The sequence below is a fragment of the Corythoichthys intestinalis genome, chromosome 8 (genome assembly GCF_030265065.1).
Source record: "Corythoichthys intestinalis isolate RoL2023-P3 chromosome 8, ASM3026506v1, whole genome shotgun sequence".
Classification (NCBI taxonomy): Eukaryota; Metazoa; Chordata; class Actinopteri; order Syngnathiformes; family Syngnathidae; genus Corythoichthys; species Corythoichthys intestinalis.
Window position 1 is genome coordinate 7283074 of NC_080402.1, and position 138296 is coordinate 7421369.

The window sequence follows — 138296 nt, forward strand, 5'->3', positions numbered from 1 at the left end:
ATATATATATTTTTTTTCTATTTTTCTATTTGTTATTGGGTGTCGCTTTCTGTTGATTTTGGGCATTTTTAAGTCACTTTTGGTTAATTTTGAGTCACTTCATGTTGATTTTGGGATATTTTTGGTCACTTGGTGTTGATATCCGGGCATTTTGAAGTCACTTCTTGTTGATAAGAGGTGACTTCCTGATAATTTAGGCTCCAGGTCAACCTCTTGTTGATTTTGGGTCAGTTCTTGTTGATTCTGGGGCATTTCCATGTCACTTCTTATTGATTTTGAGGCACCTCCTCTTGATTGTGGGTCACTTGTGGTTTTTGGGGCATCTCTGTGTCACTTTCTGTTGATTTTGAGCATTTTTTTAGTCACTTCTTGTACGTTTTGGGTCACTTGGTGTTGATTTTGGGTCACTTCCTGCTGATAGCAGGTCACTTCCTGTTGATTGTGGGTCACTTGTTGTTTTTGGGGCATTTCCGTGTCACTTTCTGTTGATTTTGAGCATTTTTTTAGTTACTTCTTGTACATTTTGGGTCACTTGGTGTTCATTTTGGGGTATTGTTGGGTCACTTCCTGTTGATTGTGGGTCACTTGTTGTTATTGGGGTATACTGTGTCGCCTCCTGTTGATTTTGGGCATTTTTTTAGTTACTTCTTGTACATTTTGGGTCGTTGATAAGAGGTGACTTCCTGATAATTTAGGCTCCAGGTCAACCTCTTGTTGATTTTGGGTCAGTTCTTGTTGATTCTGGGGCATTTCGATGTCACTTCTTATTGATTTTGAGGCATTCCCAGGTCGCTTCCTATTGCTTGCGGGCCACCTCCTGTTGATTGTGGGTCACTTGTGGTTTTTGGGGCATTTCCTTGTCACTTTCTGTTGATTTTGAGCATTTTTTAGTCACTTGTTGTACATTTTGGGTCACTTGGTGTTGATTTTGGGGTCACTTCCTGCTGATAGCAGGTAATTTCCTGTTGATTGTGGGTCACTTGTTTTTTGGGGGGGCATTTCCGTGTCACTTTCTGTTGATTTTGAACATTTCTTTTTAGTTACTTCTTGTACATTTTGGGTGACTTGGTGTTCATTTTGGGGTATTGTTGGGTCACTTCCTGTTGATTGTGGGTCACTTGTGGTTTTGGGGGCATTTCCGTGTCACTTATGTTGATTTTGAGCATTATTTAGTCACTTCTTGTACATGTTGGGTCACTCGGTGTTGATTTTGGGGTATTGTTGGATCACTTCCTGTTGATTGTGGGTCACTTGTTGTTTTTGGGGTATTTCCGTGACACTTTCTGTTGATTTTGAGCATTTTTTTTTAAGTTACTTCTTGTACATTTTGGGTCACTTGGTGTTCATTTTGGGGTATTGTTGGGTCACTTCCTGTTGATTGTGGGTCACTTGTTGTTATTGGGGTATACTGTGTCGCCTCCTGTTGATTTTGGGCATTTTTTTAGTTACTTCTTGTACATTTTGGGTCGTTGATAAGAGGTGACTTCCTGATAATTTAGGCTCCAGGTCAACCTCTTGTTGATTTTGGGTCAGTTCTTGTTGATTCTGGGGCATTTCGATGTCACTTCTTATTGATTTTGAGGCATTCCCAGGTCGCTTCCTATTGCTTGCAGGCCACCTCCTGTTGATTGTGGGTCACTTGTGGTTTTTAGGGCATTTTTCAGTCACTTCCTATACGTTGTGGGTCACTTCGTGCTGATTTTGGCGTATTTTCAGGTCATTGCTGCTGATTGCGGGCATTTTGAAGTCACTTCCTTTTGATAAGAGGTCACTTCCTGGTAATTTTGGCTTCAGGTACCTTGTTGATTTTGGGTTATTTGGAGGTCACTTCCTATTATTGATTTTGAGGCATTTCCCGGTCACTTTCTGTTGATTGTGGGTCGCTTGTTGTTTTTGTGGCATTTCCGTATCACTTCCTGTTGATTTTGGGCATTTTTAAGTCACTTTTAGTTAATTTTGGGGTGTTTTCGAGTAACTTCCTGCTGATTGCAACTTACTTCCTTTTGATTGTGGGTCGTTGTTTTGGGGGGCATTTATGTGTCGCTTCCAATTGATTTTGGCCATTTTTAGGTCACTTTCGGTTAATTTTGTGTCAGTCTGAGTTGATTTTGGAATATTTTCGGGTTACTTGTTGTTGACAACTGGGCATTCTGAAGTTACTCTCTTGATAACGGGTCACTTCCTGATTATTTTTGTTCCAAGTCACCTCTTGTTGATTTCGGGTCATGTCTTGGTCACTTCCTATTGATTTTAGGGCATTTTCATGTCACCGTCTTGTCATCTCATTGGTTGCAATTGAGGGCGGCACTCACGATCCAATCCATTTTGGGAGTCAAAATGGATTGCATGTCTTTCGCCGTCAATGGCAGACGATGAATTTAACAACAAAGTGAGTAGAAAATGGCCCCTAATTTATCGAGAGTGACTGAAAATTCTCCAAAAATTGCATTTTCTAGCGGGTAACTTTGCGTCTTCACAGTCCACCTTTTGACAGTCTCATCCTCCGCTTTCCTTGATGTCACTTCATTTGAGCGTTGTTGCACTTACGCTGCATTTCATGAAATAAAACAGCTTCACACCGTGCCGTTATGCATAATTCATGTAAAGCCGAGCAGCCGAGGAATAAATATGCCTTTTGAACACGCGTTACAGAGGCACGGGTTGACAAGCTGCTTGTTCAGAAAATTATTATTTTATTTTTTTCTCTTTACATATATAGAACGGAATAAAACTCACCCCTCAAGACATTTAAATTGCTAATTACTGTGTAGCTTTTAATATCATACAGACAATAAATAATTCACACCAAAGTCCGTTCGGCGTAATTCATTAACTCTGGGCCAAATCCCTCTTTATTTTCAATTCGCGCGGCCTTGAAACACTTTAATCCGGCCCTGCTAAATGAGATCAAATCATTATGACGACACGCACGGGGAGGAGATCTTTAAAACCTGTTCAAGGACGCTCTTTTGAGGAAAAAGTACAGTCATTCGCTTTATATTTGCACTTTTTAGATTTGCCGTGTTTTCAGGACTATAAGTTGCACTTTTTTTTTTAGTTTGGCTGGCCCTCCGACTTATACTGAGGTGCAATTTATACATGTTTTTTCTTCTCTCTGACAGCTGTAAGATTGTTATATTGTGTTGCCTTTGTAGCCTGTTCTCCATTTTACTATTATTACTTTAAAGGAGCAATATGTAAGACTGGTAGCCAAAAATGGTACCGCAACCAGGATCAAAATATTGATTCGCAAAACATTACCTTCCTTTTTCTGTGGGCGCTAGGTAAGTGCTTGGCAATGGAGAATAGAGCTATTTATTATACTAATACTGCATTTCATTCAGAAATGCCATTTCTGGAGAAATTGCGTGGGTAGCTTTGCTGTGCTGGTCAGGATACTTGTAGTACAGGTAAGCGCAAGTGCACGTACTTGTCTTACAAGTACACATACTTGTAGTACAGGCAATTACACATTCTTGTAGTTTAAGTACACACATGTACACGTACTTGTAGTTGTAGTACAGGTATCCACTAGTAAATACACGTACTTGTATTACAAGTACACACAAGTACACGTACTTTAGTACAAATACACATTCTTGTAGTTCAAGTACACACGAGTACACGTACTAGTAGTACAAGTACACGCACGTACACATGTTTGGAGTACAAGCACACATATGCACTTGTAGTACAAGTGCTAGTATGTTTACGCACTTGTAGTACAAGTACACAAGTGCACGTACTTGTAGTACAGGTACACAAGTGCACGTACTTGTCGTACAGGTACACAAGTGCACGTACTTGTCGTACAGGTACACAAGTGCACGTACTTGTAGTACAAGTGCACGTACTTGTCGTACAGGTACACAAGTGCACTTACTTGTCGTACAGGTACACAAGTGCACGTACTTGTCCTACAGGTACACAAGTGCACGTACTTGTCGTACAGGTACACAAGTGCACGTACTTGTAGTACAGGTACACAAGTGCACGTATTTGTAGTACAGGTACCCAAGGGCAAGTACTTGTAGTACAAGTACATTAGTGCACATACTTGTAGTACAGTTACGCCCAAGTTCACATATTTGTAGGACAAGTACACACAAGTGCACGTACTTGTCTTACAAATACACAGACTTGTAGTACAGGCAATTACACATTCTTGTAGTTCAAGTACACACAAGTACACGTACTTGTAGTACAAGAACAAGCAAGTACACATGGTTGTAATACAGGTACACACTAGTAAACGCATGCACGTTCTAGTAGTAAGTACGCAAGTGCACGTACTTGTAGTACAAGTACGCAAGTGCACGTACCTGTAGTACAAGTACGCAAGTGCACGTACCTGCAGTACAAGTACGCAAGTGCACGTACCTGCAGTACAACTACGCAAGTGCACGTACTTGTAGTACAAGTACGCAAGTGCACGTACTTGTAGTACAAGTACGCAAGTGCACGTATTTGTAGTACAAGCACACACATGTACTTATAGTACATGTACATTTAAGGACACATATTTGTAGTACAAATACACAAAAGTACACGTACTTGTTGTGGTTTAAGTGCACCCAAAACACATTCGTGTAGTACAAGGGGTATGTAAGTACATGTACTTGTAGTACAACTAACCCTAGTTGAGTACAATTAAGTACATGCTCCTGTAGTATAAGTAAACATATTTGTAATACAAGTACGCAACATAAATATATGCATATCCTCATCTTATTTCTACAACCTTAGTTATGAAGCATACAATGCCCTGGCAAACTGAACCAACAAACTGTGTTGAATTAAAACAATAACAACTATTATGGGCTGAAAATCGGCTTCACCATTGAAAACCATGTTAAGTAGTTTCAAAAAACATATTTTAAAATATCAGGGACTTTTCGTTAATAATTGAAGTGCAAACCTTACATATTGATCCTCTAACATCTGTCTTGGTTCCTCATAGATTTGAAAAAAAAATTGCCCTCCAAAAATGCGACTTGTAGACCAGTGTGACTTATACATGGTTTTTTTCCTTCTGCACTGTCTGGTGCAACTTAAACTCAGGTGCGATTTATAGTCTGACAAATACGTTAATCTGAAGCCGGATGGTCAAAATGAGGAGAAAAAAAATTGAAGAACTTGCGACTCCAAGACGTCAGACGTCCGTGCCGATGAGGCTAGTTGTTTACAGCTGGTGTGATGGAGGCGCCCGAGCCAATGCAACCAAGCGCAATTCTGTTTATCATTTGTGGATGGCTTATTTGTCCGAGTGTTGGGGCGTTTTGCATCACGCTTGCATCAGTTGGGGCTGAATAGAAGAGTGTCTTCTGTCCTGCAAGGCGCAAGATGCCGGTCATGACTTGTGTCTGGATGTAAAGCAAGGCCATGTAAAGATAAGATATATAAATACACTGGGCCAAATAAGTATTTAGTCAACCACCAATTGTGCAAGTTCTCCTACTTGAAAACATCATAGAGGCCTGTAATTGTCAACATGGGTAAACCTCAACCATGAGAGACAGAATGTGGGGAAAAAAACAGAAAATCACATTGTTTGATTTTTAAAGAATTTATTTGCAAATTAGAGTGGAAAATAAGTATTTTGTCACCTACAAACAAGCAAGATTTCTGGCTATCAAAGAGGTCTAACTTCTTCTAACGAGGTCTAATTAATGGCACCTGTTTTAACTCATTATCGGTATAAAAGACACCTGTCCACAACCTCAGTCAGTCACACTCCAAACTCCACTATAGCCAAGACCAAAGAGCTGTCGAAGGACACCAGAGACAAAATTGTAGACCTGCGCCAGGCTGGGAAGACTGAATCTGCAATAGGTAAAACGCTTGGTGTAAAGAAATCAACTGTGGGAGTAATTATTAGAAAATGGAAGACATACAAGACATCTGATAATCTCCCTCAATCTGGGGCTCCATGCAAGATCTCACCCCGTGGTGTCAAAATGATAACAAGAACGGTGAGCAAATCCCAGAACCACACGGGGGGACCTAGTGAATGACCAACAGAGAGCTGGGACCACAGTAACAAAGGCAATATCAGTAACACAATGCGCCACCAGGGACTCAAATCCTGCACTGCCAGACGTGTCCCCCTGCTGAAGCCAGTACACGTCCAGGCCCGTCTGCGGTTCGCTAGAGAGCATTTGGATGATCCAGAAGAGGACTGGGAGAATGTGTTGTGGTCAGATGAAACCACAATAGAACTTTTTGGTAGAAACACAGGTTCTGTTTGGAGGATAAAGAATACTGAATTGCATCCAAAGAACACCATACCCACTGTGAAGCATGGGCGTGGAAACATCATGCTTTGGGGCTGTTTTTCAGCAAAGGGACCAGGACGACTGATCTGTGTAAAGCAGGGGTGTCCAAACTTTTTGCAAAGGGGGCCAGATTTGATGTCGTAAAAATTTGGGGGGCCCACCTTGGCTGACGTTTTTTATGTAGAACAGGGGTCCCCAACCCAGTCCTCAAGGCCCACTGTGGGTCCTGGTTTTTGTTCCAGCCAATCCAGCAGAGACAGTTGAACCAATGAGGCTTCTGCTAAAACAAACCACACCTGACTGCAATCAACTGATTGCACTTGTAAAACACCAGATTGGGGAAAAAGTGTCATCATCTTGTTTGGTAGGAATGAAAACCTGCACCCACAGTGGGCCTTTGTGGAATAGGTTGGGGACCCCTGATGTAGAACAATTAGGGCTTTCAAAATCATCACGTTAATGGGCGTTAATTTTTTTTTTTAATTACGTTAAAATATTTGACGCATTTAACGCACATGCCCCGCTCAAACAGATTAAAATGACAGCAAAGTGTCATTTCCATTGTTACTTGTGTTTTTGGGTGTTTTTCCGCCCTCTGCTGGCGCTTGGGTGCGACTGATTTTATGGGTTTCAGGCTTCAGCACCATAATTATTATTGACATCAACAATGGCGAGCTACTAGTTTATTTTTTGATTGAAAATTTTACAATCTTTATTAAAACGAAAACATTAAGAGGGGTTTTAAAATTTCTATGACTTGTACTAACATTTATCTTTTAAAGAACTACAAGTCTTTCCATCCATGGATCGCTTTAACAGAATGTTAATAATGTTAATGCCATCTTGTTGATTTATTGTTATTGTTGCAATGTTGTTGCAGTTGTTGCGTATTTTAGTGAATAGTCCAATTTCCCCTCTCCTCCTCTTCACACTCCTCTCTCTTCTTCCTGTACACACGTACATGTACATGTTGGACGATTAAACGATTCCTCGAGGCAAGCAAAATTCCTTGAATTTTTTAAAATCTAGTTCCTCGAATTATTCGAGTAATCGTTTCAGCTGTAGAGAGCACCACTGCCGCCCGTTGAATGGATGTGCAATTGCACTTTATTCTAGTAAGGCGAAAAGTATGTTCCACTAGGTCACATATTCCACCTCCAGCATCGGGCGTCATTATTTGAGAAGTACTGGATTAGTTGTTAATTATTAAATGAATTGTGACGTACTACACAGTTTCCCACCCTTTTTTTTTTTTTTTGAAAAAGGGAACTAACAAAATTTTTAAAATCTAATTTTTTTGAAATTTTTTAGGTCAACCTATTATCTATTTCATTTTTTAGATGATGATTCATTCATCATGCCAGCCTTAGTTTACCTGCTATTGACGTTCATTCGCCCCCTCCCAGTCAAAACGGATTGGACGTCTCGTGCCGTCAATGGCAGCCAAATGAGTTGAATATTTAGCTGAAATAAGTGCTTGTAGTGAGCTACAGCGATCAGAATGGCAGCGCTGGAGGAATAACAAGTCGGTCGTGTTGACTAAAACCTGGTCTCTGGCCACAAAAGTCAAGAACTAACACGAAGAATGTCAATGTTTGCGCCCGGAGAGAGTGAATAAAATATACATTTATTCAGAGCCTGTGCGAGATCAAACAGCAAAATTGATCTGCTCTTCCTTCAACCCTTGAGCCCCCCTCCCGTATCCTCCGCCCCCTAAGCGCCGACCCATCTCGCCGAGTATCGGCTCTCCCTAACAGCCATCGGCGTCACAGAGCGGCCCGCTGTCACCCGTAAGCGGCTCCCAGAAGCCCCTTTCACGCCGCAATCAAGACAATGGAAGTGAGCCAAGGCGGTCTCCGGGATCCTTTTCCACTCGATTAAAGACTGGGAATCGTCGCAGCGGTTTTAATTAATTGTTCTTTGTCTCTTCTGGAGGCTCGTTGGTTAAATGAGACGCATAAACGCGATAGCGCCTAACTTTTATCGAGCCAAGACACATAAATAGTAGGAAAAAGGCAAAAAAGGAAAAAGACATTTATTTGGGAAATGATTTTTCAACTCTCATACTGCACATCATCTATCTGAGCATTATAAGTGAACTAGAAGTGACCCAAAAATGCCTAAAATTGAACTTGAAGTAAACCAATATCGACAGAAAATGACCCAAAAATACCGCAAGTGTCCCCGACATGCCCTAAAAATCACAGGAAGTTACCATGAAATGCCCATAAACAAACAAGTGATTCCATATCACCAGGGGTGAAAGTGGCTAGAATTTCATAAAGGTCACCGCAGACACAGATTTTATTTTATTTTATTTTATTTTTTTTGGAGAGGGGGGTCAAACCTCCTAAAACAACCAAAATGTATGGAAAAGAAAACTGCTTTAGCACAGTTGTACCTATGACACGCAATAAGGTACACATGCTTTAGGCTAGGACATTAAACTTAATGTAACAAGGCATACATGAAAAACTAATTTTCAATCAAAATTGTATTTTTTGTTTTTCAATAATGTGCAAAATAACAGTTAACGAAAACACCATACAGTAACCCAGACCTCCATCTCCTCATTTTTATTTTCCCTCATTTTCTCACATTTAATGTAAAACTGTATATAAAACTGTAAAAATGTATTTTATGTCATGTAAAACATAAATAACTAGGAACTGCAATTTCTGTAGAAATTACTATGGGGCTTTGCTGTGTGGAGATAGAGATCTTAGCCCCGCCCAGGTTGATTTGGGGGCATTTGGGGGACACGTACTACTAATATCTGGCCACTTCCTATTGATTTGGGGGACACTTACTGTTGATATCAGGTCATTTGGGGGACATGTCTCGGTCATATTAGGTCATTTAGGGACATATGGGGGACATTTCCCGGTCATATCAGGTCATTTGGGGACATCTGGGGGACATGTCCTGGTCATATCAGGTCATTTGGGGGACATATGGGGGGACATGTCCTCGTCATATCAGGTCATTTGGGGGACCTGTACTGGTCATATCAGGTAAATTATGGGACATGCCCTGGTCATATCAGGTCACTTGGGGGACATGTCCTGGTCATATCAAGTCATTTGGGGGACATGTCCTAGTCATATCAGGTCATTTGGGGGACATGTCCTGGTCATATGAGGTCATTTTGGGACATTTGGGGGACATGTCCTGGTCATATCAGGTCATTTGGGGCACATGTCCTCGTCATATCAGGTCATTTGGGGGACATGCCCTGGTCATATCAGGTCATTTTGGGACATGCCCTGGTCATATCAGGCCATTTTGGGGACATGTTCTGATCACATCAGATCATTTGGGGACATTTCAGGGACCTGTCCTGGTCAAATCAGGTCATTTTGGGACATTTGGGGCACATGTCCTGATTATATCAGGACATTTCAAAGTTCATCTCAATACTTTGTTATGTACCCTTTGTTGGCAATAATGGAGGCCAAACATTTTCTGTAACTCTTCACAAGCTTTTCACACACTGTTGCTGGTATTTTGGCCCATTCCTCCGTGCAGATCTCCTCTAGAGAAGTGATGTTTTGGGGCTGTCGTTGGGCAACACGGACTTTCAACTCCCTCCACAGATTTTCTATGGGGTTGAGATCTGGACACTGGCTAGGCCCCTCCAGGACCTTGAAATGCTTCTTACAAAGCCACTCCTTTGTTGTCCTGGCTGTGTGTTTGGGATCATTGTCATGCTGAAAGACCCAGCCACATCTCATCTTCAATGCTCTTGCTGATGGAAGGAGATTTTCACTCAAAATCTCTCGATTCATGGCCCCATTCATTCTTTCCTTTACACAGATCAGTCGTCCTGGTCCCTCTGCAGAAAAACAGCCCCAAAGCATGATGTTTCCACCCCCATGCTTCACAGTGGGTATGGTGTTCTTCGGATGCAATTCAGTATTCTTTCTCTTCCAAACACGAGAACCTGTGTTTCTACCAAAAAGTTCCCTTTTGGTTTCATCTGACCATAACACATTCTCCCAATCCTCTTGTGGATAATCCAAATGCTCTCTAGCAAACCACAGACGGGCCTGGACGTTTACTTTCTTCAGCAGGGGGACACGTCTGGCAGTGTAGGATTTGAGTCCCTGGCGGCGCTTTGTGTTACTGATAGAAGCCTTTTTTACTGTGATCCCAGCTCTCTGTTGGTCATTCGCTTAGTCCCCCCATGTGGTTCTGGGATTTTTGCTCACCATTGTTGTTATCATTTTGACACCACGGGGTGAGATCTCGCAGGGAGCCACAGATCGAGGGAGATTATCAGTGGTCTTGTATGTCTTCCATTTTCTAATAATTGCTCCCACAGTTGATTTCTTTACACCAAGCGTCTTACCCATTGCAGACTCAGTCTTCCCAGCCTGGTGCAGGTCTACAATTTTGTCTCTGGTGTCCTTCGACAGCTCTTTGGTCTTGGCCATTGTGGAGTTTGGAGTGTGACTGACTGAGGTTGTGGACAGGTGTCTTTTATACCGATAATGAGTGGAGCTTCGTTAGAAGAAGTTAGACCTCTTTGACAGCCAGAAATCTTGCTTGGTTGTATGTGACCAAATACTTATTTTCCACTCTAATTTGGAAATAAATTCTTTAAAAATCAAACAATGTGATTTTCAGTTTCTATCATGGTTGAGGTTTACCCATGTTGACATGTCTCTAATCTTTTCAAGTAGGAGAACTTACACAATTGGTGGTTGACTAAATACGCATTTGCCCCACTGCGCATGCATTCAATACTTTTTCTTTTTTTTTTGATTGAAAAAAAAAAGACAATGGACTGAGGGCGCAAAGTTTGAAGTGCGAAGTCTCGAGGGATTACTGTATTGAACTCATTGATAGCCCATTACAACTGTGAATGGTCATTTTATTGCCATTGACGGTGCTAGGCGTCCAATCCATTTCGACTGGTAGGGGCGAAGGAACGTCTCGTGCTGTCAACAGCAGTTAATGAGTTAAATTCAATAGAAGTACAATAATAATGTTAATAGCCAGACTATGCCCCTCCATAGATAGCCTGTAGGTCAGTCAGCCGCTGTCCCAACGAGACCGCCCTGCCGAGGGTCACCCACTGCCCACTCCCCACCTTTGTTATTTATCTCCCTGGAAGGCTTCATCCCTCTTCCTGTCAAAACCCCTCCCTTCCCCATCCCTTCTGATGTTGGCACCGGTCCTACTGCGCGCTCGCCAATACCGGCTACCCCGGGCCAAAGCCTGCGGAGTCCGCCCCCTCCCCCGCATCCGGGTCACATGACACGCGGCTTCAGGGCGCCGACGTCTACGCGCGAGAAGTCCATCGGAGGGGCAATTACTTCCCCGAGTCGGACTCTAGCCGGACTTCTCGGCCCCCCCGGAGTCTGGGACGCGGCGATTTCTTTCATTAGGAGCGCCCTCGCAAAACAAGTGATGTCCGGTGATGAATGGGTTCGCCTCGCAGACTTGGGGGGCGAGGGCGGAGGATGACACTCAGAGGACACAAGGATGAGGAAGTCACAAATACAGAGATTGGAGATAAAAATATCTTGAGTTGTAGTGCTCTACTTTACTAAATGCGTTACGTTTACTAGTGACTTTTTGAGGAAAAAAAAGTACTCTAATGAGTTGTTTTACCACACCTTACTCTTTACCTTGAGTATATTTGCAAAAAAGAAACGCTACTCTTACTTTGCTACTTTAGACATTTTTCCACTTTATTCTTCATATTATATTTAACTTGATTTGTGCCAGAGATGCCCACAGTGGCTACTAGAGGTGTGCAAAATTTCCGATTCTTAGATTATTCGCGATTGGGCCGTGGAAGATTCGAGATCGATTCACAAACATCCAAATTCCGATTACTGAAATATGCGAAGTAAAGCGGAAGTACACAACACTCAGCGCGCCGCGCGGTCTTCGGGACGGAACGGAGCGAGAGTAGCTAAACATCATGCTTCCCATTACCCGGCCCCTCGGGTAATGCCAATGCTCAACTCACGGCTCTAGCTCAACTCATGCAACGAGATAAAAAAACACAACAACATACCTGACTGCTGCCGAAAAGCTGTACATCCATATAATGTTACGGTGGATATCATTTATATAGGACTAGATGCTATATAGATTTGGTAGTGTTAGCAGCACATCTACAAAAAGCTAGATGCGGACGTTATTAACGGCCGCCATCTTAAAGCAGTACACTTCCCTGCAAGGCTGTTGTAGCGAACCTTCCAAGCAAACCTAATTAACTTTTTATCTAAAATACTCCTAAATCGGTAAAATATTGACTTGAATCTATATTAAAATAGTTTTAAACTTTCACATGTCGAAAGTAGACGAAAGGGAAATTATGGAATAACGGGAGCAATTTTTACAAATTTAACAGTTGATTCACAACATTAAATTAATTGAATGTAGTTTACAGCTGCTGATACAGAATGGGGACTGGAGTTTTTTATTTAATGTTATTTTTGTATATTTGTTTACCATTTACTGCTATATGTTAACTTGATACTGAAATAGTAGTGTGGTTTAGCCTGAGAGTATTTTTGAACAATTTTGGAACTAATGTACAAAACATTTTTTTTAAAAAAGAGGAAAAAAAAGGAGGGGGGTGCATCAATAATCGTTTTATAATCGAATCGGAGCCTCTGAATCGTAATCATAATCGAATCGTTAGGTGCCCAAAGATTCCCAGCTCTAGTGGCTACCAATCAGACGTCCCATGACCACACACAAGCTCGCGGTCGGAGGTCCTATGATTACGCCTGCGCGTTCAATCACGTGACGTCTTTAAAGGGACTATTCAGGATTTTTAAGAGTGTTATTTTGTTGTTTTTTTTTTTTTTTATGGGATTCCTTCGGCACGCCGCGTAGCCCGAACCGCTTGACCGATCGGCACCGTTCGAGTATCGACACATCCGGAATTTTTGCACAACCCAGGGAATTTTTTAAACGGCGCAGAAAAATTTTCCTTTGCGCCGCAAACTTCAATTCAATTCAATTCAATTTTATTTGTATAGCCTTGGATCACAACAAGGTTGTCTCAAAGGGCTTTGCAGAGGCAATATAATAAACAATCAGAAACAGCAAATGAAGCAATAAAGATGAATAAATAAAGTTCAAGTCCTGGGTATCCCCCATCCTTAGACCCTCCATGTCGGCAAGGAAAAACTCCAGAGTCTTTGGGAGAAAATGAGAAACCTTGGGGAGTACCACAGTCAAGAGAGATCCACTTCCAGGGCGCAAACGGCAATTTTCTGAAAAAAAAAGCAATTTTCAAAATGTATCTAGTCCTATAATTTTTAACCAATTACATAATTTGGGTATCAAAAATTCCGGGACGGTGAGGGACGTAAAAGTTGTATACAGAATTTGGAAAAAATTTACAGTTCCCTGGAAATTTGACAAAAACTTGCCCATTCATTTTTCATGAGAAAAAAAAGATTTCAAAATGTATCTAGTCCTACAATTTTTGACCAAATCACACAATTTGGGCATCAAAAATTCCAGGACGGTGAGGGGCATAAAATGTATGCACATAATTTGGAAAAATTTACAGTTCCCCGGAAATTTGCCCAAAACTTGCCCATTCATTTTTAATGGGAAAAAAAGAAAACATTCGAAATGTATCTAATCCTTCAATTTTTCACCAAAACACACAATTTGGGCATCAAAAATTCTGGGTCGGTGAGGGGCATAAAAGTCACAGAGAAATTTTTTTTGAAAAAATGTACGGTTTCCCGCCAATGATGGATGGATGGATGGATGGATGGATGGATGGATGGATGGATGGATGGATGGATGGATTTAAGATTTTATTTTTTTTCTAGAGGTGCACGATAATTATCGGTACGATAATTATCGGTCCGATAATAGGAATTATGACGTCATCCCAATAAATCCGATAACATAATATATTATCGGCCCTATTAATAATATTTTTGGCACGGTGTTGGATTGGGATTTGTGCGTTTGTTCCCACTCCTGTTTTTCCAGTATGCAAAGTTTTGTTACTGTCTTTGTTTTGTTCATTATAATAATGTGCATGTCATCATGTAAATTCTGGTTCGGTCAAAGGCAAATCTAAGCTGAATAAACCACGAGTATTTTTTACTTACAGGTGTTCAAAAACTGAATATACATTGGAAAATTATATATATATTGTCGGTTATCGTATCGGTATCGGCCTTGAGGAGCAGGAAGTTATCGATATCGGTTTTAAAAAATGGATATCATGCACCCCTAATTTTTTCAAACCTCTAGAAAATGCCTGATATCTCACACATTTTAAGTACAGCGCCTAAAGAGACACGTAAAAACATCAATATAAAGAAAATGACAGGAAAATGGTCGCTCTGAAGCCTTGCCTGCATCTGACAGACGAAAGTGACACTCTAAGGTAAGAAAAGCAGTGCAATTAGAGAGTTTCACGTAGCAGCGCTTTGATTTATAATTCAGTGCAAGCTAGCAAGCAAGCAAGCTCTCCCTCCCCTCGCTAACCCAAGGCTAAGGGGATGACTCGGAACGAGACCCGCGACTGGGAGCGGAGCGAACGAAGCCGACTCATTTGCGCTCCGTTTGAGGTGGATTTAAAAAAGGGAAGGAGAGACGTGAGGTCCATACCTGTACCTGCCAGGCGTGAGATCACAGAATGTGGCGTACACAGACGAGCTAAGAAAGGTGGAGCATATGAAGTGAAGAAATGAAAGATGGGATCAGTCACTTCACAAGGAAAAGTTAAGATGAGAGTGTCCAAGTCTTTGTAAAGTAGCCAATAACACAAATGTTGTTCGTTCCAATTAATAATAATGCAGTGGTACCTCTACTTAACGAAATTCAGACATAAATCTTTTGAAATGCATAAAATTGCATCGAAACATGTAAGAAATACATGTTACAATCAAGGGCGTAGGTTTGCATAGGTACATAACACTAGCAACTTTTCAGGATGCTCAAATTATCCCCACCAACTTTTAAGCAACCTTATTTGCATTATATAATGACGTCAGTTATATAGGTAATTTAGATTGTCTTCCTATATGTTGTAGGAGTGGGAACCTCAGGGTACCTCACGATACGATACGATTCACGATACAAGGCTTACGATAACTATTATCTTAAAATATCACGATGCGGCGATTATCGATATATTGGTCAGAAATTGATACATGATATTCTACGATACAACTGTTGAAGCGGAAAAAAAAAAAGATATTTCAAAATCGAAAAAAATACTGTTTAAGTTAGTTATTAAACAGTGACACATTTTCTGTGCAACGTTGCTGTAAAATATGAATCTACTACTGCAAATTGTTTACCTGCACATATAGAGGAAACAAACCACAACCACTGATATCTCTTGGAGAGTTCATGATGAATGGCACCCTTAAAGTGCCTGTGACACGAAAAAGCATGTTTATTTCATAATACACGCGGTATTTTATGCCCCTGAATGATATGGACCGCTTGGATGTGTGTGGAAGCGATCGCTATATTTATTTAGTTTTTTGAATCCCGCGCCATGAAAATGAGTGACTTCCGGCTTCGGTCTTGCATTGAGGAGGAGAGCGCTGTGACGTGTACGGTAGAAGACGTTCTCTTCACTATACAGTGTACTGTTGTGTATGAGGACGAAGGATTCAGCTGATTTTGCGGATTAATACTTTTATTTTTTGCATCACGCCAGCCAAACGGCTGCAGAAAAATCATTCTGTATGCGGGAGAGGCGTATGCGCCTTTTTGGAGTTTCAAAAGGTTCCCATTCACCGTGGATATTTACTGTGGGACCATTGGACTTACAAGGAAGTGAGTAAACATCTTGTTTTGTATTATGTCAAATACGAATACAGTGATTACAAAGAAAACACTATAAAATTCCTTTAAATAAAGGACTACTTACGTTTGATCATTGATAGGCATGTAAAAAGCTATCCTCATGCTCATTAGCAGTTAGCTGTTAGCACGTTAGCTGCACAACAACTCCAGCCACCCTCCAGGGAACGAACTGTAAATTGCTCTCCACCGGGCGGTTTGCCGATCCGCAAAGAAACTCGACAACCGGGTCGTCATGTCAAATAATCCAGGCTAGTTATGTGTGATTTTCCACTTCGAAGACTTTGAAACATCCCTCGGTTCGGGTTAGCATGTCGGCTAGCTGTCACTCCTTCTGGTCTGTTTACATTCTCCTAAGCCGGGGAAGGGAAATTACATATGTCCGATTTAGGTGTCATAAAATATCGTTCGGGAGGTGTGACAGTAAAGGTGAAGTCGACAGTTTTGACCATTATGGAGTAATTTTGCCATGTCGTCTTGAATAAATGGATTTTTATTATTTTATATTCCATTTAGCACAAGATTGTTATTTGTCATGACCATGCCATTTATTTAGCAATTGGGGAAAGTACTTGGGTAAAAAGAATATCCTGTAAAAATATTGAAGTAAAGAGACAGAAACAATGACATTTTGCCGCTCTCTTCGTCGCGTTTTCCTCATTGTGAATAGTTCCCCCTTGACGGGCTGACTGGTCCTCCTCAAGCCATTTATATAGCTATTGGGGAAAAATACTTGGATAAAAAGAATATCTTGTAAAAATATTGGGAGTAGAGAGACTGAAACAATGACATTTTGTGGCTCTCTTCGTCGCGTTTTCCTCGTTCTGAACAATTCCCCCTCAATGGGCTGAATAGTAAAACCGATGAGCCCAGTCTACCGCTGACGTCATCCACCTGTTGGGGACGCTAAAGCCCTATAATGGTAGGCATGGCTAACCGGCAGATTAAAAAACTAATTTCTCGTCATCTGCGCTTTGCTAAGTTGTTGTATATAGTCGAATCGTTTCAAAATATGATTCTAATTCACATAATAATGCCATTTAAGACTTTTTTTCGGGTGTCATATGCTCTTTAACCCTTTGACACCGAACGTGTCTACAGCGACGCGTTTACGCATGTCATCTTTGAAGCTTCGTCACGCTGTAAGTACGTCACCCACGTGCCACTGGTTGGTCTCATTTGAAAGTGCGGAGGTTGATGTCCACACCAGTTTTTATTTGAAGTCAATCAACCAAGAAAAACGGGAGATAATGCCATTTGAGTTTTATTGCACTCATAAATATGCATTAAAACGCTGCATGGACCATGTATCTATCTCCATATTGCCATCATTTCTTGTCCTTTTTCAAAACCGAAAGCAGCACAAAAGACTACATATCCCAAGAGCCGTTGTGATGTCAAGAAGGGCGAACTGAATGTGGACATTTTTAATAAATTTCCGAGCAAGGCGCCAACTATGGAAAAGGAGGCATTCGAAGCAAGCAACGGCCAGTTTGATTGAGCGAGCGACTTTGAAACGTGCAGAATGAATCTAAAACTAAATTTAGCGCAAGCTAATGCATTATTTCATTAACTCAAGGAAGAAGATGAGCCCTATTTGTCGTTGTTTTCCTGGGATGAGTCGGCGCCTCGGCGAGTAGAACTGTCAACAGCGCGCAAACGGCGAAAGAGTAAGCTGTGTGACGTTGTATGTGACGCACCTCCGTGACCTGTTTATGCAGAAGCTTTGTTGAGTGCGCAAAAAAAAAAAAAAAAAAAAAAAAACTTGATTGGGTCGTATGCCAGAAAATTTTCAAATGAACTGAACTACTTGTCAATATTTGGAAAATACTTTTTTTCAATGTTATATATATTTTTTCTCCACTATAATCTTTTCAATTTTTATAAAGATGAGTGTTCGAGAAGCTTGATTGCATGTGCTTTAGATAAGGTGATGGGTATAATACCTAACTCCACAAAGAGATATCCTCCAAACCCTTTTTGTGTTAGATGATATACAGTAGATTATTTTTTTACTCACTATTTTGCACTATATATAACCTGTTTTGACCATAGTATGTGTAAAGGCCAAAAACGCCTATGACCATACTTGCTGTATGTGTTGAATTGTCAAACATAAAACTATTCAATCTTATTTTTTTCTATTGAATGTTTATCCTAACAAGTTGTATAAATATTATCAAGCTTCAAAACGGTTGGTCGAGCATGTCTGGTTGTCAATGGGACATCAACATTACAAATTTTGAAAAAATATTTTGGGATTTTATTGTCTTTTTGGGTCCAAAATGTGGATTTCAATTGGTCAGTGAAGAAAACAACAGTTTGGACATGAAGTTCAAGGTGTCCTTAAAAAAGGGACCCAACTTGGCCATTGTGAACAATTTTTTTCTTTGAAATATAAAGGCAATATTAAATGCATGCAAATTCGGCCAAAATGGGCTTAGGTATTAAAGGGTTCATTTCTTTAAGGTTTTAAATCTTCTAAAAAAAAAAAATTTAACAGTGCTGTAGGTGTCAGTCAGCAGTTGAGCTTGGAGTGGGGAAATGATAAAATTGGTGGGCTTTTTCTTCGTATATGACCTTTGTTGCCCAAAGCATTGGTTTGAGCACTTCCACCATCTGCTTCAGCATTTGAGATATCGGACTCAGTCAGTCACATTCTTCCTCACCTTAAAAACAACAGAATAAAACTAAAAATATTACCTACTTAATAGCTTTTGAGTTGAAAACCTGCTTTTTTTTTGTTTGTTTGAAGTATTGAGTGAATTAAAAAAATATATGAATTGAATGTATAGAACAAGGTTGCCAGGGCCTTTGGAAGCGAAACACAAAAATACACACGGTCCCAGGCTTCAACTGGGACCGTGTGCTTTGGTCAGATGAGACCAAGATTGAGCTTTTTGGCAACAAACAGTCTAAGGCTACGTTCATACTATAGGTCTTAATGCACAAATCCGCTTTTTTCGTGTTTTTCCGACTGGAGTGAGGCATTAACTTGACGGTCTGAACGTGAAAAGTTGCATAGAACTGGACCATTTCAAATCCGATCTGGGTCACTTTCGTATGTGGTTCAAATCCGATCTGGGCCACATTTTTCCAGACCGTCGCGGCGGTCTGTACTGTCAAGTCTCTCGAATCGGAATTCATGCAACAATTACGTCATCAAAAAGCGAGAGAGACGCCATGGTAGCGGTGCAGCTGTGCGTTATTAGCACCTAGCTTGCCTTGAACACGGCTTTTTAGGAAGAGTCGGACTTGATAACAGTCATAAAAAAATTCAAATGGGTTGAGGATAAGCCTGAGAATGATCGGTTTTCTGTCTGGTCCATATAAGCAATATTTCAACATTGCTTACACGGCCGAGAGTCGGGGCAAACTGCGCGTATGTGTGTATGACATGCACGGACAGTGCGTGCATGCTATCGATCCATATACTTTGAGTATAAGCATAAACTGGGATTATTTATGTCTGTTATTTGTGTCCTCTTTTTAAAAAGCAAAATATGATATCCCTGGAATGACGGATGACAGCCAGCATGTGTGGTCATTTGTTTTGATGCGTCTTCGCATGCGGGTCGTCTTGCTCAGCGCTTGTCGGACTGCGAATTAGTGCGCATGCGTAATACTTTAATGGTCTCAAATGGACAAAGGCAGTCTGAACAGGCACGCCAAAAAAACAGATATGACAAAAAATTGGATTCGTGCATTAAGACCTGTAGTATGAACGTAGCCTAAGTGGGTCTGGCGTGCCACGAAAGATGCGCATTCTGAAAAGCACCTATTACCCACTGTGAAGTATGGGGGTGGGTCAGTAATACTGTGGGGCTGTTTCGCTTCCAAAGGCCCTGGGAACCTTGTTAGGGTGCATGGCATCATGAATGCTTTGAAATACCAGGACATTTTAAATCAAAATCTGTTGCCCTCTGCCCGAAAGCTGAAGATGTGTTGTCACTGGATCTTTCAGCAAGACAATGACCCAAAACATATGGCCAAATCTAAAGAGAAATGGTTCGCCAGACACAAAATCAAGCTCCTCCCATGGCCATCTCAGTCCCCAGACCTTGTTTTGTTGCCAAATGGGGGATGTACAAAGTATTAACACCAGGGGTGCTAATCATTGTGACACACATTATTTGATGTCAAATAATTTTTTCTTTATGTGGGATTTTTTCCCCACTGAATGAATGCGCTTGTATCGAAGGTTGGATTTTTCTCTTTTTTCCATTAAGGTCCCATATTATTTGAATTAAAATAAAATTATTAGAAGCTAAAAAACACCTCTTTTTCAGGGGTGTCAATAATTATGGAGGGTACTGTATATAATAGTATTATAATCATTGCCAATCAGATTTTTCATAAAGGGTGTAATTTTAAAGCTATCCTTAGTGTAGAATCTGAATTCTGAAGTATGTGGGGTTAACTCCAGAAATCGTTATTTATATAAACGAACACGACATGCTTTTATTTTGAAATGTTCACCGGAAGTACGTTCGCTAAACCGCTAACAGTAAGCTTTACACTTGGCAAAAAAAGCTCTTTTTGTCATTGCATGTAGAGTCAGTAATCTTTTTTTTTTGTTTGGGGCTTGACCTCCAATCTATTTTGACTGGGAGGGGCAAATTAACATCCTCCCAGTCAAAACGGATTGGACGTCGAGCGCCGTCAATGTCAGCCAGTGAGTTGCTAATTGCCATAAATGTGGCCCACGAACCAAAATGAGTTGGCATTCACCGCAAAGTTGCTAAGAGCGTCTCCCCTCTCAACAGTGGCCTGGTTTTCCAGTGTTCAGCCGTCAGATTGTGCGGGGCTCCCTACGGATCCCGTCCGATCATCCAGTATTCCGCCGCCCCTTCTAAAAAGCTAATGTGCTGATTTTCCGTTTTCAAGCTGCCATGATCCCTCCCCCGTTCCCCGCGGTCCTGCTTTCAGCGAGGATCGGCGGCGGCTTTGATCACGGTCCCCCGTTAAAGGTTTAAAAACGTCTCAATTCCTGACGATTGTTGGGGCCTTTGCGGTTTACTTTAAGCGTTTCCCCTTCCAAATTTACCACTCCTAAATGAGGCACCTTCTCTCCTTGCTTCCCATCCCACTGCCGCTTTCAAGTTCCCCCGTTTGGGTGCCGTGGCCCTAAGCCCTAGATTTTGTCTCCCCCATCTTTTTGCCAGATACAAAAAAAGACCCGGTAAGCCGGGTCTTCATCGACGTAATCCCCAGATCTCCCACTCTCTCGGAAAATCGATACCGAGGTTGAGAGGGGGTGAAACTTCCTTCTTAACTCATCCAGCTGGGAAGTGATAAAGTCCTGGGATCACTTTTTTTTTTTTTTTTGCAATCGCAGTGGCGCTATGATGAAACTAATGGTGCGATTTCGTGCTCTCTTGCCGCTTCACGGGGTGTCGTTTATGAGGTTGTTCTTGTGGTTTATCAGGCAAGGAATCAGAATTTATGGCTATCAACTCGGTTAGTAGCAGAAGTGGGTAGTAACTAAGGGTGCAACGGTTCAGTTAGCCCATGGTTGGTTTGAACCTCGGTTTTGGGATCACGGTTTCGGTTTGCGTTTTGCTTTTTTTTTTTAACTGCCTTTATTTTGCTTTTAAAAAAATGAAATAAACACTTAAAATGTAAACATTTTCCACTGTTAAAATTACAGATGTCCTATCATGTCATTTTCAAAGTCTCGGAATCCTCCAAAAAATATCAGACATGCATTTTTTAATATATATGTATTTTTTAACTAAATCGTTATCTAATTACAATATTTACCGCAATTAACGCATGCACTGCACGACCCACTCACGCATTGTAGCGTTCAATCTATAATGGCGCAGTTTTACCCATACAGTATATTGAGCTAAAAGGCAGCGTAAAATGAGTAGAGTGAATTTTGGCATTTCGTTGGAGCCTTTTTTTAAATGGCTAAAGCCTTGCAATCCCTCTCCCAACGATTAGAATAATCGTGGGAAGCAATGTGGGGAAGAAAGGTAGTAGTTGATCTTTTTCTTAACACCCTATGTTATTTCCCAACGCAGAGAATATATATCAATTGGTACCACGACGCACAGTCATGGTTGCACTTCCCATCATGCATTTGGGCAGAAGTTAAATGGCTACAGTATCATTTACTGAAAGCTCAACAAATACACTAGATGGCAATATTTAGTCACAATATACACAGTCACATTTGTCCTTTAAGAATTAAAGGATAAATGTGAAAACCATCTATAAAATATGCCATATTTTTCTGTAAATTATTGTTGGAATGGAAAGATAAGACACAAGACGGATATATACATTCAACATATGGTACATAAGTACTGTATTTGTTTATTATAACAATAAATCAACAAGATGACATTAACATTATTAACATTCTCTTAAAGTGATCCATGGAAAGAAAGACTTGTAGTTCTTAAAAGAGAAACGTTAGTACACGTTATAGAAATTTTATATCAAAACCCCTATTAATGTTTTTTTTTTTTTTTTTTAATTTGTAAAATTTTCAATCATAAAATAAACCAGTAGCTCGCCATTGTTGATGTCAATAATTACACCATGCTCACTCATGGTACTAACCCATAAAATCAGTTTGACCCAAGCGCCAGCAGAGGGCGCTAAACACCAAAAAACACAAGTAACAAGTTGGCACTGCACTGTGCTGTCATTTTAATCTGTTTGAGCGAGGCATATGCGTTAATTGCGTCAAATATTATAACGTGATTAATTTAAAAAATTAATTACCGCCCGTTAATGCGATAATTTTGACAGCCCTATTAAATATACAAACTTTTTGCTTAAAATAAGTCTATTAAGCTTATTTTCATCTAGCTGTTTTTCTTATTTCAAGAAATCTAAGTGACTAAAATCGACTTGAAGCACTGTAGCAGTAGCAAAGTTAGTGGCGTGTTCTCCACCTCCACAACATTGACGTCTTCTTACAGTACTAACAGTGGCTGCTGCTGGCTGAAAAATACTTCAAATACCGCTCAGCTAATTGCGTCAAATATTTTAAGGTGATTAATTTAAAAAATTAATTACCGCCCATTAACGTGATAATTTTGACAGCCCTAGTTTATATAGATGACATGCTGAGAAGAAAATCATATTGTTGTTCAAAAAAACATCATACATTGTAGGCAATTACAATGTTACTCATTATTTGTGTGTTCTTTTCACCGACTTTTTTACTTGTACTTGAGTCAAATTTTTGGATGACATTTACTTGAGTAATAATATTCAGAAGTAACCCTACTCTCCCTTGAATATAATTTTTGGCTACTCTACCCACCTCTGGTTAGTAGTACCTACAGGAAAGGTACGCCGGACTTCTTCTGCTAGCTTATCTCAGTTATAGTTCATCCCAAAGGTGTTTGATATGCTTCTTCCGCATACCAAACTCACCCAAGCATGCCTTGGTGGACCTTGTTTTGGGAACTGAGAGAAGAAAAAGGCCTTTCTCCAAACTCTTCCACAAAGGTGAGAACCATCCATCCATCCGTTCTCTATAGCGCTTGTCTTCATTAGGGTGACGAGTGAGCTGAAGCCTATCAAAGTTGGAGGGCGGTGGACTGGTCGCCAGTCAATCGTAGGGTGCGTATATAGACAAACAACTATTCAAGGTCACATTCACGATCTGTTTTGATCGTTCGATCACCGCCAGCACCCCAGTGAAATTGTCAGTGGCAGTAAAACATGATCATTCAATGCTAGCTATCATAGTTCAAATAGCGGTAACGTCAATGGCATTAAATGAGTTAATGTTCTACAATTAGCAATTAACAACAAAATTTGCCAGCAATCCCAGTTTTTAAAAGTGATAACAATTCAAACAACGTTTTAAAATGACACTTCATGGCAGTAAACTCTATGAAAATTAAATTTTCATCCAGTAGAGCTCGTTGTATGATGTTAGCTGCTAACATTAGCCAGTCCAACATACAGTAAGTGTTTGCTCGGTCTGACTGGCTAACATTAGCAGCTAATGTCATTTTTATATATATATTAGTGCTGTCAAACGATTAAAAAAGAGTTAATTGCAGCTTAAAAATTAATTAATCGTAATTAATCTTAATCGCAATTCAAACCATCTATAAAATATGCCATATTTTTCTGTAAATTATTGTTGGAATGGAAAGATGAGACACAAGATGGATATATACATTCAACATACAGTACATAAGTACTGTATTTGTTTATTATAACAATAAATCAAAGAGATGGCATTACAATTATTAACATTCTGTTAAAGCGATCCATTTATTGAAAGACTTGTAGTTCTTAAAAGATGAATGTTAGTACAAGTTATATAAATTTTATTCTAAAACCCCTCTTAATGTTTTCGTTTTAATAAAATTTGTAAAATTTTCAATCAAAAAATAAACTAGTAGCCCGCCATTGTTGATGCCAATAATTACTTACACAATGCTTATGGGTACTGAAGCCTATAAAATCAGTCGCACCCAAGCGCCAGCAGAGGGCGACAAAACTCTGGAAAAACACAACATGTACACATTTCAGTGTGCTGTCATTTTATTCTGAGCGGGGCATGTGCGTTAATTGCGTCAAATATTTTAACGTGATTAATTACAAAAATTAATTACCGCCCGTTAACGCGGTAAATTTAACAGCCCTAATATAAATATATATATATATATATTTATATATTTATAAATATATATATATATATATATATATATATTTTTTTTTTTTTTTTTTTTTTTTTTTAATCAAACGATTAAAATTTTTAATCGAGTTAATTACGGCTTAAAAATTGATTAATTGTAATTAATCACAATTCATCGCAATTCAAACCATCTATGAAATATGCCATATTTTTCTGTAAATTATTGTTGGAATGGAAAGATAAGACACAAGATGGATATATACATTCAACATACAGTACATAAGTACTATATTTGTTAATTATAACAATAAATCAACAAGATGGCATTAACATTATTAACATTCTGTTAAAGCGATCCATGGATAGAAAGACTTGTAGTTCTTAAAAGAAAAATATTGTACAAGTTATAGAAATTTTATATTAAAACCCCTCTTAATGTTTACTTTTATTAAAATTTGTAAAATTTTCAAACAAAAAATAAACTAATAGCTCGCCATTGTTAATGTCAATAATTACACCATGCTCACTCATGGTGCTGAAAGCCACAAAATCAGTTGGACCCAAGCGCCAGCAGAGGGCGCCAAACACCAAAAAAAAACAAGTAACAAGCGGACATTACACTCTGCTGTCATTTTAATCTGTTTGAGCGGGGCATGTGCGTTAATTGCGTCAAATATTTTAACGTGATTAATTAAAAAGATTCATTTTGACAGCCCTAATACATATATATGTAAATCTCTACTGAATGATAGTGTAACGTCAATAAACAATCTTTAATGGATGAATAATTCTGCTACAGCTTTTGGCATTTGTGTTACTTTCTTTTACATATATACATTTTAAAATTTAAATTGCCTGACACTGACAACGTATGAAATAGAGCTTCTTTGATAGACATGACCTTAAAGGTTGCATGACAGCGGCTTAGCACTCACTTACATCTGAGTGGCTAACGTTAGCGGCTAACATCATACCGCAATCTTTACTGGGTGATAGCGTGAGTGCCTAACGTTAGCGGCTAACATCATAAAACAAGCTCAACAGGATGAATCGTTCTGAAAAGCCTGAGGCAGAGAGAGTCACAAAACAATATTGTTACAAATGTGTATATATAGCATTAGTGTCTTAGCTTTAGGCGTTTGTGTGTTTTGTTTTGTTTTTTCATTTGTAAGGCGTTTTGAATTTCAAATTGCCTGACACTTCTTGGCCAGCGCATGAAATATATCTTAGCTTAGCACCAGTGTTGTTTTCGTCAACGAGCAATTTTTTCATGAAGATGATGTGACGATGACTAGCTAAAAACATGTCTTAGGTGACTAGAATATGAAACAGATGAAAATTCGTTATAGTTCACAATCAACATATTCTTACCGTATGTGTAGTTAGCACGCATCTTAGCAGTGTTTGGTCATGTCACCAATGTGACGTGCTGCGCCTTCTGCCCACCGCACACGCACGCTTACTCACCGGCCGGTGAGTAAGCTTATACCCACTCCAGGCTCCTTTTGTGAAACATGTGTCAGGTGCTGCTTGGTAAGTTTTTTTTTATTATCTTGGCTATGCCATGTTGCTTTAGCCTTTAAAGGTCTGTTCTGAGTGATCATCACACACTAGGTTGACCATATTCTGATTTCTAAAAAAGAGGACACTCACGGGCGGTAATTAATTCTTTTTAATTAATCACGTTAAAATATTTGACGCAATTAACGCACATGCACCGCTCAGATTAAAATGACAGCAGTGTAATGTTAGTTGTTACCTGTTTTTTTTTGTTTGGCGCCCTCTGCTGGCGCTTGGGTCCAAATGATTTTATGGGTTTGGGGAGTGAGCATGGTGTAATGACATCAACAATGGCGAGCTACTAGTTTATATTTTGATTGAAAATTTTACAAATTTTAATAAAACGAAAACATTAAGAGGGGTTTTAATATAAAATTTCTATAACTTGTACTAACATTTATCTTTATTTATCTTTGAATGTTAATAATGTTAATGGCATCTTGTTGATTTATTGTTATAATAAACAAATACAGTACTTATGTGCCGTATGTTGAATGTATATATCCGTCTTGTGTCTTATCTTTTCATTCCAACAATTTACAGAAAAATATGGCAGATTTTATCAATTCTATTGAACTGCGATTAATTACGATTAATTAATTTTTAAGCTGTAATTAACTCGATTAAAAATTTTAATCGTTTGACAGCCCTAATATTTATATATGTATATTTATATATGTATAATATATAATGCAGACCCATAGAAATGTAGTTCAGTCAATACACATACACACAGTAGGCTATGTGCCAACTAAACATTTTTATAAATTACTATAGCGACAATTGTCCTTGACAAATTCAATTGATATTCTCATTCAATGTTCTAGATTTCACACAAACAAAAACCGAAATAAACTGACTAACTATTCAACCAGCATGTTTCCAAATGTAGCAGTTCAAAACTACGTTTCCCATAATGCCTAGTGCGTTTTAGCTTACTTATTGCTAGCTGAGGCAAAAATCAAACTTTGTTATAAAAGTTTACAATCATCGGCAGCACAACGATGCGACACCAAACGGGATTTTACAGTCAAAGCTCCGACAGAAGTCAACAGTTGCCATTATATACGTATTTTTCATAAAAAACTTAACAACTGGGCAGGCGTTGTGGCCAAATCGTCAACCCAGTAGATGTCGGTAATGCCTCATGATAGGGGTAAACTGCCAACAAAAACAAGAAGAACTACTCCTTCCCTCCCTACAACTAGGAGCCATGTCATCGCAGGCAGGCGCTGCCACCCTGCGGCCGGAGGGATTCTCTTCAAATTGGTCCCGTGAAAAATCATAAAAACCGGACATTTTTTTAATTTATAAAACCCGCCCGGACGACAAGGATACTACGTGAAAGTAGGACTTGTCTGGGCAAAAGAGGACATTTGGTCACCCTATCACACACTATGTAACTTGTAGCGTTAGCATTTAGCATGTTGAGTGTCGTCTTAAACTCTTTGAAAACCTTTTACATACAGTTTGTAGCATCCATGTGAGTTTAATTAATTTAAAATAATGTGCTTTTTACCGGCTGAGTGTGTATTATCATCGCGTAGATGTTGATGTCCTTGTAGACTCTACAACTGTGTGCTCATCCGTCAATGTTCACTCGAAATTGTTGGAAACCTTCCATTTATTTATTTATTCATGGACTATACAGAGGAAAACATTTTGAGTAATTATCGACTAAAACCAGATGAAATTTGTTCGAGTTTTCGTTGACTAAAACTAGACGAAGAAGAACACATTTTGAAATGACTAAAATATGACTAATAAGTATTTCATTTTACTAAGACGAAAGTCAAAAGGGCTGCCAAGAAGAGCACGCCTTAGTATGCACTGACTGTCACTACTGACTGGCTAACATTAACGGCTAACGTCATAACGCAATCTCTACTGGATGATAGCGTTAGTGGCTAACGTTAGCAGCTAACATCATTAAATGATCTCTACTGGATGACTACATCTGAAAAGCCTCAGGCAGAGACGGTCACAAAACCATATCGCTTGCGTTCATTTTCCAGCATTTGACATTCATGTTTTTTTTTCCCCTACGGACTTCTCAATTTGCCTGACACTTCCCAGCCACCGCGTGAAACAGAACTTCCATGACGGACGTGCCCTCGGAGGTTGCATGACAGCGGCCGGGTTGAGGGTCGACGCGAGGACATCGAGACCTCTGCCAGCCATTCTTGGCTAACGCCAGCCTGACGGCGACTACGGAGCAGCGGGGCGGTATGTTCGGCTACAACCCTCTGCCCCTTCGCTCCGGCGCCGTAATTAATACGTTGTCGTATCAAAGTTGAAGCGTTTGCCTCTGAAATGTCCCGCGCCCGGCCCCCGCCCCTTATTAAACAGCTGACCTCCAAGCAGCTGAAGGTTGCTCGGCAAACTTGGCCGGCCCCCGAGCGAAAACATCTGCTTTCCTCGCGGGCGCGACTGCCGCGGACCCCCGCCGACCCCTGCGCCTCAGCTGGCCGCCACCGCGCCGGCAAGAGAGAGCCCTTCCGCTGTCCTCGCGCGATGACCCGCGCATTTATAACCCCTCCGAGCCTCGGGCCCGGACTCGCGGCCCTCTCCATCACCGGAATGCCAATGCGGTCACTTGACCGCTGAGAGGCAGCGCTCCTGTCTTGTTAGCCCCTCTTCATGGTCTGTCGACAGGAAGGCGGTGCCGGGGAGAGGTGGGGGAGAAGTTCTCTGGGCATCTGCGCAGCTCCCACAAAGCGGCGACGGTTGGAACTCTGACAGAAGCATCTGTCATCCCCCTGCCTTCATACACTCACCTGCTGTCCGAGGGCCCGACTGGTCCCGTCTTCCATTTTTACTCCCCCACCCGCTTTCAGCTCGTGAGAAGTTCTTGGACGCCTCCTTTGGAAAATCTCGCACACTGCAACATTTTCTAGCTTTTCCTCACTCTCAGCTCAGTTCTTTATTTAGGGTATACTACTTGAGTAGGAGTGTGACAATTGGAGGTTGACCGCTATAAGGGGCAGCTGATATATTTGGCCGATATATGAACTTTTTTCCAACTTCAGCCGATTAACATACAAATAAATATGGATGATTTTGATCAGGCATCTGTGTGGGCAGCTGTGGCTGCCGCTGACTGACAGTAGGACCCCGGAAGGACCCCGCAGCAGCTTAAAGGCAGGCTGTTACAGGAAGCTTCAGGCTTGCCTGTTTTTCACGTAGTTAATCACAAAATGGTGAACCTTGCCCCATGCTCCTCTTGTATCCAATTTAGATACTCACCTGTTTCCAATTTAGCTGTTTACCTGTAAAATGTTCAGCACTTTTCCAGACTTCGTATGTCCCACGTATTATTTTGGAATATGCAGGAATGACTGAATATTTGCAAGAAATCAGTTATTTATTGTGGTAGCCTCCCTTTTTCTTTTCTTTTTTTTTTTTTTTTTAAATCTCCTCAGACAAAACTTTTCGTCTCTTTTGTTGCTCTCCCATCTTTGCAGAATTCGCATAAAAGTGTTCGCAATAAAATATTTTATAAAGGTTGAAAAGTTACCTAGTGTGGCTTTAAATAATGAAATAAATAAATGTTGAAATAAATAAAATGCTGGAATAAATTAATGAATAAATGTTGAAATAAATAAATAAAAATGAAAAATGTTGAAATGATTAAATAAAAATTGAAATTCATAAATAAAAATGGAAATAAATGAATATAAATTGAAATAAATAAAAAGTGAAATATATAAATAAAAATTGAAATAAATAAATAAAAATAGAAATGCTGAAATAATTAAATAAAAATTGAAATAAATGAATTTAAATTAAAATACAAGGTTAAATATATAAATAAAAATTGAAATAAATGTTGAAATAAATAAAAATGGAAAATGTTGAAATAAAAAATAAAAATTGAAATACAAAAAATAAAAATTGAAATAAATGAGTATAAATTGAAATAAATAAAAAGTGAAATATATATATAAAAAAATGAAAAAAATAAATGTTGAAATAATTAAATAAAAATAGAAATAAATGCTGAAATAATTAAACAAAATTTGAAATAAATGAATATAAATTAAATTACATAAAAGGTTAAATATATGAATAAAAATTGAAATGTTGAAATAAAATAATTAAAATGGAAAATGTTGAAATAATTAAATAAAAATTGAAATACATAAATAAAAATTGAAATAAATGCATATAAATTGAAATGAATAAAATATATAAATAAAAATTGAAATAAATAAATGTTGAAATAAATAAATAAAGATGGAAATAAATGCTGAAATAATTCAATAAAAATTAAAATAAATGAATATAAATTAAATTACATAAAAGGTAAAATATATAAATAAAAATTGAATTGATTTCCATATTATAATATATATGAAACAATGAAATGAATAAATATAGAAAATAAGATTTAAAAAAAGAAAAAGAAAAAAAGGCTTAAATTAAAAAGATTTTCCCTTTTTTCTTTTTTCATCAGTTTTAACATTAAATAAAATCTATATGCAACCAGTTTTGAGACATTTCACCATTTGTTTGGCTGGGAAAGTGTCTTAAAACATTTGACCAAGGGTATATAGATTTGCAAATCTCTGTAATCCGTATTTATTTATATTTTACATGACATAAAATAACTATTAGTAATAATAATAATAGTAAAAATCAAGTTATATTTATTTAATATTAATAAATAAATAATGAAAAACCCAAATGAAATAAACATAAATATTTTTTTAAACTTTGTTTTTTTTTTCTATATGTTATTTATTTTCTTACGCTGTATTGTTATGTATTACTATATGTATTTGGATTTGTAAACTGGAATTGAGCTTTATATAACAGCATTCTGTATCCTAAAAATTAGGGCTGTCAAACGATTCAAATTTTTAATCGAGTTAATCACAGCTTAAAAATTAATTAATTGTAATTAATCGCAATTCAAACCATCACTAAAATGTGCCATATTTTTCTGTAAATTATTGTTGGAATGGAAAAATAAGACACAAGACGGACATAAACATTCACCATACTGTACATAAGTACTGTATTTGTTTATTATAACAATAAATCCACAAGATGGCATTAACATTATTAACATTCATGTGTATTTTGCATAGCTATTTGATTGGGAATGCCAGTTCTCTTTTTATTGAGCGCTTTTCTTTTTGTGAACATTAACTGTTCCGCCCAAATGCATTATGGGAAGTTGGGCAACCATGACTGTCAGTGGTGGCTGCAAATCGTATACAGTATGTTCTGTGTTGTGTTCAATTAGGCGTGTTAAGAAAAAGAACGTCTCCTGCTCTGGCCAAATGCATTATGGGATTTTGGGCAACCATGACTGTCAGTGGTGGCTGCAAATGGTATACAGTATGTTCTGCGTTGTGTTCAGTTAAGCATGTTAAGGAAAAGGTCGTCTCTTGCTCCGCCAAATGCATGATGGGATGTTGAGCAACCACGACTATTAGTAGTGGCTTCCTAAAACTCAAAACAATTAAAGGCCTGTGTCCACTCGCATTTCTCTGCCTTTTTGCTCTCAATGTGCTAAAACGGCATCATTGTAAACTGTTTGAAGCAACGCATGAACGGGTCGTTCCGTCCATGCATTAATTGCGTCAAATATTTTAACGTGATTAATAGGGTTGTTCCGATCATGTTTTTTGCTCCCGATCTGATCCCGATCATTTTAGTTTGAGTATCTGCCGATCCCGATATTTCCCGATCCGATTGCTTTTTTTTTTTGCTCCCGATTTAATTCCAATCATTTTTGATAATTTTTCCCGATCATATACATTTTGGCAATGCATTAAAAAAAAAATGAATAAAACTCGGACGAATATATACATTCAACATACAGTACATAAGTACTGTATTTGTTTGTTATGACAATAAATCCTCAAGATGTAATTTACATTATTTACATTCTTTCTGTGAGAGGGATCCACGGATAGAAAGATTTGTGACTTTGTATATTATGACTAAATATTGCCATCTAGTGTATTTGTTGAGCTTTCAGTCAATGATACTGTAGCCATGCATGATGGGAAGTGGAACCATGACTGTGCGTAGTGCTACCAATTGATATAGCTTCTCTGCGTTGGGAAATAACATAAGGTGTTAAGAAAAAGATCAATTGCTATCTTGCTTCCCCACATTGCTTCCCACAATATTTCTAGTCGTAGGGAGAGGGATTGTAAGGCTTTAACCAATTAAAAAAAGGCTCCAAAGGCTGCCAAAATTCACTCTACTCATTTTATGCTGCCTTTTATCTCTCTATATAGGTAGAACGGCGCTATTACAGATTCAGCGTGACAATGTGTGAGTGGGTCGTGCGGTGCATGCATTAATTGCGTTACATATTTTAACGTGATACGTTTTTTAAAAAATTAATAACCGCCGTTATCGGAATAAATTTGATAACCCTACCTTAAGCCTAAACTAAAGACTCTGGATGAGTGTAACATATTATGTCTGTAACGTTAAATACAATTAGAACACGATTTAATAAAAAAAAAATATATATATATATATATATATATATATATATATTAAAAAAAGGCATGGCCGATATTTTTTTGCCGATTCCGATACTTTGAAAATGACGTGATCGGCATCCCGATCGATCGGGTCTAGTGATTAATTTTAAAAATTAATTAACGCCCGTTAACGCGATAAAAATTGAAATACACAAATAAAAATGGAAGTAAATGAATATAAATTGAAATAAATAAAAAGTGAAATATATAAATTTAAAAAATGAAAAAAATGTTGAAATAATTAAATAAAAATACAAATAAATGCTGAAATAATTAAATAAAAATTGAAATAAATGAATATAAATTAAATTACATAAAAGGTTAAATATATGAATAAAAATTGAAATAAATGTTGCAATAAATAAATGTTGAAATAACATAATTAAAATGGAAAATGTTGAAATAATTAAATAAAAATTGAAATACATAAATAAAAATTGAAATAAATGAATATAAATTGAAATAAATAAAATATCTAAATAAAAATTGAAATAAATAAATGTTGAAATAAATAAATAAAAATGGAAATAAATGCTGAAATAATTCAATAAAAATTGAAATAAATGAATATAAATTAAAATACTTAAAAGGTAAAATATATAAATGTCGGCATCCCGATCGATCGGGTCCCGATCTCTAGTGATTAATTTTAAAAAATTAGTTAACGCCCGTTAACGCGATAAATTTGACAGCCCTACTAAAAATGCTTTCAAGTGTCAGAAATCTTATCACTTATATTGTGGTGCTGCTTTGCCTTCCTCTTTAAGCAAACTTCGTGTACATTTGTCACACGATAAGAATAACACAACGCAGATGGCGCGGGAAGCCCGTCCCGGCATTCGTGGCCTCTAGCAATTAGGCCGCCGTACATCCTGCGCGTCTTTTAAAGACAATGAAGGGTGCCGGTGATGCTTGAAGGACGCTTGTCTTGGAGCCGCGTGCGCTCCCAGAGAAGGGGGTTGAGGGAGAAGCGGAGGCCGGGATGGGCGTCCGGCAAGTCTAGGAATAATACCGAGCCACCCCCCTGCCAGGCCTGCCGGGTCGGAGACCTTCTGCGTTGGAGCCCAGCCAGCTTGGCGGGGGTCCCGCTCAGACAAGGGGATGACAGTGTGTACGACGCGTATGACTGAGCGCGTATCCTTCACCCCGACAGACGAGGCGTTGGCACAACATCCCGGCCCACTCCGTCTCCGGAGGGTCTCGCGAAAAAAGCCTTCATTTGTTAACGCTTCTTTGCCGCGTCCTCGCTCTCACGCTGTGAAGCTAGTTTTTTAAACTTCTCCTTGGTTTGGCCGATGCCCTCTGACCTTCATGCCAGGCACTCGTTCGATGAATAAACGTCAAAAAGCTGAGAGAAAACGTCCTGTGATTTCAATCAACGAGCTCAGTGAAATGCAACAAAATCAATAGGATGCGCCCAGATACCAACAGCTAGTCACCCAGAAATGCCCTGGAATTAACAGGAAGTGACCCAATATCTGCAGGAGGTGTCCGGGAAATTCCCTAAAATCAGTAAGTGCCCGATACCAGCTGGAAGTGAACTCAAAATGACCCAATATCGACAGTAAGCAGTGTTGGGCACGTTACTTTAGAAAAAGGTAATTAGTTATAGTTACTCACTACTTCTTCCAAAAAGTTACTGAGTAAGTAACTGAATTACTCTATAGTAGAGCTGAAACGAATACTCGAGCAACTCGAGTAACTCGACTTTAAAAACTGATCCGAGTAATTTTATTCACCTCGAGGAATCGTTTAATTTTGCCAGCTCTAAGCATCACGGTTTGCCCGGACTACTTTTAATGCGGGACAACGCGCTGACGCGTAGAGGAAGAAGCAATAAAAAAATTTTTTACTTATTTTATTACTTACTCTGAATAAATTGAAGAAACTACCAGCCGTAGCGAGTCTACTCTGCTCTGTTTATTTGTCACCCAAGACTTGGGATGCGTTCAGGTTCGAGAATAGCGCACGTGTTTTGTTTTGTGCTTTTTCTTAGCAAAGATATACCACACAGGATGTGCTGGCACTCTGTTTCTTTAATAGCACATATAACTTCAACATTAACACAAACGTACGGCTCTCGGCAGGCCGTGTCTCAAACTCACTCCCGCATCATGTGAGCAAAACAATATTGGCGCCGTGTGCACTTTAGGGTGCCTCGGATAATTCTGTATCAGAATATTACAGCAGCTTCTTCTTATGACGCCAGGCTGTTTGTCCCTGCTCATTCAATTAGACAATGCTTTCCAAAGCTTGCTAACGTTTCTGTTTTTGCTACACCTGAATCCCATCCCCCATAGTCAGCCATCAAGAATGCTGCTTCCATCTTGAGGACTGCAGACGCTTTGAGGGTGACGGGAGGAGTAGGGGGAACGAGGCTACCTGAATGCACCACCTGGATAGATGCGATGGAAGTGATTGTGATTGGCTGACGGTTAGAGTCATGTGTCATGGTGTTTTCACACACAAACCGGAACAGCGCGTGCGGCAAACACACACACGCAAAACAGATGCAGAGGGATATGATGGCAGCGCATTCAGAGGAAAATTTGTCCTTTACGAGGTGGAGATAGAAACACTATTTCAAGTCAAAATACTTGAAGTACAGTAGGCTATGTCTACTTGACCAGTTGTCTCATGTTGTGAGAGTTAGATTTAATTGATTAAACTCATTTTATATTGTTTACTGCTGATTTTTATTTTATTATATTGTTTACTGTTTATTTTTGTTGCACTTCAAGTGTAGGATTAATCTGTTGCTGGTGAGGTGCAATAAATATTACAAGGTTCTATAACACGACTACCTGTCTGTTCTTCTCTATCCAGCTGACTCGAATACTACTCAGAAAATTTCAAATTCTTTGACATACAACAACTTCTTTTTAAAGTAACAGAAATAATTACTTTCCCTGGTTACTTGTTACTTTTACTATAGAGTAATTCAGTTACTAACTCAGTTACTTTTTGGAAGAAGTAGTGAGTAACTATAACTAATTACTTTTTTAAAGTAACGTGCCCAACACTGGTCATAACAGAACATCGCTTCAATGATATCTGGCGTCATCTAGCGTCGTGAATGGGTATAATGTATAATAATAATAATATAAGACGACCCCCTCTCTTTTTCAATCTTATTTCAATGCAAAAAAACACCGTCTTATATTCGGGCCAATACGTGAATTCATTCCAGGACGTTGTTTGTATGTCGAGCAGGATTTTCCCATAAGAATACATTATAATTCTATTAATTTGTTCCACAGCCTGAAAAGCTACTCTAAATCCTTAATAAATACTGCTGTTACTATTGCAAATAGCAATTACAAAGAGCAAAACAAATAAATTATGAATAAAAATCGAAATATAATAATAGTAATATTAATAATAATAATACCTGTAATAATGTAAAAAAAAACGGGTTCTAATGTGGCGGATGTATTTTGCGTACTGTACCTAAACGCACCACGTGGCTGACAACAGAGTGAGAGAGAGAGTGCAGCTGATATTTTACTTTCTCTTTTAACTCATTCACTCCTAGACGTTTTTACTGGTGCAACCCCCTTCACTCCTGGCCGTTTTACTGGATTTTGACTGATTTTGCAAGGCTGTTCTATTGCTATATAAACATGGAACCAACCAAAAGAAAGATTAGACTCTCTTCTTTCAGCAGGAAAAAAAAGTTTGTTCATATCTTTTTCCATTCTTTAAAAAAATCAGCATTAGAAAATAACTTAGTTTTAGCAATTTTCCAATTTCTGATGAAAAAACAGAGAAATTTTCAATCATAACTTTGACTTTAACACAGTTTTTTTTTTTTTTTTTTTTTGCTTTTGTGACATCCCAAACATCTAAATAATGTTTTCCTTCTACAAAATAACATAAACAACGAGACAAATAGAGCTTTTGGTAGCAAAGTAACAATTTATTTACACATAACTAAATTATTGAACTGAGAGAAGACGCTGTTGTGGCCGCGACAGCCAGGGTAAACTTTTCCCTCATCGCCGCCTGTCTCATCAAGATGGATTTTTTTTTAGTCTTTCTTTTGTGGTGACCACTGCCTCGTGGCAGAGTTCGCTTGGGGAACGTTTGTTCCTGGGGGGGCAACTGGTTTGGCCGTGCGCATTTCCGTGTGGGACACTGGAGGACGCGGGGGACGCGAGCGGACGAGCACGGCGGCGCGGGCTTTGCTCGGCGAGCAGCACGGACTCAACGGCATCGTCCGCTGCACTGGTGGTCCCGGTTGTTCTGCTCGGTCGTCCGCCGCCTGGCATCCTGGACGTCCATTCGGTCGTCTTCCGCCACCACCCAGGCCTTACGGCCCGGCCGTTCGTTCCGTTGACTCGGGTTGCGGGTCTTACCAAATGCGCTACTGCCCTCCATTGGCCAGTTTTATTGCTTTCAAATGGATTTTCAGCATTGTGCTTTGGAGCTAAGTTGCATCAGAACCTAGAGATGTCTCTTGTGAAAAAAAACGTAAATGACGTATAAGTACCGTAATTTTCAGACTATAAGCCGCTACTTTTTTCCCTCATTTTGAATCCTGCGGTTTATAGTCCAGTGCGGCTTATTTGTTGATTTATTTGGGTTAATAGGTCACACTTTATTTGACGGCGGCGTCATAAGACTGCCATAAGGCCTTCATAATTATGACATGACACTATCATGGGCATTAATGAATGCTTGTGACAGATTTCATTTCGTATCATGCGGTAAATTATGGCACTAACACCATTTCTTTCCAGCTCGGATCTTTTGCATCCATTCGTAAGTGATATAATTTGCTGGCTGGCACAAAATGACATCTGTCATAAGTATGATCATTGTCTTATGAGAGTCTTATGGCACCACTGTCAAATACAGTGCTACTATATACCATAACTAGTAATTAATGAAACAACTGGGGCAGTAACTGAAGAAATAATTGTCAAAGAATATGAATTTTGATTGTTATTTACATCTGTAGCGCTGCAATGCATGATGGGAGGCATGCTGGACGACAACAGTATTGACAGCAGGTGGCAGCAGAGGTTGACGGTCTCCCCCAAGAAAACAGTGATGGCCAAATGAAGCGAGAACAGTGAAGGCCAAATGAAGCTTCTTGAAGCAATGAAGCTTTGCAGCCAATTGTTTCAAAGCTTCATGGTGGTTCATTTGGTCTTATGACAGTCTTATGATGCTGCTGTCAAATTAAGTGTTACCGGTTTATATCTTTTGGTGTAACTATCCCATACTACAGTGAGGACAGCTGCGGCTTATAGTCCAGTGCGGCTTATCTATGAACAAACGTAGTTTTCGTGTCAAATTTGGTGGGTGGCGGCTTATAGTCAGGTGCGCCTTATAGTCCAAAAATTACGGTACGTCTTTGGGACACTGAAACAATTAAAAATAGAATGTATTTATACGTTTTTGGGCGCAAATGAGTTAACGTCATGTTGTTGCTGGCTTCAACTTCGGTGGACAGTTGGCGTGTTGTGTTGCACATGTTCTGAAATAAATGATTAAAAACCTTTACATCTTCATTTCAGTGGTAAGTCTCGCCTTTTTACTTTTTTCACCACCTGCTTTAACGTTATTGGAACCCATGTTGATTGCTCTCACAGGAAAATCCGCCGTGCATCCGTCTTGCGGGAAAACAATGAAATTGCCACGCTGTCATGAATCGTCGTATTTTGAGCATTTCGTCGGATGTAGGAAAAAATGACGAGTCAAATTTTACGTTGGTGGTCGAAAAGATCGAGTGTCAAGTATGTCTTGGTACCATTGTACTTGAATTTAAAATTAAGACTTTGCCAGAAAATGTTGTCTATAACAGAATAGAACTTTATTGTCATTGTCAGCAAGAACGTTGTCAACAATATTTTTTATAATGGGTCAACATTTTTCAAACACATCATGTGACTAGCACCTTAGAGACGGCCATTTGCTTTGCTTCGCCAAAACCACCTGACGACAGATTCTGGCTGGAATATTCAGTCAAAAGGAATCCGGCGTCTACTTCTCCACTAGGTAAGACGGAAAAACGCGCGCTCACACACACAGCTTGGATGCCAGTATGTCTGAGCATGGGCTAAGCTACTATCCGAGCATATACAGTGGGGCAAATAAGTATTTAGTCAACCACCAATTGTGCAAGTTCTCCTACTTGAAAAGATCAGAGAGGCCTGTAATTGTCAACATGGCAAAACCTCAACCATGAGAGACAGAATGTGGAAAAAAACAGAAAATCACATTGTTTGATTTTTGAAGAATTTATTTCCAAATTAGAGTGGAAAATAAGTATTTGGTCACCTACAAACAAGCTGTCAAAGAGGTCTAACTTCTTCTAACGAGGTCTAACAAGGCTTCACTCATTACCTGTATTAATGGCACCTGTTTGAACTCATTATCGGTATAAAAGACACCTGTCCACAACCTCAGTCAGTCACACTCCAAACTCCACTATGGCCAAGACCAAAGAGCTGTCGAACGACACCAGAGACAAAATTGTAGACCTGCACCAGGCTGGGAAGACTGAATCTGCAATAGGTAAAACGCTTGGTGTAAAGAAATCAACTGTGGGAAAAATTATTAGAAAATGGAAGATATACAAGACCACTGATAATCTCCCTCGATCTGGGGCTCCATGCTAGATCTCACCCCGTGCCGTTAAAATGATAACAAGAACGGTGAGCAAAAAATCCCAGAACCACACGGGGGGATCTAGTGAATAACCTACAGAAAACTGGGACCACAGTAACAAAGGCTACGATCAGTAACACGATGCACCGCCAGAGACTCAAATCCTGCACTGCAAGTGTGTCCCCCTGCTGAAGCCAGTACACGTCCAGGCCCGTCTGCAGTTTCCTAGAGAGCATTTGGATGATCCAGAAGAGGACTGGGAGAATGTGTTATGGTCAGATGAAACCAAAATAGAGCTTTTTGGTAGAAAAACACGTTGTCGTGTTTGGAGGAGAAAGAATACTGAATTGCATCCGAAGAACACCATACCCACTGTGAAGCATGGGGGTGGAAACATCATGCTTTGGGGCTGTTTTTCTGCAAAGGGACCAGGAAAACTGATGTGTTTAAAGGAAAGAATGAATGGAGCCATGTATCGAGAGATTTTAAGTGAAAATCTCCTTCCATCAGCAAGGGCATTGAAGATGAGACATGGCTGGATCTTTCAGCATGACAATGATCCCACACACACAGCCAGGGCAACTAAGACGTGGCTTCGTAAGAAGCATTTCAAAGTCCTGGAGTGGCCTAGCCAGCCTCCAGATCTCAACCCTATAGAAAATCTGTGGAGGGAGTTGAAAGTCCGTGTTGCCCAACGACAGCCCCAAAACATCACTGCTCTAGAGGAGATCTGCATGGGTCTTGGGTTCTTCAGGGTCATCAACATGTTTTGCCCCCCTTGCCACAAAAGTCAAACTCCGCCTATGCCCAAAATCCTCAGAAAGTGCCTTAAATCTAATTTCCTGCCATAGACAGAAATGGACAAGAATCATAATTTAGACTGGGATGTGAATGCTCAACTTGCAGTGCCATTGACGTCGAGCACCGTCAAATCAGCTAATGAATTCAACAAGGAAAATGCCAAAAAATATCCTGTGAATATTCAGTACATTTATCAAGCAATCTTACCGTGGCGTTAATGAACACACTGACCTGTCTTTTGACTACTTTATCATTCTCCAGTGGCTTCTCCTGAACACGCTGAAGACTTGCCAACAGTAAAATGGGGAAAGATGCCAATCCATGTGTATGACACACACACTCACGCGCACACACACCCCGGCTCAAGGACGCCATCGCTCATTCAAGTCCAGGAAAGGTGCCCTTCAACGCAGGAGTGCTTCAGCGGTCCGGAATCAATGAATTTAGGTAGTTATGGATTTTCGTCGGTGTTAATATTTAGGTCGCCGATTTTAATTTAAAAAGAAAAAGTTTTTCGACTGACCCTCATGAAATTTAAATTTCGGTGTTATACACCGGAGGAGGCTTTTGTAAAGTGAAATTTCAAGACTTGTCAACAAGATCTGGAGGAAAAAAATGCTCGCTTTACTTCCACGGGTCATTTCCTGTTAATTTTGGGGCATTTTCAAGTCACTTGCTGTTATGTTTGGGTCATTTCCTGTTGATTTTGGGGCATTTCAGGGCAATTTCCTGTTGTTATGGGTCACTTCCGGCTAAGTTTAGAACAATTCACGTCACTAGCTGTTGATTTTGGGGCCTTTTCAAGTCACTTCCTGTTTTGTTTGGGTCATTTCCTGTTGATTTTGGGTCATTTCAGGGCTACTTCATGTTGTTTCGGGTCACTTCTGGCTGAGTTTTGAAAGATTCACGTCACTTCCTGTTGATTTTTGGTTATTTTGGGGCTACTTGCTGTTGATTTTGGGGCATTTCCAAGTCACTTCCTGTTTTGCTTGGTCATTTCCTGTTGATTTTTAAGCATGTCGGGGCTACTTCCTATTGTTTTGGGTCATTTTTGGCTGAGTTTGGAACAATTCACGTAACTTTCTGTTGATTTTGGGTAATTTCCGGGCTACTTCCTGTTCATTTTGGGGTATTTTCAAATCAGTTCCTTTCATGTTTGGGTAATTTCCTGTTGATTTTTAGGCATTTCGGGGCTACTTCCTCTTGTTTCGGGTGGCTTTCGGCTGAGTTTGGAACAATTCATGACATCACTTCCTGTTGATTTTGGACAATTTCAGGGTTACTTGCTGTTGTTACGGGTCACTTCCGGATGAGTTTGGATCATTTCACGTCACCTCCTGTTGATTTTGGGGCTATTTGCTGTTGATTTTGGGCCATTTTCAGGTCACTTGCTGTTTTGTTTGGGTCATTTCCTGTCGCTTTTGTGGCATTCGGGGCTACTTCTTTTCGGTTCGGGTCACTTCCGGCTGAGTTCGGAGCATTTTTTAGCTACTTCCTGTTCTCATGCGTCACTTCCAGTTGAGTGTAGAACAATTCACGTCACTAGGTGTTGATTTGGGGCATTTTCAAGTCACTTCCTGTTTTGTTTGGGTCATTTCCTGTTGATTTGGGGTAATTTCAGGGCTACTTCATGTTGTTTCGGGTCACTTCCGGCTGAGTTTGGAACAATTCACGTCACTTACTGTTGATTTCGGGGCATTTCCAAGTCGCTCCCTGTTGCGTTTGGGTCACATCTTGTTGATTTTGGGTCATTTGGGGGCAACTTCCAGTTGTTACGGGTCACTTCCGGTTGAGTTTGGATAATTTCACGTCACTGCCTGTTGATTTTTGGTTATTTCGGGGCTACTTGCTGTTGATTTGGGGGCATTTCCAAGTCACTTCCTGTTTTGTTTAGGTCATTTCCTGTTGATTTGGGTCATTTCTGGGCTACTTCCTGTTAATTTTGGGTTCTTTTAGGGCTACTGACTGTTGATTTTTGGCATTTCGGGGCTACTTCCTATTCTTTTGGGTCATTTTCAGCTGAGTTTGGAACAATTCACGTCACTTTCTGTTGATTTTTGGGTCATTTCGGGGATACTTCCTGTTGATTTTGGGTGTTTCCAAATCAGTTCCTTACATGTTTGGGTAATTTCCTGTTGAATTTGGGTCATTTCGGGGCTACTTCCTCTTGTTTCGGGTGACTTTCGGCTGAGTTAGGAACAATTCACGACATCACTTCCTGTGGATTTTGGCTTATTTCGGGACAACTTACTGTTGATTTTGGTACATTTCCAAGTATCTTCCTGTTGCATTTGCGTCATTTCCTGTTGATTTTGGGCAATTTCGGGGCTACTTGCTGTTGTTACGGGTCACTTCCGTTTGAGTTTGGATCATTTCACGTCACTTCCTGTTGATTTTGGGTTATTTTGGGGCTATTTGCTGTTGATTTTGTGCCATTTTGATGTCACTTCTTGTTTTGTTTGGGTCTTTTCCTGTTGATTTTGGGAGACTCGGGGCTAGTTTCTGTTGTTTCGGGTCACTTCCGGCTGAGTTTGGAATACAAACAATTTGTGTCACTTTGTGTTGATGCTGTGTCACTTCCTGTAGGTTTTGGGGCATTTCCGGGTCATTTCCTGTTGACTTTGGTTCATTTCGGGACTAGTTCATGTTGGTTCCTATTAATTGTGGGGCGTTTAAAAGTCTCTTCCAACTAAACGGTTCACTTTTGACTTGGAATTTAATGTAAGGCAAAAGGAAGTGACGTGGAAGTGATTTGTAGATGCAAAAATTAACAGGAAGTGACCTAAAACCAACAGGAAGTGATACATAGGAGGTTATCTTTTCTTCAGAAATTATTATTTGTTTGTTTTTATTCTAAGAATTTGTTGATTTTAAAATATTTTAATTAATGAAAAAAATCATTAAAACTGCTGACAACGATTGCTAACAATGAAAAGAATCACGTAATGATATTGAAGTTACGTTTTTTTCTTAACGTTTTTTGTTTTGTTTTGTTTGTTTCCAAAAATAGCTACTGGGTTAAAAATTATATTCCCTTTGAATAACGTCGACCTATTGATGTTTATTTTAGAAAGACAACATTTGTTGAAAGACTGTTTATTGTTTTATGACTGGTCATTACAGTTCTTCAGAAAAAAAAGATTTAATAAACTACGTAGCAATGTCATTCCAAATAAAGCTATCGTTTTTTAAAACATTTGCTGATACTTAAAACATTTGCTGATACTTAAAAAGGAAAAACTTTTTTTTTTTAATGTAAAACGAACTAAATATTGCTTTTTGCTAGCTCCTGCCATCGTAGCTGTGACGTCAGAGCATACGTGTTTCTAGGCAACGATAGTCTATGGAGCCTCATCCAATTTTAACAGGGGATTCTCTCTTTTATCAATCGATACTTACACGGATGGAAATTTATCATTTTTATTTTATAAGTGCATATAAAGTAAGTTATTTATTCACCGCGGTTAAAAGCGGGAATTACAAATGTTAGCAAGGTGTTTTCAAACAAGCACCCCCCCCCCCTTTTTTTTTCCACGTCGTAGTGGTGCCGTCCGATGACGTTACGCGCGGGAGGGCAAACGTGGTTCGGATTGTGTGCGGAAAAGGAGCTCCGGGGGAGGACGACGTTACAACACAACAACTGCCAAGTAAATAACATTCATTGTCCACTTCATTATATTTTCCACGCGGCCTAGTAAATTGGCAGAGCGCAGTTTTTGTCGCGGCGACGGTGTGTTAGCACCGAACAACCTACGTCCTACGGTTAGCTAGCTGCTAGCACGTTTGTTGAAGAATGTCGATTCCTCCCACGTGATGCCTATTGAGCATTTAAGTCATTTATGTGTTTTCTATGTGAAATGTAATGATGCGGTTTGAATGTGGCACAGAGTGAGAATGAATGGGCGAAGATGGTGGCGGTCAGGGGGAGGGGCACCCACATGCTGTTATGTTGTCAGCATTTGCAATGGAGTAGCTCAAAACTTGCTGTTTGTTTATTTTCTGACAGGAATGACCCGAGATTGGAAGCCCGGTGATCTGATTTTCGCCAAAATGAAGGGTTATCCCCACTGGCCGGCGAGAGTAAGTATGGAAGTCTGAGACTGCAGCTGCCCTTCATTTACATAAAAACAGTGGTTGTACTCTTAGCAAAAGTTCAGTGTTGCTCTGATGTACAAATGCCTCAAGTTGTCCATATATCGAGCCGATATGTCAAAAGGATAACCCCAGGTTAACATAAGTTAACCGTTTATATTGGACTTTTAAAGGCTGATACCTATTTTTAATAAATAAGTAAAATTCACCCGATTGCCTATGTCTAAAGCCTATATTTTCTACCCACTACTAGTACAAGTTTTTTTCTGCGACTTCATTTTGAAAGACTGGCCACTAGGTGTTGCAAAATCACAGTTAGCAAAGATCACCACCCAAACAGTCAACAATATTCCATCCAACTGACAGATTGACGTAGTCCCAGATGGCGCCGTAAAACCCTCCAACATCAAATTACCCATCTTCTTCTTTGGTACCCATGAAACGTAAGTGACATCACAAATTTTCTCGGATTTGAAGCTACAAAATTCCAGTTAAAACACCTTCGCAAGTGTCATTTTAGCAGTAGGTGAGTATTCAAAAGCTCACCAACGCAACAACTTCCCAACAGCGCCTTCCTTGGCCCCAAAGATATCTTTCCGTACCACCCCAACAAGGAGAAGTACGCCAAACCCAACAAGAGGAAGGGCTTCAACGAAGGACTTTGGGAGATCGAGAACAACCCCAAAGTGGAACTGACAGCACCAAAGGTTTTCATCCCTGATTGTGGATGTAACACATCAGTAAAGCTTTATTCTTGTGCATCTCATGTTGTTTTTTTCCTATTATTTTTGTAGCCGATTTGTCCAGAGTCTTTGTCTGTGAAGGATTCTGATGCTGGTTTAGAGGGAGATGAGACGATGGATGTTAAGGAAACAAATTCATTAGATGTAAGTTTGCTTTGTTTTTGTTTTTTGTTTTTTTACTAAGCTTGCAGACTGCAGGCATATCTGATTCCAAATAATGACAGCTGTCATAACCATTCATTCATGTTCATGACAGGTGTCATGTCATGATTAGCAGGTGTCATTACATTATTGTGACAGTCTTATGACAGTGTCATGACATGACATTATTATGACAGTGTCATATCACATGACATCACGACAGTCATGTAACATGACATGACAGTTGTATGACAGTGTTACATGACATGACAGTAGTACGACAGTGTCATATGAAATGACATTATGACGGTGTCATATGACATGACATTATTATGACAGTTGTACAACAGTCATGTGACATGACATTATCAAGACAGTCATATAACACTTGTGACATGACACTCTTATGACACTGTCATATGGCATTATGACACTGTCATATGACATGACATTATTATGAAAGTATTATGACAGTGTCAAATGACATGACATTATTATGTCAGTTGTATGACAGTGTTATGTGACATGACATTATGACAGTAGTATTACAATGTCATATGACAGTAATAATACAATTGTATAACACTCACGACATGACATCATCATGACAATCTTATGACACTGTCATATGACATTATTGTGGCAGTTGATTGACAGTCTCATTTGACATGACATTATAACAGTTGTATGACAGTGTCATATGACATGACATTATTATGACAGTTGTATGACAGTGTCATGACATCATGACAGTCATATGACAAGACATTATGACAGTGTCATAGGACATGACAGTGTCATATCACATGACATTATTATGACAGTTGTATGACAGTGTTATATGACATGACATTATCAAGACAGTCGTACAACACTCATGAGATGACATGACAATCTTATGATACTGTCATATAACATTACATTATTATGACAGTCTTATACTGTGTCATATAACATGGCATTATTATGATAGTAGTACGACAGTGTCATATGACATAATGACAGTTGTATGACAGTGTCAGATGACATCATGACAATAATATGACATTTGTCATGTGACATGACATTATCATGACAATCGTATGACATTTGTCATGTGACATGACATTATCCTGACAATCTTATGACACTGTCATATGACTCCTGATGTCATTAAATGTCCTATGTTTGAAATAATTTCAACTTTGCATCAAAAGTGACACTATTGAATGACACTTAATGGGATCTGTCATAAGCATTCATTTAAATTCATGACAGGTGTCACGTCATGATTGAGACAGTCCTATGACACTGTCATAAGAACCATTCAAATTAAGATTTTTTAATTTTGAATTTGAAACTATTTTATTTCTTTTAAGAAAAACTAATTTAAAAAGCAAGCAAAACAAATAACTGGATTCATACATTCATTCCTTCAAATTCAATACAGGTGTCATGTCATGATTGTGACAGTCCTATGACATTGTAATATGAAGCACTAAAAGTAACCAAAAATATTTACTGATTTTTTTTTCTTTTTCTTTCTTTTTTAAAATCTATCAAATATATATAAATGTATACATTAACTGATTCCCATGTTAAAATAATGCAAAATAGTAATGTCGCCATTAATTTTGTAATTAGTTGTTGATAAATCCATTAATGATAACAGCCCTAGTTTTAAGTAACAGTTTTCTCAGTTGTAATCTACATGTAGAATTTATAATTTTGAGGTACCACAAAATGGCCCCTCAACCTTTCAGGTTACAGGAAGGGAGGCAGAGGAAGGGGAGGAGGAAGACGAAGGCCCTATGATCACTGAGCCAGTTCCTCAGAAGCAGGATGTACGTACTTTGCATGCTAGTAACGAGTGGGCTGGGTGCATGAGTAGCCTCAAACCTTTCATTATTACTAATCAGCATCTTTTTATCAGTCATTACAACTGATCCATTAGCAATCTGTTACCTTCATTTCTTGTTTGTGTGACGAGAAAGAGCTTTTTAACTCATATGTTTTTATGTCTACAAACACCCCAAATTTCCCATTTTGACAAAAATAACTTTTAAATCATATAATTATTTTAAGAAAGTGTTAGAAATTTGATTGAAATTGAATTTAATTGTATAGGACTTTCTGTGTTTTTAATGTCGATAAAATAACACTTAACAATCCATTAAGTTGAACGAGTGGACTTCAGTAGAGTGCTATTCTTGACCATTCCACGCGATGTCGCTGTAGTGCATGATAAAAATAAAGGGGTTACTGCTTGGCTGTTTTCACTACTTTAGCAGATTAAATACATGTTTTTGTGTTTCTTAAACTGACTTTTACAGGACTCAACACAGGCGGAGGCACCTAAACCCAAAAGAGGACGAAAAAGAAAGGTCTTTTTTTATTTATTTATTTTTTTAATTTTACAAGTTAGAGCACATGTTTTTAAAATGCTGTTTGTGTTGTTTTTAATCAGAATGAGGGTGAGCAGGACGCCGAGCCAGCAGAAGCTCCCCCAGTAAGCCCAGTCAGTCCTGCAGGTAATTTGAACAGAACCAGCACATCCCATAATTTTACATGGAATGCTCTTATGACTAAAAATGTTTGTTTTTTCAGGTGGGGAGGCGCCAAAACGACGAGGCAGGAAGCCCAAAAGTGAAAAGTTGCTTTTGCTGCAGCATCAGGACCGGCCGGGCTCGGGAAGTGAAATGTAAACACAGCTAAGATTGTCAAAAGTATTGAAAAGTTTTGACGATTCGGTATTTGATCGCAAAATTATCGATACTCTGTTATTAGTTTGGTTTTGTGCTAGAACAGGAAAGCAGAAATTTGTTGTCTTGGAGTAAATTTGACTTTCAGAGAAGGATATTTTTACATTTTACTTGTTATTGTTGGTGCTAGACATCCAATTCGTTCGGAGTGGGAGGGGCAAATGAACAAATGTTAAGTATTCACATTTTGGGGCATGTCGGGGTCAATTTATTTTCATTTTGAATCATTCCTGTTCATTTAGGAGCCATTACAGGTCACTTCTTGTTACTTTTGGCTCACTTCCAGTACAATTTTGTGCACCCTGGCATCGCTTCCTGTAGAATTGGAACTCTTCCAGTTGATTTTAGTATATTTTCAGGTCACTTCCTGTTTGTTGATCACTTCATGTTCATTTTGGAGCAATTTGAGAAAGTTTTTTTAGGTCAAAATTAATGACCGCCAATTGAGAAACACTAAAAGAGTTCATATTTGTTTCAATTTTTTATTTGGTTATGCAGTATAAAAAATGCTATGGTTTTTTTTGTTAGTATCGGTATCGAGTCGGAATGTCAAAAATTAGCATCGTGATAACAGTACAACGTTGTGAAACATTTGGTGATAAAATTAAAAATACTAATAAAGTTGAGAAATAACATCAGATGGGCAGCTTGCATCGCAAGGCTCCCATCTAATAAGAATAAGTGACGCCCTGGTCTTCCTTCCTCCTCAGAGACTCCTCTGAGTTGGACAAAAAGAGGAAGAGGGCAGCAGAGGACAAGTCCAAAAGTGGCGAGGAGGACAAGCGAAGGAAGGAGGACGCCAAGGCAAAAGACGGCGAGGTTAAAGAGCCGGACGCCAAGAAGAAGAAGCCTCCTAAAGAGGGCAACTCATCGGGCGCTTCGGATGATGACGAGGCAAGCCAGTCACAAAAAACATACTTTTTGCGTAAAAAACATACACAACCAAGGGCGTAGGTTTGTATAGACCCTACTCACCTACGTCACAAAATGGGCGTGTCGCTGTTTCCGGCCGACATATTGTACCTATTTTTTAGACCTATTCTCATTGTTTTCATTTAGTCGTGCAAGTTATAGAGCAATTCATGGAAGCACCGGTGTTATCTGACGCTGTAAACTCATTGGATGCGTTGCATAAAAGGCGTTATGTGGAAAAGCTTCAGTTTATCCATTCGCCAAATCCGTATTTGATGCCAAAATCAATGTTTTTCGACCCGCTGGCTTCACCATCTTTGCCTGACCCTGATATTTACAACTATCTTGTCCACACAAAATCACCCTATTCTCACGAAAGTTTGAAAAACTTTTAAGAGCTTGGAGGCTTATAAATGCTACGTTGCTGGTTGGGTGAAACAGGTCCTCGTACACGAAAATTCAGCAGGAATCTTGTGCTCGGAAGGTGAGTTACGAAATTTTCAATTCAAAATCTTTTGTTCTTGCTAACATCCACTGTCAAGTCTAATGTATTTCATGTCATTTGTTAATAGAGCTAGGGCTTTTAATGTTTATATGGTTTAGCGATAGCACTCTCACTACATACATATATAATATGTAATAAATATGAAGTGCGATAGCAGTACTCCAGATTGTCCGTAGTTGGATTTATTTTTTGGCTTTTGACCTCAATAGTGAAATTGTAAATTAATTGTATGACAACTGTCTGATTATCCCCTTATAATTATATATTTTCAGGTAGTTCATTCACAACGTCTGAGTGTATGTTGTCGGCGATTAGCCTAGCAATGATCTTAATTGTGGTTGTCAGCCCAAAATCCTCTAAATATATATTAAATGCATCTTACCAGATATAAAATGACTATTACATAATCTGTGGTAGTCGTTTGGAGCCCAGTTTTCTCGTCGAATTGCAGCAGCCCATGTCGCTCTCCTCTCCGGGTCTCTCGGAATGCGGTAAAACTTCAAGTCTCTCTGTCTATCTTCTCTGTTTTTGCGACCGACCGCCACACACGACTTCACCATTTTGATTATTAATGTTAACGAGCAGAAAAACACGTCATAATAGGAGGAATTCACGCTAATGAATTAACATGACGAGTATACGGACAACATGGCGCGGGGGCGTGGCTGTGACGTCACGTGAGTACGGTCTATAGGGACAGTAGGGACATAATACTACCAACTTTTCAGGATACTTAAATTGTCCCCGCCATTTTTTAAGCAACCTTATTTGCATTATCTAATGAGTTCAATTTAGAGCTGAAACGAGTACTCGAGTAACTCAAGTTTAAAAACTGATCCGAGTAATTTTATTCACCTCGAGTAATCGTTTATTTTGACAGCTCTAAGTATCACGTTTTGCTCGGACTACTTTTAATGCGGGACAACGCGCTGTCACGTGCGGAGAGGAAGAAGGGAAAAATACCAACTTACTGCAGCCGACAGCCACCACAAACGACGCCGACGTTGCTAAATACTAGCCCGCACGATGCTACGTTGGTACAGGTAGCGTCTGATGCGTCTCATAGAGATCACATGTATGTTGAACTAGATGCGAAATGACGGACTCGGCCGCGTCTGGGCAGCGTTAGTAAACAGCCGCCATCTTAAAGCAGTAGAGCGCTAAGCGCTAATAAATAAGATTAACGTTACTGTCGCTACTAGCTCACGTAACGTTAGCCCTGCGGAGGGCTACGTTTCAATTAATTATGACCACTGTCGATGCGTGGCTAACGTGTCTTACATACAGGCTTTAACATAACATAGCATTGTGGAGTGATGAGGGTGTAAAATAAAAACTTAATCATGCTAACTATCAATTTTAGCTCAGTAGTCATTGCTGGATAAAACACCAAGTAGCACTGGTCCCTAATGTGCTCCAATACAGCCTGTATCATACATTTATTTTGAACACTGCAAAAACTCAAAATCCTATCAGGACTTACAGTTTAGACTAACTTAAAACTTAACTAGAACTTAAAAATGGCTTGACACAAAGAGAAATTCAATTGAAACACGTGGGAAAAAATCCTAACTTTTAAGTGATGTGTGTTATCAGGCGTAACGGCATTTTTAGGTATATATATATATATATATATATATATATATATATATATATATATATATTTTTTTTTTTTTTTTTTTTTTTTTTTTAATAAGATCTAAAAGTTTTTTGAGTGAAAGCAGTGAATTAGTCTTGTTTTTTAAAATTCTAGTTACATCTGAGATGCAATTGTTGGCTGTTTTCAACAATATACATAGAAAATAAAGACATTGATTGACTAAAAATGGTTCAAGATTAGATGAAATGTCTCGTTTTCTCATGTATATTTATAATTGCTCTTCACCTAAAAATATATTTGTTTTATCCGATTTCTCGATTAATCGATAGAATTTTCAGTCGATTACTCGATTACTAAAATATTCGATAGCTGCAGCCCTTGTTCAATTACAACCCCTAGCAAAAAGTATGGAATCACCAGTCTCGGACGAGCACTCAGACATTTTATCATGTAAAACAAACTCAGATAAAAAGCTTTAAAAAATAAGGAATTAGTTCAAAAGTGCAACTCTTAAGCATTCAGAAACACTAAAAAAAAATGAATAAAAAACATTGTGGTGGTCAGTAGTAAATGTTACTTTTATAGAGCAAGTGCAGGGAACTATATATGGAATCACTCCATTCTGAGGAAAAAATATGGAATCATGAGAACTAATGAAATAACAAAACACATCTCTGGTATTTAGTAGCCCCACCTCTGGCTTTTATGACAGCTTGCAGTCTCTAAGGCATGGACTTCGGACCATTTTTTTCAATTTCCACCACTAGTTTTCAATAGGGTTGAAATCTGGGCTATTTGCAGGCCATGACAATGACTGGATGAGTCTTTCTCCAAGGAATGCTTTAACAGTTTTAGCTTTGTGGCAATAATGTTTGAGTAGTTTTTGAAAAGGTTGGAAATGAATGGATTATTACTTGAACCAGTACACATGGAAGTTAGTATAAGTCAATACAGATTTAATTTACATTGTTTTTTTTTTTCAGCCTATCAATTAGTTAGGTTCATATTCGTGTGAAATGTAGCCCTGTTCCCCGTTTACCCAATCTGTTTGGTCTAATGTCCCGTCCCCAGGAAAAAGTGTACATGCAGGGCAGAGGTTGCGCTAGACATTTTCGTTGTCTGTCATTTTGACTGACAGGGTCATAAAAATCCGGTCATAATCTATTTTTACCCGTCACTTAAATTTTTAAAATGATAATGATGACATATTCAATAGTATTTAGTTTTCATTCATTTTTAATTAATATTGTAACGCTTACTTGGCGGCGAAAAATTAGACACGGAAGTCGTGGTATTTTTCTCCCTCTTTTTACTCTGCTTACCGCCAACAACACCAACAAAACAACAACTCCGCCCCCAAAGAAAAAGAGGCAACTACATAGACCCCAATCACCAACGTCACACAATGATCTTAATTGTGGTTGTCAGCCCAAAATCTTCTAAATATATATTAAATGCATCTTACCAGATATAGAATGACTACTACATAGTCTGTGGTGATCGTTTGGTGCCCAGATTTCTTGTCGAATTACAGCAGTCCATCTCGCTCTCCTCTTCGGGTCTCTCAGAATACGGTAGAACTTCAAGTCTCTCCGTCTATCTTCTCTGTTACTGCAACCAACCGCCACACACGCCTTCACCATTTTGATTATTAATGTTAACAAGCAGAAAAACACGCCGTAATAGGAGGCATGTACGTAGCGGTATGGCGGCTCCAGTCAGGGGGGCGGAGTTGTGACGTCATGTGATTGGGGTCTATACACAGGCGGCAATCTAGTCCACCAATTGGATGACGCGCTGGCACACCGGGTGCACCAATAAGAACCTCGCGTTGATGTGTCAATCACGGTGCCGCCGCCAGACCTCGGTGACGCTACAATATTCTGACTGAATAGCCAACGTCATGCATTAAGAGAGACAATAGCTAATTAATATGCTCACTCGCCACCCTGTGGTCTGGGGTGTGAATTGCAACCTGTCAAAATGACGAACGGACTTCAGTTTTTTCCGTCACCGTTTTATAAAAACCGGTCAACAACGGAAAATATTCGGTTAACGCGACCCCTGATGCAGGGTATGTTGTTATATCATCCCTACCAATATTGAGACCAAACCTACGCCTTTGCACACAACCCTTTTGAAATGCTAGCTTTTTGTGATTTAATCAAATTTGCTCAAAGTACTCAAAATAACAAGTTATTCTACTTAGACAAGAATTTGAGTTAAGCCTACTTAAAATCTGAAGTTGGCATGACTATTGGGAAGTTATATTTATTCATATTGTTGGACAGTAAATTTTAAATGTGTATAAATAATAAACAAACATGCTAACCATTTCTTTTTTTCTTAGAAGACCAAAGGCAGAAAAAAGCATCAGAACTCCGACATGGACAAAGACGCACGACGGCGAAAAGATGAGTAAGTTGTCACCAACAACAAAAACACATTGAACTTCATTAAAAATGCCATTTTGTCAACATGTGTCTAAAATCATTAAAAAAAAAAAAAATCTTACCGTATTGGCCCGAATATAAGACGGTGTTCTTTGCATTAAAATAAAACTGAAAAAGGGGGTCGTCTTATATTCGCGGTCTAGACATTATATCCTTTTACGACGCTAGATGGCGCCAGATATCATTGAAGCGATGTTCTGTCATGGCTAGGGCTGCAGCTATCGAATATTTTAGTCATCGAGTAATGGACTGAAAATTTTATCGATTCATCGAGTAATCGAAAAAAAACATATTTTTAGGTGAAGAGCAATTATAAATATACATGAGAAAACGAGACATTTCATCTAATCTTGAACCATTTTCAGTCAATCAATGTCTTTATTTTCGATGTATATTGTTGAAAACAGCCAACAATTGCATCTCAGATGTAACTAGAATAAAAAAAAGACTAATTCACTGCTTTCACTCCAAAAACTTTTCGATCTTATTAAAAAAAAAAAAAAACATCAAGCCATTTTTAAGTTCTAGTTAAGTTTTAAGTTAGTCTAAACTGTAAGTCCTGATAGGATTTTGAGTTTTTGCAGTGTTCAAAATAAATGTATGATACAGGCTGTATTGGAGCACATTAGGGACCAGTGCTACTTGGTGTTTTATCCAGCAATGACTACTGAGCTAAAATTGACAGTTAGCATTATTGAGTTTTTATTTTACACCCTCATCACTCCACAACGCTATGTTATGTTAAAGCCTGTATGTAAGACACGTTAGCCACGCATCGACAGTGGTCATAATTAATAGAAACCTAGCCCTCCGCAGGGCTAACGTTACGTGAGCTTGTGACAGTAACGTTAATCTTATTTATTAGCGCGTAGCGCTCTTTATTAGCGCTTAGCGCTCTACTGCTTTAAGATGGCGGCGGTTTACTAACGCTGCCCAGACGCGGCCGAGTCTGTCATTGCGCATCTAGTTCAACATACATGTGATCTCTATGAGACGCATCAGACGCTACCTGCTACCAACTAGCATCGTGCGGGCAAGTATTTAGCAACGTCGGCGTCGTGTGTAGCGGCTGTCTGCTACAGTAAGTTTTGTTGTTGTTGTTGTTTTTTTTTTTTTGCTTCGTCCTCTACGCACGTAACATCAGCGCGTTGTCCCGCATTAAAAGTAGTCCGAGCAAAACGTGATGCTTAGAGCTGTCAAAATAAACGAATACTCGAGGTGAATAAAATTACTCGGATCAATTTTTAAACTCCAGTTACTCGAGTTGCTCGAGTATTCGTTTCAGCTCTAGTCACGACAGATCTCAGCTACTCTAAGTTTAACCAGTTTGCATTGTTTTATTGCAATGTTTTTCCTTATTCAGATTTGTTTCAAGACGACAGTTACAGTTAAACCTCACTTTGATGGTTAATGTAGTTATTGCAATTTTGTTGTTTTATCACAATAGATTGGTTTATTTTAGGGCTGTCAAAATTATCGCGTTAAAATATTTAACGCAATTAACGCACATGCCCCACTCTAACATTAAAATGACAGCAATGTAATTTTCGCTTGTTACTTGTTTTTTTGGTGTTTAGCGCCCTCTGCTGGCGCTTGGGTAACTGATTTTATGTGTTACACCATGAGTGAGCATGGTGTAATTATTGACATCAACAATGGCGAGCTACTAGTTTATTTTTTGATTGAAAATCTTACAAATTTTAATAAAACGAAAACATTAAGAGGGTTTTAATCCAAAATTTCTATAACTTGTACTAACATTTATCTTTTAAGAACTACAAGTTTTTCTATCCATGGATCGCTTTAAGAGAATGTTAATGTTCATGCCATCTTGTTGATTTATTGTTATAATAAACAAATACAGTACTTATGTACCGTATGTTGAATGTAGAGCTGAAACGAATACTCGAGCAACTCGAGTAACTCGAGTTTAAAAACTGATCCGAGTAATTTTATTCACCTCGAGTAATCGTTTATTTTAACAGCTCTAAGCATCACGTTTTGCTCGGACTACTTTTAATGCGGGACAACGCGCTGATGTCACGTGCGTAGAGGAAGAAGCAAAAAAAAACCAAACACTGCAGCCGACAACCGCTACAAACGACGCCGACGTTGCTAAATACTAGCCCGCTCATGCTACGTTAGTGGCAGCTAGCGTCCAATGAGTCTCATAGAGATCACATTTATGTTGAACTAGATGCGCAGTGACAGACTAGGCCGCATCTGGGCAGCGTTAGCAAACAGCCGCCATCTTAAAGCAGTAGAGCGCTAAACGCTAATAAAGAGCGCTAAGCGCTAATATATAAGATTAACGTTACTGTCACTACTAGCTCACCTTACGTTAGCACTGCGGAGGGCTAGGTTTCAATTAATTAAGACCGCTTTCGATGCGTGGCTAACGTGTCTTACATACAGGCTTTAACATAACATAGCGTTGTGGAGTGATGAGGGTGTCAAATAAAAACTCAATAATGCTAACTATCAATTTTAGCTCAGTAGTCATTGCTGGATAAAACACCAAGTAGCACTAGTCCCTAATGTGCTCCAATACAGCCTGTATCATACATTTATTTTGAACAGTGCAAAACTCAAAATCCTATCAGGACTTATAGTTTAGACTAACTTAAAACTTAACTAGAACTTAAAAATGGCTTGACACAAATAGAAATTTAATTGAAAAACGTGGGAAAAAATCCTAACTTTTAAGTGATGTGTGTTATCAAGCGTAAAGGCATTTTTAGGTGTGTTTATATATATATATAATATATATATTTTTTTAAAAATAAGATCTAAAGGTTTTTTCAGTGAAAGCAGTGAATTAGTCATTTTTTTTAAATTCTTGTTACATCTGAGATGCAATTGTTGGCTGTTTTCAACAATATACATAAAAAATAAAGACATTGATTGACTGAAAATGATAAAATGTCTTGTTTTCTCATGTATATCTATAATTGCTCTTCACCTAAAAATATATTTGTTTTATTCGATTACTCGATTAATCGATAGAATTTTCAGTCGATTACTCGATTACTAAAATATTCGATAGCTGCAGCCCTAGTTGAATGTATATATCCGTCTCGTGTCTTATCTTTCCATTCCAACAATAATTTACAGAAAAATATGGCATATTTTATAGATGGTTTGAATTGCGATTAATTACGATTAATTAATTTTTAAGCTGTAATTAACTCGATTAAAAATGTTAATCGTTTGAGAGCCCTAGTTTATTTACATTTCAAAAACCAGAAGCCATTCATTTACAAATGTGGTTGCACTTTAGTTTACATATTTAAATTTTCAGATATTAAGATTTGAATGGGGCAAAAATAACATGCTTTTTCTCTCAAATATATTGTTATAGTCATTTGTTTCGGATGTGCTGTAATTATTTTCTGTATAAAAATTAATTTGGTGTTCAAAAAGTCTTTTTTTCAAACTTGAGTCTTGAAAAAGAGGGGGTCGTCTTATAATCAGCGCCGTCTTATATTCGGGCCAATACGGTATTTGGTGTCATTTCTACATCTTTGTTTTGAATGTTGTCCTCAAAAAGGGCAAACAAGGATGACACCAAGAAAACCGAAGAGCGATCCGGGGCTAAGAAAAAGGGTGAGTTCATCACCTTCAGAATTAATGACGCCAATAATTGAAAATCTTGCATGACGCACAGTAAAACATCATTTCTGTCTTTAAACACCTGATTGAACTTTTTGGGGGGGCAAACAATGAACACCACTATTGAAGTAAACTGCTTCCTCTTCAGAAATCTCCACAGATGTCAAGCTTCAGCGTCTCCACAGTGAAATCAAGATTTCGCTAAAGATAGACAACCCCGTGAGTTGGTCTTTCCTTTGTTTTTCGGGTGTGAAAGGGAAATAAAAGTGCGTCATTAGGGGACAGTGACCCAAACACAGGCCAGTTTTTACAGGAGTTAATAAAGAGTGTTAATTGTTCATCTCTCTGGAAATAGAAGCAGAGTTAATTCTAGTGATGTTTCACCATGTGCTAGATGAATACATAAACTCCTTTTCAGTTAATAACACTGTGATTGTAAATTGAACTCCGGTTCGGGTTAGGGTTGATGGCTACTGTGACCGCAACGAGACAGGTCTCAAGATGTTTGCATGTATTTTGAGAAGACAAAATTCGGAGGATTATGAGGACACACCTTGGTTGTTATACCGATTTTGGAAAGACAGTAGACTTCCCTATCAGTTGACGGGTAAAGGGCGGGGGTCCGTTCCATAGGGGGCCTGTTTCCAAAAACTTAAAATTCAAATATTCTTAAAGCCAAAGCTGCTAGCGACCTAAAACCCAAACGGACACCTCCCTTAGGCATATATGAGTCTCCATGAGCAGTGGCATCAAAAAACTCAAAGTTGTTCTCGATTAAAATCCCGATTCATTATTTTTTTTTATATAAGTATACAGTGGTATGAAAAAGTATCTGAACCTTTTGGAATTTCTCACATTGCTGCATAAAATCACCATCAAATGTGAGCAAATCTTTGTCAAAATCACACAGGTAAAAAACAGTGTCTGCTTTAACTTAAAACACCCAAACATTTATAGGTTTTCATATTTTAATGAAGATAGTATGCAAACAATGACATAAGGCGGAAAAATAAATCAGTGAAGCATCACATTTAATATTTTGTAGCCCCTCCCCTTTGGCAGCAATAACCTCAACCACAGCGATCAGGACTAACCTTGGCCTATTCTTCTCTACAAAACTGCTGTCAGATTCCAGGGATGTCTGGCATGAAATGCTGTCTTTAGGTCATGCCGCAGCATCTTAATAGGGTTGACGTCTGGAGTTTGACTTGGCCACTCCAGAACGTGTATTTTGTTCTTCTGAAACATTTCTGAAGTTGATTCACTGCTGGATCATTGTCTTGTTGCATCATTCATCCTCTTTTTAGTTTCAACTGTCTGACAGACAGCCTCAGGTTTTCCTGCAAAACATCCTGATACTTTTGAATTCATTCTTCCATTAAGGATTGCAAGTTGTCCAGGCCCCGAGGCAGTAAAGCAGCTCCAAATCATGATGCTCCCTCCGTCATGATTCACGGTAGGGATGAGGTGTTGATGTTGGTGAGCTGTTCCATTTTTCCTCCACACATGACATTGTGTGTTACATCAGACAATTCAACTTTGGTTTCATCAGTCCACAAAATACTTTGCCAAAACTTCCGTGAAATGTCCAAGTTCCTTTTTGCGAACATTAAACGAGCAACAATTTTTTTGTGACAGCAGTGGCTCCCTTTATGGAGTCCTCCCTTTAGTTGATGTGTGCATAGAGATATTGGACCATGTCACTGATTTCTGTAAGTCTTTAGCAGGCACTCTAGGGTTCTTTTTTACCTCCTTGAATATTCTGCGCTGAATCTTTGATGGATGGCCACTCCTTGGGAGAGAAGCAACAGTGCCAAACTCTCTTTGTAGATTTGTAGACAGCTTCTCTGACTGTTGATTGATGAACATCCAGACTTTTTGAGATGGTTTTGTATCATTTCCCAGCCTTATACAAATCAACAATCCTTGATCAGAGGTCTTCAGACAGCTCTTGAGCGAGCCATGATGTATATCAGACATTGCTTCTCATCAAGACAATTCTTACCAGGTGTGTGTTTTATAGTGGGCAGGGCAACTTTAAAACACTCATCAGTGATTGGGAACACTCCTGACTCAAATTGTTTGGCAAAAATCAGTTACGATTACCCTTTAAGTCTCCTTAGGCAGATGGTTCACTTACTTATTTTCCTCCTTCTGTCATTGTTTGCATCCTATCTTCATTTAAATATGAAAACGAATATGAATGTTTGAGTGGTTTTAGTTAAAGCAGACACCGTTTTTACATCTGTGTGATTTTGACAAAGATCCGATCACATTTGATTTTGATTTTATGCAGAAATGTGAGAAATTCCAAAAGGTTCAGATACTTTTTCATACCACTGTATTTATTTAGACGTTGTACTGCCCAAAACAGTGCGTTTCCGTGTGCACAGCTAACACTGAATGTACTTCAAAAAACAGCAAGGCTTGGTCTTTTTTTGCCTTTCTGTGAAGTGACCTTTTATATTGTGAAACTACAACACAGAAACATACACATACTGGTATTCAATACTCAATACACTACAAACTGTACAACACACTTACATACACAACTTTTATATCACAATTTTATTGAGCTAATACCTGCCTTAAGCACAGGCTGGCTTCTATTATACAACAACAACACTTAAGAAGTTTTGTACATATGACCTTTCTCCACAGAGGCATGCATATACTGCGCATCAATAGCTTACTGTAAACGTAAAATACTTACACACATATATTTCCGAGGCAGAAACGTAGCAGAAAGCACTCACGAATGTCAATGTGACAGAGAAAGCACTGTGCAAATAAATGACTTGTGAGCCAAACTTTGTCACAAAATACAGTGCCCTCCATAATTATTGGCACCCCTGAAAAAGATGTGTTTTTTAGCTTCTAATATGTTTTTATTAATTCAAATAATATGGTCAATCAATCTTGGTCTCACACAAAAATACACACGGTCCCAGGCTTCAACTGGGACCGTGTGCTTTGGTCAGATGAGACCAAGATTGAGCTTTTTGGCAAAAAACTCTAAGTGGGTCTGGCGTGACACGAAAGATGCGCATTCTGAAAAGCACCTCATACCCGCTGTGAAGTATGGGGGTGGGTCAGTGATGCTGTGGGGCTGTTTCGCTTCCAAAGGCCCTGGGAACCTTGTTAGGGTGCATGGCATCATGAATGCTTTAAAATACCAGGGCATTTTAAATCAAAATCTGTTGCCCTCTGCCCGAAAGCTGAAGATGGGTCGTCACTGGGTCTTTCAGCAAGACAATGACCCTAAACAAATGGCCAAATCTACACAGAAATGGTTCACCAGACCAGAGGTTGCGCTAGACTTTTTCATTGTCTGTCATTTTGACTGACAGGGTCATAAAAATCCGGTCATAATCTATTTTTTCCCGTCAATTAAATTTTTAAAATGATGATAATGACATTGTTGTGACCCTTTGTTTGGCATAATTCACCTTCCGTACTTGTGTGTCCATTTGGCCGAGCGCGTTACCGGCTACGACAGTCACGTGACAGAGACACTTAAGAGCCGCGCGCGGTCCCCTCACTATCCACTCGCTCTCGCTATATGATTGGCCGAAGAGTCGAAATGCTCTCCCGTGAAATGCCCGTTTAGAAATGTTCCCGTTGTTACTTCTTGCGTTCGCTTATAAGTGCCCATTTAAAAAGGAAAAGCGATGGATGACACTACACACAGAGCGTATTATTAACAAATGTTAAAGTTGTATAATCATATAGCGAGAATAAGGAACGTCACTGACAAGCGCAGGCCCCCGCGAGTGGATAGTGAGGGGTCTCGGATAGTGCGCCTACAGCTAACAAGACTCTTAACATTGCATACCGCTTCAACATATTCAATAGTATTTAGTTTTCATTCATTTTAAATTAATATTCTGTCCGAACAAGCTTAACAGAGAATCCACACCGTGCCATCACACATCAAGCAGATGAATATGTAAGTTTTTCTCCGCAGTGACAAAAACAGCTAACTGTGCCCCCAGTAGTTAGGTAGCCTACCATATGTAGCATATGGAACAATGAAATTAACAGTTCACCTGCTGTGGCCTGAACGTAGTCTCACACTTTCCTCCTGGTGCGCATGGACTTGAATTGCGTGCCCGCTTGTGCAGTCCCTGTTTTTTCACCTCTTTTATCAACACCATCGTCGTTTTGGGGCTTTTTGAAGAAACTTCGGACACTCAGTTGCCTTGACATTTTTCAGAATAAGGCCAACGACGTCATGCATCAAGAGAGACAATAGCTAATTAATAAGCTCACTCGCCACCCTGTGGTCTGGGGTGTGAATTGCAACCGGTCAAAATGACGGATGGATTTCAGTTTTTCCGTTATCGTTTTTAAAAATCGGTCAACGACGGAAAATATTCGGTTAACGCGACCCCTGCAACAGACACAAAATCAAGCTCCTCCCATGGCCATCTCAGTCCCCAGACCCTGTTTTGTTGGCAAAAGGGGGTTGTACAAAGTATTAACACCAGGGGTGCTAATTAGGGATGTCCCGATCCAGGTTTTTGCACTTCCGATCCGATACCGATTTTGGTTTGCACTTCCGATCCGATACTGGCCGATACCGATACCGACCTATCTAAGCATGTGTTAAAATTTAAAGTTATTTAGCCTCCTTACTTAGTTGTCAGACTCATGTTGAAAAAGGTTTTAGTACCCTTGATAACAACTAGCCAGCTGAATTAGGTGAGTTTGAATAACACACAACGGTTGGTAACAAGAAACTGACCTGTTTATTCAGTGACAAACACAAAACATTATAAATAACAAACAGAAATGGCATAGTCAGTCAGTAAAACGTGCAAATGATATTGTAAACTGTCTTAAAAAAGCAAAACACACCAACAACCTCAGTGGAAAATCCCACAAATCCCCCAAGCTATTAGATGCTTTTAATGTTTCGTGCATTAGGCAAGGCAAGGCAAGGCAAATTTATTTGTATAGCACAATTCAACACAAGGCAATTCAAAGTGCTTTACATCACATTAAGACCATAAAAATCACATTTAAATCAACACAACGTAAAAACCAAGAGAAATGATCGCATTTAATCACAGAATAAAAATAAATAAATAAAAATAAAACAAAAATAAAAATAAAGCAAAAACTACTACTAATAATAATCATTGAAATCAGCAATGGAGATAAGCACAAGAGGAATAGAAGGCAGGTAGGTTGAAATATATAGACAGTTATGGATATGCAGTGCCAAACAAAAGCGTTTTTAGCCCTGATTTAAAGGAGCTAACAGTTTGAGCATACTTCAGACGTTCGGGTAACTTGTTCCAGAGGTGAGGAGCATAATAACTAAATGCTGCCTCACCCTGCTTGGTTCTTGTTCTTGGAACATGCAGAAGACCCGTTCCAGACGACCTTAGGGGTCTAGATGTCTCATAGGAATCTAACAAGTCAAGCATGTATTTTGGTCCAAGGCCATTAAGTGTTTTGTAGACGAGCAGTAGTATTTTATAGTCTATCCTTTGACTCACTGGAAGCCAGTGTAGCGATTTCAAAACCGGTGTAATGTGGTCCAGCTTCCTTGTATTTGTGAGGACTCTGGCTGCAGCATTCTGTACGAGCTGCAGCTTCCTGACTGATTTTTTATCAAGACCTGTAAATATACCGTTGCAGTAGTCCAATCTGCTGAAAATGAATGCATGCATAAGTTTTTCCATGTCTTGTTGAGTCAGAAGCCCCTTAATTCTGGTTATATTTTTTAGGTGGTAATAAGCGGATTTAGTGACGGACTTTAGATGGCTATCAAATTTTAGGTCTGAGTCAATAATTACGCCAAGGTTTCTGACTTGATTTGTAGCTGTAAGTGACATTGTGCTAAGTTGGCTGCTTATCTTTGACCTTTCCTTTTTTGGCCCAAAAATGATCATACATTAGTTAAAAAAATGGTATAAAAAGCCTCTCAGGTTTAAATAAACGACTATTTCAGTATTAAGTACTATTCAGTTAAGTTAACATTTTAAAACAGTAAATAAAATACTCAAGTCCCCATTGTGTATCAGCAGCTTTAAACTACATTCAATTCATTTAATTTTGCGAATCAACTGTTAAAGTTGTTAAAATTGCTCCCGTTATTCCATAATTTCCCTTCTGTCTACTTTTGACATGTGAAAGTTTTAAAACTGTTTTGAAGATAGATTCAAGTCAAGATTTTGCCGATTTAGGAGTATTTTGGATAAAAAGTTAATTAGGTTCGCTTGGAAGGTTCACAACAGCCTACTAGGGAAGTCTTCTGCTTTAAGATGGCGGCTGTTTACTAATGCATCTGGTTTTCATTACTTCAATGTTGCTAACGCAGTCAAGTCTGTTGTGTAGCATCTGGTTCTATATACATATGATATCTATTATTTCCGGTAAAACGACGTTGACGTAGTTTGTTGCAGCTGTCAGCAGAAGTCAGGTATTCTTGTGTTTTTTATCCAGCGGCATGAGTTGAGCTAAAGCCGTGAGTTGAGCATTGGCATTACCCGGTGTTCTGCCAAAATATGCTACATTGGCAAAACGTCCTACATTAGTCGAATTTGACACCTAAAGTACTACCGTGCACTCTAAACTTGTTTTGTTTGGATGCATACAGGAACAACGTACTAAAAAAATGCCTGCAGAAAATACTTAAATGTAGTTATATCAAATAAGGACGGTTTAAATACGCTACGTGACTAATGTGGTCAACTGCTTCAAAGCTAACACAAAAAAAACACAATGGTTAAAAGTATGAGAGGGTAATACATGCAAAAAGTATCTTTGAGGCAGTGAAAAGGTTCTAAATGACTAAATAAAAACAAAAATAGTGAGTGCTCGCCGCTTCTAACCGATGTGCGCATGCATCCACATGCATGCGCAACCGCCCTGAGCATTGTGTAGGACGTTTTGCCGCGTAGTAAGGAATGGCCGAACAACGGTAATGTAAATGTAGTGTGTTGAAGGTGTGCACTAAAATGCGGACCGGATTTTAGGGAAACCGAAGCAAAAACTGGAATGGATTATGTAAATCAGTGCGCTGGAAAACCCGGACCGGACTTTGTAAAAAAAAAAAAAAACTGGATCGGAAGTCTGGATCAGAATTTTTCCCGTGTTCCAATCAGATACCGATGCGCATTTGTTTGCCCATATCGGCGTCCGATCCGATCCAAATATCGGATTGGGACATCTCTAGTGCTAATAATTGTGACACACATTATTTGATGTTAAATAATTTTTTTCTTTATGTTGGATTTTTTTCCCCACTGAAGAATGCACTTGTATTGAAGGTTGGATTTTTCTCTTTTTTCCATTGAAGTCCCATATTATTTCCAAAAAAAAAAAAAAAAAAGTATTAGAAGCTAAAAAACACATCTTTTTCAGGGGTGCCAATAATTATGGAGGGCACTGTAAATGCTGTAAATTATTCTGACCGACAGATGGCAGCAAGACAATGCAAAAGGTTAACTGGTTTCCCACACTGGCGCATATAGCAGAACAGACGTATTGTTAAATTATACAAATTATAAATTAGAATGTATCTTTAAATTAAAAAAAAAAAAAAAAAAAATCTAATTTCCATGGCCTGGCGGCTTTTATTTAGGTTTGGCGGTGCGCCACAATCTTTTTTATGTACGGGAAACCCTAGGTTAGCTTCAATGCAGCAGGACTTATCAACAAATTTCATTCATATAGCTTTTCCCCATAAGCACACGTATACTGGGTATTGACAGGTTGGTATAGATGTAAAATACTTAGGGATATATAGTTTCCAAGGCAGAAACATAACAGAAATTACTTAATGGTGTCAATGCGACCGACAGGCTGTTTGCTGTGAAAGTGAATGAGCATGTGTTCCAAATTGCATCACGATGCATGCAGTGAATTATGATGACCACAAGGTAACATTAACCTACTGTAGGTCAACTGGTTCTAAACACTGGTGACTCTAGCGAGTATATTGTTTTTTATTTTTAATTATTATATGTAGCATAAATTAAAAACCCGATTCTGATCCTCTGAAAAATGGCCTGATCGGCCCGATTTCCGTGACATGATCCACTTCTGAAGAAGTCACCTAGAAATGTCTCGGGTGAAAAGTTTGAACAGAGGCAAAAGTATTGGCATAAGGTAATAGCAAACTGTTTTAAAGTGGCTTTGTTTGCTTTAGGACATAAAGAAGTGCCTGGATGCCCTGGACGAGATCAGCACACTTCAAGTGACCACTCAGCACCTGCAGAAGCAGAGTGAACTCATCGCCACACTGAAGAAGGCAAGACGCGCTCCCCGCAAAAAAAATCGCCAATTCCGTTCCCCGCGTCACGTGGGTCGGTCGCGGTCCAGATCCGCAGGTTTAAAGCCAGCCAGGACGTGATGGACAAAGCCAGCATGCTGTACAACAAGTTTAAGAGCATGTTCCTGGTGGGCGAGGGCGAGTGCATGCTCAGCAAGGTGCTCAACCGCTCCTTGGCCGAGCAGCGCCAGCACGAGGAGGCTAAGAAGGGGACGCTGAAGAAAGCAGAGCAAGCGCAGGAGAACAATACGGGTAAGTTACCCCCCAATTCTGGGTGAGGGTGGGGTGTTAACGGTACAAGTACCACTGTACATCTTGTAACAGAAAATAATTTGTAGTAAAATGCTTCTCTGGTTAAAAAGAAAGAATTCATTTTTTAGAAATTACTGTAATTTCTCACTTTCTAGTGCCCCCCCCCCCCCCCCCACCAAAAAAAAAAAAACAATCATCAAAAGCAGTTATTTTCTCGCTTAACCTTGTTCGTGTATATACTTTCCCTGTAGTAATTTGGTTTTTCATAAATGTACAATTCATTTTCAAGTATTTCACATTTCTTGTGTGCTGCAATTTTTTTTTAAACCTACAACATCCAAAATAATCGGGCAAATTTTGTGATATTTTCTCAGGTTGAATTGTGCATGATTTTTTTGGGTAGCAATAATTTTTGGACATTGATCCCTTGCTGTCTGAATTAATATTTAACAAATATAAATAAAGCATTGGAGGAATAAATAAGTACATGAAAATAGTATTGATAAAACGATACAAAATATAGACAATTCATTGAAAAAAAACGGCTATAAATGAAAAGATCCTGGTGTAAAAATCATTGATATATATATTTAAAAAAATAAATAAAAGTAAATATAGAACCTTTATCAAAAATAAATTCTATATATTTTGTAAAAGATCAAAATCTTTAAAAATAAAAAGAACTGTCTTTAATACAGTATATACAGTGCCTTGCAAAAGTATTCGGCCCCCTTGAATCTTGCAACCTTTCGCCACATTTCAGGCTTCAAACATAAAGATATGAAATTTAATTTTTTTGTCAAGAATCAACAACAAGTGGGACACAATCGTGAAGTGGAACAACATTTATTGGATAATTTAAACTTTTTTAACAAATAAAAAACTGAAAAGTGGGGCGTGCAATATTATTCGGCCCCTTTACTTTCAGTGCAGCAAACTCACTCCAGAAGTTCAGTGAGGATCTCTGAATGATCCAATGTTGTCCTAAATGACCGATGATGATAAATAGAATCCAAATGTGTGTAATCAAGTCCCCGTATAAATGCACCTGCTCTGATGTCTCAGGGTTCTGTTTAAAGTGCATAGAGCATTATGAAAACCAAGGAACACACCAGGCAGGTCCGAGATACTGTTGTGGAGAAGTTTAAAGCCGGATTTGGATACAAAAAGATTTCCCAAGCTTTAAACATCACAAGGAGCACTGTGCAAGCCATCATATTGAAATGGAAGGAGCATCAGACCACTGCAAATCTACCAAGACCCGGCCGTCCTTCCAAACTTTCTTCTCAAACAAGGAGAAAACTGATCAGAGATGCAGCCAAGAGGCCCATGATCACTCTGGATGAACTGCAGAGATCTACAGCTGAGGTGGGAGAGTCTGTCCATAGGACAACAATCAGTCGTACACTGCACAAATCTGGCCTTTATGGAAGAGTGGCAAGAAGAAAGCCATTTCTCAAAGATATCCATAAAAAGTCTCGTTTAAAGTTTGCCACAAGCCACCTGGGAGACACACCAAACATGTGGAAGAAAGTGCTCTGGTCAGATGAAACCAAAATTGAACTTTTTGGCCACAATGCAAAACATTATGTTTGGCGTAAAAGCAACACAGCTCATCACCCAGAACACACCATCCCCACTGTCAAACATGGTGGTGGCAGCATCATGGTTTGGGCCTGCTTTTCTTCAGCAGGGACAGGGAAGATGGTTAAAATTGACGGGAAGATGGATGCAGCCAAATACAGGAAAATTCTGGAAGAAAACCTGTTGGTATCTGCACAAGACCTGAGACTGGGACGGAGATTTATCTTCCAACAGGACAATGATTCAAAACATTAAGCCAAATCTACAATGGAATGGTTCAAAAATAAACGTATCCAGGTGTTAGAATGGCCAAGTCAAAGTCCAGACCTGAATCCAATCGAGAATCTGTGGAAAGAGCTGAAGACTGCTGTTCACAAGCACTCTCCATCCAACCTCACTGAGCTCGAGCTGTTTTGCAAGGAAGAATGGGCAAGAATGTCAGTCTCTCGATTTGCAAAACTGATAGAAACATACCCCAAGCGACTTGCAGCTGTAATTGGAGCAAAAGGTGGCGCTACAAAGTATTAACGCAAGGGGGCCGAATAATATTGCACGCCCCACTTTTCAGTTTTTTATTTGTTAAAAAAGTTTAAATTATCCAATAAATTTTGTTCCACTTCACGATTGTGTCCCACTTGTTGTTGATTCCTGACAAAAAATTAAAATTTTATATCTTTATGTTTGAAGCCTGAAATGTGGCGAAAGGTTGCAAGGTTCAAGGGGGCCGAATACTTTTGCAAGGCACTGTATGTATATAATATGTAATTATTAAGACCAAATAAAAAAATCCTTTTTTAAAGTTTTTATTTTTAGAAATCTTTTCATTCTGCATTAATTTTCTATATCTTCTATTTTTGAATTTTTTTTTTTTCATTTTTAATGTAGGATTTTCCAAATTTTAGTTTTTTCAATTTAATTTTCTATATTTTTATTGTTATTATTATTATTTTTATGTAATTATGTTTTCCCTCAATGCATTTTGATGAATGAAAGCATATCAATGAATGATAGTGAAATATTGATGAAATGACAGCATATCAATAATATATAAAATAATACAATAATAAAAAAATACAACTCTTGAAAATTAAATTAAAAACTATCAGTAGTCAGCCAAAAATCCTGATATAAAAAACATAAAATGTTATTAAAGAAATAAAAGTAAATATAGAAAATTTATTAAACATGAAACAAATTATTATTTTTTTATAAATGTGATTTGATCTTTATATTTTAAAAAATTAAAAAAAGGAATTTATTAATAAATCCTTATTAATTGTTAATATTTTCAGTCATTTATTATCGGTGTTTTATTATTATTATTGTTAATTTTCAAGACTCTGATACTATTTTTTTTTAAACCCATACTTTTTAATATAGGCTTTTCCCATTTTTATTTCCAATTTAATTTTCTTATAAAAGGAGGAATTTATGAATAAATCATCTTTACTTGTTGTTAATATTTTGAGTCTTTTATTATCAGTGTTTTTTTTTATTATTATTATTTATTATTATTTTCAATATTCTGTTACTATTTTTTTTAAAAACCCATACATTTTGATATAGGAATTTCCCATTTTTATTTACAATTTTCTATATATTTTTAGAATATATTTTTCTTATAATTATGTACTCCCTCAATGTATTTTGATGCTTAAATATGATATATTCACATAAAACAATATTTAGATGATCGTTGTGATATTTTCTGAGGTTAAAGTACACTTGCGTAGATCTGACCATATAAATTTCAGTGGTGATTGGTCACCATTTTCATTGTTGAGTGTTACTATTGTTTTCATTCCCTCAATGCATGTTTAAATACAAAATATTCACATCAAACAATATTTACATAATCATTGCGATACGTTCTGAAGTTGAAGTACGCTCGAGTAGATCTGACCACATACATTTCCGTGGCGATTGGTCACCATTTTCTTAGTTATATACAAACAGTTGAGTTTTATGAACGCTAAGAACACACTCACCTTCTAGCCTCTTTATAAAAATAGAACGGGAACATTTTACAACCTTGGTTTATCAACCTCTTTAAATATAATTCTCGACATACCGTAAAATTGGAGACGAACAGACGTCAGAATTAACAACCGCCGTGAAAATGGCGGTGAAAAATGAGCCAATAAATCATTCGAATCCATATATTCACATAATATCCAACAATGTGTGGTTTATTGTCGCTCGTTACTTAATGCGAGGAGGCAACGCAGTCAAAAACGAACCTCGCGCCGAGTCACTTGAGTTTCTAGCCGTCGGCGAAATTCATTCAAACCCAGTCGGGAACTGGGTCGGCTCGGCATCCTACGTCCCTTTTCGGCAGGTCACAGGATATCTTTTGGGGGTTGTATTGGGAGGGAACACACCACATCCTGAGCTTGATGGTCTCACTGGAACAGGATGAATACGTCGATTGCGTGAAAAGGTTCCTTTCTCAAGACGAGGGCGAGGCCAATGGGCGGAAAATCGCAATGATCTTCCCAAGGTCTGGGGCTGAGACACGTGTGGTCACATGCTCCCGAGTGATCGTCTTTGCTGTGGTTTGTCGGACGTCTGAGCTTGTGTTTGTTTGGTTGGTGTAGATAAGGAAGGAGATCAGAGCACGGAGGAGAACAAGCAGGAGCCGCGGGAAGATGCCTCTACGGGGGAGAACCTCAGGTAGCTTCCGAGTACACCAGAAAAAATACATAGTATAATGAAGATTAATATAACAATTTAACAACAATTTAGACTCACCCAAGATGGCCGCCAGTTACGCAAGCAATGAGTTTATAACTAGTAGACGTCCAATCCATTTGGAGTGAACATAATGAAAATAATTCACTGAAACATGGTAGGGTCTATTCTATTTTACAACATACAGTGGGGCAAATAAGTATTTAGTCAAGCACGAATTGTGCAAGTTTTCCCACTAGAAAATATTAGAGAGGCCTGTAGTTGTCAACATGGGTAAACCTCAACCATGAGAGACAGAATGTGGAGAAGAAAAAAAACAAAATCACATTTTAATTTTTAAATAATTTATTTGCAAATCATGGTGGAAAATAAGTATTTGGTCAAAACCAAAAGTTCATCTCAATACTTTTATATGTACCCTTTGTTGGCAATAACATAGGCCAAACATTTTCTGTAACTCTTCACAAGCTTTTCACACACTGTTGCTGGTATTTTGGCCCATTCCTCCATTCGGATCTCCTCTAGAACAATGATGTTTTGGGGCTGTCGTTGGGCAACATGGACTTTGAACTCCCACCACAGATTTTCTATTGGATTGAGATCTGGAGACTGGCTAGGCCACTCCAGGACCTTGAAATGCTTCTTACGAAGCCACTCCTTTGTTGCCCTGGCTGTGTGTTTGGGATCATTGTCATGTTGAAAGACCAAGCCACGTCTCATCTTCAATGCCCTTGCTGACGGAAGGAGATTTTCACTCAAAATCTCTCGATGCATGGCCCCTTTGCAGAAAAACAGCCCCAAAGCATGACGTTTCCACCCCCATGCTTCACTGTGTATGGTCGATAGTAGCATAAAGAAACCTGTCCCCCCATACAATCAGTAAGACTCAAACTTGTAACATGGTCAAGGCCAAAGAGCTATCCAAAGACACCAGAGACAAAATTGTTCACTTCCGCAAGGCTGGAAAGAGCTACAGAGGAATTGCCAAGCAGGTTGATGAAAAAGGGTCCATTGTTGGAGCATTTATTAGAAAATGGAAGAAGCTAAACGTGACGGTCAATCTCAATGGGAGTGAAGCCCGTGGATCCCCATGTAAGATATCACCTTGTGGGGTCTCAATGAACCAAGAAACGTGGGGAATCAGCCCTGAACTACACCACAGCATTTGGTCAATAAACTGAAAAGAGCTGGGACCATCGTTTCCTGCCTGGTTCTCCTGCCTAAACCAGCACATGTCAAGGCCTGTCTTAAGTTTGCCTATGACCATTTGGATGATGCAGAGGACTCAAAGGAGCAAGCTTTGTGGTCAGATCAGAGTAAAATATAACTTTTTGGTCATAATTCCACTCACCGTGTTTGGAGAAGGAGGAATGATGAGTACTATCTCAAGAACACCATCCCTACTGTGAAGCATGGGGGTGCTAGCATCTTGCTTTGGGGTGTTTTTCTACGCATGGGACAGGATGAGTGCATTGTATTAAAGAGAGGATGACTGGGGCTCTGTATTTGTCAGGTCTTGGGGAACAACCTCCTTCCTTCAGTCAGAGCATTGAAGATGGGGCGTGCCTGGGTCTTCCAACATGACAATAACCCGAAGCACACAGCCAGGAAAACCAAGGAGTGGCTCTGTAAGAAGTAGAGACGTCCTGATGCCGATCGATCGGGTCCGATCACGTCATTTTCAGAGTATCGGGATCTGCAAAAAAATATCGGCCATGCCTTTTTTTAATATATATACTGTATATTTTTTAATTTAATCGTTTTCTAATTGTATTTAACGTTACAGACATAATATGTTACACTCATCCAGAGTCTTTAGTTTAGGCTTAAGGTAGGGTTATCAAATTTATCCCAATAACGGCGGTAATTAATTTTTTAAAAAATGTATCACGTTAAAATATTTAAGGCAATTAATGCATGCGTTGCATGAGCCACTCACGCATTGTCGGGCGCAACCTGTAATGGCGCCGTTTCACCTATATAGAGAGATAAAAGGCAGCGTTTAATGAGTAGAGTGAATTTTGGCAGCCTTTGGAGCCTTTTTTTAATTGGCTAAAGCTTTACAATCCCTCCCCCTACGATTAGAAATATCATGGAAAGCAATGTGGGGAAGCAAGGTAGCAATTGATCTTTTTCTTATCACTTTGTTATTTCCCATCGCAGAGAAGATATATCAATTGGTAGCACTACGCACGGGCATGGCTACAGTATCGTTTACTGAAAGCTCAACAAATACACTAGATGGCAATATTTAGTCACAATATACAAAGTCACAAGTCTTTCTATCCGTGGATCCCTCTCACAGAAAGAATGTTAATAATGTAAATGCCATCTTGAGGATTTATTGTCATAATAAACAAATACAGTACTTATGTACTGTATATTGAATGTATATATTCGTCCGAGTTTTATTCATTTTTTTCTTGATGCATTGCCAAAATGTATATGATCGGGAAAAATGATCGGGAATGGTTGGAATTGAATCGGGAGGAAAAAAAAAAAAAAGCAATCGGATCGGGAAATATCGGGATCGGCAGATACTCAAACTAAAACGATCGGGATCGGATCGGGAGCAAAAAAGCATGATCGGAACAACCCTAGTAAAAAGCATGTCAAGGTTCTAGCATGGCCTAGCCGGTCTCTAGACCTAAACCCAATACAAAACCTTTGGAGGGAGGTCAAATTCCGTGTTTCTTAGCGACAGCCTGGAAACCTGACTGATGGGTGGGCCAAGGTCCCTCCTGCAGTGTGTGCAAACCTGGTGAAAAACTACAGGAAACATTTGACCTCTGTAATTGCAACCTAAGGCTACTGTACCAAGTGTATTTTCTCCACTGTATAATGCATATAAGTTGGTTTAAAAGTTGGTGGGGACAATTTGAGCATCCTGAAAAGTTGGTGGTGTTATATCCCCTACCGTCCCTATGCAAACCTTGCTTTAGAAAACTACAATTTCCAAAATAACACTGACAGGACAACTAACACGATTAATCTGCTCTTCTTCAGCACTCCTGTTGCTCAGGAGGCCTCCACCTGACTCCCCGCTCCGGTCCCTCGAGGTCTTCACACTGGAACGTCCCGTCCGGTCGCTCGCGACCGATCACCTTGACTGGTTCCCACTTTACTGACCTTTGTTGTCAAAATTGCTGCTTCAAGTTGTGAGTTCTTCGGTAGTCGTAGTAGCAGACAATACAGTTTGCAAGCTTTTACAGTTACCGTAGTTGAAAGAAGAAAATATTTCATTCCAAAAAAAATGTTCAAGTGTCTTTAAAAGTTGTTTCTTCTTGTTTGTAAATAAGAGTTATTTTTGTGCCTTTTAAATGTTTCAGCGTTAAATAAAGTAGTGTAACGTATTCGGTGACCAATGACTGATTTCACCCGACGCCGAGAATTGACTGTCTTTTTTTCAGTCATCTTTGTTAATGTGTGAGCTTATTATTTCCAGGAACAATTCTGATGCGCCTATGTCATTCTCGAGGATAAGACTGATCCGAGCAAAATGGCGGGAAGACCCTGTCCGCCCAGTGGCTGGCTTGGCAATTTTGGGGCCTAAGGCGAACATATCCAGGGGGCCTCTTCTTGGGTCAGTGGTTAAAAAGGTGAGAAGGGTCTGGAGGAAATATGTTCCGGTACACTTGGGCTGTCCTAAACGACAAATTTTCTCCTGATTAGTCAGCCGACTAGTTTTACGATTAGTCGTCTAGTAATTTTCTTTTTTTTACTAATTTTTGTTGACGCTTATTAATTCACAAAACCATTTTGGAACACTTAAATTCTTTAATAAAGTACAAATAATCATTTAAATAACAATAATCACAAATAAAACAGTGAGGTTAAATGCCGATAGCATTTACTAGTGCAAAAGAATGGAAAGTAAACCGATTCAGAACACTGACTTTGCCTTTCCAACATTATTCAAAACAATTCTTAAAAATAAATTCTAGCATTATTGTTATTATAGTATACTACTATATATATAATAGTAGTATAATAATTATAATATTCATTGCCAATCATATTTGTCATAAAGAGTGCCATTTGAAAGCTATTCTTAGTATAGAATCTGTATTCTGTAGTATTTACTAAACATAATATTAATTCTTAAGTATGTGGGATTAACTATAGAAATTGTTATTTATATGACGAACATGACGTGCTTTTATTTTGAAATGTTCACCCGAGGTACGTTTGTTAAACCGCTAACCGAAAGCTTTACACTCCGTAAAAAAGCGTTCTTCGTCATTGCTTGCGGTGTCACTAGTAGATGTTTTAAAAATTTCGTTAGCAAATGCTGTTAACCAGCTGTTGAGTGTTATTGTATGACTGATTGGAACTGTACTGCATTGTTTCGCCACAGGGTGTGCTGTAGTGTATTTTATGTTCGTTGTGTAGAAGAAGAAGAAAGTTAAAAGAGGCATTAGCGGCCTGTTCTCAACTTCTCCCTCACTGCACTTTGGCTCTCATGGAGAGCACGTTTGCTCATGTGTTTGAAATAAACAATAGCCGACATGCAAAGTAGCAAGTGAGCTGTAAAAATAGCGAGCTTAGTGGCGTGAAAAACGCGGGAGAGCTAAGCTAAGCTAAACGGCGTTAAATGAAGCTAAGAGACTGATACTCAGTCCGTCGTCGTGGAACAGTCCATTGTAGTGCGTGTGTGTGGGGGAGAGATAATATAAATGCAGCATTCAAATGGCTTTCTTTTTTGTTTTGTTATTTGTTTGTTTGGTATGCTGACATAATTATACATGACGAATAGTTGGGGTGCTGCTGGCTCCGGTGGCCCAAGCCCTTGCTCGTTGTGGCAAGAGCAGCTGGTTGGGGGCCTAAGGCGATCGCCTACTTCGCCTGAATAGTAGAGCCGCCTATGCGTCCGCCATCGCTGAGGTGTGCAGCACACAGCTAACAGCAGCTAACGTTACTGCTTACATTGACTGACGCTGAACTGCTATAGGGGTGCAAACACCCCAGTCATGGCAGCCAACCACTAGAGGGCAACATACACAAACATCTACTTGGATTAGTCATGTCAAGAGGCACAGGGTACGTGATCGTTAACAAATTTCTGTGCGGCCTGGTGTTTGGGGATCCCTGCACTAGATAACTTGTATAGCACTGGTTGAATCGCCATGACTATATTGTATTCATATATTTTTTAACCCTTTAACACCTGAACCTATTTTGTCCGAATTTGCATACCTTTGATGCTGCCTTCCTATTTCAAAGAAAAAGATGTTCACAATGGCCAAGTTCCATCCATCCATCCATTATCTTCCGCTTAGTCCGGGTCGGGTCCGGTCCCTTTTTTCACAACACCATAACCTTCATGTCCAAACTGTTGTTTTCTTCACTGACCAATTATAATCAACATTTTGGACCCGAAACGAAAAAAAAAAAAAATCCCATATTTTGTCAAAAATTATAATATTGGTGTCCCATTGACAATCAAACATGCTCAGTGAAACGTTTTGAAGCTTGCTAATATTTGTTCAACTTCTTAGGATAAACTTACAACAACAAAAAAAGTACCGTTCAAATCTCGAAACGACTGGAATTTTCACGCGACGCGGGGAATTTTTCAAACGACTCCAAAAAAAATTAATGTAAATGGGTTTTTTTTAAAAAAAAAAAAAGTTTTTTTCAAAATATATTTAGTCCTGCAATTTTTGACCAAATCACAGAATTTGGACATCAAATATTTCAGGGCGGTTAGGAGCATAAAAGTTGTATACAGAATTTTGGGGGGGGGGGGGGGCTTATGGTTTCCCAGAAATTCACCAAAATTTTCCCATTAATTTCTAATAGGAATCAATTGACAGCCAAGTATGTCCAAATTTCCTATTCATTTCCAATGGCATTTACATTGCATTGATGCCCATGTACACATATGCCAGTGAGGGCTATGCACGTTAATACCATTGACAGTCATGTATGTCGATTCTATTGATGCCAATGTACTCGGATTCCATTGACACATATGTAAGTGGATGCCACTGACGGCCATGTACGTCCAAATTTTATTCATTTCCAATGGTATTTACATTGCATTGACACCCTTGAACACAGATGCCATTGACGGCTGTGTATGTCAATTCTATTGATGCCAATGTAATTGTATTCCATTGACGCATATGTAAATCTATGCCATTGACTGCCATGTACGTCCAAAATTTCCTCATTCATTTTCAGTGGCATTTACATTTCATTGACCTGATATCACCAGGACATGTCCCTAAAATGTCCCCACATTAAAAGGAAATGACCTGATATCAATAGGACATGTCCCCCAAATCAACAGGAAGTGACCTGATAGTGTCCTCGAATCAACATGGGCGGGTCTAAAATCTGTATCTCCCCACAGCAAAGCCTCATAATAATTTCTTCAGAAATTGCAGTTTCTAATTTTTTCAAAAATGTTCACATTACGTCCGTCCTTCGTGACCTCACGATGGCTCCTGGGGTATGTAGCTTTACGTGGTGCTTTCGGTTTTGTAAAAGGACAAGAAATGATAGAAATATGGACAGAAACTTATTTATGAGGGCAATAAAACTATAAAACTCAAATGACGACATCTGTTTTACTTGGTCAATTGACTTGAAGTAAAAACGGGCATGGACCTCAACTTCCGCACTTTCAAATGAGACCAACCAGCAACACATGGGTAGCGTAATTACAGTGTGACGCCATCCACACGTTTGGTTTTAAAGGGTTAATCCAGGTTAGAACGGTTAATCTGAATGAAGATTGCTGTAGAAGATTTGCTACTTCGCGCCCTCAGTCCATGGCAGATTTTTTTTTCCAATTAAAAAAAAAAAAGTCGCAAGCCGATCGCGTAGACTCACCCTCCCGCTCCCTGCTCTCTGTTGGTCAGGCAGTGAGCACACTGCAGTTGATTAAGGTAAGCGATGATTGACAGATGTTTAATGCTTGAAGTTCGGTTCTCTGGCCAGATCAAAGCGCCGCATGTGTCAATCATCGTTGTTAAACAGTAGCTGCGGCAACTCATTGTAAGTGATCAGCTTGAGTGGACTCAATGAAGTATTTAATAAAGCCCAGCATTTTTCAGCTTGTTTAAAAATAATTTGGTGGGACAAAAATTTTTAAAACATATTTGAAGTGCTTGAAAACCATTTGCTAAGATATATATATATATATTTATACATAACGGTATTTTGTAATTATACTTTGGGGGGGGGAAAATGTTTTATACATTTAACACGCACAAAAAAATTTTTTGGGGTGCTACTTCGCGGTTTCTGGTCTCTGTTAACCACAAAAAAACGAGGGGTCACTGTATATAAAAAGGATCAGGGGTCCATATCTCTGCACAAAATACATTTAATACTATTTCACACTTCATCAAAAATGTTAAATATATTTTAAACAAAAAAAAAAAAAGCTCCACACAGCCTTGACATTTTTTTACATACTTTAATCGCACATGTGTTTAGGAAAAAAAAATCGAACATCCTGCGATGGAGATGCTCAAACGATATACAGTATCGTGCAAGTCTAGTATTAGCTTTATTACGATTTTCTCAAAAACATTCATCAAAACAGGAAGTCGCCGATCAAAAAAAAAAAAAAAACATTTGAAAGTGCTGTTGAGTAACATGATTTTTTTAGCTTAAATCTTTGGCCACCAAGTCAACATGATTTCCGTATTTACAATTTTACAACTATACCGAAAAAAAGTGTACTACAAACAACAACACAAAAAACATCAGTTGAAAGCGCCGCGATCCACGTAAGGATAAGCCAAAAATTCTCCCAGCTTGTTCCCGTCGGCGTCGTAGTGCAGCTTGCGAAAGCACTTGTCGCAAAACAGACACGGGTGACTCGGCGCGAACTGGTCGCCGACCGTGCACCACCTGAAAGGCGAAAAAACAGCAACCGTGACGACAAAATTAGCTATTACAAAATATTTTAGCACGCACCTGGCGATGAACGTGTAACAAACGGCGCATTTCTGCGTCGCGATCCGATGTTTGTGTATTAGCATCGGGTACAACGTCCTGTCCAGGCAGTCGTCCTTGTGCGTCAGCCTGCAAGTACACAAACCAAACGTTTCATTGGACGCGCGCCATCAGCTGATTTGACTTTCAAGGGGCAGCTTTCATGTGCGCGGTGGTTTTTCATGATCAGCCGATACTACAGGGGATCCCGAGCGCGTCACGTACGAGGCCGAGTGGCCGCAAGATGATTCGCTTGGCGGAGGCACAACGCTGGAGTTCATTCATCAGTCGCTGTGTGTGTGACTCCGTTTGGTCACGGAGGCTTGGTGGTCAAACACCTCTTATGTTTATGACATTAACTAGGTTATTTTCAGACGTCAGTCTGAGGATTTTGATTAAAAAGTCGTCATAGGAAATGTTGCTAGACCTTTTTTTTTTTTTTTTTAAACCATGTTACACGCAAGCCAGCGGAATTGGGAGAAACGGACCACTGAGTAACCTCAATGGCATCTTAGGAATGTGTTGGTTTTACGTTTGAGATTGTGAGAATGTCAAAATCAGTTGGGTTATTAGTCAACTTTTTTTCCCTACAGAATTTCTGTGCTAGATTTCAAAACTGCGAGACGTCCACCGACATGGGATTTTGAAAGGCCGATTCCAAAACCAGTTTTCAGAAAATGATTCAGCCGATTCCCAATGTCTAAAGCCGATTTAGTAACTATGATTTTTTAAGCAGGTTGTTTATGAAAAGAAACACTCATTCTATAAATGTCTATCCAAGAAGTTACATTTTTCGTCAGCTACTTCCTTTTTGCTACACTGGCCACTAAGTGATGTAAAATCATAATTGATATATTGGCAGATCTTGAAAAAGAAAAAAAAGTCCATATATCGACCCGATATATCGGTCGACCTTCATCAGAAAGTTCACCAACCAAACAGTGAACATCAGTTATTATATCGACCGATATCAGGCGATCTTGAAAAAAGTCCATATATGGGACCGGTATATCGGTGGAACTTTAAGAAAGTTTGCCACCCAAACCGTGAACATAAGTTATTTTATCGTATAGACCGATATCTAGCGATCTTGAAAAAAGTCCATATATGGGCCAGATATATCTGTCGACCTTTATCAGAAAGTTCGCCACCCAAACAGTGAACATCACAGTTATTTAGAGCTGTCCCGACGAGTCGACAGTCGACGTCATCGATGACGTAAATCCGTCGACGAGCACAACATCCCGTCGACGGTTAATGAAGGGTTAAAAAAATATATGCGTGGAAAGTTAGAATGTCGGATGCTCTGTTTGCAAGCGGGGAAAGCGGCACAAAGCCAAAAAAAGCGCACCAGAGTGTCCAAAACATTGCCTTATTTCATAGAAACAAAGGAGAGTACACTCTTCTGTCCTGTCTCTTCAATGCCAAGCTTGGCTGCACGTCGGCCGTGAATAAACACTTCATGCGCCTTCACGCAGTTTGTATTTTTTTTTATTTTTATTTTTTGTACACCAGAGGGTGCTGTCGCCTTACTAAATAATAATGTTTCATTGACAATGGGCCTATAAGTGCTATTAGTATTATTCTTCATGCTAATTGAAAGGTTTATTTCATGTTATGGTTTATTTTATGGTATAGAAAATTATATAAGGTTAAAAGGTCATAAATATATACAGTATATACAGTGATTGCACTCAAGGGAGAGATTGTCAATGATAAGGTAATAAATTAAGGTAAAGGCAATTCATATAGGCAATTCATTGATATATAAATAAGGTTTAAAAGGAAAAAGGTGAAAAGTTTTTGTTAATTTCTAATTTTGTTGCTTTATTTGTGTGCACCGTAGCTCTTACAGTGTGTTCACATCAAGGATGGAATAAAAGTTGTAAACCATCAGTTTAAGAGACCATCTTTTCAATCGGGATGCTACACTAGTTAATTCTATCAGCATTTGAACTCATTGTTTATTTGTGATTTATTATTGTTATTTACGTGTTTATTTGTACTTTAATAAATAATTTGAGTGTTCCAATATGTTTTTTGTGAATTGATAAGTGTCAACAAAAATTTCATTGCTAAATTAGTAAAAAAAACAAAACAAAACAAAAAAATAATTATTAGATTAGTCGACTAATCGTAAAAATAGTCGGCTGACTAATCGGGAGAAAATTAGTCGTTTGGGACAGCCCTACAGTTATTCAATTCAATTATATTGGCTATATATCGGCCGATCTTGGAAAAAAAATCCGTCTATTGCCCAGATATATCAATCGACCTTTATAAGAAAGATCCCCACTCAAACTGTTAAATGTTATTATATAACGTTCGATCTTGAAAAATTCCATCTATTGCCCCCGATATATCGGTCGACCTTTATATGAAAGATCACCAAACAGTTAAACATTATTATATCGACCGTTATCGGGCGTTTTTGAAAAAAAGTCCATATATGGGCCCAATATAGTAGCTAGCCAACATATCGGTCAACATTATAAGATTAGCATCCAAGCAACTAACCTAAGTTCTTCTATTTAATCGGCTATTATTGGCTGGTCTTGAAAAAGTCCATAAATCAGCCCGATATATCGGTCGGCCTTTAAAGAACCACCAAAACTGTGAACAATATTTTATTATATCGACTGATATCAAGCAATCATGAAAAAACTCCATATATGGGCCTGATATAGTAGCTAGCTAGCATATTGGTAGAAAAAGATTAGCATCCAAGCAGCTAACATAAGTTCTTCTATTATATCGGCTGTATATTGGCTGATGGCCGATCTTGAAAAAAGTCCATACAGTGGGGCAAATAAGTATTTAGTCAACCACTAATTGTGCAAGTTCTCCCACTTGAAAATATTAGGCCTGTAATTGTCAACATGGGTAAACCTCAACCATGAGAGACAGAATGTGGGGAAAAAAATGAAAATCACATTATTTGATTTTTAAAGCATTTATTTGCAAATCATGGTGGAAAATAAGTATTTGGTAAACACCAAAGGTTCATCTCAATACTTAGTTATGTACCCTTTGTTGGCAATAACGGAGGCCAAACGTTTTCTGTAACTCTTCACAAGCTTTTCACACACTGTTGCTGGTATTTTGGCCCATTCCTTCATGCAGATCTCCTCTGGAGCAGTGGTTTTTTTGGGGGCTGTCGTTGGGCAACACGGACTTTCAAATCCCTCCACAAATTTTCTATGGGATTGAGATCTGGAGACTGGCTAGGCCAGACCTTGAAATGCTTCTTACGAAGCCACTCCTTTGTTGCCCTGGCTGTGTGTTTGGGATCATTGTCATGCTGAAAGACCCAGCCACGTCTCATCTTCAATGCCCTTGCTGATCGAAGGAGAGTTTCGCTCAAAATCTCTCGATACATGGCACCATTCATTCTTTCCTTTACACAGATCAGTCGTCCTGGTCCCTTTGCAGAAAAACAGCCCCAAAGCATGATGTTTCCACCCTCATGCTTCACAGTTGGTATGGTGTTCTTCGGATGCAATTCAGTATTCTTTCTCCTCCACACACGAGAACCTGTGTTTCTACCAAAAAGTTCTATTTTGATTTCATCTGACCCTAACACATTCTCCCAGTCCTCTTCTAGATCATCCAAATGCTCTCTAGCGAACCGCAGACATGCCTGGATGTGTACTGGCTTCAGCAGTGGGACACGTCAGGCAGTGCAGGATTTGAGTCCCTGGCGACGCATTGTGTTACTGATAGTAGCCTTTGTTACTGTGGTCCCAGTTCTCTGTAGGTCATTCACTAGGTCCCCCCGTGTGGTTCTGGGATTTTTGCTCACCGTTCTTGTTACCATTTTGACGCCACGGGGTGAGATCTTGCATGGAGCCCCAGATCAAGGGAGGATTATCAGTGGTCTTGTATGTCTTTCATTTTCTAATAATTGCTCCCACAGTTGATTTCTTTACACCAAGAGTTTTACCAATTGCAGATTCAGTCTTACCAGCCTGGTGCAGGTCTACAATTTTGTCTCTGGTGTCCTTCGACAGCTCTTTGGTCTTGGCCATAGTGGAGTTTGGCGTGTGACTGACTGAAGTTGTGGACAGGTGTCTTTTATACCGATAATAACAGGTGCCATTAATACAGGTAACAAGTGGAGCCTCGTTAGAAGTTAGACCTCTTTGACAACCAGAAATCTTGCTTGTTTGTAGGTGACCAAATACTTTGTTTTCCACTCTAATTTGGAAATAAATTCTTTAAAAATCAAACAATGTGATTTTCAGTTTTTTTTCCCACATTCCCACAAGTTGACAATTACAGGCCTCTCTAATCTTTTCAAGTAGGAGAACTTGCACAATTTGTGGTTGACTAAATACTTATTTGCCCCACTGTATATTGTATTGTATTGTATATAATTGAATGTTATTTCCATTGGAAAAAACTGCTTTTCTTTCAAAAAGGAGTAAATTTCTAAGTGACCCCATACTTTTGAACGGTAGTGTATTTTAGTAAAAGAGAACCATTGTGGCTTTTTAGAGCCTACAAGTCTAAGTCCGAGGTTCCCTTTAAACAAAATAATGATTTTGAAAAAAAAAATTGTACCAAAAATGAAGCTAAAAGGCAAAACTTCCTGCATCAAATCAGTTTGATTTTAGAACAAAAAAACGAAAGAGGGCGCTGTCATTTTACCTGACATCCGTAATGATGACAACGTGCTCGCAGTCGCCTTGGTGACAGTAGAGGTAGGGGAAGCCCACTTTCACCTTGAGATCCACAAGCGTGGTGTCCTCCATATTGGCCTGGGTGTACGAGGGGAATTTGTTAGCCTTGGCCCATGTGATCGTGGTCCTGCAAAGATGATTACATAACACCGTTCAATGGAGAGTATTCTCCAATTTTGCCAACCAAAAGCAATTCTTCGCTTCATTGAATATTTCATGACACAACTTCCATCGTAGGTGTACAGTATTTTTAGCGTGGACAAAACACCATCTGGATTTTGACGGCTTTACGTAATTCCCCCACAAACGAGGGGGACTTTAACGCTTTTACAGTTCCGATCACATCGACTGTTTTATTGATAAATCTGTCAGAATAATTATTCAAGGGCTTTTCATTCATGAGAGCCCGCGTTTGTCCGAGAGACCCCAGTTGGAATAAGCGACAAAAGAACCCATTCAAACTTACTGGCTGATGTCGCGGCACTCCGGGTAGCGCATGTCGTTATAAAACACGCCTTCAAGGAAAAAGAATGCGGATTTGTAGTGGTCCTGTAAGACAAAACGACCTGAGGGTTAGAAGTTCAATAGGCGAGGGACGGAACGGTTGTTTGAACGGCGCTCACTTTGCTGACGAAATCTGGCGCCACGTCGGGATTGTTGCTGAACTCGCCGTACACCTGCAAGTCGCTAGCGCAGCAAATGGCGTCCCGTAGTTCCGTTAGTTTTTGGGAGCCCAGTAGCAACAGGGTCACGTGGGGCCGAACGTAGCAGAACTTACATGGGGTGGGAAAAAAAAAGCAAAAACGCTAATTGATAATCCAAATTTTGACTACAAAAATACGCAGGAGTTGGATATGAATAGGGAAACTTGATTGTTGATTTCATGTCACTTCCTATTGATTTTGGGGCAATTGGAGTAAGTTTTTGTTTGTTCGTTTGTTTTTTGGTCAAAAATAAATGACCACCAATAAAGATTGCGTGATTTAATTTGTTGATTTACCATCACTTCCTGTGGATTTTAGGACAATTCAAGGAAGTATACATACTAGGGTTGTTCCGATCATGTTTTTTTGCTCCCAATCCAATCCCGATCGTTTTAGTTTGAGTATCTGCCGATCCCGATATTTCCCGATACGATTGCTTTTTTTGCTCCAGATTTAATTCCAATCATTCCCGATCATATACATTTTGGCAATGCATTAAGAAAAAAATGAATAAAACTCGGACGGATATATACATTCAACATACAGTACACAAGTACTGTATTTGTTATGACAATAAATCCTCAAGATGGCATTTACATTATTAACATTCTTTCTGTGAGAGGGATCCACGGATAGAAAGACTTGTAATTCTTAAAGGATAAATGTGACTTTGTATATTGTGACTAAATATTTCCATCTAGTGTATTTGTTGAGCTTTCAGTAAATGATACTGAAGCCATTTAACTGTTCTGCCCAAATGCATGATGCGAAGTGCAACCATGACTGTGCGTAGTGGTACCAATTGATATATCTTCTCTCCATTGGGAAATAACATAGGGTGTTAAGAAAATGATCAACTACTACCTTTCTTCCCCACATTGCCTCCCACGATATTTCTAATTGTTGAGAGAGGGATTGTAAGGCTTTACCCAATTAAAAAAAGGCTTCAAAGGCTACCAAAATTCTCTCTACTCATTTTACGTTGCCTTTTAACTCTATGCATACGTAAAATGGTGCCATTATAGATTGAACGTGACAATGCGTGAGTGGGTCGTGCAGCGCATGCGTTAATTGCGTTCAATATTTAAATGTTATTACCGTCGTTAACTCAATAAATTTGATAGCCCTACTTTAAGCTAAAACTAAAGACTCTGGATGAGTGTAAGACATTTTATCTGTAACATTACATACAATTAGAAAACGATTATAAAATATAATTTAAAAAAGGCATGTCCAATATTTTTTTGCCGATTCCGATACTTTGAAAATGACGTGCTCGGACCCAATCGATTGGCATCCCGATCAATCGGGACATCTCAAATACATACCGTATTTTTGGGTCAAAAACAATGACCACCAGTACAGATTTTTTGCTGTAAGTTAAATGTTGATTTCAGAGGCATTCCCATTCACTTCCTAGTGATTTTTTTCATATTTTGTTGGTTTTGGGCACTTGCGGGTCACTTTCTGATGATTTTGGGGCATTCAAAATGACCAATAGAGAATTTGTTGCTGTAATTTGATAGTTGATGTCAGGTCACTTTACGTTGGTTTTGGGGAATTTTGAGTTTTTCTGGTAAAAGAAAAACAAAAACACCAATCGAGATTTTTTTGCTTTAGTTTGTTGATTTCAGGGCAATTCAAGGAAGTATACATACCATGTATTTTGGTCAAAAACAATGACCACCAGTACAGATTTTTTGCTTTAATTTAAATGTTGATTTCAGGGGCATTCTTATTCACTTCCTAGTGATTTTTTAATATTATGTTGGTTTTGGGACCTTGCGGATCACTTTCTGTTGATTTTGGGGCATTCCCGGTTCACTTCCTATTCATTTTGGGGCAATTCGAATAGGTTTTTTTTTTAGGTCAAAAATAATAACGACCAATAGAGAATTGTTGCTGTAATTTAGTTTATTTCAGGTTACTTTATGTTGATTTTGAGGAATTTTGAGTAAGTGTCTTTTGTTTTTGTGGTTAAAACAAAAAAAAAAACACCAATCAAGATTTTTTGCTGTTAATTGTTGATTTCAGATCACATCCTGTTGATTTTGGGGCAATTCAAGGAAGTATATATACTGTATTTTGTGGTAAAAAATAATGACCTCCATTAGATTTTTTGTAGGTCCAAGTTGAAAATCAGTAAGAGCGAATGCAATTTTTTTTTTCATGAGAGTGGACGGTGCCATTGGAAATGAATAGGGTAATTTGGTTGATTTCAGGTCAGTTTCTGATGATTTTGGGGCAATTCGAGTCCGTTTTTGAGGGGGGGGGTTTGGTCAAAAATAATGACCACCATGAAAGATTTTTTTGCTGTAATTTTATTGTTGATTTTAGGTCACTTTCTGTTGATTTTGGGTCACTTTTTGATTATTTTGTGGCAGTTAGAGGCACTATATATAATTTTTGGTCAAAAATAACTACTACTGATAGAGTTTTTGTGTAGCTTCAAGTTGAAAATCAGTAAGAGTGAATGTATTTTTTTTTTCATGGGAGTGGAAGGTGCCATTGGAAGTGAATGGGGTAATTTGGTTGATATCACTTTTTGTTGATTTTGGGCGCTTGCAGGTCACTTTCTGATGATTATGAGGTATTCCCGGTTCACTTCCTGTTCCTTTTGGGGCAATTCGAGTAAGTTTCGGGGGGTTGGTCAAAAATAATAACCACCAATATAGTTTTTGCCCTAATCTGATTGTTGATTTCCAATCACTTTCTGTTGATTTTGCGGCTATTCCCAGGTCACTTTTTGGTCTTTTTTTTTGCTGCAATTTGTTGTCTCAGATCACTTCCTGTTGATATTGGGGCATTCCCGAGTCACTTCCTGTTCTTCTTTTGGCAATTTGGGTAAGTTTTGGGGGGAGCTGGAGGGTTGGTAAAAAATAATGACCACCATGAGAGATTTTTTGCTGTAATTTTTTTGTTGATTTCAGGTCACTTTCTGATATATATATATATATTTTTTTTTTTAAAAGACCACCAATCAAGATTTTTGCTGTATTTTGATTGTTGATTTCAGGTCACTTTCTCTTGCTTTGGGGGAGGGGTATTCCCAGTGCAATTCCTGTTCATTTTGGGGCAATTTTGAGAAAGTTTTTTGGGGGTGTTTTTTGGTCAAAAATAATAACCACCAATAGAGTGCTGTAATTTTATTGTTGATTTCAGGTCACTTTCAGTGGGGGTATTCCCGGTTCACTTCCTGGTCATTTTGTGAAATTTCAAGTTTTTTTGATTCGTTTTTTGTTTTTGTTGGGGGGGGGGGGGTAAAGAAAAAAAAAATGTACTCCAATCCAGAAGTTTTTTCTGTATTTTGATTGTTGATTTCATGTTTCGTCTTGTTGCTTTTAGGGCATTAATGGGTCACTTCCTGTTTTTTTTTGTTTTGTTTTTTTTTTTTGCTATTTGAAGTTGTTTTTTTGAAGGTTTTTTTTTTTTTGTCAAAATTAATGACCACCAATCGAGAGCTGAAAATTACCAAGAGTAAATTTCAATTTTTTCTTGGATACGGAAGGTGCCATAGGCAAAGAATGGGGCAATCTGATTCGTGATTTCAGGTGATTAGTTGGTTTTGGGGCACTCACAGGTCACTTTCTGATTATTTTGGGGCATTCCGTGATCAATTTTTGTTGATTTTGGGGATTTTTTTTTTTTTTTTATGGTCAAAAATAATGAACACCCATGGAGATACTTACAGGTCTGAGTTGGAAATCAACAGGAGTGGAAGGTGCCATTGGAAATGTATAGGTAAGTTTTTGTCAAATCAGAACCGTACGTTTTTTTCCCCGGTGCCAATAGCAGTTAATGAGTTAAAACGCTTAGTGTATTACAACAGGTTTGTACTAGGTCTCCACACCTTTTCGAATGTAGCTGGATAGTACACGTTAACGGTCAGAATGACGTCTCCTTCGGGGACCCGATTTTCCGCGGCTTCTGGGTTCATCGTAGTGGCCAGTCGCTCCTGAAAAAATGTAGAAACAGAACTCTTAAAAAATTAGAAACAGAACTCTTAAAAAAAAAAAAAAAAAAAAAAACATTTAGATCGCCGTCGTTTTCAACTCACCTGCTCATCCGCGTACAGTTCGTGTCTGTTTTTGCTAATTTTTAGCGTTGATTTGTAATCTTGTTTTTTCTTCCTTTCCCTGAAAATAAAATTGAGAAATCATCAACGTGGTTCCAAGCTGGAAATGGACAACGTCGTAGCATAATAAAAGTCCTACACGAGAGTTTTTAGTATGGAGTCTTCAGGTACGACTTCTGGGTCAGGCTGCTCGTCCTCGGGATGGCAGCGAAGCGAGGAGATGCTATTTAAAAGGTGAAACGACAAGAAAGAAATGGGTTGAGTCTACTCCATCATTCCTCTGCTGTGAATTGGAATGAGTTGATCACTAGTAGACGCCGAATCCGTTTAAACGGATTCGACGTCTATGGTTGTTAACTTCCGGTTGACTTGGGGGCACTTACGGCTCACTTCCGGTTGACTTTGGGGACACTAACAAGTCACTTCCGTTTGACTTTGGGGGCACTTACGGGTCACTCGCTGTCGACTTTGGGGGTACGCTCGGGTCACTCCCGTTTGACCTTGGGGGCACTGGCGGGTCACTTCCGGTCAACTTTGGGGGCACTTGCAGGTCACTTCCGGTCGACTTAGGGGGCACTTGCGGGTCACTTCCAGTCGACTTTGGGGGCACTTGCGGGTCACTTCCGGTCGACTTTGGGGGTACGCGCTGGTCACTTCCGGTTGACTTTGGGGGTACGCGCGCTCCACTCCCTGTCGACTTTGGGGGCACTTCCGGTCGACTTTGGGGGCACCTGCGGATTACTCACGCTCAACTTTGGGGGCACTTACGGGTCACTCCCTGTCGACTTTGGGGGTATGCTCGGGTCACTTCCAGTCAACTTTGGGGGCACTTCCGGTCGACTTTGGGGGCACCTGCGGGTTACTCACGCTGGACTTTGGGGGCACTTACGGGTCACTCCCTGTCGACTTTGGGGGTACGCTCGGGTCACTTCCGGTCGACTTTGGGGGCACTTGCGGGTCACTTCCGGTCGACTTTGGGGGTACGCGCGCTTCACTCCCTGTCGACTTTGGGTGCACTTCCGGTAGACTTTGGGGGCACCTGCGGGTTACTCACGCTCAACTTTGGGGGCTCTGAGGGGTCACATCCGGTCAATTTTGGGGGCTCTTGTGGGTCACTTCCGGTTGACTTTGGGGGCTCTTGTGTGTCACTTCCGGGTTGACTTTGGGGGCACTGGCGGGTCACTTCCGGGTTGACTTTGGGGGCACTGGCGGGTCACTTCCGGGTTGACTTTGGGGGCACTGGCGGGTCACTTCCGGGTTGACTTTGGGTGCACGCGGGTCAATTCCGGTTGATCTTGGGGGCACTGGCGGGTCACTCCCGGCTGACCTTGGGGGCACTGGCGGGTCACTACCGGTCGACTTTGGGGGCACTCGCGGGTCACTCCTGGTCGACTTTGGGGGCACTCGCAGGTCACTTCCGGTCGACTTTGGGGGCACTCGCAGGTCACTTCCGGTCGACTTTGGGGGCACTTGCAGGTCACTTCCGGTCGACTTTGGGGGCACTTACCGGTCACTTCCGGTTGATTATGGGGCACGTATGCGTCAATTCCTGTTGATTTTGGAGCAAATACCGGTCACTTCCTCTTGACTTTAGGTAACTGAAAAGGGGAGTGACTCAAGAATGTTCTCATATGAATTGATTGGGTGGTCACTTCCTGTTGATTTTTTGGGGCGTTTACGGGTCACTTCCTGTTGATTTTTGGGGGCGTTTACGGGTCACTTCCTGTTGATTTTTGTGGGCGTTTACAGGTAACTTCCTGTTGATTTTTGGGGGCACTTACAGGTCACTTCCTGTTGATTTTGGGTAACTGAAAAGGGGAGTGACTGAAGAATGTTTCCAAATGTGACTCAAAATCAACAGGAAGTAACCTGTAAATATCCTAAAATGAACAGGAAGTGACCTGTAAATGCCCACAAAAGACTGGCTGTGAATGCTCTGGTTTCAGTGCCATTGACGGCGCTAGATGTCCAATTCATTCAAAATGAATTGGATTTCGACTGCCGTCCATGATCATCCTTTCCACTTCAAAAGGATTGGACGTCAACGGCAGCCATTGAGTTAAATTTGGGCCATTTCAGGTCATTTGTGGTTGATATTTTTGTCACTTCCTTTTGATTTCGGGGCATTTGCAGGTCAATGGCGTAACGCACGCAGGCTATTTTTAGACCTTGACGTCGCATCGTAAAGCGGAAGTTAAGCCGAAGTGGGACATTATAGACCCGCCCTTGCATTGACACAACGTAATTAGTGCTACTTTTCTCCGGTAATCTTTCAAAAACGAACATGCCGATCACGCATTGCTTTTTTGGAACTTGTAGAAACGACTCTAGACATCACGACACATGAAGGATGTTTTCTTCATCCGTTTCCGGAAACCAAAAACTCGGGAGGAAAAAAATGTGAAGACCGAATCAACTTGCGCGGACTTTAACTCCAGCTCGGCGAATCCATCCACGTTTCATATGCAGTAAACATTATGTTGGGTTGGCATGGTCTTTCAGAGGACAAAGACGTAAGCCATTTTTATATTTTTTACTTATTTTTTTAGCGTCAGTCTACTCGTCATGTTGATGCATTACCGCTATGTAAATTCCTCCTATTATGGCGTGTTATTCTGCTCGTTAACATTAATAATCAAAATGGTGAAGGCGTGTGTGGCGGTTGGTTGCAATAACAGAGAAGATAGACGGAGAGACTTGAAGTTCTACCGTATTCCGAGAGACCCAGAGAGGAGAGCGAGATGGACTGCTGCAATTCGACGAGAAAACTGGGCTCCAAACGATTACCACAGATTATGTAGTAGTCATTTTATACCTGGTAAGATGCATTTAATATATATTTAGAGGGTTTTGGGCTGACAACCACAATTAAGATCATTGCGAGGCTAATCGCCGACAACATACAGTTTCAAATTCAAGATGCTTATTTCTTCCACCATCATTACATTTTGAATAATATTTAGCTGGTACCAAGTGAAAGAAGCTGCCCTCGTCTACGGATCATCAGTTAAACAGGTGTGTCCAAACCTTTTGCAAAGGGGGCCAGATTTGGTGTGGTAAAAATGCGGCGGGGGCTACCTTGGCAGATTTACATAGAACAATATATTTAAACAAATTTTAGCAAGCCCTTCTGTGTGTCACATTTGCTTTATTATTTTTTTAAATTCATAATTTCAACAGTCTCGTCTTTGTGGCGTTCTCTTTCGACACCCGGCCTCTTGCGAAATACTGCTGCTGTGAAATTAAACTAGCTTCAAGTTGCTATAATTTCTCGCTGCGTATCTTCCCTGTAATGTTGTCGTACATGTTAGCGTGTCTTGTTTGGTAATATCGCGTCACATCGAACTCTTTGAAAACACCGACTGCCTCTTTGCAAATGAGGCGGACACAGTTGTTGCGTGTTATATTGAAGAAATAGTCCAATATCCACCTATCCTTGAAGCGTCGGCCATCGCAGTCAACTTTTTTTTTTTATTGATTGCCGCCATTTTAGAAAATTGGAAGTAAAGGGTCACACGGGGTAATGCTGCTTAGAGTGAAGTTTTTCAAAGTTACATGAGAATAGGCTGATTTTGTGTGGACAAGATAGTTGTAGATATCAGGGTAGCAGATGTTAGGCAGAGACCGCGAAGACAGCGGGTCGAAAAATATCGATTTAGGCATCAAATATGGATCTGGCGAATGGATAGACTGAAGCTTTTTCACATAACGCCTTTTATGCAACGCATCCAATGAGTTTACAGCGTCTTAAAGCACCAGGCCTTCCATGAATTGCACTATAAATTGCACGACAAATTGAAACCATTGAGAATACGGATAAACAAAGACGGACAATATGGCGGCCGGATACAGCGACACGTCATTCTGTGACGTTGGTGAGTAGGGTCTATTGATTTGGGGGCATTTACAGGTCACTTCCTGTTGATTTGAGGGGATTTACTTTTGAGTCACTTTCTTTTCAGTAACCGGAAATCAAATGGAAGTAACCTGTAAATGCCACCAAAATTAACAGGAAGTGCAAATGCCCACAAAAAACTGTCTGTGAATGCCCAGGTTTCAGTCAAAATGAATTGGATGTCAATGGCAGCTAGTGAGCTAACGTAGACACTATTCTAATAGATTTTGTTAGCAACATTACTTCATTACTTTTTGCCTAATCAGCTGTGGAGGTTGTCTACCTCCCGATTACAGCAGGTGTGCAGGAAGGGGTGCGACAACAACATGTTGGTTCCTGACTGCATTCGGTGCATAAGACGTAAAGTGTAATGTTTTGGAAGTACCTGCAGACTTTTTGAAGCTCCCGCATCGTATCCACGCTGATTCCAGTCTCGTGAGCGAAGTTGGCGTGAAATGTGTCTTCGTCCTCGGCGGTGTAGGAGTATTCTGACGGCTGTAGTCTTTTCAGCCACTCTTTTCTGAAGGAATCAATGTGAATCGTAGTGGTGTTTGCGTTGCCGTACTCGTATTCTGGGATGTTTGAAACGGAATCCGTATCAGGCTTCGAAGCTGCCATGTTGACCGGAAATTTAATAATGAAAGTACCGCTCGCTGGGGATTGTGGGTAATGTAGTAAAGTGACGCAAACAATTCTAGTCGTGATCTTTGTGGGGGGAAAAAACATTTTAAAACGATGTGGGTTTTTTTTTTTTTGTCAAATTATTTCAATATGTTGACCCACTAACTAAATGTGTGCTATTTTATTTTGAAGTATGGGGTAAATGTTTATTTTCGTAATACAAAATGCAAGTTGGGGAGGGCAGGGAATTGTGGGTACTTTAGTAGCATTTGAACAAAGTGGAAATCATGGCCTTCAAGTTAAATTGAAGTGTTTAAATTATTCATAGAATTTTAACTTTCTTGTGCGATTAGGTTTTTTTCCCTTTTTTTTTTATACTTTTTTTTTTTTTATTACATTCATAAAGGGCAAGCGTATTGAACTTGTGGCTCATGGGCCAATTGCGGCCCTTGGGACAGTATTTTGCGTCCCCTATTTGACATCCAATTGTAGTACGGTATTATTGTTGCCATCACATATTTTGAGATAGAGAATAAACATATATTCATGTTCAGTGCATAGAAATAATTAGAAATAAAATGAATGAGTTTATTTTGTGTAGGGAAAAATATTTTCAATAGTAACAAATAAAAGAATTTTAAAAAATTATTATTAAAAAAAAAAAAAGCCATGAAAAAAAAAAAAAATAAATAAATATGCTATATATATATATATATATATATATATATATATATATATATATATATATATATATATATATAGTTTTTTTTTTTTTTTTTTTTCAAAAAAATAAAATTGTATTATTGGGGGGAATAAAGACAGAAATTTAACCCCTTCAGACCTGCATTTTTGTTGTTGTTGTTGTTGGGCACAAAAAAATTTTTTAAAAAACAATGCTGCGCTGTTAAAACACCAGTAAAAGTGCATTTTTTGGGCAGGGATACTCCGTGCTTTTATTAGTTATTTTTAATGTCAATATCTTTTTTTTTTTATGAGAAATGAGCACTTTACGTCATCCTTTTTGAAGTTGCGTTTGGTCAACCATTTTCAAAGAGCCAAAAAGAGCAAATAGGAGTTGCCAAACCTCATGACTTCATTTCCGATGGGTAAAGTTTCATCCAATCATCTCCCAGAAGTGGCAATAGCAACTAAATTCAATGTATTTATTGGTTTAGAGACACAAATGATGTATTTGGGTTGGGTTGGACGTCTATTGCCGTCAATAGGTGTTTTCAGTATCAGTTTCCTTCAATTACTACCTAACACATCATATAATGAACAAGTTAAGCTAATGATAACTTTTGGATTTCCCCTGTCATGACCACTGTCCCTGACTGGTTAAAAATTAATCCTCAAAGTATATTTTAAGCTCAATTTTCAAAGAAATGCAATGTAACACATTTACATGAAACATATTCATTCACCTTTTAGAACATAAATGTGCATTATATCACAATAATACCTCTTTTAATGTCGCAAAATGAAATCATTCAGTCGACTGGAGAAGCTCGAAAATGATCAAACAGACGTTTTCCACAGAATTTCTTTCCTGTTTTAGTATTTTTATTGCCCTTTTGAATATCATGAGAGAACATTGCCTAATGGTAATTGCAATTTCACACTGCAGATCTTCCTGGATAGGTTGCTTTTTACAGTAGATGGTGAAACAACTAGCAGATTGTGCGATGCCGTGTGTAACATCAGGAGATGCGACAGTGGGATGGTCCCATAATCTTAGCCCAGTATAAAAATCAACAGATGGAAACGTTAATGAACATTTATCCTCCGAGTAGAGACCAAGACCTGCCAAGAAGCTTTTTTGTCTTCATCCTTAGGTGTACGGAAAAACTTTGTACTCTTCCGAAATGGAGATTGAAGACTATTCCCAGCACCAGGTTTGTCATTCTTTTGAATTGCATCTTAAATTATTTTTTGTTAGACATTAAAATGAATGTTATGGGGTATTATCATGGCAAATTTTCATTTTTAAAGCTTTCCTCTGCTTCCAGATGGACAAAACCTCTTCTGGAAATAAGCTGTAAGTGATTTTATTCATTTTATATTGAATTGTTTTGTTTACTGAATTGTAAATACTTTGTTAAGCAGTTATATCATCATCCAAAGAGAGGAAATAGGGGAGTTCGTTTTGTAATATGCTACATACACACTAGAGGGCACTAAATACTTTTTTTTTTTTTTTTTTTATCACATTATTTTTTACCATTTGTTCCAATGCAGTACAGTGTTCAATTGTTTTTCACGGTTAGTGGGGACCAGAACCTTTCGTGATAAGTGAACCCCCCCACCCCCATTTTTTATTTTTTTTTTAATTTGTGAGTGTTTTTAATGTATTTATTCAGATATAACATTGGAAAGAGATACATAAGACATGTTTTTTCACATTTTTTCCCCCCAAAGTATGATTTAAAAGTTTTAAAGTTAGTACAGTAATTACTGTACTAACTGTAATTAATTAGTAATTACGCCAAAACCGTACAACTTGACAGGTATGCATTTTCAAGATAGTAGGGTGTTTCAGTATGTACCTTGGTACAATGGTCACAGTTTGGTAAGGGTTCAGTTGTACATGAAAAACAAAAAGGATTTTTTTTTAATCATAGCATTTGAAAGTTGAAGTTTGTTCTATTGGCTAGAACTCAAAAAGCAGTGGGGAAAATAAGTATTTAGTCAACCACTAACTGTGCAAGTTCTCCCACTTGAAAATATTAGAGGCCTGTAATTGTCAACATGGGTAAACTTCAACCATGAGAGCCAGAATGTGGAAAAAAAACTCCCTGAAAATCACATTGTTTGATTTTTCAAGAATTTATTTGCAAATCATGGTGGAAAATAAGTATTTGGTCAATACCAAAAGTTCATCTCAATACTTTGTTATGTACCCTTTGTTGGCAATAACGGAGGCCAAACGTTTTCTGTAACTCTTCACAAGCTTTTCACACACATTGTTGCTGGTATTTTGGCTCATTCGTCCAATCAGATCACCTCTAGAGCAGTGATGTTTTGGGGCTGTCGTTGGGCAACACGGACTTTCAACTCCTTCCACAGATTTTCTATGGGGTTGAGATCTGGAGACTGGCTAGGCCACTCCAGGACCTCGAAATGCTTCTTACGAAGCCACTCCTTTCTTACCCTGGCTATGTGTTTGGGATCATTGTCATGCTGAAAGACCCAGCCACTTCTCATCTTCAATGCCCTTGCTGATGGAAGGGGATTTTCACTCAAAATTTCTCGATACATGGCCCCATTCATTCTTTCCTTTACACAGATCAGTCGTCCTGGTCCCTTTGCAGAAAAACAGCTTTACCCCCATGCTTCACAGTGGGTATGGTGTTCTTCGGATGCAATTCAGTATTCTTTCTCCTCCAAACACGAGAACCTGTGTTTCTACCAAAAAGTTCTATTTTGATTTCATCTGACCATAACACATTCTCCCAGTCCTCTTCTAGATCATCCAAATGCTCTCTAGCGAACCGCAGACAGGCCTGGATGTGTACTGGCTTCAGCAGGGGGACACGTCTGGCAGTGCAGGATTTGAGTCCCTGGCGACGCATTGTGTTACTGATAGTAGCCTTTGTTACTGTGGTCCCAGTTCTCTGTAGGTCATTCACTAGGTCCCCCCGTGTGGTTCTGGGATTTTTGCTCACCGTTCTTGTTATCATTTTGACGCCACGGGGTGAGATCTTGCATGGAGCCCCAGATCAGGGGAGATTGTCAGTGGTCTTGTATGTCTTCCATTTTCTAATAATTGCTACCACAGTTGATTTCTTTACACCAAGCGTTTTACCTATTGCAGATTCAGTCTTCCCAGCCTGGTGCAGGTCCACAATTTTGTCTCTGGTGTCCTTCGACAGCTCTTTGGTCTTGGCCATAGTGGAGTTTGGAGTGTGACTGACTGAGGTTGTGGACAGGTGTCTTTTATACCGATAATGAGATAAAACAGGTGCCATTAATACAGGTAATGAGTGGAGCCTCGTTAGAAAAAGTTAGACTTCTTTGACAGCCAGAACTCTTGCTTATTTGTAGGTGACCAAATACTTATTTTCCGCTCTAATTTGGAAATAAAGTCTTTAAAAATCAAACAATGTGATTTTCTGTTTTTTTTCCCCCCACATTGTCTCTCATGGTTGAGGTTTACCCATGTTGAAAATTACAGGCTTCTCCAATATTTTCAAGTGGGAGAACTTGCACAATTAGTGGTTGACTAAATACTTATTTGCCCCACTGTAGTTTCAGTTAATGACACATTTTTCAATTCTAGTTTTTCGTCATTACCTTCAATTTCGTGAACGATCATAACGTCTCGACAGTCAATTCTCGGTCACGCATAGCGTGGTCTTGAGAAATTCATGACAAATTTCGCCCACATAATTCATGAAATTCCTTTATTTCGTTCCTCGATTTGCTGCTGACAACATCATTAATAAAGATTAGGAAGAAGAAGAAGCCATGGAAGATTGAACCGTGGCGATCCTTGCGTGACTGGGATTACAAATAGATCCTTTCTTTTTGCAAATCATTCATTCAATTCGTTCCATTTGACTACATTTCAATCATTCCCTCAAGATCACCACCAATGGATTTAGAGGCGGCGTTAAAGGAATGCTCCGGCGCCCTCGATCTCTTCCTTAACAACAGGTTCGCAGACGCATTGGCTCTTCTCGCACCCTGGTAAGTTCCATTTTACTCTCTTCCACAGTTAAATATTGTCTACAATACAAGATGTATGAGAAAAATATATTTCAGGAAGGGCCAGAGCATGTACCACGCGATGGGGTACAGCAGCATTCTAGTGATGCAAGCCGGCATGACTTTTGACCCAAAGGACATGAATGCTGCTATGGAGGCGCTAAGTGACGCCCTACTTATATGCCAGAGGTAAAGCCTGATGAGTTAGCCGGCGCTAGTACATTATCCGTGTTTTCATGCTATTTACGACGCCAATAAATACAGTGGTGGCCAATATGTTGAATAAATGTTTTTGTCTTTTTGGTTTAAGGTTCAGAAAGAAAACCGGGATAATGGAGACGCTCTCCAATCTGTGGTATAGACACTCACCTGAAAGCTTGACAGAAGGTGAGACCTCACTTCTTTCTGAGAAACGTACTAGCAGTATGGTCCGGTGTTGCTCGGTTTGTGTCACGTGAACGGAATATAACCAAATGGCAGATAAAACATATTTTCCTCAAAGAAGCAGCTGTAGTGTAGTAATAGTTTATAGACACCATAAAGGGGTTAATGCGCAATTGCTTTTCCATCTGTGTACGGTATTGTGGTGAGTGTATCACATTTGCTGCTCCTGTGCACCATACACCGCACGAACCCAGTAGATAGCGACCGTATTGAACAGAAAACACCAGGACATAACAATGGCAACCACCAATCTTAGTCATGGTTGACGCAACTACCCATGAACCATTGCGGGCGTAACACACAATAAATAACAGTCACTTCAGTATGAATATCCAGCCGAAAGGAATCCCTTAATAATAGTCCGGAAAACTGTACATTTTTTTAAAATCCAGCATCTTGCTGTGGAGTACTCAAAGCCACAATGTGTCATCACAGCACATTTACATCTGTACATGAAACCATATAGTTTGGAATAGAGATGTCCCGATCGATCAGCATCCCGATCGATCGGGTTATGATCACGTCATTTTCAAAGTATCGGAATCGGCAAAAAAATATCGGCCATGCCTTTTTTAATTAGGGCTGTCCCAAACGACTAATTTTCTCCCGATTAGTCAGCCGACTATTTTTACGATTAGTCTACTAATCTAATAATTATTATTTATTTTTTTATTTTTTTATTTTTTTTTAACTAATTTAGCAATGAAATTTTTGTTGACGCTTATCAATTTAAAAAAAAACATATTGGAACACTCAAATCATTTATTAAAGTACAAATAAACACGTAAATAACAATAATAAATCACAAATAAACAATGAGTTCAAATGCTGATAGAATTAACTAGTGTAGCATCCCGATTGAAAAGATGGTCTCTTAAACTGATGGTTTACAACTTTTATTCCATCCTTGATGTAAACACACCGTAAGAGCTACAGTGCACACAAATAAAGCAACAAAATTAGAAATTAACAAAAACTTTTCACCTTTTTCCTTTTAAACCTTATTTATATATCAATGAATTGCCTATATGAATTGCCTTTACCTTAATTTATTACCTTATCATTGACAATCTCTCCCTTGAGTGCAATCACTGTATATACTGTATATATTTATGACCTTTTAACCTTATATAATTTTCTATACCATAAAATAAACCATAACATGAAATAAACCTTTCAATTAGCATGAAGAACAATACTAATAGCACTTATAGGCCCATTGTCAATGAAACATTATTATTTAGTAAGGCGACAGCACCCTCTGGTGTACAAAAAATAAAAAAATAAAAAAATACAAACTGCGTGAAGGCGCATAAAGTGTTTATTCACGGCCGACGTGCAGCCAAGCTTGGCATTGAAGAGACAGGACAGAAGAGTGTACTCTCCTTTGTTTCTATGAAATAAGGCAATGTTTTGGACACTCTGGTGCGCTTTTTTTGGCTTTGTGCCGCTTTCCCCGCTTGCAAACAGAGCATCCGACATTCTAACTTTCCACCTTTAATTTTTTTAACCCTTCATTAACCATCGACGGCATGTTGTGCTCGTCGACGGATTTACGTCATCGACTACGTCGACTAGTCGGGACAGCTCTATTTTTAATATATATATATATATTATATATATATATATTAGGGCTGTCAAAATGATCGCGTTAACGGGCGGTAATTAATTTTTTAAATTAATCTAGGGCTGTCAAACAAATAAAAATTTTAATCGAGTTAATTACAGCTTAAAAATTAATTAATCGTAATTAATCGCAATTAATCGCAATTCAAAGCATCTATAAAATATGCCATATTTTTCTGTAAATTATATATATATTCTGTAAAATAAATTGTTGGAATGGAAAGATAAGACTCAAGATGGATATATACATTCAACATACGGTACATAAGGACTGTAGTGGGCATTTCACTCTACTGTCATTTAAATCTGTCTATGCTGTCCTCACTCCGAAGTGTCTACTTTTTCCAACGCTAGACAGCTAGTGAACGACGCCTTAATAATCAGACTTCTTACTTATTCATCTGATTTATTAATAAATTGGCCTCAAACCATTGTCCCCTTTAAAACTACAAAAAAAGTACACAAGGATTGCATTAGTAACAACGTTAGCTTAGCACGCTATACAGGTTAACTAAACATAAACAAAAAGCGTCTCATACAAAAAATATAACATTTCGCTTATTAACATAATATGTACATTCTTTACAACAACCATACTTACGGACAAATCTTGTCCAAGGATCATATAAGCACAACATTATCAGCCCGAGACGTCGTGTAGCCATACTGAACTGGACTGAAAACAATAAACCATGTCGCAAAGCGACCACAAGAGTTCGCTGTTGGACAGCACAAAAAGCCTTGCTGTAAAACTTACCAAAAGGCAGAATACTTTCTGAGCGGGACATGTGCGTTAATTGCGTCAACTATTTTAACGTGATTAATTTAAAAAATTAATTACCGCGCGTTAACGCGATAATTTTGACAGCCCTAAATTAATCACGTTAAAATATTTGACGCAATTAACGCACATGGCCCGCTCAGATTGAGATAACAGAAGTGTAATGTCCGCTTGTTACTTGTTTTTTGTTATTTGGCGCCCTCTGCTGGCGCTTAGGTCCAAATGATTTTATGGGTTTGGGGAGTGAGCATGGCAATGACATCAACAATGGCGAGCTACTAGTTTATTTTTTGAATGAAAATTTTACAAATTTTAATAAAACGAAAACATTAAGAGGGGTTTTAATATAAAATTTCTATAACTTGTACTAACATTTATCCTTTAAGAACTACAAGTCTTTCTATTCATGGATCGCTTTAAGAGAATGTTAATAATGTTAATGCCATCTTGTTGATATGTGGTTATAATAAACAAATACAGTACTTATGTACCGTATGTTGAATGTATATATCCGTCTTGTGCATTATCTTTTCATTCCAACAATCATTTACAGAAAAATATGGCATATTTTATAGATGCTTTGAATTGTGATTAATTACGATTTATTAATTTTTAAGCTGTAATTAACTCGATTAAAATTTTTAATCGTTTGACAGCCCTAATATATATATTTTTTCTAATTAAGTCGTTTTCTTATTGTATTTTTTAACGTTACAGACATAATATGTTACACTCATCCAGAGTCTTTAGTTTAGGCTTAAGGTAGGGTTATCAAAGTAAAACACTGTACGAAAAGAAATTTGACCAGGCCAACTTGTTCACTCGCATTGCGTTTCAGAGGAAATGCACGCCGAGCTGTGCTACGCCGAAGTTCTGCTCCAAAAAGCGGCGCTCACCTTCCTGGACGAGAGCATCATCGGGTTCATCAAGGGAGGCATGAGGATCCGAAATAGCTATCAGATCTTCAAGTAAGTGTGACTCATATTTGCGTGTGTTGATCTTTTTAAAAAATATCAAATCGACTGTTCGCAGGGAGTGTCAAGTTATGGTTCACAACAATTTGGAAATGCAGAAAAATAGTACAAATGTTCACTTTAAGGGTGGTGTCAGCATGGGAATTGGATCTTTTAATTTGGTAAGAGCCCTCATACTTAAAACAAATCCTTGAGATGGTGAACAGAAATTCAATTTCTATGTTTTAAATTCCAGATGCTTTCTCTGCTACCAAGTAGAATCCTCAAACTAATGGAGTTTTTGGGATTCTCAGGGGACAGGGTAAGTCCTCAACACAATTCTTCTGTTAAAGTAAGAAACAACAAAGTGTAATAAATTGAAAAAAACACAGAATTTCATTTTTCGATGTTTAAAAGTGAAGAAAAAACTCATTCAAAGCCAGGAAGTTGTTGTCTGTCCCTTGGCAGCCATTTTATCAACACGTGTATGTGTTTTATTACTTTTCTTAGTGACTATTTCTTTCTGGTGGCGCATTAGTTATATGTGATGAGTTTTTACTTGTCATTTATTGTTCGTTTTATTATCAGCGTACATATTGGCGCAAAACGGAAACTTATGTTTTCTGATATTAGTTTAAATGCCTATATCAGACAATATTATCAAGTAGATGATATTATCGCACAGCTCTAATAATTATACATGATTACCGTAATTTCCGGATTATAAATCAGTTTTTTTTTCATAGTTTGGCCAGGGGTGCGATTTATACTCTGGTGTGCTTTACGTGTGAAATTATTCACACATGATTATATCATTTCACATATTATTTTCACGTTAAACCACAAGAGGGCGCTCGAGGCCTCTGTTTCAACATGGTACCGAAAAGAAAATCATATTCTAAATCATATTTGTTGTTTACGCGTCATGTAACGTTAGCATACCGTACCGTTATTTAGCCTGTTGTTGTCTATTCTATATTTATTTGCTTTGACTTACAGGAGTTGGGTTTGTCCGAATTGCGAGCCGGCGCATCCAGCGGCAGTCTACGCTCGATTCTCAGCACTTTAACTCTGCTTATGTTTCACCTTTACATCTCAGTCATTCTGGGTAAAGACCAACTTTTTCAGCTCTCTGTTTAAACACATTTTTTTGTTGTTGTTTGTTTTTTTAACTCTTATCTGTCATTAGGTTCTGGCGACGTGGACCTGACCGAGGCCGAGGCTTTGCTGGAACCTTACGCGAAAAGATTTCCCAATGTAAGCTTAATAATTATATTATAGTATATAGTACTGTACATACAGTGGGGCAAATAAGTATTTAGTCAACCACCAATTGTGCAAGTTCTCCTACTTGAAAAGATTAGAGAGGCCTGTAATTGTCAACATGGGTAAACCTCAACCATGAGAGACAGAATGTGGGAAAAAAACCAGAAAATCACGTTGTTTGTTTTTAAAAGAATTTATTTCCAAATTAGAGTGGAAAATAAGTATTTGGTCACCTACACACAAGCAAGATTTCTGGCTGTCAAAGAGGTCTAACTTCTTCTAACGAGGTCTAACGAGGCTCCACTCGTTACCTGTATTAATGGCACCTGTTTTAACTCATTATCGGTATAAAAGACACCTGTCCCCAACCACAGTCAGTCACACTCCAAACTCCACTATGGCCAAGACCAAAGAGCTGTCTGTCGAAGGACGTAACATAACGGGTTACGTTAAAAAGGGTACATAACAAAGTATAGAGATGAACTTTTGGTATTGACCTAATACTTATTTTCCACCATGATTTGCAAATTCTTTAAAAATCAAACAATGTGATTTTCTTTTTTTTTTTTTCCACATTCTGTCTCTCATGGTTGAGGTTTACCCATGTTGACAATTACAGGCCTCTCTAATATTTTCAAATGGGAAAACTTGCACAATTAGTGGTTGACTAAATATTTATTTGCCCCACTGTACATGCAAAACTCCAGTGGCATTATAGCATTCACAGAGTATGTGCTGTGGCCATTAGCTCAATTTAAGGGGCCGTTTACATGGTGACTCTCCGAGAAGACGAAAAATTTCATGTTTGCATTTATATGGTTCCATCTCCATTCGAACAATGTCGCAATTCCGCATGAAAACTATGTAGTATTCATCACAGGCCCTAGGGGGCAGTGCAGATTTACAAGGCGACAGCAAATGATGCGCTTTGACCTCCTCAGCCTGGAAGACAACATGCCCGCCCACTCCAAGCAATGGCATTTTCATTTGTTCAAAAAGGCACAAAAATGGAAGCATTCAACCTATTTAAATTTAAAATATAGCCCTGACGTTATCGGCGTGGTCCCGCGCCGCGGGAGCTTTTGATATGCATCCGGAGCAAGCCCCTCTCAAGCCCCCCGCAATCGAATTCTTCCACTTTGGAAGCAGGATTCCAAGGTTTGCGTCTTTGGCTTCCGTCTTCGCCGACACCATACGAACGCGAGGCCACTCCGTAACACAGTCATTGCTTCTTCGTGTCGCAGAGTCGGCATGTAAACTGCCCCTAAATGTATTAAATCAAATTCATTTGAAATGTTAATTGAAAAATTTCAACTGGTTTGCTTCTATTTGAACGAAGAGGTTTTGATTTATCATGAATTAAAAAATATATATAGTAAATAGAAATACAGTACATTTTAAAAATGTAATGAAAAATTATGGGCACAATAAAATATGAATGTAACAACTAAAAATATAAATAAAACTCTGCAAGCAGGACTGAACGGGCCATCGCAGTTTGGCACAACACGGATGTCACGCAAATTCGGATGGCACGCAGGTCAGGGTGATGGCAGATCGTTCTCCCCCTCATCATCTCATTAGAACCTAACTTGCTCGAAACTCGCCACTTTTGTGGGGATTAGAAATACATTTACACACCTAGGAGAAAAAAACCCTATTGAAGAAGGTCCTACATAAAAGGAGGCGCTACTGAGCTGAGCAGCCACGCCCTAATTCAAAACGAATCTTCTCATTTGGCCAATTCGACCAAGTATGCCAAATTCTGTGGTTCTATAAGCTGACTAAGTCCCTGAAGGAATCTACTTCCTTTTAATGGCGCACAAAGGGTCGTCACGGCAACAGACAACGACATGTGGACATGGGCCTTAAAATGTAGATTACAAAAGGTGTTGTAACTACAATGACCTAACTGAAAAGAACTGGACATGTATGAATAAAATGAGTGACTTTTTGTTGCCACTAGTTGGCGCTGCGGAGTTGATGCAAATGACTCCTACAGGACACTTTACCGTCTAACTCACAGGAAGTATGGCACAGATATGTTGTATGTCTGCCAAGTTATGACTTCAAAATTTGTGGCGAGACAAAATGGCTTCAGTCCTTTTCACTTTGCTGTTTGGACCCCTCTGCTTCAACGAAACCTCAATATTTTTCATCGGGCACCTGAACACATGTCTTAAGGCTCCCCTGATGCAGGTTTGAGGTCAATTGATGTTTTTCACTTGGAGGAGGAGCCTGTTTCGTAAAAAGGGCGTTTCCTGTTCCCGACTGTGGGCACCTGACCTAATAGGTAATATTTCAATACGGTTGTATTCATGCTGGGATACCTCACATGCATGACAGATATGCATAAGATTGAGCCTTATATCAGGGGGTTATTGATCATTTACTGAATTTGACGTTTTGCCAAAAAATGGCCGACTTTGGAACCCAGCCCAGGTCAGGCCTGAGAAAGAAAACTCACTATTTAGATAACTTAAGATCTCATATGTCTCATGAACAGTCTCACCAATTTTGAGGACGATCCAACTAACTCCCTAGCCGCCAAGGTCTCAAATGTGCACCCTGTAAATTTAGGAAAATTTCGCATTCAATCCAAAATACCCGATTTCCTGTTGGGTTTGGAATATGGGTGCAAAAGAGTTTTTGGAGCAGTTTCGCACAAGGTATCGATTCCCCAAATTTCTTCGCTCTACGTTGAAAAAAACCTAATAGGTGAGGGCTTTTTGAAAAATTCAAGGGGGCGCCACTGAGCCATTTTGTTATGTGTTTTCACAAGGTTGCAAAATTATCGAAATCTTTTACAATAGATAAACAAGGCATTTTTAAAAATGATTTTTTAACATGATTGACTTCATTTCAAACTTTTTTTAAAAAAAATTTCAGATAATGTAATATCTATATAAACAGGAAAAATGAGATTTTCATGATTCATTCATTGAGTTAGTTTCACAGATACATCTTTTAATCTGCTTTATTCACAGGGAGCTCTTATGCTTTTCTATGTTGCCAGAATTGCCTTGCTGAAAGGAAACATCCGATTTGTAAGGATTTTTTAACATGATTCACTTCATTTTGGCTAGTTTCTTTTGTTCTAATAGTGCATTTCCGTGTTTAGGCTCAGGAAAAATTTCTGGCCTGTATCGCGGCCCAGCAGGAGTGGCGCCAGATTCACCACTTGTGCTACTGGGAACTGATGTGGGCCTACTCTTTTGAACAGAACTGGAGGGAAGCCTATCATTATGCCGATCTGCTCTGCAAGGAGAGCAAGTGGTCGCAGGTGAGTGCTGAAATTAAATATATCAAGTGTTCCAGGTGCAAATACAGGAGTTGGACAAAATAATGGAAACACCATAAAAAATCAATCCACAAAAACTCATTTAAAATGGTGTAGGTCTGCATTTTGCGGCAATTACAGCCTCAATTCTCTGAAGTATTGATTCATGCAACTTGTGAATTGTTTCCAAAGGATTTTGAAGCTATTGTTCAGTTAGAATACCCTCAAACGCTTTTAGAGACGATGGCGGTGGAAATCCACGTCTTAATTGAATCTCTAGAACTGACCTTAAATGCTCAGTGATGTTGAGGTCTGGGGATTGTGCCGGCCATACGAGATGCTCCACTTCATTAGAATATTTCTCATGCCATTCTGTAACAATTATGTTCAATGAATATGATGGCAAAATGTTAGGTGTTTCTATTATTTTGTCCAACCCCGTATCACCTTGATTAATCAGAAAAATAATCAGGTTCATTAAATAAAAAATAAAAAATAACTTTAATGAAGAATATTTCCAATATTAATATTTGAAAAAAATAATTAGAACATATTAACTCGTGAATAATTTTAAATAGCTTTAAATGCATATAATTATGGTGGTTTTTGTTTTTGCCTTTATTATTAAACATATATACCTGTATGTAATTACAAACAAATGAATAAAACATATAATAATGATAATAATAATATCTAATAAAAATAGTATTTCCAATTTTTGATAATAAAATGCAGTATATAGAAAATACTGTTTTTTAGTTGAAAGTACTTTTAATTAAGTTAAAAAAAAGAAACATTAAAGAAGAATATTTCTAATATTAATATTTGAAAAAAAATATTACAACATATTAACTCGTGTAGTATAATTAATTTCAAGTAGCTTGAAATGAATATAAATAAAGATAGTGGTTTTCTTTTTTTGTTTTTTTTATTATTAAAAAAGAATATATAGATATATAAATTATAAAATAAATGAATATAATAATAATAATATAATAAAAAGAGTATGTCCCGTTTTTAATAATAAAATATATAGAAAATATTTACTGTTTCTTTTCTAATTGAAAATACTTTTAATTAAATTTAAATTTAAAAAAAGGAAAAAAATCTTTTAATAAAAGAATAAAAAAAGAGAATATTTACTATTTTGTTGTTTTTTTTAATTGAAAATAGTTTTAATTAAATTTAAAAAATATTTTTTGTTATTTTTATATTTATCACGTATGTATGTATGAATATAATAAAACAGAGAGAGAATATTTCTTGTTTTGTTTTTTTTAACTTTTTTAACTGAAATTAATTTTAAAAAATGTTTTTTTATTTAATATTAAATAAAATAATAAAATATAGAGATAATATTTTTTTTTTTCTTAAACAGTACATATTATATAAAGTATGTAAAGTCTCTGAACGATTCAGCAACCATCAAAATAGTTGCCAATTAAATTGATAATCGATGACTGTATTTGTCAATGAGCCCAATTTGCATCTCATCTTCTTCTTTACTCGTAGTCCGTCTACGTGTTCCAGAAGGCCTCCATACTGAGTATGCTCCCAGAGGAGGAGGTCCAGAAACTGGGTGAAAATGTGGTGGACTTATACAGGTACTCAAAAAGGAGACAACTTCCACTTTTTGATTACAGGGAGTGACAGTCGTGTTCTTTTCAGGGAAGTGGACGGTCTGAGACTAAAGATGGCCGGGAAGTCCATCCCGACGGAGAAGTTTGCGGCCAAAAAGGCTCAGCGCTACTCTTCCTCTAAGCCTGGGAAACTGGTCGTACCTGCCCTGGTGAGGAGGACGATTCATTAAATTGAGCTGGTGATATTCGGACTAATATTGTGCGTTTTGCAGGAGATGATGTACGTGTGGAACGGCTTCACCATCGTCGGAAAACGCGCCGACTTGACGGAAAACATCCTGACTACGTTGGAGAAAGCGGAGGAGGAGCTCAAACATAATTCAAGTGAGGAGATTTAACAGCACTGAAAGAGTTAAACTTCAAGTGAAAGTTTCAAAGGTTACAGTTTATTCATTAAGCGTATGAAGCATTTGAGAGGTGTTGGTTTTAGTGCTGGAATAATTTTTACATCTAAATTTAGAATGAAATGTCAATGCTAAATCCTTTGAATTAAACAGACCCGTCCGACTATCACTTGGATGACCAGTGCGTAGTTCAACTTCTCAAGGGCTTGTGTCTGAGGCAGTTGGGGCAGCTCGACCAGGCAGAAGTCTGCTTCAACCGTGTCATATCCAGGTGAGTTTATCTTAACATTCAGAACTTGTAGTACAAGTACACGCAAACACAAGTACTTTGACTACAAGTACAGACAAATACTTGTGTTACAAGTACACGCAAGCATAAGTATTTGTAGTACAAGTACACGCAAATACACGTACTCATTGTACTAGTACATGTACTTGTCTTAGTACACGCATGTACACTTACTTTTACGTCAAGTGAACACAAGTACTTTTCCTACAAACAAACGCAAGCACAAGTACTTATAGTACAAGCACACGCAAGCACAAGTACTTTTACTACAAGTACACACAAATACTTGTAGTACAGGTACACACAAGCACAAGTACTTGTCCTACAAGCACGCGCAAGCGCAAGTACTTGTTGTGCAAGTATGTGCAAGCACAAGTACTTGTAGTACAAGTACAGACAACTAATTGTATTGCAAGTACACACAAGCACAAGTACTTTTACAACAAGTACGTGCAAGTACTTGTGGTGCAAGTACGCGCAAGTACATGTGGTGCAAGTACGCGCAAGTACATGTGGTGCAAGTACGCGCAAGTACTGTACTTGTGGTGCAAGTACGTGCAAACACAAGTACTTGTAGTACAAGTACAGACTACTAATTGTATTGCAAGTACACACAAGTACTTTTACAACAAGTACGTGCAAGTACTTGTGCAAGTACGCGCAAGTACGTGCAAGTACTTGTGCAAGTACGCGCAAGTACTTGTGGTGCAAGTACGCGCAAGTACTTGTGGTGCAAGTACGCGCAAGTACTTGTGGTGCAAGTACGCGCAAGTACATGTGGTGCAAGTACGCGCAAGTACGCGCAAGTACATGTGCAAGTACGCGCAAGTACATGTGGTGCAAGTACGCGCAAGTACTGTACTTGGGGTGCAAGTACGCGCAAGTACTGTACTTGTGGTGCAAGTACGCGCAAGTACTTGTGGGGCAAGTACGCACTAGCACTTGTGGGGCAAGTACGCGCAAGTACTTGTGGGGCAAGTACGCGCAAGTACTTGTGGGGCAAGTACGCGCAAGTACTTGTGGGGCAAGTACGCCCAAGCACTTGTATTACAAGTACGTGCAAGCACTTGTACTACAAGTACGCGCAAGCACTTGTACTACAAGTACGCCCAAGCACAAGTACTTGTACTAGGAGTACATACAAATACTTGTAGTACAAGCATGTACAAGTACTTGTAGTACACTTGTAGTACATGTACATGATAAAATCATGTAAAATCAAATAAAATGGTAAATGGAGTTACACTTGTATAGCGGCTTTTCACCTTCAAGGCCCTTAAAGCGCTTTACACTACATCCTCATCCACCTACTGGTGATACAGCACCAGGAGCAACGTGGGGTTCAGTATCTTGCTCAAGGATACTTAGACGAGTTCATCAAGGAAGAGAATTGAATCCAGTCCTCTGGGTTAAGGAACGACTACAACTGAGCCACACCACCTGATACAAATCATGCATAGCCTGTCCTCTCTTGGGCAGAGGAATTACTCTTAAAATGGAAAAATCTAGGCTTAACTATTGAGAACCATGTTAGAAGTATTTTTAAAAATCATTTCTTAAATGTAGTGCAATAATTAAGGCTCCTTTAAATATTGCGGTCAATTGTTTGTTTTTTCAGCGAAAGTGACCTGAAGCATGACAACTACCTGGTGCCATTCACCATGTACGAGTTGGGCTTGCTGCACAAGCAGAGAGGCGACATTGAAAAGGCCATTTTGGTGATTGAAAGCGCCAAGTGAGTATCTACAAAAACAAACAAAAAAAAAAACACAAATTTCTTCTGAAATCGTGCTAAAATGAACACATTTCAGGATGGACTACAAGGACTACAACATGGAGTCGCGTCTACATTTCCGTATCCACGCCGTGCTCAATAGCATGAACTCCAGCGCCGCCAAGATGCCGCCTTCGCGTACGACGTTGTGAACGCCCCCGTGATGTCACATGTAGTACTGACTGTCTTAAAAAGTTATTTGCCAACTTTTTATCAATAGCTTCTCATGCCAAAAATGCTTCATAATATAAATTACGTCTAGGGATGGGACTTAATCTGATGAATTAGATGCTTTTTAATGAATTAATTTCATTTAAATTGCATAGCAATATTGTACCAGGAAAATTGTTAACTCATTCAATCTTTTGTAATTATTTAATCATGATTGACACTTGAAACGCCAACTCCCAGTTACTTCCTGTTTGCTTTCCCAAAGGGAAATGGAGAGAAAATACTGGTTGTATTCTAGTTTTTAATCTATATTAAGTATTTTGTATAAAGCTCTTCGTATATATTTTTTCCTAAGTATGAAATGTATCAAGTGTGCTGAATAAAATTTTTAAAAAGTGATTAAATGGGTCTTTTTTTTTTAAACACTTTGTTTAACCAATTAATAAATCATAGGCAGAACAATTGTTTTTAGTACCTTTTGGCCATTCGTTCTTCCTTCTAATTTTGGAAAACAAGAAACGGAAAATGAGCCTAATTCTGGTTTTTGTTTTTATTTGTGTTAGCAAAAAATGAGAAATGAATCGTCTCCTGTTCCCCAATTAAAAACTGGTTATTTAATAATGGAAAACACGTTTTAATCCATTTTTCAAATGTAGATGCGAAATGACCGACTCGGCAGCGTTAATAAAACAGTCGCCATCTTAAAGCAGTACACTTCTCAGCGCTCATAAATAAGATTAACGTTACTGTCACTCGCTCACGTAACGTTAGGGTGACCATATTTTGATTTCCTAAAAATGAGGACACTCAGCCCGGCCTCAAGATACTTGAATTTTACTCACAGTTCACTCAAAGATGTCTATATCACTTTAATATATTTAGAGTGTGCCCCCTCACTCTGGATGGAAAAATGCAGTTTGAGAAAATAAATAAATAAATAATAATAATAATATATATAGAATGCAGACCCATGGAAATGTAGTCCAGTCAATACACATACACACAGTAGGCTATGTGCCAACCAGAGGTTGCGCTAGACTTTTTCGTTGTCTGTCATTTTGACTGACAAGGTCATAAAAATCCGGTCATAATCTATTTTTACCCGTCACTTAAATTTTTAAAATGATAATAATGACATATTCAATAGCAGTGTTGGTCAAAAGTGGTGCGTTACTTACTCAACTCTGAATAAACTGAAGAAACTACCAGCCATGTTGTGTCTACTCTCTGCTCTGTTGATTTGTCATCCAAGGCTCGGGGTGCGTTCAGGTTTGAGAATAGCGCACATACTTCTGACTCCAAGCTGTTTGTCCCTGCTCATTCAATTAGGCTACGTTCATACTACAGGTCTTAATGCCCAAATCCGATTTTTTTGTCATATCCGTTTTTTTGGCGTGCCCGTTCAGACTGCCTTTGTCCATTGAGACCATTCAAGTATTACACATGCGCTCTAATTCGCAGTCCGACACGCGCCGGTGCGCAGAAGCATCAAAACAAATGAGAAGCCATCCGTCATTCCAGCGCTATCATATTTTGCTTTTCAAAAGGAGGACACAAATAGCAGACATAAATAATCCCTGTTTAGGCTTATATTCACAGTTTATATGGATCGATAGCATGCACGCACTGTCCGTGCATGTCACACACACATACGGGCAGTTTGCCCTGACTCTCTAAGACGGGCTGCAGCCAGACCCCTCTCCCAACTCTCGGCCGTGTAGGAAATGTTGAAATATGGCTCACATAGAGCAGAGAGAAAACCGATCATTCTCATGCTTATCCTCAACCCATTTTTATTTTTTAATGACTGTTGTCAAGCCCGGCCCTTCCCCAAAAGCCGTGTTCACTGCAAGCTAGGCGCTAATAACGCACAACTGAAATCGGATTTAGGACACTGGACGGTACAGACCGCCGCGACAGTCTGGAAAAATGTGGCCCAGATCGGATTTGAACCACATAAAAAAATGACCCAGATCGGATATGAAATGGTCCACTTCTACGCGACTTGTCCCGTTCAGACCGTCAAGTTAATGCCTGACTCGAGTCGGAAAAACACGAAAAAAATTGGATTTGTGTATTTAGACCTGTAGAATGAACGTAGCCTTAGACAATGCTCTCCAAAGCTTCCTAACGTTTCCATGTTTGCTACACATGAATGCTAGTTCGGACATTTTTCCGAGTAAGGCCAGCGATGTCATGCATCAACAGAGACAATAGCTTATTAATATGCTCACTCGCCATCCTGTGGTCTGGGGTGTGAATTGCAACCTGTCAAAATGACGGATGGACTTCAGTTTTTTCCGTCACCGTTTTAAAAAACCGGTCAACGACGGAAAATATTCGGCTAATGCGACCCCTGGTGCCAACTAAACATTTTTACAAATTACTATCACGACAATTGTCCTTGACGAATTGTTATTCCCATTCAATTGATATTCTCATTCAATGTTCTAGATTGTCAGTTTATTTCGGTTATTGTTTGTGTGCAAACAATTCAACCAGCATGTTTCCAAATGTAGCAGTTCAAAACTACGTTTCCCATAATGCCTAGCGTGGTTTAGCTTACTGATAGCTAGCTGAGGCAAAAATCAAACTTTGCTATAAAAGTTTACAATCATCGGCAGCGCAACGATGCGACACCAAATGGGATTTTACAGTCAAAGCTCCGACAGAAGTCAACAGTTGCCATTATTTACGTATTTATCGTTAAAAACTTAACAATTGGCCAGGCGTTGTGGCCAAATTGTCAACCCAGTAGATGGCGGTAATGCCTCATGTTAGGGGTAAACTGCCAACAAAAACAAGAAGAACTACTCCTTCCCTCCCTCCTAGTAGGAGCCATGTCAACTGCTGCCACCCCGCGGCCGGAGGGATTCTCTTCAAATTGGTCCCGTGAAAAATCATAAAAACCGGACATTTTTACGAATTTATAAAACCCGCCCGGACGACAAGGATACTACGTGAAAGTAGGACTTGTCCGGGCAATAGAGGACGTTTGGTCACCCAACGTAACGTTATCCCTGAGGAGGGCTAGGTTTCTGTTCATTATGACCACTGTCAATGCGTGGCTAGCTCTTACATAAAGGCTTTATTTAATCTGTGAAAACAGCGCTGTAGAGTGATGAGGGTGTAAAATAAAAATTTAATAATGCTAACTGTCAATTTTAGCTCAGTAGTCATTGCTGGATAAAACACCAAGTAGCACTGGTGCCTAATGTGCTCCAATACATTTTATTTTGAACACTGCAAAAACACAAAATCCTATCAGGACTTACAGTTTAGACCAGGCATGTCCAAAGTCCGGTCCGGGGCCAAATGTGGCCTGTGGTCAAATTTCATCCGGCCCCCAGCCTCTGTCATAAAATCAATAACGTCTGGCCCGCACACAAACGTAATAAATTGGTCAGCAGTACTGCTACCAGCATATGAAGTAGCTTACACACTAAATGCTGCTCTTTATTTACCCACTAAAAGGCAGCAGCACGCTAAGCAACATTACCCCGTGCGACCCTTTACTTCCAATTTTCTAAAATGGCGACAATCAACAAAAAAAAGAAAGTTGACTGCGACGGCCGACCCATCAAGAATAGGTGGAAATTGGACTATTTCTACAGTAAAATACGCACCTGTGTCTGCCTCATTTGCAAAGAGACAGTCGCTGTTTTTAAAGAGTTCAATGTGAGGCGATATTACCAAACAAGACACGCTGAAATGTATGACAAGATTACAGGGAAGATACACAGCGAGAAAATTAAAGCAACTTGAAGCTAATTTAATTTCACAGCAGCAGTATTTCGCAAGTCGAAAGAGAACGCCACAAAGGCTAGTTGCGAGATTGTTGAAATGATTAATTAAAAATAAAAATGATAAAGCAAATGTGACACACAGAATGGCTTGCTAAAATTTGCATAAATATATTGTTCTACGTAAAGGACGTCAGCCAAGGTCGGCCCCCCACATTTTTACTACACCAAATCTGGCCCCCTTTGCAAAAAGTTTGGACACCTCTGGTTTAGACTAACTTAAAACTAGAATTTATAGTTTGACACAAGTGGAAATTCAATTGAAACACGTGGGAAAAACACCTAACTTTTAAGTGATGTGTGTTATCAAACATAATGACGTTTTTAGGTAAGAAATATATATTTTTTTTTATAAGCTCCACAATTTTTTTGAGTGAAAGCAGTGAATTAGTCTTTTTTTTTTGTCACATTTGAGATGCAATCGTTGGCTGTTTTCAACAATGTACATCGAAAATAAAGACATTGATTGACTGAAAATGGTTCAATATTAGATTAATTGTCTTGTTTTCTCATCTATATTTATAATTGCTCTTTACCTAAAAAAAAAGTTTTATCCGATTACTCGATTAATCGATAGAATTTTCAGTCGATTACTCAATTACTAAAATATTCGATAGCTGCAGCCCTAATCACGTTAAAATATTTGTCGCATTTAACGCACATGCCCCGCTCAAACAGATTAAAATGGCAGCACAGTGTCATGTGCACTTATTACTTGTGTTTTTTGGTGTTTTGTTGCCCTCTGCTGGCACTTGGGTGCGACTGATTTTATGGGTTTCAGCACCATTGTGTAATTATTGACATCAACAATGGCGAGCTACTAGTTTATTTTTTGATTGAAAGTTTTACAAATTTTATTAAAACGAAAACATAAAGAGGGGTTTTAATATAAAATTTGTATAACTTGTACTAACATTTATCTTTTAAGAACTACAAGTCTTTCTATCCATGGATCGCTTTAACAGAATGTTAATAATGTTAATGCCATCTTGTGGATTTATTGCTATAATAAACAAATACAGTACTTATGTACAGTATTTTGAATGTATATATCCGTCTTGTGTCTTATCTTTCCATTCCTACAATAATTTGCATAAAAATATGGCGTATTATAGAGATGGTTTGAATTGCGATTAATTACGATTAATTAATTTTTAAGCTGTGATTAACTCGATTAAAAATTTTAATCGTTTAACAGCCCTAGTTTTTATACTTTATTAATTAATTCATTTTGTGGCAGTAATGGGCTTCCATTCCATATGTCAACCAAATGAGAGGATCACGTGGTGCGTCTGTGCGTCATGTGACCCGTCCAGGGAAAGGAGGAAGGAGGAGGAGGAAGGAAGATGGAAGGGAACCGAGACGAGGCTGAAAAATGTATCAACATTGCTTCGAGAGCCATGGTGGTGGGGGACAAGGAGAAAGCTCTCAAGTTCCTCCATAAAGCAGAGAAGCTCTTCCCTACACAGAGAGCCAAAGGTAAGCCGCTTTTTCCAGTATAGCCCAGGCCATTTAAAACAACGCAGCCGGCCACCCACAGAGCGACAGATTCTATAACTACATAAAAATACGTAGTGGACATTTAAAAAACATAACATCACTTTTAAAACGACGTGTGTACATTTTTAAATGGTTGTCAAAAAGATGTAAAGGTTCCGCGGCTACGGTAGAGCCTGTATGCTAATAAGCTAAGCTAGCGTGTCATTCGCGCTAGTTTGGAGGAAGATATTTTTTAAATAAGCACTTTTAGGTTGAAAATATGTTTAATTGGTGTAGTAATTAGCGTTAGCAACATTTTTGCACAAGGCTAAAACCCGTGGAGTGTTGTTTTATTATCATTATTAACAACATGATAAGCAGACAGCAGACCTGTAAAGTGTTACTGATTTGCCAAACCTGTCCGTGACGTCATCATTATGCTGCCACTCGATAAGTTCAGTTATATTCAAAAGCGTACATATATATTCGTATATTATATTCAAAAAATATATTTTTATAATTGGGCAAAATTATTTTTCAAACAGATCATGTGACTAGCACCTTAGACGGTCATTTGCTTTTCATATACTGTAATTTAAAAAAAAATTAGGGGAGGGCAATTTTATTTTTCAAATGATTTTTTGTCTTTGGTGTTATGGTGTTATACTTGTATAGCGCTTTTCCACCTTTCAAGGTGCTAAATCTATTTTTTTTTTTTTTTTTTTTTTGATTGAAGCAACTTTTTTGGGATTGAATGATTTGGACACAAATGTCCTACCGATAATATGGCCCGAACACAAAAAGGATTGCTTTAATCAAAGAAAACATTTTCAATGAAAAATTAAGTGTTCAAATGCAAATTTTTCAATCTCAAACATTTTTTCACATCCAAAAACGTTTTCTCTGATTTAATTTTTTCTTGTTTTTGATTGAAGTGATGTTTGTTTTTGAATATACAGGTATATATTTTTTTGAAGCAACTTATTTTTTGATTGAATAATAAAGACAAAAACACGTTAGCCAAAATGTGGCCCAAACAAATTACTTCAATCAAAAAAGTTGCTTCAATCAAAAATACTTGATTGAACACGTTTACACGTTTATTTCGAATACTTAATACATAGGTACCGATAATCGGTGACAATAATGAAAAAAAACAAAAAAAAAAACAAAATATGAGTATTCGAAAAGGAGTGAGAAGAAGTAAAAACTTATTTACTCCCACCCCTTGTCCTTAAGTCCTGACATATCAGTTCCATTCCTTACATTTAAATATATACATTCTTGTTTAACACATATACAATCTCACCATATAACCCTGCATATGACCTATACACACAAAAAAGCCCAGAAAACATGAATAAATGACAGCACTGTCCCATATCCCAATAACCACAACACCCTAGTTATTATCCATATTTCCATCATCCTTATATTTCTTGAAAATCATATCTTTATACAGTTTCTTAAATTGTCCAATATTTATACATTGTTTTAAGTCCACATGAAATTTCTTCAGTAGTCTCACCCCACATACTGATATGCAAAAACTTTTCCTTGTCGTCCGAAATCTGGGTTCTTTGAAGTCCCTAGATTCCCGTAAATTGTAACTTGTTTCGTAGTTTGTAAACAACTGCTGAATATTCTGAGGTAATAAATTTCTTACAGCTTTGAACATTATTTGTGCTGTTTGGTATTGTACGATATCTGAAAGCTTGAGCAATTTTGACTTATGAAATAGTGTGTTTGTATGATCCTGATAACCAGCTTTGTGTATGATCCGTAATGCCCTTTTCTGCAGTACATTTACTGAATATAGCGAAGTTTTATAATTATTTCCCCACACTTCGGCACTGTATTGCAAGTAAGGAGAGACTAGTGAGCCATATAGAGTGTGGAGTGATTTGGAATCTAATACCCACTTTGCTTTATTTATTATTGCAATATTCCGCGAAATTTTGCCCTGTATGTGTTTGATATGTTGTTTCCAGTTAAGTTTTTCATCAATAATTACCCCCAAAAACCTTATTTCATGTACTCTCTCAATTTCTATCCCATCTACTATTATCTTCAACTGTGCATCGTTTTTAAAGTTCCCAAATAATATTAGTTTTGTCTTCTCTAAATTTAATGATAATTTATTATTACTAAACCATATTTTTAATTTGTTCATTTCTGTTGTTATTTCCCCCTGCAATTGTAATATGTTATCCCCTGAGTGAAAAATATTTGTGTCATCAGCAAATAACACAAACTGCAGTAGTGTGGAAACCTTGCACATATCATTTATATACAAAAGAAAGAATTTGGGGCCCAATACTGACCCCTGTGGGACACCACACACAACATCCAAACATGATGAGGAATTATTACCTAATTTGACAGACTGCTGCCTCCCCCTAAAATAACTTTTTACCCATTCAAGCACTATTCCTCTAATGCCATATCGTTGGAGTTTATTAAATAATATCTCATGATTAATTGTATCAAATGCCTTCTTCAGGTCTATAAATACTCCAGCAGCATATTTCTTGTGGTCTATAGCATTTGTTATTGATTCTATTGCTTCTATTATTGCCAGAGTTGTAGACCTGCTTGACCTAAACCCATACTGATTTTCAGCAAGGATGTTGTGTTTTTCTAGGAATGAGTCTAGTCTATTGTTGAAAAGTTTTTCAAATATTTTTGAAAATTGAGGTAATAGAGATATAGGTCTATAATTTGTAAATGAATGCTTGTTCCCAGTTTTGAATATTGGTATTACCTTGGCTATCTTCATTTTATTTGGAAACTTACCAGTCTGAAACGACAAATTACATATGTATGTTAATGGTTTTGAGATGGCCTCAATCGTCTTTTTCACTAATGACATATCAATGTCATTATAGTCTGTAGAAGATTTATTCTTACATTTTAAAACAATGTCCACTAGTTCCTGCTCTGTCACAGGTTTGAGAAAAAGAGAACAAGGATTTCTTTCAGATAAATATTCTTCATAATTTCCGGTATCAGGTATATTTTCTGCTAGTTTAGGACCCACATTAACAAAAAAATTATTCATTTTTTTGGCAACTTCATCCATGTTGTACTTTTCTACATCCTCATCAATAAAGTATTTCGGCAGACTGTTGTACATATTACTATTCCCTATGATATGTTTTAGTATCTTCCATGTTCCTTTCATATTATGTTTGTTATCCTCTAATATCCGTGCATAATAATCTCTCTTAGTAGCTCTCATAATATTAGTCAACTTATTTTTATATTTCTTGTATTTCTGTTCAGACTCTATAGTCCTCTCTCTAATGAAATCTCTATAAAGATAATTCTTCTTTTTACATGCATTTTTTAATCCCGTTGACATCCATGGGCAATTACCATAGGCATGTTTTTTATTGTGTTCCTTAATTGGGCAATGTTTGTCATATAATAGCATAAATATTTCTAGAAATTCATTATATGCTTGGTTAACATTGTTGCCGTTATATATGTTTTCCCAGTTTTGATCCATCAATTCATTTCTCAACGAATTTAAGGCTTCCTCCGTCTTCACTCGTCTGCGTTCTGTTTTTTCCTCTTTTTTCCTTCCAAGTTTTATATTGCTTATTGTAAAGACCGGGAGATGATCACTTATATCATTTATCAATAATCCACTAATTGCTTTATCATCAATATTGTTTGTGAAAATATTGTCAATTAGCGTAGCAGATGTAGATGTAATTCTACTTGGCCTAGTGATTCTTGGGAAAAAACTCATGCTGTACATTGTTTCAATAAAGTCAGTTGTAGCTTTGTGACTATTAGAATTTAAGAGATCAATGTTCCAATCTGCACATATAAAAACCATTTTGCTACCTATATTTGAAAACATCCTTTCCATCCATTCACTGAAAGCAGCAATATTTGAGTCTGGTGTCCTGTATATACAGCTAACAATAATATTTCTAGAATTCTTACATATTTCAATAGATAAGCATTCAAGAGCATTATCCACCACAGTTGTCATTTGTTCAATAACTTTGAAGTCTAATGCTTCATCAATGTATATAGCCACTCCTCCACCACCTTTGTTTTTTCTGTTTTTATATATGAATTCATATCCCTCCATTTGAAAGTCTGTTCCTTTTTCAGTATTAATCCATGTTTCTGAAATTGCAATAATATCGAAATGTTCTGTAAAAGTATTCAAATAGTCCTTAATTTTCTTGAAATTTGCATACAAGCTTCTACTGTTGAAATGAATAATTGATAACTTTCCCATATGTTTAATGACCTTGTTATATTGTTCATCTGTATAATAGCAGCAGTTTTTGTCAATGGAAGAGAAAAAATTACTGTCCGGATCTATGTCCTGTTCTAAATCCAAATTGTGGTGGTCAATGTACTCAAAACTTTTCAGTTTCTGTTCCCCGCTGTTGCGTATTATCTGTGTTAGTTGGTTCCTATCCCCCGATCCATAATAAGTTCTAGCCAATTGTGAAGTCATGGTTGTGTTACGTTTGCTACCTCCGTATCCAGTCCAGTCTTGATCCGCTCCATCCTATGTTGACACTGCAATCCGTTGACGTTTATGAATATTTCTCCAGTTCAGTGATATTTCGTATGCAGATTACTCTTGCTTCTTCGGGGGTCCCGTTCAATTTTATATATACTTTGCAACTTGAAGTCCACGTATTTTGTATTTTCCTCTGTTTTTTAAGTTGTCGCGCTTTCCAGGCTATATCCGAGTTATGTTTGGTTAGGTGCTCATTGACGAAGACATCCGTTCCCTTCAGCTTTCTTCCTTGTTTCAATAGGGCGATTTTGTATTTTCTGTTTGTGAACCGAAGTAGTACAGCTGGCTTCTCACCATCTTTTCTCCTGGGCAGAGGGTGGCAGGCCTCGATGTTATTGTGGTCCAGTTCGATCCCTTTGGACCATAGGAATTCAGCCACCTGTTTCTCCGTGGAGCTATTATCTAGCTCAGCGGGCTCTCCCCCTGCGCTCTCCGCTGCCGCCGCCCGCGCGTACGACCTCGGTTTGATTTTAAGACCAGTCACAATAACGTCATTCATTCTGGTGTGCTGTTCAAGGTCCGCGACACGGCTTTCCAGATGTTGAATACGGTTGTCTTTCTCAGCATTCTGTATTCTCAGCTGCATTACTTCCCCGACCAAATCCATAATAGTTTTCTGCTGTTGCCGAACAGCACTGAGTTCCTCCGTTATGAAGTTGAGAGACTGCTTGATCTCCTCAATTTCATCCATTGACGGGACTTTTTTCGGCGGCATTTTAATGCAAAATGGGCCACGCCGAGTTATTCAGTGTCTATCGGGCAAGAAGTGGAGTTCCCACGCTGTCAAGCGCTTTAGCTGACAGGCCGTTTTGCTAGCAAGTCTCGTTACCGTGCTCCAGAGTAAGCTAGCTGCAGTCGCCGTGGTCACTTGTCCCAAATCTTGTTGCCGAGAATATGCTTCTTCGCTAACAACGTATGTGTTGTGTTTGATCAGATTGTCCTTCAGGCTGGTTTGGGTCGGACTTTTCGTTACGATCTGCTTCGTTCCAGGAAATACGTGCAGCAACGCACATGTTAAAAGTGATTAAACTGCACACTAAAATACACATGCAGTATCCCTCGCCCATGGAACCATAAACAAAAAATGTCTCAAGATCTCAGAAAGAAATTAATTTCTTTTTCCAGAAAAGGGTGAGCGCGACGAGATTAGTAAAGCTTTATTTGCCAGTCAAAACACTGGCAAACGTGGTGTAGAAATTTAAAAGTGATGGAAATGCAATCATCTGTATTGACCATGCAGGGACATTAACATTGACTCCAATCAAAAAAAAAAAAAAAAAAATTCAAAGAATAATAGCTGTCACATGCATTTTTTTGAGTTTCAAATTTATTTTGGCATTTTTTTGATTGAAGCGACTTTTTTTTTTCGATTGAAAATATATATTTTGATTGCAGCAACTTTTTTTTTATTGAAGAAACTTTTTTTTAATTGAATAATAAAGACACAAATCTACCTTCATATGGCTCAGCCCAGGGGATACAATTTTTGACTGGGGTAACTACATCGGCACGACTCCGGTGGACGTACCATATTCAATGGATGACGATCTTGGCTAAAAGTATTGACTAAGCAGCCTCATTTAGAATTCCCCTCAAGAATGATGGGAAACAGAAAACGCTCAACTTGTCAACTTATTAATATAAATATTCTTGTAAGTTAATTTTATTGCTGACACTGCGTTTCGGGGTCATCACCATGTTGTGCTCCCCCTGCCCCAAAAGGCAAACTCCGCCTATGGTTATATTGTGTATTAGGGCTGGGTGATATGGCCTTAAACATGTATCACGATAAATTGAGCAGATTTATCTCGATAACGATAAATGACGATAAATTCGCCCGAGCGGACTGTTATATAATTTGAAAATCTGAATCAATGCATGAAATACAGATTAACTATTTCTTGTTGATTTATTTACCAGCATTCAATTTGATATACTGTATTTAACAATTGTACATGCAGTCTAAACATTAAGTTTATAAAAATGTATTGTAAGCAATAAGAATTCAAGTATGAACATTTATAACAGCGTGTATGACTTGAACAAAGTACATTGTCAAAATCAATATGCCTGTGCAAACATGTAATTGTAACACAAATGACTTGCAGCTTGAACAGTACACTTCAAAAAGACAACTTATTGTTAATGGCTGCTGTGACATAATTATTAAATACAAGTGTTTACTTTATGGTTTAAGGGTTTTTTTCCCCCCAGTGCATTTTTTAATAAATGCACGCACAATAAAAATAGCTGGGGCCATTTCTCGGTCATTATAAGTTTTGCCTTTGGATTGTACTTTATGCTGAATGCTTTACCATCACAAAAGCTATCAGAGGAATCACACACAGACAGATACAAAATAACGCCACATAGTAATTGCTAGATGCAGTCCGTGCCCAATCCACTCATTAAGTTCAGCCGTTTCGACAAGGTTAGAGCCGCTATCCGACTCCATAACGTTCATTTGTAGCGTTAGCCGCTAGCTAGCGTTAGCCTGGCTACCAGTAGAAAGCACTGAAAGCACCATCTCCGGAAATCGTGAGAACAAAGGAGGACAGCGGGTGAAAGCCCGTCTGGATGCCACCAAGAGTCTACTAAATGTCGGTTGAAAGTTTGGTGAACCTCCCTTAAGCCACACTCCATCACGTTTTGCTTGTAGCGTTAGCTTACCGGGCTTTTGTTTGATTGGCTTCCTGATGATCACGTGACTCCCTACGTAAGCACATTCACTGCTTTCTTAAAGGGGAATGAACATAGACGAACAACACAGAATCAAAGCGGGATGAAATGACTATATTTTCTTGTTTTATTAATTTACCGAATTTACCGACATGGTCAAAATTACGTCGGTCATCGTTAAGAATTTCGGTGACGGTAAATTTTCGGTTTACCGCCCTGCTCTATTGTGTATATGTGCAGTATTTGATTACAGTCTATTATTTTGTATTGATAGCTAATACTGAGGACATCTGTATGTATCTGTAAATAATTGTCAATTCTCTTTATATTAGATGTTTCTAAATATGTAAGTTTGAATTACAAAAAATAAGTTGAGTCAGGTTTTTAAAATGTATTTTTATTGGCTGACACTGACGTCACTGAATGTCCCATTCATTTTGACTGGGAACTGGCGAATGAACTTCGTTTTGCTTTGACCCTTTAAATTGCCCGTGACAGCATAAAAAAATATCTTAAATACATTATTATGTGAATTACAATCATATTTACTATCAACAATTTGGGAAAGCGCAGATGACGAGAAATTAGCCTTTTAATCTGCTGTTTACCCCCGTTTATAGCGCTTTCGCGTCCCCAGCTGGAGGATGACGTCGGCAGGGTCACGATTTCAGCTGATTTAGAATTCAGCCCATTGAGGGGGACGATTCAGATTCAGAACGAGGAAAATTGTGACAGAGAGCAGCAAAATGTCATTGTCATTTTACAGGATATTCGTTTTAGTTAAGTATTTTTCCAAAATTGCTAAATAAGTGTCCCCCTGCTGAAGCCGGTACACGTCTAGGCCCGTCTGCGGTTCGCTAGAGAGCATTTGGATGATCCAGAAGAGGACTGGGAAATGTGTTATGGTCAGATTAACCTAAAATACCTCAGTCAGTCACACTCCAAACTCCACGATGGCCAAGACCAAGGAGCTGTCGAAGGACACCAGAGACAAAATTGTAGACCTGCACCAGGCTGGGAAGACTGAATCTGCAATAGGTAAAACGCTTGGTGTAAAGAAATCAACTGTGGGAGCAATTATTAGAAAATGAAAGACATACAAGACCACTGATAATCTCCCTCGATCTGGGGCTCCATGCAAGATCTCACCCCGTGGCATCAAAATGATAACAAGAACGGTGAGCAAAAATTCCAGAACCACACGAGGGGACCTATTGTATGACCTACAGAGAGCTGGGACCACAGTAACAAAGGCTACTATCAGTAACACAATGCGCCGCCAGGGACTCAAATCCTGCACTGCCAGGCGTGTCCCCCTGCTGAAAAAAGTACACATCCGTCTGTGGTTTGCTAGTGAGCATTTTGATGATCCTGAAGAGGACTGGGAGAATGTGTTATGGTCAGATGAAACCAAAATAGAACGTTTTGGTAGAAACACATGTTCTCGTGTTTGGAGGCGAAAGAATACTGAATTGCATCCGAAGAACACCATACCCCACTGTGAAGCATGGGGGTAGAAACATCATGCTTTGGGGCTGTTTTTCTGCAAAGGGACCAGGACGGCTGATCTGTGTAAAGGAAATAATGAATGGGGCTATGTATCGAAAGATTTTGAGTGAAATTCTCCTTCCATCAGCAATGGCATTGAAGATGATGCGTGGCTGGGTCTTTCAGCATGACAATGATCCCAAACACACAGCCAGGGCAACAAAGGAGTGGCTTCTCTAATCTTTTCAAGTGGGAGAACTTCCACAATTAGTGGTTGACTAAATACTTATTTGCCCCACTGTAATAGTATACAATATAACACCATCAACAAAAGTATATTAGAAGGCGTGTCTTGAAGGCTTTCTAACCATTTTTAACTGATTACATTTTGAGTGAAAATTTCCTTTCATCAGCAAGGGCATTGAAGATGATACGTGGCTGGGTCTTTCAGCATGACTAACCCAAACACACAGCCAGGGCAACAAAGGAGTGGCTTCGTAAGAAGCATTTCAAGGTCCTGGAGTGGCCTAGCCAGTCTCCAGATCTCAACCCAATAGAAAATCTGTGGAGGGAGTTGAAAGTCCATGTTGCCCAACAACAGCCCCAAAACACCACTGCTCTAGAGGAGATCTGCATGGACGAATGGGCCAAAATACCAGCAACAGTGTGTGAAAAGCTTGTGAAGGGTTACAGAAAATGTTTTGCCTCCATTATTGCCAACAAAGGGTACATAACAAAGTATTGAGATGAACTTTTGGTATTGACCAAATACTTATGTTCCACCATGTTTTGCAAATAAATTCTTTAAAAATCAAACAACGTGATTTTCTGTTTTTTTTTCCCCACATTCTGTCTCTCATGGTTGAGGTTTACCCATGTTGACAATTACAGGCCTCACTAATATTTTCAAGTGGGAGACTTTGCACAATTAGTGGTTGACTAAATACTTATTTGCCCCACTTTACCTGTAAATGACCCGAAAATCAAAAAGAGTGTCTGTGAATGCTCTAGTTTCGAACAAACGAACGTTCATTCGCCCTTCACAGTCTTAATGGATTGGGCATCAAACGCCGTCAGTGGCAGCCATAGAGTTAACTGAGACACTATTAAGGAGGAAGATTTTGGTAGCAACTTGTTGGTTCCTTTTTTTCCTTTATTTATTTATTTTTTAAACATTGACATCTTTTTAAAACGATATCATTTCTTCGCATGAGCATATCAATAACCTTTTGGGATGCAGAGTATCCCAATCTATCGCCATTTAGATATTTTGTCACACCCTTAATCCAAACCTCCTTTTTTGTTATCACGCAGCCTTATTGGAAGCACTCACCAAAAACGGCAGCTCCGCAGCTAACGGCGCTCATCGTAGACGAACGACGAACGATAGCGGCGGGCAGGCGGCGGGTGATCGTGCGGAGTCGACGGGAGCCGAAACCTCCAAAGTCTTCACGCAAGACCAGGTGGAAGGCGTGCAAAGGTGAGCGCGCCGGATTAAAATGTGAGAGTCGGGCTTGTTAATCATCTCTAACGCTTTTTGGTTTAGAATAAAGCGCTGCAAAGACTACTACGAAGTGCTCGGCGTCAACAAAGAAGCAAGCGACGATGAATTGAAGAAAGCGTACAGGAAACTGGCGCTTAAGTTCCACCCGGATAAGAACCACGCTCCAGGAGCGACGGACGCATTTAAAAGTATGTCGTTGTCTGTAAATAAAGTGTTTGAAAACTAATATGTGATCCGGTTCTTTTGTTAGAGATTGGTAACGCGTATGCGGTGCTGAGCAACCCGGCGAAACGAAGGCAGTATGACCTCACGGGAGGCGAGGAGCCCAGCGGAATGCCGGGTCACGGGCACAGCGGAGGCAACGGGTTTGACTTCCACAGAGGGTTCGAGGCTGATATCACGCCGGAAGACCTCTTCAATATGTTCTTTGGAGGAGGCTTCCCTTCCTGTGAGTCAATAATTTAAAAGAAAAATTAATAGGGTGTTTAATATTATTGAAAAATTTCACCAAACAACATAGAAATATGTAAATGATACAAATTGAAATAGCAATACAGTATTATCTAGGGGTGTAACGGTACACAATAATCTCAGTTCGGTACGTACCTCGGTCACGATTCGGTTCATTTTCGGTACAGTAAAAAAACAAAATGCAAAATATAAATGTGCTAGTTGTTTATTAGACACCTTTGTGCGTTCAACAATAGGATCATTAGCCTATAACAAGCTAAAATTTTGCTCAAAAAGTAGCAGGTATTTAAAGATAATCCAACAACAATTTGCCTTTCAGACCCCGTGTATTGGTCAGCTTTCTTTCTGAAAGAAAGAAGAAAAAAGAAGTCCTGTGCTAATGAGAAAAGCATCCCAATGACAAAGATTTTAACATGTATTTTACTCATGAAATGCCTCAATCATTTTTTTTTCTTATGAACGGTTTTCAAAAGCTTTATTGGTAGATTTTCTCAAGTTAAAGCGCCACACAGAAATTAATAAATTGTGTAAGCAGGATCTGTGTATTATTTATTTAATTACAGGTGTTTTAGCTCATTTCAATTTATTTTATTTAAATGGGCTATTATTTATTTTATTATGTGTTTACATTTATATTGTATATTTTATGTTGTATAACTTTAGTTCCTAAGTGAATACTAGTTCTGACTTGTTTTGTTGTGGTAGGAGGGTTGTGTATTGAACACGGGGCAGTGTTGGTTATTATTATAGCAGAGAAGACAGCAGTAAATCAACAAAGACAAGTCAACTGTGCCCCGATCTACCACTCAAGAGATCTGATGGACTCAAAAAGTGGGTTACAATTGTATATTAGTTTGAAAATCGACCGGATCCACCGTATTTTTACACGAGTGACTTCCGGTATGCCGATCCTAGCTACCGGTAGTAGTATTGACGCAGGAGGGTCGCGTCTCGCGTCAAATAATAAACTCTGCCGTTCTTTTCGCGTGCGTCGTGTTGAGCCGCGTCTAACACGCGGCCGCATTGCGACTGGTGTGCATTGGCTGATTGACTTTAACGCCCGCGTTTCACTGCGTTCTCGCGGCGGCCACGTTGTCGCGCCGTTGACGTTTCTGGGTTATGCTGTCCTACCGTGTTGGTCCTCATTATAGTAGAGAAGACGGAGTAAATATGATCTACACAAAGAAACTGTGATCGATTGACTCATAGCCTCGAAAAATAAGGGTTACATTACGTCAGAAACTCGTTCGGTACGCCTCCGTTCCGAACCGAGCACCACGTAACGAAACTGTTCAATACAAATACATGTACCGTTACACCCTTAGTATTGGCTCGTTCAGTACCATTGACGCTACTCTCACCGCAGAAACTTTCACTCTGAATTTCAATGAGTTCCTGACCAATAGACGTCCAATCCATTTGAACTGGAGGGTCTTGGCTGTGAATGAACGTTCAATGGCAGCCAATGAGTTAAATAAGACTGTTTTTGTGCATTTTTTAGCAAGTCCACAATCGTTCGCCAACGGCAGGACGAGCTACAGCCATCACGCCGATTACCGACAAGAGCGCACAGAAGAAAGAGGCGATGTACGTTAGCGCGCCGCCACTAGCCGCGCTCCCACTAACAGCCGTCATTTCTCCTCAGGGTGGTTTCTCCATGTTTATTCAACTGATGCCCATCGTAGTCCTCATCTTGGTGTCCATACTGAGCCAGATGATGGTTTCGCCGCCACCCTACAGCCTCTACTCGCGACCGTAAGCGCCGAAAAACGCAACGAAAAGCAGGGACGGCGACGCTAACAATGGTCCCGGCAGGTCCACGGGTCAGACGGTGAAGCGGCAGACGGAAAACCTGCGCGTGGACTACTACGTCAGCAGGGACTTCAAGTCGGAGTACAAGGGGGTGGCGCTGCAGCAGATCGAGAAGAACGTGGAGGAAGATTACGTGGTCAACGTTAAGAATAACTGCTGGAAAGAGAGACAGACTAGTAAGAAGAGATTTTACTCGTTTGGGGAGATTTCGGCGGGAAATTGGATGGATCGCAATGCTGTCGATTCAGTCAAAATAGTATTGAATAAATGACTTTTTATAATATTTATTAAAAATCGGATTTGAAAAGTGATTAACGTTCTGTTAAAAAGACAACATTCCATTAAGTATATTTCTTACATTCAATAACTAATGTAAAATTTTGATAACTCTGAAAATATTCGGAAAAATACAGGTAGTCCCCGGGTTACGTCGTACCTGACGTCCGTGATTTCGGCTTTACGGCGCGTGTCTCGTCCGCTGTTTTTCTCTAGTTGTCATTTAACCCTTTAACACCTAAGCCTATTTTGGCCGAATTTGCATGCATTTGATGTTGCCTTTATATTTCAAAGAAAAAATTGTTTACAATGGCCAAGTTGGGTCCCTTTTTTCAGGACACCTTGAACTTCATGTCCAAACTGTTGTTTTCTTCACTGACAAATTTTCATCCACATTTTGGACCCAAAAAGACAAAAAAATCCCTAAACCTTTTTTCAAAATTTGTAATGTTGACGTCCCACTGACAACCAAACATGCTCGACCAACCGTTTTGAAGCTTGATCATATTTATTCCACTTGTTAGGATAAACATTCAATAGAAAAAAATAAGATTGAATAGTTTTATGTTTGACAATTCAACACAAACAGTAGGTATGGTCATAGGCGTTTTTGGCCTTTACACATACTATGGTCAAAACAGGTTATATACAGTGCAAAATAGTGAGAGAAAAAAATTATATATATCATCTAACACAAAAAGGGTTTGGAGGATATCTCTTTGTGAAGTTAGGTGTTGTACTCATCACCTTATCAAAAGTATATACCTACATGCAATCAAGTTTCTCGAACACACATCTACATAAAAATTGAAAAGATTATAGTCAGGGGTGCACATAAGTGGTCCGCATGCGTGCATGCGGACTGGACGTAGACAAACGCGCTGGCCCTCAACGGGTTCCATACGCTTTTGCGTACCGATGGCTGACCACTGTTTTTGCGGCAGACACGAGAAAATAACTGCTCAAAATGTCAATGAGGCAGGCCACACTGAGTAATTACTTCCGTGTTCCCCCACCCCCGTCAAAAGGCAGACAGACGACAGAGACGTCACCGGAGCTACCGAAAAAAGGACTTTTGCTGAAAAGTGGCTGCAGGAGGTACCGTGGGTAGAAGTAAATGATGCTCGCACGGAAATGCGGTACAAAATGTGCCGTGAGAATCCCAATGTCGCCGATAAGAGCAGCGCATTTTATGTAGGGTCAAAGAATTTCAGCCATCCAAACTTTGAAAAGCACGAAAAAACAGAGAGCATGTGGCAATTAAGCAAACTATCAATGTCAGACAGCACCGTACTCGCCCTATGGACAAGTGGCGGAATAAAGGTAATGAAAACAGCGCCATGCACTGACAAACGTGTTTTTGCTCGCATTTTACAAAGCTAAACATGCACGTTCAATGAGGTCTTATGAGGAGGACATCCCAGGCTTGGAGTTAATGTGGGAGCCGCATAATGCCCTTTATTTTGAATTGGTGCGTTTATGTTTATTTCTTTACATTTCACTTCAAAGTAATGGCAGTTTTGTTGTGCCAGTTAATGTTAATCAGGCATTAATTGTTAATATAATTAATTAAAGTTAATTGGCTCTAAGTAAAGCTTGTCATAAATTTATCGCATTAGGCGGGTCGGCTCTCAAGCTCAATGAGGACCAAGTCACATCTCCAGGTCCTCCTCTGAGAACCTGGGCAAAAAAATTATGTGCACCCCTGATTATAGTAAAGAAAAATATATATAACATTGAAAAAAAATATTTAAAGAAATATTGACAAGTAGTTCAGTTCAATTCAAAATTTTCAGGCATGCGACACAATAACGTTTTTTTGTTTTTTTTTTGCGCACTCAATAAAGCTCGAACAGGTCACGGAGCTGCGTCACACACAACGTCACTCAGCCTACTCTTTCGCCGTTTGCGCGCTGCCGTCATTACTATTCGCCGAGACGCCGACTCATGCAAAGAAAAAGACAACAAATACGGCTCATCTTCTTCCTTGAGTTAATGAAATAATGCATTACCTTGCGCTAAATGTAGTTTTATATTCATTCTGCACGTTTCAAAGTCGTTCGCTCAAACCAACCGACCGTTGCTTGCGTAGCATGCCTCCCTTTCATTAGTTGGCGCCTCGTTCGGAAATTTATTTAAAATGATCACATTCGGTTCGTCCTACTTGACATCAGAACGGCTCTTGGGATATGTAGTATTTTGTGCTGCTTTCGGTTTTGAAAAAGGACAAGAAATGATGGAAATATGGAGATAGAAACATGGTCCATGCAGCGTTTTAATGCATATTTATGAGTGCAATAAAACTATAAAACTCAAATGACATTATCTCCCGTTTTTCTTGGTCGATTGACTTCAAATAAAAACTGGCGTGGACAGCAACTTCCGCACTTTCAAATGAACCAACCAGCGGCACGTGGGTGACGTAATTACAGCGTGACGAAGCTTCAAAGATGATATGCGTAAACGCGTTACTGACGACACTTTCGGTGTTAAAGGGTTAATAATGTATCTAAATTGCATGTGAAACCATAAAAACATCTTACATAGCATTATTATTGGAATTAAAATGATATTTGGAGACAGTTCAACAATATACAACAATTTGGCAAAGTGCAGATGACGAAAAAATGAGTTTTTAAGTCTGCCGTTTAGCTCCTCCTGTCATTCTGGCACTCTGGCGCATCCATCTGGGTGGTGACGTCAGCGGATTGGCGATTTCAGCAGATTTAGAATGCAGCCCAATGGAGGAGGAAGATTCAGAATGAGAAAAATGCGACACAGAGCAGACTGCAAAATGTTATCTTTGTTTTTATCCCTCTACTCCATTATTCTTATTGGATATTCTTTGCATCTAAGTATTTGTCCCCAATTGCTAAATAAATTGTATGTTAATGACAAACAACTGTCTTGTGCTAAATGGAATATGAAACATAAAAAATACATTTATTCAGTAGGACAGGGCTAAAACCCTTTTTTAAAACATCTTCTCAAACCCCTGAACAGTATATATTTGCCACTTGAGTTAGTCCAGCTCTTGTCATTTCCCTGTTGGGACTGAGAGCTAGGCTACTTGCTAACCCGAACCGAGCAGCTCTTCCAAGTCTCTTCTTCGCCTTCCGAACACGAAAAATCACACAACACTACCCCGACTCATGTCACACATGGCGGCAGGGATGATTGCCTTCACCGATCGGCCAGCCCCTGGCGATGAGCAACTTTCGGCTAGTCGTTCCCGTGATGTGGCCTGGCAGGAGTGCTTATTGCCGAGTACGCAGCAGGGGAATGAACATCGAAAATGGCGCATTCTCAGTGGAAAAACCGTCCGTCATTGGAGCGCGTGGCTGCTCGAGCCCAAGCCGAGGATAGCACACTCTAGGCGGGCAGGCGAAGAGTGCAGAGGGGGGTGGAAGTCTCGACACAATCGAGAACCGGAGACGAGAGCGCGTGGCTGCCCGCGCAACCGCCATCATTGGCCGTCGACCATGGTGTGCGACAAGCCGCCTGTCGTTGCCTGAGGGAGGCTGCCATTCCCGCCTTCTCGGTAGACAAGGAGCATTGTGACTAGCGTTGCACCGATACCATTTTTTGGCCCCAAAACCGATACCTGGCTGTGCAGTATCGGCCGGTACCGATACCACTTTGTTTGAAATTTATACAAAGTGAATCTAGTAGAACCTTTTATTGCATACTTGATATGAGTGACAGTAGTTAAATAAAGATTTGGCTCTCAAAGGCCAATATAGTGCTAAATTCGTGGAATTAAAACATGTATAATACTAGCCCAACAGTAAGAAAGTAAAAATACAATGAATGAATAATGAATAAACTTTTTTAAACCCTGAATTGGCTCTCATCGGCCAAATAATGCAAATTAATGAAATCATAAGTAGAGGTGTGCAAAATTTCCGATTCTTAGATTATTCGCGATTGGGCCGTGGAAGATTCGAGAACGATTCACAAACATCCAAATTCCGATTATTGAAATATGCCAAGTAAAGCGGAAGTACAACACACTCAGCGCGCCGCGCGGTCAATGAGCAACGGAGCGAGAGTAGCTAAACATCATGCTTCTCATTACCCGGCCCCTCGGGTAATGCCAATGCTCAACTCACGGCTCTAGCTCAACTCATGCCACGAGATAAAAAAAACACAACAACATACCTGAAGCTGCTACAAAAGTACGTCATCCACATAATGTTACGGTAGATATCATTTATATAAGACTAGATGCACTACGGTAGCGGTAGCGTTTGCAGCACATCTACATAAAGCTAGATGCAGACGTAGTAAACGGCCGCCATCTTAAAGCAGTACACTTCTCTGCAAGTCTGTTGTAGCGAACCTTCCAAGCAAACCTAATTAACTTTTTATCTAAAATACTCCTAAATCGGTAAAATATTGACTTGAATCTATCTTTAAAATAGTTTTAAAACTTTCACATGTCGAAAGTTGACAAAAGGGAAATTATGGATTAACGGGAGCAATTTTAACAACTTTAACGGTTGATTCACAACATTAAATTAATTGAATGTAGTTTAAAGCTGCTGATACAGAATGGGGACTGGAGTTTTTTATTTACTGTTATTTTTGTATATTTGTTTACTGCTATATGTTAACTTGATACTGAAATAGTAGTTTGGTTTAGCCTGAGAGTATTTTTGAACAATTTTGGAACAAATGTACAAAATATTAAAAAAAAAAAAATGCATATTAGGAGTTTTGGGGATGTCCCGTTTTTTTTCGTCGCCAGTATGGCTTTGGGCGCAAGGGGGGCGTCCCTTATTTCTATTTCTGAAAGGCGGCAATCCAACTTTTGAAACAGGTCTCAAATTACTGCAGCATTTTTTCAGTAAAAGACAAAGTAGACTAAGTGAGCTGACCTTTCTCTTGGTAGAAGTTGCTGCTGTTGTAACCTCAAACACATTGTGTTGGTTCGCGTTTCGTCTTCAAACGTTTTATCATGTTCGAGGTATTGAAACTGGCCGATATAGCGCCACCTCTCGAAACTTTCAGGCCACAAATCTTGCATGCAGTTATTGTACTCGATGGAGATTATAAACTTAAATATGTCCAGACCGCAGACATTTTCGTCTCGTAGTTTGTTTTTCCTACATATGAAAAAGCTGCCCGAGCATTGGTTAAGAGCGGCAATTGGCCCGCTCTCATTGGTCTGGAGCAGGCCAATAGTGATAGCTGCTTGGCATGCAAAGTGATCACGTGTCATCACACAACAGAGAGTCTAGTGAGCATCAGGACAAAAAAAGGCTGCAGTCAAGTGTTATAATACTGGACTGGCAAACGGTATCGGCGCCCTCTTTGTTGGTACTCGTCGATACCGATACCACCATTTCAGGACGGATCGCTATTGGTGCATCATCTTTAATATAAATTAGTGCTGTCAAACGATTAAAATTTTTAATCGAGTTAATCACAGCTTAAAAATGAATTATTCGTAATTAATCGCAATTCAAACCATCTATAAAATATGCCATATTTTTCTGTAAATTATTGTTGGAATGGAAAGATAAGATGGATATATACATTCAACATACTGTATACAAGTACTGTATTTGTTTATTATAACAATAAATCAACAAGATGGAATTAACATTATTTAAATTCTCTTAAAGCGATCCATGGATAGAAAGACTTGTAGTTCTTAAAAGATAAATGTTAGTACAAGTTATGGAAATTTTATATTAAAACCCCTCTTAATGTTTTCGTTTTAATAAAATTTGTAAAATTTTCAATCAAAAAATAAACTAGTAGCTCGCCATTGTTGATGTCAATAATTACACCATGCTCACTCATTGTGCTGAAATCCATAAAACCATTTGGGCCCAAGCGCCAGCAGAGGGCGCCAAACACCAAAAAAACAAGTAACAAGGGGACATTACACTGCTGTCATTTTAATCTGTTTGAGCGGTGCATGTGCTTTAATTGCGTCAAATATTTTAACGTGACTAATTAAAAAAATTAATTACCACCTGTTAACGCAATAATTTTGACAGCCCTATTATAACAATAAATCAACAAGATGGCATTAACATTATTAACATTCGCTTAAAGCGAGCCATGGATAGAAAGACTTGTAGTTCTTAAAAGATAAATGTTGGTACAAGTTGTAAAAATTTTATTTTAAAAACCCTCTTAATGTTTTCATTTTATTAAAATTTGTAAAATTTTCAATCAAAAAATAAACTATGGTGCTGAAACCCATAAAATCAGTCGCACCCAAGCGCCAGCAGAGGGCGACAAAACGCCAAAAAACACAAGTAACAAGTGGACATGACACTGCTGTTATTTTAATCTGTTTGAGCGGAGCATGTGCGTTAATTGCGTCAAATATTTCAACGTGTTTAATTTTAAAAAATTAATTACCGCCCGTTAACACGATCATTTTGACAGCCCTAATATAAATTAAATAAATTGATAAATCAAATTTACACTAGTTAACTCCAAAAACCCACTAGGGGGCGACCAAAGCATTACAAATACAGGCAGGCGACTCATAGGACGTGCCAATGCAATGACAATTCTCAATAGGGCTGCAACTAACAATTCTTTTCGTAATCGATTCATCAGAGTGACCCAGAAATGCCCCAAAATTAACACGGAGTGACAGAAAATAACGGCAAATGACCTGAAATGCCCCCAAATTAAACTCATTGGTTGCCATTGACTGCCATAGACGTCCAACCCTCCCACATTAGAGGAATTTGACGTCTTTTAGTGATATCAATTCACAACAGAAGGACAAAAAGAGCTTCTTTTTCTGTTTATTAATTGTATAGTAAAATATTGTCAAATTATTTTGTTTTTAAATTGCCCACCAAAAATGTGACTTATACACCAGTTTTTTCCTCTGCATTGTGTATTCTTCGCCTGGTGGAACTTATACTCCGACAAATGCTTTAACCCTTTAACACCTAAGCCTATTTTGGCCGAATTTGCATGCATTTGATGTTGCCGTTATATTTCAAAGAAAAGAATGTTCACAATGGCCAAGTTGGGTCCCTTTTATAAGGACACCTTGAACTTCATGTCCAAACTGTTGTTTACTTCACTGACCAATTATAATCCACATTTTGGACCCAAAAAGATAAAAAAAATCCCAAAATATTTTTTCAAAATTTGTAATGTTGATGTCCCATTGACAGCCAAACATGCTCGACCAGCCATTTTGAAGCTTGATAATATTTATTCAACTTGTTAGGATAACCATTCAATAGAAAAAAAAAAAAAAAAAGATTGAATAGTTTTATGTTTAACAATTCAACACAAACAGCAAGTATGGTCATAGGCGTTTTTGGCCTTTAAACATAATATGGTCAAAACAGGTTATATACCTGTACAGTGCTAAATAGTGAGAAAAAAAATGATATATACCATCTAACACAAAAAGGGTTTGGACTTTGGAGGATATCTCTTTGTGAAGTTAGGTATTATACCCATCACCTTATCTAAAGTATATACGTACATGCAATCAAGCTTCTCGAACACTCATCTTTATAAAAATTGAAAAGATTATAGTGAAGAAAAAATATATATAACATTGAAAAAAAGTATTTTCAAAAATATTGACAAGTAGTTCTGTTTAATTTAAATTTTTCTGGCATACGACCAAATAAAGTTTTTTTTGTTGTTGTTTTTTTGTTTTTTTTTTTTGCGCACTCAATAAAGCTTCTGCATGAACAGGTCACGGAGCTGCATCACACACAATGTCACACAGCCTACTCTTTCGCCGTTTTCACGCTGCTGTCACTTCTACTCGCCGAGACGCCGACTCATCCCAGGAAAACAACAAGAAATACAGCTCGTCTTCTTCCTTAAGTTAATGAAATAATGCATTAGCTTGCGCTAATTTAGTTTGAGATTCATTCTGCACGTTTCAAAGTCGCTCGCTCAATCCAACCGGCCGTTGCTTGCTTTGCATGCCTCCTTTTCCTTAGTTGGCGCCTCACTCTGACATTTATTAAAAATGTCCACATTCGGTTCGTCCTTCTTGAAATCACAACGGCTCTTGGGATATTTAGTCTTTTGTGCTGCTTTCGGTTTTGAAAAAGGACAAGAAATGATGGAAATATGGAGATAGATACATGGTCCATGCAGCGTTTTAATGCATATTTATGAGTAGAGATGTCGGACCCGATCGATCGGCCGATCACGTCATTTTCAAAGTATCTGAATCGGCAAAAAAATATCGGACATGCCTTTCTTAATATATATATATATATATTTTTTTAATTAAATCGTTTTCTAATTGTATTTAACGTTACAGACATAATGTGTTACACTCTTCCAGAGTCTTTAGTTTAAGCTTAAGGTAGGGTTATCAAATTTATCGCGTTAACGGCGAGAATTAATATTTTTTACATTTATCACGTTACAATATTTAACGCATGCGCTGCATGACCCACTCACGCATTGTCGCGTTCAATCTATAATGGCGCCGCTTTACCCACACAGTATATAGAGCTAAAAGGCAGCGTAAAATGAGTAGAGTGAATTTTAGCAGCCTTTGGAGCCTTTTTTTAAATTGGCTACAGCCTTACAATCCCTATCCCAACGATTAGAATAATCGTGGGAAGCAATGTGGGGAAGAAAGGTAGTAGTTGATCTTTTTCCTAACACCCAATGTTGTTTCCCAATGCAGAGAAGATATATCAATTGGTACCACGACGCACAGTCACGGTTGCACTTCCCGTCTTCAAAGAAGACATGCGTTAACGCGTCGCTGCCGACACGTTCGGTGTTAAAGGGTTAATATCTTAAATATCAAATACATTAAGTTTTTGAAATAAAAAGCTGTTTGTTGTGCTCCCACCCAGAAACGGACCTGCTATACGCCGCTAAGGTGTACCGGGACGAGCGCAGGCGCAAGAAGGCCGAGCTCATGACCATGGAAAACTGCAAGGAGCTGGACAGACTGACAAACCTCTTTCGAGGCGGATGACTTTTCCAACACGCTTTTAGATCTTAATATATAACCATAGATGTCTATGTTCAGGGAAGATTTACACAGGAGAAAAACCCACTGCAAATTCCTCATCTCATACATCACCGTTACATCCCAAACAAACTCGACATTCCGGGAAAGACGATTTGGTGACGTTTCTTCCCTAAAGAAAAAAAAAGTTGTGAGCACATCCACCTGTCGTTTAATGCCACCAATCAGCTTCCAGCATGAAATCGATATCCGTGTGGAAAAAGGATGCAAACGGTGAAATGAACACTGAAGTCATTTTGGGATACGCGTTCATAAGATGTACATTTTTTTTTGTTGGTTTGTTAGACCTTGCTGCAGTTATTTAAGTAATTATAGAGGAAAGTCATTTTCTTCTAGACTCATCAGTCAAATAAAGACATATTAATAACTGGAGGTACTTGTCTCTTTTGGGGGGGATTTTGATTCTTTTTTAAAAATTGCCAAGTGTATGTGAAAGCGCCAGGTGTATAATAACAGGTGTATTTTAACAAAATGGGCGTCTGGTTTGAAAACCTAATCCGAAACCCTAATAAAACATGAATAAATGCAGCTGAGATGTGGTTCCTCAGAAGAATGTTACGTATATCACACATTGAATAAACAAAATCATTCATAGAACGCTAAACCTAAAACCTACCATGATTTTTCTTTTGAAAATAAATATTTTTTGTTTGAAGTAACTTATTTTTTGATTGAATAATAAAGACACAAATGTCCTAGCCAAAATGTGGCCCAAACGGAAAACATTACTTCAATCAAAAAAGTTGCTTTAACCCAAAAAAATTGACTTCAATCCAAAAAAAAAAAAAAATTCAAACAAAAATAGCTTTCAAATGATTTTTTTTTTTGTTTCAAATTTATTGTTGCATTCACACACTTTTTATGATTGAAGTGACTTTTTTTAATTTTTTTAAATGAAGCAATTTTTTGGGAGGATACAATAATGAAGACACAAATTTACCTCTATATGGCTCTGCCTAGGGGATACAATTGTTGACGGGGGTAACTACATTGGCACGACACCGGCGGGCGTACCATATTCAATGGCTGACGATCTTGGCGAAAAGTATAGCTGTCCTAAGCAGCCTGATTCGGAATTCCCCTCAAGAATGATGGGGGGGGAAAAAAAACTCATTTTCAACTTAATATTCGTGCAAGTTAATTTTATTGCTGACACTGCGTTTGGGGGTCATCAACATCTTGTGCCAGCCCTGCCCCAAAAGTCAAACTCCGCCTATGCAGATTTCTAGCCATCAGCCACCTTGCTGCTCTTGACAATGTGTTGGAATTAAACACGGGGAGGATTGACGGTCGTCACATATGGATAAAATGGAAAGAATACTTTCGTGAATATTGACTCTTGACGAGTCTAGTCAAATGATGTACAGTAGACTGCAAGGGTCCACATTGTCGCAGACAGCAAGGTAGGTAAAATCAGATATTTTCTTTATCTGAATTTAGGTTCACCCTTGTACTGTGTTTGGGCCAAAATTGACCCGTTTTCAAGTTTGGGTGCGCAAAAATCAATTATACTTTTTGCAAAATCAAACTTAAAAATTAGTCTTGAGAATCTTGACCCGAAAACAATATCCTTCAAGTTTCAAGCTTGGTTAAATCATATCAAATTTAATCTACTAGCAAAAAGACGGGCAAGTTTCTAACACAATACAAGAGTTAATAAGTTTTTTTTTTTATTATTATAATTATTAAAATAATGATGTTGATAGTTACTGAGAGAAATGTTGGGAGAAATGTTTTGTATTCATAAATGTGTCCTCAGTTCATGTTGAAATAATGTTCCTATTGCTTGTTATTATTGACATATTATCTTTTCGCCACAAGATGGCAGGATGGGACTTAATTGTCTAAAGTGCATTTATTACTTCAGTACTTTTATTACGTCATTTTTGTTTGATTTTGATTACTTTGATTTGTGGGATTGCCTGTGAAGACAGCATGAGAGATGGATGTATCCGCATGTCGGTGGAAATGAAACACGCCGAGTTTTAGCTGAAAGAAAACTTATTCTCCGTCAATTATTCCTACGAATGCAACGTTATGCTGCAACCACCTCAACAATAGTTAATTTTATGTGTGCAGTAAAGTTACTACATCTGTGACTTTTATGTTAAACCTATTCTTTAAAAATAGCTATAAAATGCTCAATGTTCAACCTATTTTGAAATACGCACGGCCCCGACGCAAAATGGCCGACAA

At 38.8% G+C, this 138296-nt stretch overlaps 4 protein-coding genes across 12 annotated transcripts; 3 read left to right on the forward strand and 1 right to left on the reverse strand.

The window, feature by feature from the left end:
- The first annotated feature begins 43747 nt into the window (after window positions 1-43747).
- psip1a (PC4 and SFRS1 interacting protein 1a) lies at window positions 43748-73171 on the forward strand. Of its 5 annotated transcripts, none has more exons than XM_057843471.1 (17): window positions 43748-43852; window positions 44212-44285; window positions 44664-44740; window positions 44866-45004; window positions 45092-45184; window positions 46894-47004; window positions 47494-47544; window positions 47628-47691; window positions 47768-47861; window positions 48633-48816; window positions 53290-53357; window positions 56943-56998; window positions 57153-57223; window positions 65169-65270; window positions 65342-65543; window positions 69725-69800; window positions 72825-73171. In XM_057843471.1, the coding sequence occupies exons 2-17, from the start codon at window positions 44214-44216 to the stop codon at window positions 72853-72855; spliced, it is 1491 nt and encodes a 496-aa protein (XP_057699454.1). In that variant the 5' UTR covers window positions 43748-43852; window positions 44212-44213; the 3' UTR covers window positions 72856-73171. The 5 variants fall into 5 exon arrangements, with proteins under 5 accessions (XP_057699454.1, XP_057699455.1, XP_057699456.1 ...); XM_057843472.1 differs by having other exon boundaries at window positions 53293-53357; XM_057843473.1 differs by having other exon boundaries at window positions 46924-47004.
- A 4056-nt stretch (window positions 73172-77227) lies between these two features.
- Window positions 77228-91782, reverse strand: snapc3 (small nuclear RNA activating complex, polypeptide 3). 2 transcript variants are annotated; one of them, XM_057843481.1, is made up of 9 exons: window positions 91513-91779; window positions 87372-87455; window positions 87215-87293; window positions 87008-87112; window positions 83077-83226; window positions 82920-83002; window positions 82422-82580; window positions 77754-77861; window positions 77228-77687 (listed from the first exon to the last, which is right to left on the reverse strand). In XM_057843481.1, the coding sequence occupies exons 1-9, from the start codon at window positions 91743-91745 to the stop codon at window positions 77540-77542; spliced, it is 1149 nt and encodes a 382-aa protein (XP_057699464.1). In that variant the 5' UTR covers window positions 91746-91779; the 3' UTR covers window positions 77228-77539. The 2 variants fall into 2 exon arrangements, with proteins under 2 accessions (XP_057699464.1, XP_057699465.1); XM_057843482.1 differs by lacking the exon at window positions 87372-87455 and having other exon boundaries at window positions 91513-91782.
- LOC130920340 (tetratricopeptide repeat protein 39B-like) lies at window positions 91434-109392 on the forward strand. Of its 4 annotated transcripts, none has more exons than XM_057843478.1 (19): window positions 91434-91487; window positions 93584-93643; window positions 93758-93786; window positions 96333-96437; window positions 96513-96644; window positions 96766-96842; window positions 100145-100274; window positions 100339-100441; window positions 100516-100581; window positions 101259-101367; window positions 101449-101516; window positions 104513-104572; window positions 104647-104808; window positions 106318-106409; window positions 106474-106594; window positions 106658-106769; window positions 106943-107060; window positions 108697-108813; window positions 108890-109392. In XM_057843478.1, exons 2-19 carry the CDS (start codon window positions 93614-93616, stop codon window positions 109002-109004), a joined length of 1746 nt encoding a protein of 581 aa, XP_057699461.1. In that variant the 5' UTR covers window positions 91434-91487; window positions 93584-93613; the 3' UTR covers window positions 109005-109392. The 4 variants fall into 4 exon arrangements, with proteins under 4 accessions (XP_057699461.1, XP_057699460.1, XP_057699459.1 ...); XM_057843477.1 differs by having other exon boundaries at window positions 91434-91476; XM_057843476.1 differs by lacking the exon at window positions 91434-91487 and having other exon boundaries at window positions 93351-93643.
- Window positions 109393-114132: 4740 nt separating this feature from the next.
- On the forward strand, window positions 114133-136472 carry dnajb14 (DnaJ heat shock protein family (Hsp40) member B14). The gene is made up of 8 exons (XM_057844265.1): window positions 114133-114305; window positions 124342-124507; window positions 124574-124719; window positions 124782-124979; window positions 126504-126589; window positions 126648-126757; window positions 126818-126990; window positions 135922-136472. The coding sequence occupies exons 1-8, from the start codon at window positions 114173-114175 to the stop codon at window positions 136044-136046; spliced, it is 1137 nt and encodes a 378-aa protein (XP_057700248.1). The 5' UTR covers window positions 114133-114172; the 3' UTR covers window positions 136047-136472.
- The last annotated feature ends 1824 nt before the right edge of the window (window positions 136473-138296 follow it).

Excerpts from the sequence above, each read along its gene's own strand:
- snapc3 (XM_057843481.1), bottom strand. The coding sequence starts at position 91,745 with ATGGCAGCTTCGAAGCCTGATACGGATTCCGTTTCAAACATCCCAGAA. Across the intron at positions 83,003-83,076 it reads CGCCAGATTTCGTCAGCAAA|GACCACTACAAATCCGCATT; the intron begins GTGAGCGCCGTT and ends TTTGTCTTACAG. Across the intron at positions 82,581-82,919 it reads GAGTGCCGCGACATCAGCCA|GACCACGATCACATGGGCCA; the intron begins GTAAGTTTGAAT and ends TCATCTTTGCAG.
- psip1a (XM_057843471.1), top strand. The coding sequence starts at position 44,214 with ATGACCCGAGATTGGAAGCCCGGTGATCTGATTTTCGCCAAAATGAAG. Across the intron at positions 44,286-44,663 it reads ATCCCCACTGGCCGGCGAGA|ATTGACGTAGTCCCAGATGG; the intron begins GTAAGTATGGAA and ends TCCAACTGACAG. Across the intron at positions 69,801-72,824 it reads TCTACGGGGGAGAACCTCAG|CACTCCTGTTGCTCAGGAGG; the intron begins GTAGCTTCCGAG and ends GCTCTTCTTCAG.
- dnajb14 (XM_057844265.1), top strand. The coding sequence starts at position 114,173 with ATGGAAGGGAACCGAGACGAGGCTGAAAAATGTATCAACATTGCTTCG. Across the intron at positions 114,306-124,341 it reads CCCTACACAGAGAGCCAAAG|CCTTATTGGAAGCACTCACC; the intron begins GTAAGCCGCTTT and ends GTTATCACGCAG. Across the intron at positions 124,720-124,781 it reads AGCGACGGACGCATTTAAAA|AGATTGGTAACGCGTATGCG; the intron begins GTATGTCGTTGT and ends TTCTTTTGTTAG.
- LOC130920340 (XM_057843478.1), top strand. The coding sequence starts at position 93,614 with ATGGAGATTGAAGACTATTCCCAGCACCAG. Across the intron at positions 100,582-101,258 it reads TGGGATTCTCAGGGGACAGG|GAGTTGGGTTTGTCCGAATT; the intron begins GTAAGTCCTCAA and ends TTTGACTTACAG. Across the intron at positions 101,368-101,448 it reads TTACATCTCAGTCATTCTGG|GTTCTGGCGACGTGGACCTG; the intron begins GTAAAGACCAAC and ends ATCTGTCATTAG.